The sequence below is a fragment of the Sorex fumeus genome, unplaced genomic scaffold (genome assembly GCF_029834395.1).
Source record: "Sorex fumeus unplaced genomic scaffold, SorFum_2.1 ptg000003l, whole genome shotgun sequence".
Lineage (NCBI taxonomy): Eukaryota > Metazoa > Chordata > Mammalia > Eulipotyphla > Soricidae > Sorex > Sorex fumeus.
The window spans coordinates 47,765,155-47,888,365 of NW_026606060.1; the positions used below are offsets into that span (position 1 = coordinate 47,765,155).

Here is a 123,211-nt window from a genome sequence, read left to right on the forward strand (position 1 = left end):
CTGGGTGTTAATAATGAATGGACACACTGGCAGGCATTTCCCAGGTCTTCCAAATACACCCGAGTTCTGAGATGAACACAGTCTAGGTTCTAGCAACAGGCCTTCTAAACTCAGGTCCTCTGACTTGGGGGGTTCACTCAATCCTCTCCACCCGAACTTCTTCTATCACTCACACCATAGGCCCAAAACAAAAGGGCCTATGGTGTGACTCACTGGGAGAACATTGGGTGATATTAGCTACCATGTCAGAGACTCTGGGTTTAATTACCACACATCCCACCCCTATACTTCCATACACATACAGACTTGCACAAAGAAATGAATGAACAGAAGGAAGGAAGAAAAGGAGGGAGAACCGCAAATCTCCACCAGAAACATCTTTATATTTGTCTGAGAATTTTAGTGAAAATTGTCACAAAGAAGTCCAAACTATTCAATGATGGACATGGTGCTGAAAGTTCTCTAGAAACTGACTCTAGGATAAAACAACAACAACAACAAGACCAGTATTTTGTGTCTTCAGCTAAAAAAATCATTCAAAACCTTATTCTTTTAAAAGTTCTATAAGAACACAAAAATACAAATTGACAAAAACACAGACATACCTATATTCAGTGCAGATCTACTGACAGTTGCCAAGATCTGGAAATAAGTCTCATGCCCAAAGATAAATGAATGGATGAAGAAAATGTGGTGTATATAGACAATGGACACTAATCAGGTTTTTTTTTTTGGTTACAACATGGTGGAACTGGAGGGGAGTTCTTATTATGTGAAAGAAATCAGAAGGATATAGACATACCAAATGATTTCACTCAGATGTGGAATACACAAGAAAACAAAACAAGGAAGCAACATCAAGTGAAAATCCTTAGACTGACTACAGAAATGGTGTTACCAAGGTGGGAGAGAATACAGAAGGGGTGGGGGGGTCAGGGAACTGTAGCAGAAGTTTATTGGTGCTTTGGTGGTAGCCCTGGTGTCATACTACTGTAGTATTGAAAAAACTGTGTTGAAAACCATTGTTACCTTAGTGAAACAAAGTAAAAAATCTTTTGTATCTCAAGTGGATTTAGCTAAATTATATTCATCCATGATGGTATGTGATACCAAAGAGTGTATGCAGTGCATTAGATATAGTTTGTACCCTTAAATAACTTTTCATTAATTGATTAATTCATTTCATTAACATACCCAGTATTTATTGAGCATCTACTATGTGCCCATCACAAGGGATTATGGGAGAATGAGAGCTACTGCTAGCTCTCTAGGCCAGGCAGAATGGAAAATAAAAAGTTACAGGATAGTGTGATGCCTGCTATTGAAGAGGCAAGCTTACGGTGCTGTGCTTATTCTTAGCAAATATACAGCCTCTAAAGCTCTGTGAGGTCTTTAAGATGAAAAAAATCTTCTGACCGGGAGAGCCCTCCCAGTTTTCAAAGCATCTGTGATTTCTCTCATATTGTTTACAGAACAGAGCCTGAGAAAATCTTTTCTGCTAACGAGCCAGAATTTAGTTTATAATTAGACAAGCGGACTCAACAACCAGGGGTGATGGAACACTGCCGAGAATCTGGGAGAGGACCAAAGGGAAACAGTTTTAAATTAATTTAAATTTTGAGGTTTTTAAAAAAGTTCATTTTTTTCCATGGAAACCAAGCACAATACACCTCAGAGTGGGTGAACTGTTTATTGTGTATTTACCCACTTTAATTACAAGTAGTGACTATTAAACACATTCCTAGCAATGCTCGATTGTTTGTATACATTATCTTATCTAATCTTTATAAAAATCTTGTGTGGGAGTTCTTGACCCCATTTTATAGATAGGAAAACTGAGGCTCAGAAAGCATAATTTGTCCCCATTTATTCTGCACACATGGAAAATATAAGTCTACGGAATTCCAAACTTTAACATTATGTAATTTACATTTTATATACTCTGTTATTTCTCCAAACCAAATGTCATAAAATACACTAAATAAATACATGGTGGAAAAGCAGTTGTTTTTAATGTAAGTAGAGACAACATAATCACACTAAAGTAATCATTTCCCATAAATGCTTATTGAAGTCACAAATGAATCAATTAAACTAAAATAAGAGCATTTAGTCTTAGAATTCATTAAAAAGCTTGAGAAAAAATAGAAATCTGGTAGTTATATGTCTAACAGAAGAATGCATATTAAGATTTATATAATGTTTTAGTGTGGACTTCACTTGTATTGTTTCAGAAAGATAGAAGTAATCGAAGTTATTTTTGTAATAGCTTTTGAAAGGTAAGAGATGATAGGACCTTATGAAACGTTTCTTTTGGAAGCTATTAACCACTGAGCACCTCACTTCCTATAGGGATACAGCGATGGTCCTGGTTGTCAGGTGGAAGAAAATCACTCAGAGCAGAGAAATCCCTCCATAGGAATCTGGGTTCAAATCCCATTATTTGGGCTTTCTAACCCTTGGCTTTAGGCAAGTCCTTTGACTTGGAAAGGTTTTGCACATATTGTGTCAAAAAATATCCAGGGCAATCAGAGCAATGATGATAATCATCTTGTTTTCTTAAATTCCTCATTTTTCAGCCCTAAAAGGTCTAAATATAGGGGTTAGTTGCTTTTCACTCCCATACCTTACTTTGTGTTATGTTGTTCATATGAAGTAGGGTTGGAGTTTATGTAATAACATGCTTCACAAAGACAAATGCAATGTCTTAAGCACCATGGCCATGCCCAACGAATGGCTTAGAGCAGGCTGTCATTGAATATCCATCCAGGGAATGACTGAATGAATGCTTGCATGAGTGAATTAGGGTGAAGTTTGGGAGTGCCATATACACCTAACTACAATCATCCTCATCACACTATGTGTAGAAGTTTCTGATTTTCAGAAATTAAGAAATCTCAGATAATTTCTCAGATTTTTCTGGAAGTATTAGAAGGATTTCATTGTCTCTGAGGAACCAAGGTAATAAACTTTGTAATATATTCTCTTTTTTGAACCTGAGCATGGGGTTTTCTATTTTTGAAAATCTGAGGGGTGTGGTCCCTATCTAAATTTTAAAAAATATTTTTATTAAGACACTGAGATTTGCAAAACTGTTCATAATAGAATTGTTTCAAGCATATAACGTTCCAACACCAATCCCTCCACCAATGTCCCCAGGTTCCCTCCAGCCTGCACCCTTGGTAAGCTGATAATAAATTCATTTCATATTACTTGCTCAACAAAACTCAGAGGAATGGTAAACAGAATTATCAAAAAACAAATCAATAAAAAGCCCCTTTGTGATGATTGATTGCTATGATTTTAGCCTATGAAAATAAAGAAATTCAAATCTCCTACATTTCTCCGTTCTGATTTGCATTCAAAGGCTCTCTGTTTTCTGCTATTGCTAAAGATCTCACTGGTTTCGTCTTGGTTTTGCTTTTTTTTTTTTCCCTGTCTCCTCTCCTAAATTCTTTTGAACAGCATACTCAGCCTCTTGCCTCCAAGCAGCTACAATTGGAAGGAAGAGACAAGGCTTAATGGCTGGATTCAAAAGAGATCTTACAGTTTATTGAAGAGGCTTTCCCCAAAATTGGATGGCTGCATGCAAAAAAGTGGGCTCAGATCTCTGCCTAACACCATGCACAAAAGTAAGATCAAAATGGATTTATGACCTCAACATCAGACCAGAATCCATAATGTTTATTGAAGACAAAGTCGGCAAAATCTCCATGATATTGAAGCTAATGATATCTTCAAAGATGTCACGCCACTGGCCGAGCAAGTGAAAACAGAGATAGACAAATGGGACTATCTTAAACTAAGAAGCTTCTGCACCTCAAAAGAAACAGTGACCAAAATACAAAGACAGTCTACAGAATGGGAAAGGATATTCACCAAGCACACATCCAACAAGGTGTTGATATCAAGGATATACAAGGTACTGGTTAAACTCCACAAGAAGAAATCACCCAACCCCATCAAAACATGGGGTGAGGAAATGAACAGAAACTTTCGCAAAGAAGAAATTCGAATGGCAAAAAGGCACATGAGAAAATGCTCTACATCACTAATCATCAGAGAGATGCAGATCAAAACCACAATGAGATATCATTTCACACCACAGAGACTGGCCCACATCCACAAGAACAAAAGCAACCAATGCTGGTGTGGATGTGGCGAGAAAGGGACACTCCTTCACTGCTGGTGGGAATGCCGGCTGGTCCAACCCTTTTGGAAAACAGTATGGACGACTCTCAAAAAATTAGAATTTGATTTGCCATTTGACCCAGCTATAGCACTCCTGGGAATATATCCAAGAGAGGCTAAAAGGTATAGTCGAAGTGACATCTGCAATTGTTTGTTCATTGCAGCACTCTTTACAATAGCCAGAATCTGGAAAAAACCTGAGTGCCCAAGAACAGATGACTGGTTAAAGAAACTTTGGTACATGTACACAATGGAGTACTATGTAGCTGTTAGAAAAGATGAAGTTATGAAATTTACATACAAGTGGTACTACATGGAAAGTATCATGTTAAGCGAAATGAGTCAGAAAGAGCAGGATAGACACAGAAAGATTGCATTCATCTGGGGAACATAAAGCAACAAAAAGGGAGAGTAACACCCAGGAATGCCTGAGATTAGTACCAGGAATTTTGCTCCATGAATGGAAGGCCAGCCACACGTTCTAGGTGAAAAGGAAGCTCAGATAGAGAAGAGAGCACCAAATGAAGGGTGTTGTGAGGACCCTCCCAGGATGGGAGAAGCATGTTAAAAGTAGTCTATAGACCAAACATGATTGCCACTCAATGCCTCTCTTGCAAAACACAGTACCCAAAAGAAGAGAGAGAGAACAAGGGGGAATACCCTGCCACAGAGGCAGGATGGGACGGGGGAGATGGGGGGTAGGTGGGGGATGCTGGGACCCGTGGTGATGGATGACGGGCACTGGTGGAGGGATGGGCACTTGATCATTGTATAACTGAAACCCAAGCACAAAATTTGTAAGCCTATAACTGTACCTCATGGTGTTTCACTAATAAAAAAAAAAAGAGATCTTAGAAAATAGGGGAAGAGGCAGGAAACTTCCCACATTATGGAAGGCGCCTCCTAAGCAGGCTTCTCTTTTCCTATCTTCTTTACTAAGGGAGTGTGTAAACACTAATTCTTGGGTTTAAAGTATGCAGGGCAGTAAGACAGGGTGCGAGAAAGAGCAGCATGCTGAGATGGGTGAGCCCAGGTTACAGAGAACACCTTCACAACGTTTCACCTTCACCCGTTGGTTGTATCTAGATCCACATCATTCCAGCCCCCCATCCCTATCACTTTTATATCTTAGAAAGGAGATGATACCTAGGTATTGGAGAAGGCAGGTAGACAGGATAGGCCCCTTCCTAAGGCAATGGCAAAAGCCAGCCTTGCAATAAACAGGAAAAACAGGAACTAAGGCCTGATAAGACCCTCATCTGGCCAGCAACAGACCCAGAAGAAGCTCCTGCAGGAACGAAAGTCCAGGAAAGAAATTTCAAAGAAGACCATCACCACTCCCAACCCCCCTGGTGACGGATTTTACCTAGGTAGAAGCCCACGTGGGGACAGGTTGGAGAAACCCTATAAAGGTCACCTTGAACGAAGGAAGGGCAAGCCCATGTGCTGCCTGAACTCACATGGCCAAGCACAGATGTTGCCCACATCTTCCCTCTTGAGATGTGTACTTTTGTGCTTTCATGTCTAATGCCAGGACATGCACAGGGGCTCTCTCTGCCCTTGGAGATGCTCATGTTCTCTCTTGAACAAGTTTCTCTCTCTTTCTCTCTCTCTGTCTCTGTCTCTCTGTCTCTCTGTCTCTCTCTCTCTCTCTCTCACCCCCTACACTCTCTTCCCCTCCACACCTTCAAAAAACCCTAAATAAAAACTGCTTTACTTCACTGCTTGTCTATTCCTGAAATTTCTTCCTTCGAGCGAGACAAGAACCCAATTATCTTGGGTCCTGGATGGCAGAGGTGGATGGGGAGAAAGTGACTGTCTTTTTCCTCCCTACTCCACATGAGCCACCTGTGGGGTCCACCGACATCAGTATGATTATAGTCTCAGGCTTAAGATGTAGTTCTAAGATATTCTTGCTCATTTTACCATGCCTTTTCAATGTAGTGCAGCATGCAGAGGTGAGGGGAGTCCACATTTGCAGTTGTATGGCTTACAATCACCGTCCTCAATATCTTATGATTTCAAAAATACTTATTTTTTATTGGATCACCATGAATTACAAATTTACAAGATATTTATGATTGAGTTTCAGGCGTACAATGTTCCAACACCAATTGCTAGTGTCCACCAAATGACCTCAGTTTCCCTCCTGCTGCAGTCTGCCTCTGTGACAGGTACATTTCTCCCGTGCCATTCATTATCTTAGTATTCCCTTCCCTTACTTATTCCCCCATCCACACCCCACAGGAAGCCTCTTACTGAAGACCAGTTCTCATGTGAAGAGCGCTACTTTAATAAACTATCCATGAAGGAAAAAGCCCATGGTTAGTTGTCTTTGATTATTGGCTCACATAGAAGATATTATCAAAGTGACTCATGGAGATTAACGTTTAGAACTGATACATTTTTTGTGCTTGCTTCGGGAGCACATATACTAAAATTGGAATGATAGAACTGATATATTTTTAACTCAGTTAACAGAATATGTTAATAAATGAGTCATTTAGATTCGTAGACAGGGAATCCTAAAATCAGAAAGAAATTTCCAAGAATTTTCTTCAGAGGAAAAATATGAAAGGAAATGGCACGGACAAAAATCAAACCTAGTAATTAAAATTCAATGAGTAATGATCTAGTTTTCTTTATAAAATTATGCTGGGCCTTGTTCTGATGATAATCAGATTCTCTGTGATAACTACAGTGACAGGGAGGGGCAATGCTTTGAAAATGAGCTTTGTTAAAATGACAAAGCTATCCCTCTTTTTAGCTCACTCCTTCATATCTGATCTCTGAATCAATGCAGACACACTCCCTTCCTTTGCCCAGAGATAGGAAAGAGGGGGCTGGGTTGACAATATCTTGTGTCTGATATAACTCATTGTTCTGCAGGGAAGTTTCTCTTCCCAAAGTGTCACCTTGTCTTATGTTTTCCCAATATAATGGATGATGATGAATCATCTCAGGAGGTGTATAAATTTATTTCTGAAACACAAGTCCTCAGCGATTGGTACAGATAACCAGCTCTTCTTTTGAATATTACCTCAGTCCTGCTCATAAGACACCAACTTGAGAGCTCGTAGCCAAGAAGCAGAGTCTGTCTGATGGGGCTGGATCACAGGAGAAAGTGGGCTGCTCTTGACAAAGCCATGCTGTCACTGACTATAGGCCAGAAAGAAAGATTTCAACCACAGTTGCAGAGATATGACCAAGGAGATGAGGCAGGAGGACACAGGTTTCAGTTTTAGACTAGTTCATTCTGCCAGGTTGGCAAGAAGCTAAATTTTGATCATTATTAGGACTTTTTCCCCAGTGCTGTGTCAAGATTCACATGGAGACAAAGCTACCCTTAAAAGTCACCCAGAGCAGTCAACATGGAGCTGCCTGTGGTTTTAACTTGCAGGTAGACGAGGGATCAGTGGATTGCAGCACAAGAGTTTCTGTGCTACACTCAGGGTATTTAGATCTTTGTCAAGGCTTGGCTCTCCTAGTCTAGATCTCATGTTTTCTAAAAACCTCTGGAAGATCCTACCTAGAAAGTCCTCCTTACCACTCAAAGCTGTGTGGGGTGTGAATTCTCTCTAACCTTATACTTTCTTGGGAAAATCTTCTCCTTTAAGCACTAAGTGTTTAAGCACTAGATGAATAAACTCAATAGCAGAATAAACAACTAGGGCACCAGCAATGTAAAAGATTGACACATACACACTGAAAACTGTTAAAGGAACTGATATTTAAGCTGACACTCAGAAGGAACACAGTTGAGAGTCCAGAAACAAATTTTTGTATGTATGGTCAGTTAATTTGCAACAACGGAGTCTAAAGCTTAAAATGGAAAGAGGAATGTCTCTTCAATCACTATAGCTGGGAAAGCTGTGTAGTCACATGGAAAATAATAAAATTAGAACACTATCTCAAACCATGTGCAAAAGTTAACCCAAATAGATCAAAGACTTAGATGTCATGAAACACATCAAAGAAAATAGGTAAAACACTCTATAATATTGTCCTCTGGATGTATTCAGGCAGTGCTGTCCCCATGACCCTCTTCTCTCTGTCTTGCTATGGTGAAGTGTGTGTGGAGAAAAAAGAGCCCCAGATCCAGTCCGCGTGGGCGCTAGACGTGACACCCAGAAGGTGCGATGGGGCACCCTTTTGAGAGGTGCAGTGGCTGGGATTGAGGGCCTTTGTCCCCACAGGTCCAGGATCCCAGTGTCCGGGAAGAAGGTGGCCATGAGCCAGGCTCTCGGGGACTCTGCAGCCTACAAGGGCCTACAAGGTCCTTTTGCCTTTGGACAGAAACCCTCTCTCTGCAGCAGAGTAGGTGTGGCTTGTTCCTGTCTCCAACCCTGCGCTCTGACTCTCTACAAATACTCTGTCCCCACTTCCACATTGCCTGGCTCTCGAAACCTGCGTCATTGCTTGGGCTCTTATTCTTTCTCTTCTTTCTCATTCACTCTTTCTTCTATTTCACATTTACCTGAATAAAACCACTTCACTTTTAACCTTCTCCTGAGGGTAGATGATGGCCCTGGATACCTGAGTGGAGACTTGAGCTGAATTCCCTCCCCCCCCCCCCCAAGAGCAATCTTTCACTGCAGCCTGTGGTCACAGATTCCTGAGAATTCAAGGGTACACTCCTGTGCCTTGTAGATCAGGTGGACCTCAGATGCAGCTTGATGACTGCCTAGTGGCTGATGGAACAATAGGCCCATACCATATAGGGGCCTTTATATAGGGGCCTTTACCGCCCATACTGCCCTCAGGTACTTCCCCAGGAAACCTAGGTGGGTCAGACCAGAAGGTCATTGCACTCCTTCCTGAGGCTATTAACTCCTTTGATCCTTACTTTTCCCAGGACATCATATGGAGGACCCCATGACACCTACATCTTTTGAAAGAGCAACTTAATCCTTTACATTTGGCAAGATAGTGAGTAGATGGGACCTACATCAGGAGGACCCCATGACACCTACATCTTTTGAAAGAGCAACTTAATCCTTTACATTTGGCAAGATAGTGAGTAGATGGGACCTACATCATGAGAGGAAGTTTTTCACTTTTGGTCACAATCTCCCAAATATTTGGGAATGAGGCACAGCATTCCTTCAGAGGGTGCAGCCACTACACATGTGGTGTTTAGGAACCTGGTGATGCCAGAAGTCTTTATAGAAAAGCTAAAGAGCTGAAGCTTTCAAATTAATTCCAGAAAAGTCTTTGATTTAAAAATGGAAACTACTGACAAAACAAGAAAAGAACTTTCTTGGCTTTTTGGGTCATACTGGCAATGCATAAGAGTTACTCCTGGCTTTGCACTCAGGAATTACTCCTGGCCGTGCACAGGGGACCATATGGGATGCTGGGAATCAAACCCGGATCAGCTGCATGCAAGGCAAATAAATGCCCTACACGCTGTGCTATTGCTCCCATCCTGGAAGAATTTTCTAAACCATGACATCTCAAGTGACTATCCCAAATAACCATTTAAGTCACTTAGGACCCTCTTGTTGAAGAGACACTGTGCTACCATAAAAGACAATAGCTACTATTTGTTTAGAATGCACTATACATTGGTCTTTATTCAAAATGGTTTACACCACGATCTCTTCCCATATTTATAGCAACTGCCTATTCTTCCAGCACTGAAGAGAAAGAGACTGGAATACAGAAAAGATGATTAAAAGATGGGACTCAAGTGGATTTCTGCATCCTCTGGTCTAATCTAGAGGGAGGGATGGCTATACCCTCTCTCCCTTTCCTCAGTGTTCAATAACTTAATGTTTTCCAATGGAAAATGCTTCTTGGAAACTCATGGAAATTGCTCACGTGGCAGTTAGAGCCCTTTCTGTCTTTGTCTCTTTTGTGGAGACAGGGAACAGCTGGCCACAGTCCCTCTGACAATGAGTGTAGGGGCTGGTAATTGTCCTCCTTCAGAACCAATAATCTCAGCATTTGCACCATCTTCCCTCGGGCTTGTATCTCCAACCCTTCAATTACTTTTTTGTTCCTTGCTTGCTCCTTTGGAGATGGGGCCACAGCTTAACTCCTTCTCAGTGCTGAATGTAGTTCAGGCTCTTTTCCTTTGTGTTCCTCGGAATTTCTCTAAAAAAAAAACAATCCCACAGGGCTGCCTTTTAATCTGCCTTCTTCCTCGGAGTCTCCGTTAAACCCTCCCAGATCCCTCCCCACCCAGATCTCAGCTTCGTGTGTGCCCGCTCACAAGTACAGATTGTGAGCCGACTTCAGGCAGCTTTACTTCATTCTGTGCTTTCATTTGTCACCACCTCCTTGACCCTGCCCTCCCGTTGGAATGCCCTTCCCTGTCTCTGCAGAAACTTGCCACTTCCCCATTTTTAAAGTCTTAGCTCTTCCTCGGCTGGAGTGATAGAACAGCAGTAGGGTGTTTACCTTTCCAGCCCGGTCGAGTCGGGTTTGATTTCTCCACCCCTCTTGGAGAGAGCAGCAAGCTACTGCTACCTCTGATGTATATATAAAAATATATATTCAATATATACATTGAATATATTGAATATATATTGAATATGTATTCGATATATTGAATATATATTCAATATATATTTATGTATTTATATATTTAATATTATATATTAAATATATAATATTATCACGATCACGATCATCCTGTTGTTCGTTGATTGCCTCGAGCAGGCACCAGTAACGACTCCTTCGTCCTCGCCCTGACATTTTAAAAAGTGCGATATTCAAGGCTCTTTCAGGGTTAGGAGAATGAGACCAATCATTATTACTGGTATTTGGCATATTGGGTACGCCACGGGGAGTTTGATAAAATATAAAATATATTATATTATAATATTTATATATTAATATATTATATATAAAATATATATTCAATATGCCAAACACAGTAACAACAAGTCTCAAATTGGAGATGTTACTGGGCCCACTTAAGCAAAATGGAAGCAAAATCGATGAACAAGGGGAAGACAAACAGCTCTTCCTCATGCCCAGGGGGATGAAAATTTACCAGTTGAGCCCAGCTGAATACTGTTTCTACTCATCTCTAAGCCAGAGGCTCCCAAACTTGTTTGACCTCTAGGGTCTTCTGGAAATCTACCTCTTTTAAGTGGGGATATGGATCACCATTCCCTCCCCTCTGGTTCATCTGAGACATTTTTTTACATGTCTCCTTCTCTCCCATCCATTAAGCACCCACCCTGGGGGCGTGGGGAGAGAGAGTATCTTTGGCTAATGCTGACATAAGGTCCTTTGACTTTTTGCTTCAGAATCTCTGTGTCCATGCCCCTATCATTTACTCTTTAAATTGCAGTTTATTTTTTTTTAAATTTGGAATTATGTACATATAGCATCGAAATATACAATCCACAGAGCAAATATTTTTCTAATACCTAATAAGTTGTCCCTCAGAGGTAGGCAATTAGTGTTATTATCCTCTTACATATAATTCCAGACATTTTACATATCCTAGCTTGTGGATATATATGCAGGCTTACATGTTAATGGCAGGGAAGCAGTTGATAAATGCATTGCTTAGTGAGTTTCATCACTGTGTAAACTTCACAGAGTTGATTCACAAACCTATTCTCCACCTATGTTGTGTGGTTTAGCCCAGCATTCTTCAGAGTTTTGACCCCTACGCCCTTGCACCTGTCCTGCATACCAGCCCATGGACAGCAGTTATAACTGAGGCAGTAGACCAGTGATTTTCAACTTTGCTTCCTCTGTGGGTCAGCACTAGTTGATGGACCAGTGGTTGAAGAACACTGATATTGCCTAGTGGGACCATCATTGTATGTGCTGTACATTGTAGACCAAAAGTCATTATTCGGTAAAGCATGACTGTATAAGTTTGCATAAATGTGTATGCCTACCTACAACTTAGATAACAACTGTCTACATTTTTATATTTTATTTTCAATCAGAAATAGAGCTTGGGGGCTGGAGCAATAGCACAGTGGGTAGGGCATTTGCCTTGCACGTGGCCGACCCGGGTTCGATTCCCAGCATCCCATTTGGTCCCCTGAGCACCCCCAGAAGTAATTCCTGAGTGCAGAGCCAGGAGTAACCCCTGTGCATCGCTGGGTGTGACCCAAAACACACACAAAAAAAGAAATAGAGCTTGAATAATACCACATTTATGAGTTCACAAGGTTTCTCACCCTCTTTATGACTATATACTACTTTATTCTGTAGATACCCCTAATTGATCTTAATAATTTTGAAAGAAGGACATTTGGGTTTTGGTTTTGTGATTAGGGTGATGGTGGTTTGGAGCACACCTAGTGGTGCTCAGGATACTTCTGTTTCTGTGCTATGGGCCATTCTTGATGGTGCTCAGAGGAATGTACATGGAGATGGGAATAGATAAGATATGCATAAAACAAGCATCATAATTACTGTACTATCTAAGCCAGGACATTTGTTTTTAAAAGCAGAAGCAGAGTTCCTGGTAATCATTTCTTAGATATATGACCTTGAATAACAAATGTAACTTCTCTTTATTTCCATTTTCTTATAAGGTGAGAATTAAATAGAACTTTTTTTGTAGGATTCTTATGGAGATTACATGTGTTAATCAATGTGAAGTACTTGAAATAGTGGTATAACCTCTCTATAAGGTCTATTTTTTGCTCATGTTGTCTCCTAGATTTGATTCTTGCTTTCTATGCTGCAGTGAATAATCCTGAACATAGGAATTGTATCCAAATAGTCAACAACCCTCACAGCATAAGCACCGACTAATCAGGATGAGGCTGACCATCATCCTATTGAAGAATGGTTCTAGAGGCCCTTATATCTGGTGTTAACTTTTGAGTTGCTTGGTAACTGTAAAGATAGGATTTGGGGTATAGGGCTGGATGACACGGAAGCAGTAGGGTAATAAGCAAGCTCAGGACAGCATTATTTATCAATCAATAAAAAAAATTCAATATTGTAGGATAATACTGTTTCATCCTTCCTGCATAGCCTCAGGTAGTTTAGGTTTATTGGGTTGCTCCCATCATAGTGCTTCCATTCCTCTGTGTTTATTTGTAACTTCTTTCTTTGTGCTCTGTTGACTTGTAAATATTATCTTTCTCTTCTCCTTAAGTCCTTTGCATAGTTTTTTTTTGTATGGACACAAGAAGACAGTACATGCTATGCTTTTGTAATGTGACTTTCAGTATTATTTTCCTCCTGAGCATCTGCTGCCCTTACTTCCTAGCACCCCCAAAAGCAGGGTCCCACAAGGGACTGGATGGAACCAGGGCAAGTGGCAAGCTATGTGCTACCCTGGTGTCAAGATGGGCCTGGCCAAAGTGCCATAATGCTTAACTATAAGTTAAGAGGTTGGTCATGGACAAATGCTGTCATGATCCAAAAAGTAATAACTAGATTCAGACCCTGCTTAGGAAAGATTAATCTGGCCTGAGCTCTGTAGTCTGAGTCTGTGGCAAGATGTTCCCAGGAGAGCTGCCCTACAAGTCTCAATGTATCTCTTACTGTGTCCATACAAAAAATAACTAGTATTAAGATGTTAATAGAGATATTGGACTGAGGAAAGGAGAAAAGCACCATAGGAGGTATTTAGCCCTTGGGCAGTAAGGAAGGGCTTTGGAATACCTCTTAGGTGGTGCTCTCTTTGAACTTGGTGGGCCCTCAGGAAGAGCTTTCTTATGTTGATTTGGCTACCAACCTGGGTGCAGTGTCAGCCCAGAGTGCTGGGGAGTTGGAGAGACAAGAGAGCTGGGGAGAGAGTGAGAAAGAGCAGGGATTGTGGAGAGACTAGCAAGAGGGACAAGAGAGAAAAGGAGGTAGAAGAAGAATACAGGAGCAGGGCATGGAGAGAGAGAGAGAGAGAGCCCAGACTGCAGGACAGAGGGTAGAGAGATGAGCGGAGAGACAGAAGGAGACGGGAATGAGGGGTAGTGTGAGACTAGAATGGGGGGCTCAGAGAGACTGGAGCAGGCACGTGGGGAGAATGGAATAAACGGCAGCTGATCAACCAAATGGCTTGGCCCTCATTTGACTCACCGTCTGCCCCATGACCCAGGCTGCCCTGGCTGGGGGAGCAGTCCAAGGCCCCCCTGAACCCAGTCGGTGAGGGGGACAGCCACCGGGGCCTCTCCCTGGCTGCCCCCCCATGAGATATTTTACACAATATAACTTTAACAATCACTAAAACAGTTCGAGGGCAAATTTAGGTGATTTGACTTGTGTGTTCAAGCATCATTTTACACATCTGTGCATATATATTTTAGTATAAACTATTGGAAGTAGAATAGCTAGGTAACTCCTGTCTCTGTGCTCAAGGGTTATTCCTAGAAGATCCATATATTGTGCCAGGGATGGAACCAGGGTCAGCATTTACAAAGCAAGTGTCTAACCCCTGCACTATCTCTCTGAGGGTCTCCCACTGATGTTTTAAAATTGGACTCTCCATGTTGGCATATGGACATGAATTTCTGGGAAAAACCACCTTCACTTCTGCTGTATTCTCCCAGGGCACCACAGGGGCCAGTTCTCCCCCTTGATCTTTTGTATTGGTGGGGTGGTATTTTATTTGTAATTATGTTCATGTTATTTTGGAGATGAATAATTACTTAAAAAGTTTGAAAAGAATAACGAGGTGAAAGATTATGCACACTTGAATCTACTCCTTAGAGACTGTACCAGTCCTACTAACAATAAATACTTGTTTCTTCACACTTGCTTACAATATGCTAATGAACCTCTTTTCATCTTTAGGTAAAAAAGGAAATTTCAGTGAGTTTAAATTTGCATTTTTATTTAAATTTTTAAAACTTGCTATTTTTTATTGAATCACTGTGAGATAGACCCTTACAAAGCTGTTCATGATTAGGTTTCAGTCATAGTGCTCCAACATCCATCCCTCCACCAGTGTACATTTCCCAGCACCAGTGTCCCCAATTTCCCTCCCATTACCCCCCACCCCACCCCTAGTCTGCCTCTATGGCAGGCATTTCTTTCTCTCTGTTTCTCTGTCTCTCTTTCCTTCTAAGCATTGTGGTTTGTAATACAGGTACTGAAAGGTTGTCCTATATATCCCTTTCTCTACTTTTAACACTCAATTCTTGTCCAGTGTGATTATTTTCCACTATTAATTTGCAGAGAGTTCCACTTATCTTGTTCTGTGGGTCTTCAGTCGTGCGTGAATCTCGGCCGGAGCTGCCTCGCGGGTCCAGAAAGTGTCCTGGAGTGTGGTGGCAGCTGGGTAGTGGAGGTAGTGGAGGTAGTGTCTGCCAGTGGGGTATTTATCTGGTTCAGGTAGGGGTAGGGTGGGTCTTCTGTGCGCAATCCGATCCCTGGATGGTTGGTGGAAGCAGACAGGGCAGGGTAGGGTGGGGCTCCTGATTAGAATCCCTTTGTCACCTGTGGTTGGTGGGAGCAAGCAGAGGATCTCTGTCCCTGGTTCTGCCGAGCCTGGAGTCCAAGGTCTCAGAGAGTTCCGCTTATCTTGTTCTGTGGGTTTTCAGTCATATGTGAGTCTTGGCCAGAGCTGCCACGCGGGTCCGGAAAGCGTCCTGGAGTGTGGTGGCGGCTGGGTAATGGAGGTAGGCTCAGCGGAACCAGGGACAGAGATCCTCTGCTTGCTCCCACCAACCACAGCTGACAAAGGGATTCTAATCAGGAGCCCCACCCTACCCTGCCCTGTCTGCTTCCACCAACCACACAGGGATCGGATTGCGCACAGAAGACCCACCCTACCTCTACCGGGAACAGATAAATACCCCACTGGCAGACACTACCAACACTACCTCCACTACCCAGCCACCACCACACTCCAGGACGCTTTCCGGACCCACCTGACCCTGAAGGCTTCACCGACATGGCAGCACTGAGAAGGATGAGAAAGGAGAGGCCGATAAAATCTCAAGGCCGAACTAGGCTGCCACAACGAAGGAAGACAAAAATGATCATCTGTACTTTCAATGCACTTACGCTAGCATCAGATGCATCCATTGAGGACCTGATGCTACAAGCGCAAATGATCAAGTACGACATCATTGGTCTGACCGAGACAAGAAGGCACGAATCTCACCATGCCGTTTTCAACACTGGAGAAGAATTGTTCCTAGGAACATGCGATAAAAGAGGTGTCAGAGGTGTCGGTGTCCTTGTCAACACAAACTTGGCCATGAGCATTGATTCATTCAAATGCTTAACAACCCGAATCGGATGTTTACATTTGAATAGATGTGGCTCACTGCCTGCAGTTTCTATCTTCGTTGTCTACGCACCAACATCTCATTTTGATGAAAGAGAAATTGAGAAGTTCTACATGGAGCTGGAGAAGTTCTATAAAGAAGACCACACCTTCTACAAGATCATTGTGGGTGATTTTAATGCCAAGATAGGACCGAGAAGATCAGCTGAAGAACTTCACATCGGGACCCATGGCCTAGAATGGAACGAACAGGGTGAGAGACTGTCTGAGTTCATCATGTAGACCAAGGCCATCCATGGTAACTCACAGTTCGAGAAGGCAGAATCTAAACGTTGGACATGGGAGTCTCCCGGTGGACGATTCTACAACGAAACAGACCACATCATATTCAATCAACAGTTTTGCCTGACCGATGTCGCGGTTGTCCCAAAATTCCGAACGGGATCGGAACACCGTCTCCTTTGTGCAAAATTCTACTTCACAGAGCTGGGAGAAAGGGCTGCAAAGTTTAAAAAGAGAACTCCCAGAATGACCACCAACTTGGGAGCTCTTTGGCACTATTGTGGCAACATGGGAAGATGCCATTGTCAACAACATTGACGAGGAATACGATCAACTGGTTCAGCACCTCCATGATTGTGTGAGGAACGCCAAGAGAGAGATAGCCACAAAAAAAGCGTGTCTTCGAAAACTCTTGAGCTTATTCGCCAGCGTGGTTTGGCGCATGCCTCAGGCAACTGCAAGCTAACGTCCAAGCTCACAAAGCAGTGCAGAGATGCGATCAAGGAAGACCTCAAAGAGAAAAGAGCAGAAGTGCTAGTAGAAGCTGGGAAAAGTATTCGTAATGCCTGTCTGTCTTTCGCCAACTACAAGACCAAGATGATTGCCCTCCAACGTCCTGATGGATCCATCACATCCTCCAGAATGGCAATGGAGAAGATTATCCATGACTTCTACTCAAATCTCTTCGATAGCCATGTCCACTTGCCGACATACCAAATTCCACAGGATGGATATGTCGTTCCCAACATTCTCCCTTCCGAAATCTGACACGCCATTTCATTGGTAAAGAAACGAACAGCACCCGGCCCAGACAAGGTCAGACCTGAACACCTGAAGAACCTGCCGTCAGTACTCATCAATACACTGGCTTGGCTCTTCTCATGCTACCTGTCTGAATGCAAGGTTCTGTCCCAGTGGAAAACCAGCAAGACTGTACTACTGTTCAAGAAGGGAGACATCCATGACATTGGCAACTATCGCCCGATCTGCCTATTGTCTGTCATCTACAAGTTGTTCACTCGAGTCATCCTAAATAGGATTGGCAGAACACTAGATGAAGGACAACCATGCGAGCAAGCCGGGTTCCGCAAAGGATTCAGCACCATCGACCATATCCACACGATAACCAAGCTCATTGAGGTTTCTCGGGAGTTCAAGATGCTGCTCTGTTTAACGTTCATTGATTTAAAGAAGGCCTTTGATTCTGTTGAGACGGAAGCGGTCATTGAAGCCCTAGCCAATCAGGGCATTCAAGCCCAATACATCAAGATCCTCTGTGAGCTGTATTGCGGATTCACTACCAGGATCCCACCATTCTACAATCATTGATGTCAAGAGAGGGGTTCGGCAGGGTGATACCATTTCACCGAAACTCTTCAGTGCCACCCTCGAGAACATCATGCGACGACTGGAATGGGAATGAAGATAGATGGTCGGCAACTACACCACCTCCGCTTTGCTGATGACATTGTTTTAATAACACCAAACATCAGCCAAGCGGCACAAATGCTGGCCGACTTTGACCGTGAGTGTGGAAAGGTAGGACTACAGCTGAATCTTACGAAGACAATGTTTATGAGAAACAGCCTTGTTCCTGATGCCCCATTCGCTCTCAACGGAATGATCATCTCTGAATGCAACAGCTATGTGTACATAGGTCGAGAAGTCAACATGACAAATGACCTGGCACCCGAGCTGCGCAGGAGGAAGAGAGCGGCTTGGAACGCCTTCAAGAACATCGAAGAAATAGCTAAGAGGACGAAGAACCTCCGGCTCCGGGCACATCTCTTTGATTCCACTGTTCTTCCTGCATTAACATATGCCTCAGAGACCTGGGCCCTACGTAAACAGGATGAGAATGCTATTCGGGACTCCCAAAGAGGAATTGAAAGAGCTATGCTTGGAATATCATGTTTCACTCAAATGAGAAAGAATCCGGAGTTCCGACATCCGTCGACGATCAAGAATCAGGGACGTTATCTCGTTTGCCAAGGTGTCAAAAATCAGATGGGCTGGTCATGTAATGAGATTTAAAGACGACCGCTGGACTAGAGCTGTTACTGACTGGATTCCACGGGATGTCAAAAGACCACGTGGCCGCCCACCTTCCAGATGGTCAGACTTCTTCATCAAGATCATGAACGATCGGTTTGAGGCTCTTCATGTTCCCAGAGCGAACAGATGCCATTGGGCTACACTAGCATGCGACAGGGACAAATGGAGACGTTACTGGAGCCTGCTCAAGCAAATCGACAACTAATGGGAAGTTAAGTGATTAAGTGATTAATTTGCATTTTTCTTATGGTTGAGTTTGAACACCTTCATATAGGTTTAATTGCCCTTTAAACTTTTTTATCTATCATTGATTGAGTTTGAATATATTTTTAATATTTAATATCCATTTTTGCTTGCTTTACTGTGTATCTTTTCATAAGATTTACCCACTTATCTTTTGTGTTGTTGATACTCTTTTTTTTAAATGGTTTTGGGAGTTTTCCTCTATCATATGCCTTTCATTCTTTTGAGCTATTTCTTTTTTTTATTTTTTTGTTTTGTTTTGGTTTGGTTTGGAGCGCACACTTGTCAGTGCTCAAGGATTATTCCTGACTCTGTGCTCAGGGATCACTTCTGGAGGTGCTCTGGGGTTCCACATGTGGTACCAAGCATAAAACCCAGGTCGGTCAATGAGCAAGGCAAGCTCCTTACACACTATACTATCACTCTGATCAGTTATTTATTCTTTTACCTATCTGTAGAGATTTATGGAGCACCTTCGGCAGATTCAGTGATAATACCAAGATTGGGATACAGAGACTAAAAACACCACTACCTCAGTACTTGTTTTCAGGGAGCCTACAGACTAGTGAAAGAGGCAGAAATGGAAATAAATAATGGCAGTAGGAATGTAAAATGTTTTGGCGAAGGTAAATATGAGGTTATTTGAGGGAATACAAAACAAATAATACTTTAGGGACCTTGTCTGATTGGGAAATTCCACAAATGGCGTATTAAAACCTTTGGGCATTGGATATAATAAGTTCTTATTCTAAAGGAAGTATGTTTCAGATTCACAGTCAAAGAGACTAGTATCCATGACTTGTATCATGTCTGGTTCTGTTCCATTGTCATGACATATATTAAGTCCCTGAGAAATAGCAAGAGAAATATTGTAGATACCCACAGCTACTACTATAGTGTCCCTGAAAACACATTTCTGATGATAAGTAGCCTTATCTCTGAAAACAACTTATCACTGAGTCATCAACTACATTTCCCAAACAGATAAGGGCCTTTCCAGATTTAAAAAAAAAATGGGCCATGTTACACAAAAAGCTCCTTTGTTCTACCTGTTAGCAATATTTCTGAACAACCTTTGGGTTTTGAATATAATCAGTTGAATATAATAGAGCACTCAGCCCCAATACTGACCTTCATCTTCCTATTATATATTTTACTGAGGGAACAACCATAAATGTTTTACATCCAATTAACCCATATGACAGCACATGGCATTAAGTGGGTCATCCTATTTTAAGATTCTTTTTAAGAGGAGTTGAATGCAGTTTGGACAATTCACTCCAGCTGGGGCTAGAACAATTGAACACAAGCATTGGTCAGAACAAAAGTTCTAACAGCTTCCCTTATGTGTTGCTCTAGTGTACTGCAGCCTTCTAAAATGTGTGTCATCAACCCTCTGAGAAACTCTTACTTTAAGCAATGAGTAAAAGAAACTATTGCTCAGGTCTCAGCAGTGCCAAAGAAGGGAATTCCAGTTGCCTATTAAGAAGACTTCCTATTGTCTGAATCAACAGTTTGAACTGGCTACCTAACTTGTGGGACTCAGTGGAAAATAACACTCCCAGGGCCTTTGTTGAAAAATTAGGGATTTCAAAAGAATGACAACTGAGTATTAATCTGAGAGTTCTGGGTGACTAAGATTGACAAGCTCACCCAGCAGTCCTATTGATGTATCTCAGGACACTACAGTGACCAGCACAACACAGTGGATCCCTCCACCAGACACAGGAGACTACAGACCATGAAGTGACCTGGTTAATCATCTGGTTGAACAACCTCATCTCCTGGTAGGGAAACTGAGACTTAGATTACATGAATTGACTAAAGCTTCAAAAACACAGAGAAGGAGAGGCACAGAAGAGGAGAGACTGACCCAGATCTTTAATTATAGATATATAGTGAAATTAAAATATGTATAGGTATAATGTGATTAAAATACAGAGAGAGAAGAGAGATTACATGCGGCACCCTGAAAATTATCATTTACTTTATTATACTATAACTTACGTTACATAGTTTTTTTAGTATCTGATTTTGGGTGACTTTGAAAGTTTATCACATTTCCTCCAATAACAGGGTGAATGAAAGAAGCTTGCATTCTTTTTCCTGCCCCCCCAACTTCTTTCCACTTCAAACGTACCCAGAATCTAAATTGCTTCAGCCCAGCCCTTTGAGCTATCTCCCAAACCTCAAGCTTTTGTATTTAAAGAAGTTTGCAAAATAACAGAGTCCAGGTATGATCCGAGAATATTTGCTTCGGGGTCCCTTAAGAAGAAATTTTGTTGATCTTTGATGGACGAGATGGAGAATTTGTTAAAAAGTGAATAATTCAGCTCCAACTTGAGTGTGTCATATATAACTTAAGTTGTGATGAATTGAAGAAGCCTTTTTCCAGTACTGAAAAACTTTGGTTTAACAAAAAACTGAAGAACAGGTGAATTTCCAGAGTATATGTTGTTGAAAGAGGAAAGGTGAAAAGGTTGTTGAAAGTTGGAAAGAGGGTTCAGTTTAATGACTGCAACATGTACAAAAGCTATAGTGTGACAGTAGATCATACATTTGTGACTTTATGATGATAAATATATTGGAAAAAGTATTGGTGGACTGGGATGCAATGACATCTGCCAAAATGTCATTGAATATAACTGTAAGTTGGCTTCCAATATAAGAGTTAGCCAAACTCAATGAATGTATGCTGTAAGAATTTTTTAGCTTTCTGAAATTTATAATACACAGAATGGGTACTTTATTCTTGCTATTTCATAAGAGCCCACCTATTGTGGGTGGGAACCACCAGGCTACTCATGGTAATACTCTGGGGGGTTGAGGGGAGGTGGCATGTGATGCTGAAACTCCAATTCAAGGCTTTTAACATGTTAGGCATGTGCTCTGGTTTTATCTCCCTGACCCCCACTTTATTGCTTTTATCAAGCATGAGTTACATATGTTTTTTATAAAAAAATTTATAGGTATATTCCATTCTGGGGAAGCCCATATTCTTAAATATATATATATATATATATGTACAAGGATAGCACTGTCCTGTTGTTCATCAATTTGCTCGAGTGGGCCCAGTAATGCCTCCATTGTGAGACTTGTTGTTACTCTGCTTGGCATATATATATATACATATATATATAAAACACATGAGTACATATGTGTTTTATATATAGTGTATACTGCTGCTCTTTCATAGCTACATAATGAAGAAAATTATTTAAATGTTTAATTGCTACTAATTAATTTAATTTCCGTATTTAATTTGTTAATTTAAGATCTTTGCCAGCACACCACTGCCCCCATCTTTCCCACCTCTATTTCCTAATACCATCCCAACAGGTTTGGGAACCAAACCTGAAGTCACACATCTTATAAGGGACATAACTAGAGTATGAAGCTCAGCTTAACTACAACCACCATCCTCTACTGCTGCTGGAGAGAACAAAGTCACCACGTTGGAAAACACTGACCTTCTCTTCACAGTGTCCATCAGCTGGCTCTAGGTCTCAGAGTCTCGCTACTGTCTTTTCTCATCTATTCCCTTTACTCCCAACATCCTGAGATGTTTCAGATCTGGTCCAGTTGGGCAAATACAATAGAATAAAAATACCTAGAAAATAATATTGGGTCCTCTAGAGCATTTCTGTGCATCAATTACTCTATAGTTGGCTATAATAATAAATAAATAATAAAGCCCTCCCATTGATCGTCGATTTGCTCGAGCGGGCCCAGTAACGTCTCCATTGGAGACTTTGTTGTTACTGTGTCTGGCATATCCAATACTCTCGGTAGCTTGCCGGGCTCTCCGAGAGCTTACATTATTATATATTGTGTTTTAGATGTATTGATTCAGTTCACCCTCACATAACATTATTTAGCAGATTGCAATTCTATCTTTCAAGACATCAATGCGTTAAGTTGAAGCCTGAAGTCTGGGACTAGGCAATGGTACATTGGTGTGTCCCTAACTTATTTTCAATTCCTGCATTACGTGGTCCCCTGCACATCACTGAGAGCATCCCCAGGGCTGCTAGCACCATTGGATGGCCCAGGTCTCCACAGCACCATAGGACCTATACAGCATCACATCCTCGGGCCCTTGCACTGAACCAATGGTCCAGTGAGCCAAGAATCACCAGTGAGACCCCTAGATCTTATGAGCACTGTTTGGCACCCCCCCAACAGTAACAGCAGCAGCAGGAACGACTACAATAGCAAGCAGGCAATCAACTCCACAGTCCGTCTGCAGCCACCACCTTCTGCTGCTACTGAGAGAAAAAAGTCACAGCAGGTTTCCATGGGGAAACTGGGTGGGGACTCAGGGGTCTCAGAGCTGCTGAACCCCCATGAAGAGCCTCACAAGGATTCTTCAACTGGTTGAGGGAGGATTTGCAGGGCTGGTTATGTGGCAGGAGCCTATGTCTATCGAAGCCTATTGCCAAGGGAGTGTGAGACTGTAGGACCTCAATGCTACTGCATGAGATGTAAAATAGAATGAACCTAACAAGCATGTGGAGACTCTGTCCCCTTCACCAGAGGAGCACCCACAGGTGCGTGCACACGCACACACATGCACAAACCCATACGTGTGCACAGGCAGGTTCCATGGGAAAGTTGCTCTATCCTGAGCTTGCTCATTGATTCCATTAGTTGTGCAATACTTTTTCCATATGAAGTGCTATGCTTAGCCCTGGAATGGTTGCAGGTGCAGGTCAGCTACTGTCCTCTGAAAAAGTGTTTGTGTCAGGCAGAGAAGTTCACAACTCTCCTATGGAAGTTTAGAAGGAGGACTGGACAGTGAGTGCTATAAAGGCCAGGATATTAGCTGGAAGGAGTAGAGGGGGACTAGCTCGGCAGCCATTGCGGGAATGGGGTCGTGGGGTGGGAAGTGGAGTGGTGGGGGTCTGGATAGACACGTGGGTGTGAAGAGGTGAGTCCAGGAAATGGAAGAGGTTGGGCAAATTCAGGGAGCTGGAATAGCTCACCATAGTGGGCAAGAGTTGGGATCTCTGAAAAGACGGGGTTAGAAAAAATGCTAGGAAGATAGATGGCATAGGACCCCCATCTAGTTTATCAGGAAGGAAGCCAGACTCAGCCCCACAGTGCAGGGTGAGTAGGAAAAGAGACAGTTCAAAGGTAGACCCCACCCTGATCTCTTGTTATGGCTTGGTAGGGGAGGCCCAGGAGAGAAGGTTCGATTTCTTACCCGTGGAAAGTGGTGAAATCACAAGAGATTATAGGTGTGTGTGTGTGTGTGTGTGTGTGTGTGTAGGGGTGTGGGGTGAGCAGGAATCTGGGTACCAGGAGCTGAGAAATCAGTCTTTTAAACAGTGAAGTTCAGGGTATCTCAGGGTCTCCGGGAGTTTGCCCTGGGAATCTTGAGGCGCTCTGAGGTTCCTTTCTGTGTTTATATCATTTCTCGGGGAAAGGATTGTTAATGACTAATCTGTGTTCCTGAGGCACAGAGCCAGGGAGAGATGCTGGTGCTGGCCAGAAGGACGCCTGTGCTCATGCAGGGCTCTCTCTAACACTCCCTCCTCCTCCTCACCCCACGGGCTCCTGGCCTCGCCCCAATACAGATTCTGAACTCTTAGAAGCAAAGTTGCAGGGATTTGGAGAGGAATACTGGCACCGCATCCCTCTGGGCCTTGGAAGTTCATCTCTGACCCAGGGCATTCCGGTGAGTACCTAATGCCTCCAGGAGAGTTTCTCTAGCTCAAGAGGGATTCTCTTTAACATCTGCAAGTTTTTGTTCTTAGTAGGTTTCATTATAAAATCTTTAAGAAGAAAAGACCCCCTAAAACTCAAAGAAGCCAGAGGTAATGGGTGTAATAGTTGCTGATCTGACTGGAAAATTCTTTAGAAAGCTCTTTTAAACGTTGTGGGTTTCTAGGAGAACCACTCCAGAAAGTACGTTTCAGAACCGTTTCTCTTCCGATTCTTTAGACAGGTTGACATGTAGGTACTGTATTTATGTAGCCCAATAAATGCTGACATGAGTTATAGGGCTCCTTGGAACCTAGAGCAAGGACCGTGGGTGGGCTGTGCTGACTTGAAACGAGAGTTTATATAAGGAGAATGGGTTTTAAAACGCTTATGACTTCAGTTACATATTCTTCTATTGCCTTTCACTTCTCCTATGATCCGACGGAACTGTTCTTAGAAATTGACAATATTAGGAAGAATTTTAAGTGTAACAACTGGTCAGGTTCTGATTCTATAGCTCAGCATCTCATTCACGTATCGCTGATGTGAATAAGGCAACAGGGACGCTTTTGGGTGGTTTCTTTTTCATTGGGGTTTTGTTTAGAAACAAGGAGTGGTAGCATGCCCAGGACTTGGTCTGGATTCGTTCTCTATGAAACTCACCAGAGTGTGAAAGAAACCTGCTATTGTCGCTGGCACTGCCTGGGATCGACCCTCCCACAGGACCCGGAGGGACAAGAGGAGAAGGGCTGGGAGCCTGCTCTGGGTTGCTCGCTGTGTTCTATGAAACGATGGACACCTTCACCTATGAGTCACATCCCCACCCTCCAGTGGTGGACCTGTGCCATCTGCACCGTGGACTGTTCTGTTCGGCTGAGAATGTTGCAATAGGACTGATGCAATTCTAAGCTAGCTGATAAAGCACTGGCCCAAGGGTGCTTCTCTCTTGTCCTGGAATCTCCCCTACCTTCCCCATCATCCCCCACCCCCACCGCCCTTGCCCCTGGCGGGGTACGGCCTGCCATCTCTCTCTAGTTAGAGAGGCAAAGTAAATGCTATTCTCATCTTTCCTCTTATTTTCACACCTCCACCATCTGGCCACATCATGGAATAGCCATGAAAGAGCTGTGAAGACCAAGGTACGTTGTGAGAACAATACTACAACAACAAAAACACAAATAAATATGTGTGGGCAGAAATATGGGTGGAGCTGCCTTTAACTGAAGGCTATATATCAAGGGCTTTCTCTAAAATGTTCATCTATTTTCTCACAACACCTTGCATGAAAGGATTTTTTATTCCCATTTTAGAGACAAGGAAACCGAGGCTCATACAAGTCAAATAATCTAGGCAGAGCTGGACAGTTAGGAAGCAGCGGAGACTGACTATAAGAACAGGTCTTTCTTGCTCTGCTTCTCTTGTCAAATCCTGGAAAGTCTTGAAACCTAGAGGGGAGGGCAGCCAGTAAGCACTTGGCACTTGAGCTCGGCAGGGCTAATTTGTTCAGTCTCCGCCACAGTGAAGATTCCTAAATCCTCACAGGGCTCTTCCCAATGACCGTGCCCTAGGCAGGGGAAGCAGAATGATTCCAGCATTTATTTACTTCAGCTTAGGGATCAGTCCGGAAGACCTGACCAGACACTCTCCTCACCAGCATCTTAATTAAAGACCCCAGGACAGGACGCTCCCCCTGCCCCCACTCCCCAGCCCAGGGAACTGTGATTTGGGGCATCCTGCAGAAACTGAGAACTGCTTGTTTTCACAACTGCAGAAACACACACAGAGAAAGGTGAATCCCAGGAGAAGCCAGGTGTGGTGTGACGAGTGAACAAAGCTCATCTTGTCATTAGGTCAGTGAGCAAAGGCTTGAAGGGCTTCTCTGCTCTCAGTCTCGTATTTTCCTATTGCCCCTCTGCTTTCTGCAGAGGGAAAGAGGTGGAAACAGGGTTACAGTCTGCATGAAGAGGCAAACTCATTATTGCAAAACTCTCTCTCACATGCACACACACACAGAGCTGAACTCTTCCTTCTCTGACTCTCTGACTCTCTCTCTCTCTCTCTGACTCTCTCTCTCTCTCTCTCTCTCTCTCTCTCTCTCTCTCTCTCTCTGTCACTGTTCTTAGGTCATACCTGGAAGTGCTCAGAGATTACTCCTGACTTTCCACTCAGGGATCACTCCTGGGTGGGGCTCATCCTCATATGGGATACTGAAGATCGCACCCCAGTTGGTCACTTGAAAGGCAGCATCCTATCAGCTGTCCTATCTCTCCAGTCCCCAAGTCTTTTCTTCTCATTTCTCTGTAGTTCTCTATTCCCTGTGCACACAACAATGCATGTGTTTGCCCTTAATTTGTCCCTTTCCAAATTTGTCACTCAAGGTATATTTGCAAGTTTTGCTCTCCCCTCTTTATAAACTGATGTCAGTACAATGTGAATAGACCACAACTTAATTGCACAGTGAAATGTTGCCCAGGAAATAAAATATCACAAAGGAAAAAAAATTGGATTTTTTGGTTATGACTTAATAATTACAAGAGTTCTTTGGAGTAAAATTAACGTATGACTATCGAATAACTTTTGAGTTATATTATTAATCTAACAATCTCAATGAAATTATGAAATCTTGGCTCTCCCTTTAAATAGATCTGTAAGTCCTTTTCCTGGTCCCAATGATCCTGGTCTAATTTATATCTCTTATATTTTAATGAATACAAATCACTCAAAGAATAGGAGAAGTTGCAAAGTTTTGCCGGTTCAGGTCTTGAGAAGAGGTGGTGATGATGGGTTTATCCATGGAGAAGGGAGTATTGTTGAGGGATGTTACTGATCAGAGAGGTGACAGCAATTCTGGAGCTCAGATTACCTTCTACTAGACACAGAGTGGTCCTATGCCATTTCCTAAGAAGCAACAACAGCTCTTAATGGAGTGCCAAGTCTCTACCAGCCCAGGACTTAGAGACTAGAAATCAGTTGTGCCTCTATGATTGAAAGAAACTTAGAGCAATCCATCCCACAATGGCTGTGTGGAAATCCTCGCCCTTCTGGATTCTAAACTCAGAATCTGAGTCTGTGGTTTAGCATTAAAATGTCCAGGAAAACTTTGGGATTGTATTTAAAAGTAACTGGAGGGCTGGGAGATAGTATAGTGGTTAGGGCACATGAGAAGCACCCAGTTTCAATTCTGGGTGCCACATGTTTATCCACTCCCCATTCCCATGAAAAGCACCCCTGGGTGCAGCTCTAGAACCTCCAACACCTTTGGGTGATCCAGTATCCTCAGAACTCCAGAGTCCAAGCAGCATTGCATCCTCAGTGCCTGGTTGGTGGAAAAGGACCAGTTGAGTCCCCGAGTCTTTTGAATATTGCTTGGGTGTCACTCCCTGCCCCCACCCCATAAAGAAAAATATGTGTGGGCTCAGCAGATAGTACAGGGTATAGGGCACACATCTTTCACAAGCCTGAACCTCATTCTATCCCTGGTGGAATATGGCTGCTAAGGATCACAGAGAAGCCCTGAAGACCCCTAAGCACTAGTCAGGTATAACCCTGGAAGCTCCTGAGCATCACCAGGTGCCCTTGTTGACCCCCCACTTCATCTTCAGGTCGTAGCATTGAATTGCTGGCCAACTAGATCGTGTTTGGGAATACCCCACCACCCTCTCCAGATCCAGCCTCAAAAATGTGTGGGTAATTTACAGAGAATTTACAGTGCTGAAAAACTATTCCACAATGTACAATAAGAGTGAATACATGTCACCATATATTTTTAAAACCCAAGAATGCACAACGCCAATGCACAGTGAATGCCAATATACACTGTGGGGTCTACTACTAATGATGGGTCAGAGCAGGATCATCAGGGGGAAGAAATACCTCCCCGATGATGTGGTGGATGTGGGTGGTGGAGCTCAAGAGAACAAGGGGCGCAGGGAAATGCTACACTTTCCTCTCCATTTTTATAAGAGTCTATCACCATTGTAAAAAGACAGTTTATTAACTAAGAAACTGCATATTTTACATAATTTTGTCCTAGGAAGAGGCTCATCATTTTCAGAAAAATTCAAAAAGTTTCATAGTTCCGAAGTGCTATAACAACCCTTTCTCCCAGAGAGTCTGAACATGAGGCGTTACAGCTCCTAAGTGTCTAGAAGACAAACTAGAAGAAAAGATAGTCTAGGGCAGAGCATTTCTCAGTGAAGTTACAATTTGGTAACTAAGTCTGAAATTGCTTTTAGTCTTTTCCCAAAGCTACTCTTTTCTATGTCTCTTTCGACTCATATCAACCCGTGGCCTAATAGTTGATATATAGTTTGAACCCAGTTATTTTCATTCCACCAATGGTGGTCATTGAAGTGGTTTCTACTACCTTTTAGAGGTGGAGATTCAGTGGTGCTAAGGGGATCATAGGTGGTGCCTCAGGTTTCAAACTTCGGTTCGCAGCATGCAAGGCATGATTTTTAATCCTATGCTATCTTTTGGGCCCTTAATGGGTCTCTACTTTTTCACTATCAAAAGCTAAACTGCAGCGAACATCTGTGCACATTGCAGAGATGGACCCAGGGAAGATTCCTAAGGATTAGAATAACACCTTATTCTAATAGACACAAAAAGACTAAAATTGATGTCCCAATTGGCAATAATACATGAGAATACATATTTCGATGCTGAATTCTCTTCAAATTCAATATTATACAACTTTTAAAAAGTGATAATCTGATAAGTGGAAATGGTTTATTCTTATACTTGTTATTTTTCTAATTATTAGAATTTATTTCTAATTATTAGAATTTCTAATTATTTAGATGGTTTATATGTATTTGGCTACTTGTATTTTTCCCTTTGGTGGATTTCCTATTTACATCCTTTGCCAATTTCTCCCTTGGAGTGTTTATCTTTTCTGTTTTTATTTATGAGTTATTTTTATATTGTTTGTTCTAAACTTTTTAGCTGTTATTTATCTTGTAAACATTTTCTCCCAGATTGTTTGTATATGGTATCTTGATTTCTGCCTTCTTGATATTAATATAGTCAAATTTATTCTTTTCCATGTATTATTTAATAAGCACTTCATAACCTCTACATTCATGAAGATCAAAAGTATATATTTGTATTTTTTTTCAGAAGGCGATGTTTTTTTCATTCCCTTTCTTTGTCGCTGTTGTGATAGCTGGCAAGCCACAACAGGCTGTGGTGCTCACCACAGGCCTTGCAAACTGATTGCAGCGTTCTCTGTGGGCCACATCATTGCAGTGATCACAGTTGGCTACAGTATGCCTCACAGCACAGTGTATGGTGGCTCCGTAGATAACTGTGTCTCCAGGCTCTCGCTCAGCCTATGGGAGTCCCTAGGATTGAACTTGTAGCTTCACACGCATTCTGCCACTGAGCCATATCCCTGGTCCCCCAGTAAATTCACAATGTTTGAATTTCTCAATCCACCTAGACTTATTTCTTTTATTATTTATTTATATATTTATTTGCTTTTTGGGTCACACCTGGCAATGCACAGGGGTTACTCCTGGCGCTGACTCAGGAATCATCCCTGGCAGTGCTCAGAGGACCATATGGGATGCTGGGAATCGAACCCGGGTCGGCCGCATGCAAGGCAAATGCCCTATCCGCTGTGTTATTGCTCCAGCCCCAAACTTATTTATTTAAAAAATTATTATAACACAATGATTAACCATGTCATTCCTAATACAGTTGTTTCAGACATTGAATATTCCAACACCAAAGCCACCACCAGTGTGCCCTTCCCTCCACCAATGTCTCCAGTTTCTCACCACTCTAGTCCACCCCCTTGTAAACACAAGAAAATTTACTTCATATTGTTTGCTATCACACGAGGGCAAATAGAATTTTCAAAACAGATCAGTAAGAGTCAATTTGTGAGACTTGTAATATCTCACACTGATGTTACTAAAGTCATTGATTGAGTATCTACTGTGCTGGTTGGTGCTAGATGAGCTTTCTGTGTTACTGTTTAAGCTCACTGAGCTTGGTGGGCTTCTATGCAACTTTCCCATCAGATTTACTGTGATCCTAACTGGGTGATAGTACTGTTAAATTTGGAGATGTTGCATGGTTCAGGAGCCATAGATCTGGAACAATTTAGTGGCTTGGCAGTTTGATGAGGTTCAGTTGTGAAGCTGGACCGTTTCTATGTTGGAAGGTGTTGGATGTAACTTTGGGCTGCTGTCTCTTTAGGCAGAAAGGGAATCTGCCCACCCCAATTCCAAGAAGGTTCCAGATTGTTCAGCCCAGACGAGTCTACCTGGGCTGACATTTATTTCTAAGAACCATGTAAAAAGTACAGAGGTTAAGGCTTCAAAAGCCCTGACGCTGGTTGGATCTCCCAGCACCAGGTGGTCCTGGGACATTACAGGGATGTGAGGGCAGATAGGGAGAATGATGCAAAATAGTAACGTATTTTCCCCCTAAAGTAGTCGTCAATATACCTGAAACTATTTTATATATAAGCAATCCTTCTTCCATTGATTTGTGCTGATTCTGCTAGCCATAGAATCTATAACTATTTAGGACTGCTCGGAACACAGAAAATAATCCCTCTCACTAGCCATTCCCACTGAAGACCTTTGCATAGTCTAGTGTTTAGTCCTTCAAGACTAAATTTTATGAGACAGAAAAAGAGAGACAGACATAGAATGACTGCACTCATTTGTGGAATATAACATAATATTAGACTAACGCCCAAGGACAGTAGACACAAGGGCCAGGAAGATTGCTCCAGGGTTAACAGCCTGTCTCATGAGCTGGGAAGAAGGCAGCTGGAATAGAGAAGGAATCACAAACTTAATGATGGTTTGAGGGATCGCTCAGGATGAGAGATGTGTGCTGAAAGTAGATAAAGGACCAAATATGATGGCCTCTCAGTATCTGTATTGCAAACTATAATGTCCAAAAGTAGAGAGAGGGTAAAAGGGAATTATCTGCCATAGAGGCAGAGAGAAGGGTGGAATGGGGGGAGGGATACTGGAGACATTGGCGGTGGAAAATGTGCACTGGTAGAGAGATGGGTGTTCAATCATTGTATGAGTGAAATTCAAACGTGAAAGCTTTGTAACTGTATCTCATGGTGATTCAATAAAAAAAAGAACTAAATTTTAGAAAGCAACCCTTTATCCTTAGGAAGGCATTTTTTTTTCTTCTAAACACATGCCTCCTTAAATCAAAAGTGACTTTTATTTAGAATGAAATTCATGCATGTATGCATGTGTGAGACCCTAGGTTCAAACCCTAACACTGGAAAAAAAAAACACCCAACTTCGTAGAATGAATTCCAAACTCCTGACCATATGATAAGAAAACTGTCTATTCTCAGACTCCATCTCCTAGACTTCTCTGCTCACTAGTCTCCAGCCTCACTAATACTGCTCTTCACTGTTACCACAATTCTTCAAGCTGGGGTCCTATTTCTGACTGACCACACTCCCTGGACTGACTGACTTCTTTTCATGGCTTAATCCTTCAAATCCTCCATTTCTCAGTTCAGATGCCCACTCTTCAGAATATTCTACTACTGCTTTCTCCAAAATAGTGGCAAAAAACACCATTCATCCTTACCCTTTGGTTGCCATTGGTTAGGTTTATCATTTTATTCCTTTTCACTTGTATTTTATCCATCTTTTTTACTAAAATGTAAGCCCCAAGAAGCAGATTTTTATTCTGATTCATCCATTGCTCTATTTCCAAAACCTAGATGCACAGTGGAAAATTGATAAATGTTAAAGGATTAGATGTTATCATTTGTACTCCTTCCGGACTTGGACTTACTTCTATCATAGCAACCCCTGTACTATTTTAATGGTTTTGCTTGTTTGTAGTGCCAAGATTGAAACCAGGTCTAGCTCCCGTAAAGCATACATCCATGTCCCCAGCCCTCCCATGCTTTTGCAAATGGGATTTCCTTGCCTTGGACTCCTAGCAAGCTTCTTGAATAATCAGGCTTTTTTTTTTTTTGCCTTTTGATCTTTATATATTTATTGCTTGACAGAGTCCAAAAAATGTAAATCTACTGAATAAACTAACACTGGAAAGTACTGTGGAGATGCATTTATAAAGAGAATACAAAGTATAATCAAGAAATGCTTAGACTGGAGAGATAGTACAGGGGGCAAGGTGCTTGCCTTGCATGCATCGACCCAGGTTCAATCCCTGGTACCACATATAGTCCATATCCTGAGCACTGTCAGTAATTCCCTGAGTACAGAGCCAGTACTAATATATGAGCACAACATGATGTGACCTTCAAACCAAAAAAGGTAAAAAGAAATTGCTTACTGAGGCCAAAGAGATAGTGCAGTGGGTAGAGCACTTGCTTTACATACAGTAAAACCAGTTCTATCCCAGGCACCATATATGGTCCCTTGAATCCCCCCCAGAAGTGATCCCTGAGTACTGCCAAGTATAGGCCAAAAACAGAAGAGAACAAACCAAAAGAAATTGCTTACTTTATTTAAGCACCAGTGAGACAATAGTCATGGTGCCTAATTTATCATTTTGGGGATTGTATCAGTTATCTAATACTATGTGAGAAGAAACTCCCAAACTTAATGACTTAAAGCATTAATAATTGGTATAATTCTCTGGATTGATTAGGTGGTTCTGCTTTTTCTATGTTTGGGGTCTATCATATATGATTTAACTGGAGTCAACTAGGTCTCAACCCCATGCTGGGGTTCGTAGGGCAGGTTGTTAACTGGTGCACTTGGAATGACTATATTTTTCCACCATATTTTTCTCTAATCATATTTTATCCCTGGCACTCTTCATGGTATTGTGGAATCAATACAGCATCTCAAGAGATAGAATTTTCTAATAGAAATTATAAAATCTCCTGAAACCGAATCTGAGAAATGGAACAATTCTATTGGCCAAGGCAAATAATATTCTCCGTTCATTCAAGAGTGAGGAAGGAGTGACACATACCGGACTCATGAAAGGAGTCACAAAGACACCTTTCGATTGGAGATAGCTTTACCCCAACTAAAATGATTTTGTTAATCTTGTTGTGGGGTTTTAGGAGTTTTGTAGCTAGGGATTGTTTAGGGTTTGGCAGTCCTGGCAGGACAACTGCATAAGAGCATGAATTTTGAGTTAAACTTGGCCTTATATCCAGACTGCTTCCTCGTTCTGGTGTGACCTTGGGACATTTCCTTAATTGCTTTGTGCCTCTGGTGTGCTTTTTAAAATAAACTATGTGTATTATTACCCATTTGGTTTATTGTAGATTAGCGCAGCATGGAATCTGTCTCAGAGTAAACACAAAGTAATGTATATACATATACATATACATATATATGCACATACATATATTATGTATGTGTGAGTGTGATTTGTTTTGTTTGGGGCCTACTCCTGGCTCTGTGCTCAGGGATTACTGCTGGAAGGACTCAGGGATGCCAGGGATCCATCCAGGTCTACTACTTGCAAGGTAAGTACCCGACCCACTTTTCTATCACTTCGGCCCCAGTGGTAGATATAATTTTAGTCTTTCTCCCTGCAGATGTAATAATTACAGATAACCGTAAAGGCCAGCTGGTTCTCAGGGGACCTCCCATCTCCAGAATAAGCTGTTCATATTGGCTATAAGTCACCCTGCCTTCCTCATGGTCAGTACTAACCTTACATTGTCCTGTAAGTCTCTCTGGGCTTTGGGAAGAACCTCTCTCTCTTGAATCTGTAGTCTTGTCCTGGAAAGAATTACTTCTCTTTGCTTTCCTGAAGAGAAAGAATTAGGCTTTTGCTTTTGTTTTTTCATAGAGCTCCTTTCTCTTGTTTTCCTGAAGAACTTTCTTCCAGCTTTGAGATTGAATGTAGGACCGCTTCTGGGCATGAAATAACGCCAGCTAGCAAAGGTTGACTTTTCTTCTGACCCTTGAGGAGTTCATGACTTACCCAGCACAATTTAAGCTCTGCCACCCACCACTCGATTCACTGGAGAAACATCACCAAGGATGGTGCCTGTGGCCTTTCAAGTCAAAACTATTTTAGGAGCAGGGTCCTTGCAAGGGGTTGTGCTGAGTTCAAGGAGCACCACACACCATGAACTTCCTGTGACACAGGATATGTAAACAAGCAGAAACTGATCACCAGAAAGTGAAGGCCCGTGCTCCGGGTCTCTGTGTGTCTTATCGCATTCAAAACAAACAGTGTGTCCCATTCCTGCAATGATCCCCAGGTCCTTCAGTTAAGGGTTTGGTGGCAGCATCATACAAATAAACATGAAGTAAAACAAAACTCTTGTCCCAGCTTCCTCCTCATCTCCATGTGCTGAAACTCAGTTCCATTCCTTTGGGTCTCTAGCCCCCTGCGCTGCCCCTGCTCAGCTCATTTCAGCCTCATCAAGCTTGAATGGAGATTTTCAAGAGTGCCTCAATGACCACTGTCAGGGTGCCCAAACATTCTAGAGGGAAAAATTACTGTTCCGTGCCAAGTCTCGGGGAAGGAAAAAGAGGGAGAGAGAGAGAGAGAGAGATAGAGAGAGAGAGACAGACAGACAGACAGACAGACAGACCAACAGACAGACAGATAGATAGACAGAGACAGAGAGACTGACAGAGACAGAGAGACAGATAGACAGAGAGTTCCCATCTAACATGCATTTCTTCAGCCAGAGAGCTGGCACAGTGGGTAAAGCACTTGCCTTACATGCCAGCTACCTTGGCTCCATCCCTGTACCACTGCTACCAGGCATACCCCCCCACTACAACAACTTAATATTCTTCCTCTCCTTCCTAAGAAATATAAGAAGAGGCTCTTCAACATTTGAAAGCTTTCCTATTCTTCGTTGTTTTTTTTTTTCTTTTTGGGTCACAACCAGCGATGCACAGGGGTTACTCCTGGCTTTCCACTCAGGAATTACTCCTAGTGGTGCTGAGGGGACTATATGTGATGCTGGGAATCGAACCCGGGTCGGCCTTGTGCAAGGCAAACGCCCTACCTACTGTACTATCTCTCCAGCCCCAAGTTTTAAATTTCATTCCATTTCACTGCAGAATCTTACCCTAATATGGCATTTTTTTTATGCCTGAGTATCTATTACTGGTCGTTCCCCTATTTTTTGCAGCTAAAACATGTGCATAAATTTAGATTTTTACAATTTTTCTTGTGGTTTAAGACTGGAAGTAAATAAATGTTTGGTGGAGGGAGGATAAAGAGATAGTACAAGAGTAGAGGCACTTGCTTGGCATCACCCCTCCCCCAGTTCAAATCCCTGGCAACACATATGGTCCTCTGAGTACTACCAGGATTGATCTCTGAGCACAAAGCTAGAAATATTCCCAGGACACCTCTGAGTATGGCGCCAAATCCTGCTATCTGCCCAAAAGTTCAGGATTGAGTTCATTACTAGTTGTTATCAGTGCCCTTAGGGTTTGTCTTCAAGGGCTGAGTCCTTTTCCTGCAGGTCAAATAGCACAGGGACAGAAGGAAGTCTGTTGGGGAGGGAAAGATGTTTAGTGAGAAAGCAGGAGACCACAGCTGGGGGACCACACAGCGACACTGGAACACTGACTGGAACTTGATGCAGACCTTCCTGGAAATACAGTCAAATTTTCTGATTATGCAATGAACTTGGAGCAGCTATAGAAAGCAACAAAGAGTTTCCTGGTTTTAAAAGTTTGATCCAAAAGAAAATCGCAATTCTTTTCACATAAAAATTTTTCATCTAAGTTTGTATAGACTCTCTACCTCCTGGCAATATTTTCCTGAAAAAAATTTTTTAATAGCTACCCATGACCTATTCTATATGCTAAACACAGTAACAACAATTCTCACAATGTAACTGGACCTGCTTGAGCAAATCGATGAACAATGGGAGGACAGTGACAGTGACTTCTTATTGGATTGATGTTGAATTAGGAAATAAAATATATTTCTAACACAAAGTATTCTCTTAAGTAGAAGGGGCAGAAAATTTAGATACTCAGGGGTGCATAAACAAAGATGTTACATTATACAACTTGCTTTTCTAATTCATGCTCCTATGAGCAGTGAATGATTGTCTTTCTCACCAACACATCTTCCTGGGATTCCCTCCTCCCAACAATCTTTTCTTATTTGTTAGGTGACAATGTCCATCTCATTGTATTAAACTGCTTTTCTTTGATTACCAGTGAAGTTAGAAAAAGATGCATATTTTTATTTTATACAGATGGTAGTTTTTTCCCTTTTGTTTGTCTTCTGTCATTTTTCTGTGGAAGTGTTTCCATTTTAGTGACTTACAGAATTTCTGGAAGGTGGATGTAGAAGCATTCTGGTGTGTTACACTTTTTTTTCAATTGTCTTTTAATGACCTAAAAAAGCTTTGCATTTTATATAGTTGAATATATACATTTTGCTGTTGTTGTTATTTGGGGGGCCACACCTGGCAATGCTCAGGGGTTATTCCTGGTTCTGCACTCAGGCATCATGTCTGGTAGTGCTAGTGGGACCATGTGGAATACCAGGGATTGTACCCAGGTTGGCTGCATGCAAGACAAATGCTCTGCTCACTGTATTATCTCTCCAGTCCTTAAATATATTAAAATTTTACAAGCTTTTTGTTCTATTTAGTCTGTGATAGTAATTGAATTTTTCTTAGATTGACAAGAATACATGTTAGCTTTTAGTTTTCTCAAAATGGCTCTTGAATATATTTCCTCTTCACCATTGATTTATGATTATTCATTTAATGGGACTATGTTTCCATTGATCATACAGTCTTATCTTGTGCCAATATCATTTTTCCTGACCACTGTTCATTGTTTTGTGTTTTCTTCAACATTTCCCAAGATGTCCTAACTCATTTGCTCTGAATGATAAATGATCACATCTTGTATTTAAAAAGATGTTTTGAGGTAGTTTGAGCTAGTTCTGAACCTATGTATTTGTTAGAAAATTTACAACTTTATCATGTCCAATTTTGCCTTTCAGAGTAAATATTCTTCATTTGCTCAAATGTGGTTTATTTCTTAGTTTGATAGGTTTTTCCCATGTGTATCACAGCTTTTCCATGGCTACTTGTCCTGACCTCCCCAGGGGAGTTGTTACATTTATTTATAGTTTATAATATTAATATTTTTATTTTTTATACAATTATTTGGGCTGGAGGGATAGCACAGCGCAGCCAGCCCGGCTGAGCCAGGTTCGATTCCTCCACCCCTCTCAGAGAGCCCAGCAAGCTACCGAGAGTATCTTGCCCTCACTGCAAAGCCTGGCAAGCTACCCATGATGTACTGGAAAACACAGTAACAAGTCGCACGACGGAGACATTATTGGGCCCACTCGAGCAAATCGATGAACAATGGGAGGACAGTGCTACAGTGCTATAATTATTTAGGATAAATAAATAGTTTTATTAACAAACTTTGTTTTTATGAAGGTCTACATGCTTCAAGCTTAATGTATCTGTAACGACTCAACTATGCCACTATCTAGAGAAAGAAGTAAAAAATGTTCAATAAACTTTTGTATGACAATAAAAATATGTATGAGTACTTCAATTTGAATTTCATATTATCTTCCTGGGTCACAAACTTCTTTTTATTTTTCAACTATTTCAAAATATAAAACTATCCTTGCTATGCACTCTTGGCCTGAATTGGCAAATGCTGGTTTAAGTTACAGTGTTTAAGGACCTTTTATGCTAAGAATGAGCCTAGAATCTAGTAGGATTTTGGTGAAGAAAATGGGGAAGGGAGCGGAAGTAAACATTTTCCAATGTACTTTTACTGTTTGAATTGCTTACAAAAATTGCTTTCAAAAACGGAATTGCTTTCCCTTTCTTTAAAGCCCCTTCAGAAATTATAAATTCAGCAAACTGCATTACAGTAGACTGCTTAACTGTGTCTATCCCAGAGGCTCCTTTGTTAGCTAATCATAGTACCCACACAGCGGGTCTCCAATCAGTAATCATAACCCAATAATACAAAATCGAACTTTCATTTAGATAAGAACATGGTAAATTATTTCTAAACCTTTGTGTCAATAGGCAAATAGAACCCTTATATTGGGCCATTTCTCTGGGAAGAGCATGCCAAATATCAGGAAATTTGGCAAAACTAAGTGAAAAAGGAATGCAGATCTTTTGAGTCAACCTTTCATTTTTTAGAAAATTGAGATAACATCAGTTGACACAACTCTAAGAATTTAGGTGTACAAATTTCACACCTCTCTGAAGTATGTTACCACACAACTACCATCAAAGTACCAATATCAGTATTTCCCCTTCTTTCTTCCCTCCCTCCCTTCTTTCCTTCCTCCCTCCCCTTCCTTCCTTCCTCCCTTCATTTTTCTTTCATTGCTTTCTATGTATCATGTTTCCTATATGCAAAAAATGTACTCTATCACCAAGCAAGTGAAATACAAGAATGAAAAAAGAAGGCGGTTTTACCTGGATAATATGACAGACCTGTGATGTGCTTAGAAATATAGCAGAGCTTCATGTGAATGACTGAAGTTTAAAAAGACAAGGATGGCATGTATGTGGGAAGAAAGTGGCCCCAATTCACTACTGGTAGGAATGCTAACTGGTCCAGCCCTATGGAAAGTAACATGTACATTACTCAAAAAACTGAGAACTGAACTTGTGTATAACCCAGCAATTCTGATTCTTGGTATCTACCCTAAGAGTCCAAAAATTCTATTAAGAAAATGTGCTTGAACTCCTATATTCATTGAAACATTACTCACACTATCCAAAAATCTGGAAATAACCCAAGTGTTCAAGAACAGATGACTGGATAAAGAAACTATGGTATGTATACACACTGGAATATTACTTGGCTGTAAAAAAGATGAAATCAGCAATTTGCTACTACATGCATGGATCTGGAGAGTATCATATTGAGTGAAGTTCGTCAGAAGCAGGACAGACACAGAATGATCTTTCTCATAAGTGTGTATAAAGAAACAATGCAGAGGTATAACAAACGCCCAAAGGCAACAGAAACTAATAACTGGTGTTTAATATAAAGCTTGGGGTGGGGGGGCTGGAGCAATAATACAGTGCATAGGGCATTTGCCTTGCACGCGGCCAATCTGGCTTCGATTCCCAGCATCCCATGTGGTCCCCTGAGCACTGCCAAGAGTAATTCCTGAGTGCATGAGCCAGGAGTAACCCCTGTGCATTGCCGAGTATGACCCAAAAAGAAAAAAAAACTTAGAGGCATATAAGAGATAAGACAGTGTGGATGGGAGACACTCGACAAAGTGTAGTGCTTGAAGTGTTAAGCATGAAACCCTATCATTAACAGTATTGTAAACCACAGTGCCTAAAATAAAAAGTAAATTTTAAAAAGTTTAGTAAAAGTACAAGGTTAAGTAAAGGTAGATACACAGACCTGAAATCTTTTAAAAGTCCAGAGGAAATTGATCAGAAGTTACAGAAGATAAGTTTGGGTTGAATGTTAGAAAATAATTTCCAATTCTACATTATTGATTCTTGTATATTATTGCTGTGAGAATCTTGAGGAGCTCTTCAACTTATTTATTACAACAGGTTGTAGGTGTTGACTATAAAATCAGATTGCAAGTTTGTACATTTGACAAAAAATTGTGACCCTGATAATAGCTAACTATGTGCGATTGTCATAGATAATGGGCTGGAGCGATAGCACAGCGGGTAGGGTGTTTGCCTTGCATGTAGCTAGCCAGGGCCAGGCCAATCCTGGTTCGATTCCCCCGCCCCTCTTGGAGAGTCCAGCAAGCTACCCAGGGTATCGCGCCCTCATGACAAAGCCTGGCAAGCTAACCGTGACGTATTCGATATGCAAAAAACAGTAACAAGTCTCACAATGGAGATGTTACTGGTGCCCACTAGAGCAAATCGATGAACAATGGGAGGACAGTGCTATACAGTGCTATTATAGCTAAGTAATAAATATAACTATTATCACTGAGTTTATACATACATTATTCATATGCGTACATGAAATTTGAATTTCCCGAGTCCTGAAATAGCTTGTGAGTATTAATGAGTTCCCACTAATAGAACCAACCCCACTTTTACTGGGCATTCTGTAGGATTCTTAGATACTGCTCAGCGCCCACTTTGCTCTCCCTTACCAAAGTATTTCAGGACTATCTTCTCATCTTCACAGGTTATTATAAACTCTACTATGGTCACTTCCTCTACTTTTGGGGTGCATGCGGGAATGTAGTGCCTGACTAGTGGACACAATTTATCTGCTGGGCACTTCTCCAGGAATGGTGGCAACTCTGGCTCATGCTCTTTCACAACTGACCCATATAGGCCCCTTAGAGTCCTATTGGGATCAAAGTCCCACTGCGCTGTGGCAGTTGTTTGAAGGTGAGGAGAGAGTTGAAATGAGGACTCTCTCCTGTGAGATGTATTCTTCTGGAAGGGTCTAGCTTATACTTAATGTTTCCAGACTTGGGTTTTATTTATAACACATTCCTTTTTTCACTTCAGACTGGCAGGAAGGCCTGTTGAGTCTAGCACAAATGGCGCAGACACCTTTGTGACATTAAGAATTGTACATTCCTCTAACAACTGAGTCTTTGCTTTGAAATGAGGATCACAATCCTGATCTTACTTTGGGTTGGATTTTCTTCCAGCAAGTCTCTTGTTTTAGTAGACAATTAGACTTTGATCTTGCTGTGGTTGACCAAGAGTACCACACTATCTGCATTCTCACCATGGAGTGAGTCTGTATCCTTTTCATAGGAATCTCTCTCTCTTACTCTCTTTCTCTCTCCTCTCTTGCTTGCTCATTCTCCCCCATCCTCATACCCCTTCCTTCTCCTCCTCCTCCTCCTCCTCCTCCTCCTCCTCCACCTCCTCCTCCTCCTCCTCCTCCTCCTCCTCCTCCTCCTCTTCTTCTTCTTCTTCTTCTTCTTCTTCTTCTTCTTCTTCTTCTTCTTCTTCTTCTTCTTCTTCTTCTTCTTCTTCTTCTTCTTCTTCTTCTTCTTCTCTTTTCCCTCTATCCATTTTCCTCCTCCCCCTTTTCAATGTCATCAATAAGATTTGCCCTAGTATTTTTCTATCTTAAATTTCCCCCCTGAAATCTTATTTTTCTTAGATACTTTTCTATCTCTTAACATTTTTTAGATCCAATTATCTCTATACAAAAATCCCAATCTTTGCTTATAGCAACTTTCATAATAACATAATTATCTGTATTTATTTTATTGCATTTTAAATGTATCTATTCCTTATTAAGCTTGCTGTAATGAACTATAGAGGCTTTTTCCCATTTTACCACTTTAACTTCAATGATTTAACACATAAATTAGCACAGAACAAGTCTTCAATAAATTTTCCTTGCGATGCAAATTCAATGAATTGAATGAACAAATTTCCCTGAAGCCAGATATAGTACAAACTCATTTCTCTTTAAATTGGGGCATTCTGCTGAATCAACAGGAAAGAAATGGTGATACAAATAGTAAAGAAGTTCTAATGAAATAAATATTTGTTCAACAAAAATCCTATATTCTCTTCCTGAGCAGCAAACATACTTATTTGTAAAAAGAATGATTTCTCAATGGTCACGAGATAAGAATAATTTAAAATCACGTTTTAAAAAAAAACCTTGGGAAAGAAGTCTTGAGGGCACACCTTTTCACTCTTTGATCTTTCAAATTACTTCTTCAGGAAGATAGAAGACAGACTGGAAGGATGAAGCAAAGGTCTAGAGGTATTTCTAAAAGTGAGCAATACTTCTCTTGGGTTCTTGGACTCTTTCTATCTATTCTAGGGTGAAACTTCAGGCATTTGGGTAAGATTTACAATTCTTTTTATTTTTACCACAACTTCTTTTTATTATCCCAAATGTATGACCAAATATATGCAACTGAAAATGCAAGTTCCCTAATTTTTCTTTAAAAAAGGAAAAGTAAATATCTTCGTGTGTGGTGGGGTGGGGAAGTGGTGATCATTTCCTGGAATTTTGATCTGCTGACATGATGTCTTCTTAAGAAAATTCCAGTAAGCAGTGGTCTTCAATGACTTTGATCTTTGCAACAGATGTCAACTTTAGTATCAAGTTTAAAATAGTAAATCACCAATTCCATCTTGCTTAAATTCAAGGCCTTTAAAAAATATGAAATGTTGTTGATTTAACACAGGCTTTAAATGTTATATAAGTTTCAGGTTTACAGTTCTATATAAGTATACAATGCTATATAACTTCATACCACTCTCTCTACATGTATATGTCTCACCTACCTATTTCTGAAGTTCTAATGCCATTCATACCAGTAAACTGACCCCTCCGCTGCCTCCCCCAGCATCCTTTCCTTTCATCTTATTTTTTTTCTTTTTGGGTGACACCCGGTGATGCTCAGGGGTTACTCCTGGCTTTGCATTCAGGAATCACTCCTGGCGGTGCTCAGGGGACCTTATGGATGCTGGGAATCAAACCTGGGTCAGTCGTGTGCAAGGCAAACACCCTATCCGTTGTGCTATCGCTCCAGCCCCCACCTCCTTTCATGTTTTCTGGTAACCACCTTTTAATTTCTGTAGTCTATCAGTTCTTTTTGTTGTGCTTAACTAATTCAAATTCATTTGCCTTGTTAGTTACAGTTTTCTCTTTCTGGCTAGTTTTGTTAAGCATAAAGGCTTTTGCATTTATCTCCTCCTCCCCACGTGTAAAAGAAATAAAAATGTAACAAAAATATCATCTTGCCCAAATCTTTCAAATGTTTAAAAAAAAGAAACTTTATGTGGTGCAGCACTTAAACCAAGAACCTCACAAATGCACAGCGAGGTCTCTACCACTGGGTTCCACGTGCATCCTACTAAATGCTGGCATTCAAATGAGAATAGTTGGTGTTTCCCCAGATAAATTAGAAAGTATCTCTTCTAAAAGTATTTACCTAGGACACTTGTAAGTCCAAAAGAGGTGTAAAATAAGGAAAGTTGAGAACAACTGCATACAGAAATGTTGTGGGGAAATGTTTCCAAAAGAGAACCATTGTATTTTTTTAAAATTAGCTTCCCCCCACCTTTCTCTTAGCCACCTCCTCACTCTCTCTACTTGCTTTTTTGCTTTTCAGAGTTTTCTTTTGATGACACCCATGGTAGAAGTGCATTTGCCAACAGAAAAGTCTGATTGGGATCCAAAATGAATCTCATTGAACATTCCCACTTATCTGCCACAGATGAATTTTCTCTTTCTGACAATTTATTTGGTAAGTTGACAAGTTCATTTGGATCAAAGTAAAAGCAAATTGCAACTGGGAAACATAAGAAGGAAAAAAACTGCGTAATGAATCCAACAGAGTCCAGGAAGCATTTTTCTTCCTTCTACATGTTCAATAAATGTTACCTACTTTGCAAGCTAAGTGGCAGATTGGACCTTGGATTTGTTGAACCTATTGGTCTTTTTTTTTTTTATAGATGAGGACTTCAAGACTCAGAGAGCTTTGTGACTTATCCAAGGTCATAGATAATTAACAGAACTGGGAGTAGAAATGAATCCCTGCAATAGGTTAATCCTAGTATTATAATAGCATGTACTAAAATATGAAATCATGAGTCTTTTGGTTTAATATTGTACCTATCAAAGGCTGGAGTTTCTTAGATTATAGCTGTGCTATAGGTTTCCTTTATATGATTCTTCCATTCCTGGGGGACATATGGCACTGTGTCAAGATTAGTCACTTAAGTTGGATTGAGATCAAATTGTACTAAGTTGTTTTCTGTAGAACTGTAACGAGATGATATCATAAATTGATATATTGCTCTACTTTATGCATTTAGGGAAAACATTTTATTATAAAGCATTTCAATTGGGAATGTTGCCTAAGAGTCAGCAGGGTAGGACATTTTGGGTGGGACAAGGAAGCTTTTTGTTGCTCTTATTTTCCCTTCATATAAGAATCCTGCTAGTAGGTATGGATTGCTCAATTCTCACTCTGGATTATTATCTGGACCATGGTAGATTAAGATAGTGAAAACGCAAACACTCCCAATTCAACAAAATTTAATGTGTGAAAGTCTCTGTTCCTGCTTATTTGCAGATGTCCCTGGGAGATGTTGATTAATATTCTGTTATTATCTACTAGTCATTAGCACCTTAGAGTGTGATAGTTTATCAGACAATTCCCAAGGAGAGGTTATTGTCTATGTTACTGCTCTACATGTTATACCTACGCCTGTCCACAATATCAGAGCATCTAAGGAAAGAGATAATATTTTATTAATCCTAGTGTGTACTTGATAAATAAGAATCAAATGATACATAACAGAAAGGAAAAAGAAAAAACATTTAGGGGGAAAAGAGATGCTTTTTAATAACTCTCAGAGTGAAAAGGCAGCAGTAATTATTTATAAAAGAAATGTCATTTATCCAACAGTTTTACACATCTTATTTCAAGGCTTTTCTTTATCTTGTGGATGACGTCAAGTAAACGAGGAGGGTCTACATTTCTACTGGACACTTAATTGTTTGATTGTGGCCTCCCTCTAGAGGAATTCTATGTCTACTATATTACATATACGACAATACAAATACTACTGTATGTAACATATTTTTGTTCTACTCATCAGATTTAGAAGGACAATTAGAGTCACTGGTGCATGCCATAAATAAAGGATATTTTTTCCCATGAAGGTTATTTTTGTCATATAAAAATTTACTTTCCTGGGTCAGAGAAATAGTACAGATGTTTAGGTAAGAGGGTATTGCATACAGTGAACTCATATTCGATCCCCTGCACAACTTTGAGTCCCCCAAACCCTACTGATAGAAAGTTCTGAGCATACCTGTGCTTTGCCCCCAAACCAAAGTCAAAATCGAAACCAAAATTTTCTTTCCTGCTTTGAACATTTTTTACCGTTGCACGTTAATATCTCCAATCTAAAGTTTGGTATCATCGTTATGAAACCAATCCATTCATTTAAGTCTGATTTGTACCTGGGAGGAAATAATCAAATGTTTGTCAAGAAGTTGCTCACTTCAAACAAATGCATCAGATGAAAATTAACCTCAGTTTTAACTTATGGCCTCAATAAACTAGAGAGCTGAATTATTTTCCAAGGGTTTTTGAACTAGATGACCAAAATCAGTCATCAAGTGTTATGAGGGCAAATGAAGTTCATAGTTTAAACTATGGATAGCTATCATTTCTTCAATCCTCATGTTGACACCTGATTATAAGTCACGTGTTGCAATAGAACAGGAAATAAGGTAAGACCTTAGTAGTGGACAGATAATAATTATGCAGATAGATAAAATAATATCATCCTATAAAAACAAAGCAAGATGGTATCGTACTAACTTGAAGGATGGGCTGCTCCAACAGGTGTAGAAAGCCTCTGGGGAAATGACAATTGGGCTGAGACCAACAGATAAGAAGTCAAGAATGGTCAGGGATGTTACTCAGTGGTAGAGCTAGTGGTAGAGCATATGAATGTATGAAGTCCCTGGATTCCATAGTAGTGGGAGCAGGGGGCAGGAAAGGAGTCAAAAACATTCTTGGTGGGGATAATAGCAAAAGCCCAAAGTCTGGAATGCACTTACAATGGTCTTATCTTCTTATTTTTATGTCGGTCAAGGGAAAATGTCTAGAGAATTATTTTATTCCCCACATTTCCATTAACCAGCATGGTTAAGAAGAGCTTAATATATTGGAAACTCCAGGAGCCTATCTAAGTTTGAATCCAGAAATAGTTTACCTTGTCAAAAAGTAGTGATTTGGACTCAGCAGTACTCAACCGACATGTGAAGTGACCAGTAGGAATGTTCCCCAAGCTTGTCTATAGGTTACCATAAGGGTCAAATCCTTAAGGCATTGGGAAGGTGATGTAAAAACAATTCAACAAATACTGCTGGACATTCACTAATGGACACTGGAGATATCAGTGACCTCTTGAGTGAGCCTCTTGCAAAGTGGGCTGTAGGCCCTCTTTTCCCCAAAGCTTAATTTAAGGGGGAAGTCGCATGCAGGCAGATTAGATCAGAGAGTATCTTGGGAAAAGAAGAAAGGACGAGGAGGAAGAAAGAGAAGCATGAGCAGTTGGATTAGCAAGGTCATTGCTGTAGTCAAAGGAAGCTTGACTCTACTGAGGTTGCATAAACAATTGTGTGCTAAGGGAGCTGGGACTGACAGTTACTAACTGGATTCTGGTGAAGAGTGGTCCCTGGGGACAAGAACTCCCTTGCCCTTCTGGACTGTGCTTTTGCAATTCAGTGCAGTATTGGAGAAGTTCTGTGCAGAAAGGGAGAGGGAGAAAGAGACACACACACACAAAAGCATGCCACAGAAATGAGAGACTGTCAGTATCAGGTAAGTCTGAGCTTGTAGGGAGTCTTCTGCTACAGCTACTACTGAAAGGAGCACTGGGTAGGCCAAAGGATGTGACAATCTCACCGGAGCTGGGGAGTGATTTCCTGTTAGACTAAGATTTATGGTGGGGATGGGGAAGTGAGGATTTGCTCTCCAGTTCTATTTCTTAGGCTGATCCTTCTAGCAAACAAGGTAAGAAACTTGGATAAAATGGAACGGTAGAAACAGGGCTAGGATCATTTGGTGATGTGCTTTAGTTTATTCCGCCGACACACCTCTTTGAAAAATCTAGTCCAGAATCTATCCTGTGATAACTCAATCCAACTTGGTATATGGTGTTTTCACAGGTAGTTTTCTCCTTTCCTTAGGGAGATCTTACAAGCCAGAAAACTTAGTCAAAGATTAATTTACTTGATTTAGAAAGGTTTCTCTGATGAAAGAAGGTAGAGTCTTTATGTAATTAGTGCATAATAAAAGATAATTATGACAAAGTCCGTGACTTCCCATGGTTTGACATAGTGAATAGGTAGGAGGTGATAATTTATTTAAGATGAAGGTGTGCCTCAACAAACTGTGGTTAATAATGCAAAAATCACAGTATTTCAAAGATTAAGTAAATTAGAAAGCATGCTAGTCCTAGGATAATATAAATAAGAGAAGGTAACAGTTTTATGCTCACATAACTCATGTTCCAAGTGACATTGGAAAAGTACACTGAATGTGAGTGGAATCGAGCAATAAAATTGAAAGAAAGTCTTGGAGGCAACTGAGGCTCTGGGCGTCTGCTTTCTCCCCTGTTAAATGGGAATAGTACTAACCCTTGTTTAATAGCTGGATAGAAGAACTGAATGGGCCTTTTGGGAAACTGGTCCTTAAACTTCAAGGCAGAAAAAATCATTACAATCAATCTAGAGTTTGAAATGTATTTGTCCCAACTTAAATTGTTGAAATGATTAAACACCACTCTACTTATTAAAGAAGCAAGTTCTTTTTATCCTAACATTGTTGAGTGTGAAGAATTTTCAAGTAGCCACAAAAACCAACAGTATGTAAATAAGTTTTAGGAGGCTTCAAAGAAAGAAACATATGTTTTTTCTCAACTGAGCATTACAGCATTGCTAACAACAACTAGGAAATTCACATTTTTGTATTGTTTCCACTATTTCACCTAAAAGTCCCCTTCGGAATGAGACCCTGGCCAGTGAAAGGTAGTACATCTCATATAATTTTATTATCATATTCCATTTCTATTAGCAGCTTCTCATTACTTTCACTTCTCCCAGCTCTTTATGCTCTTTGGCTCCTGGTAGTTTTCTTTTTATTAGAAGATATTAATTTTAGAATCTGTTTTCACCTATATATTTTGGTTAAAAGAATCTTCCAGACATGGAAGATGTTTCAAAATACAATTTATATTCTTGAGAAGTAACTTTAGTGAAATAGTGCTGATATTTGATTTTAGGCATTTTTCCATCTCACCAAACTCAACCTACGTTAATATAATTCTGACTTGATAGGTGAATTAAAACAAAATTTTTAAGAGATGGAGAGAGATTATTGGATTAGATGAAAAAGAGCTTTACTTTTTTTATTTTTAAATTTTTATTAGTGAAACACCATGAGGTACAGTTGTAGACTTACAAATTTTTGTGCTTGGGTTTCAATTATACAATGATCACGTACCCATCTCTCCACCAGTGCCCATTTTCCACCACCACGAATCCCAGTATCCCTCTCATGCCCCATCTCCCCCAAGCACTTTACTTTTAACAAAATTTAAATATATATCACCATAGTTTATGTGGGGTGAGGGGTCCCGGGTCCTTCTAAAGTGGTGGTCCTGGACCTACACCAAGTGGTACAGAAGTTGGATGTATGGTTCTCTGCTTGGGCTAGTGACATCAGAGGAGGGTGGTCATGTCTACAGGGTTATCACTGGGGTGCTTAGGAGCCATTGGAGCTTCATCTGATGGTGCTTGGAAGGCCATTGGATCTGGCAGCATCAAATTTGAGTCATTATGCAGGGACCTCTGACCCCTGAGCTATCTCCCCAACACCTTCCCACAGTCTTTTATCCACATCTCATCACAAATTTTTGTAGTCTCTTAGACTTCTGTTAATTCACCTGATTTGGGTTTTAGCTCTCTTATGCTATGAGTCTCAGATTAGATACTCTTGTTAACGAGGTTAAGAAATGGGAGGGGCTGGAGAGATAACACAGCAAGGAGGGCATTTGCCTTGCATGCAGCCGACCCACCCAGGTTCAATTCCCAGCATCCCATATGGTCCCCTGAGCACTGCCAGGAGTAACTCCTGAATGCAGAGCCAGGAGTAACCCTTGTGCATCGCCAGGTGTGACCTAAAAAGCAAAGAAAAAAAAAAGAGAGAGAAAGAAACGGGAGAAGGAAATGCTGGCTGAGCCTTTTCCCTCTAATTCATCGCTGCTTCTTATAGATAGGGCATGCAGGAGTTGAAAAAGGCATTCACTGAGGAAAGAAATCTAGGTAAACTGGCCTGCTGCTGGGTGAGTCTATTGCCACCCCAGCCTGGCTGTCAAACACAGAGGCTGAGAAACAGTCCTCAAGAGCACACAAAATAATCAAGCCAAGAACAGATAAGTGCAAAATTGGATGGCAGACATACACATTTACAGCAATAAAAATAAGTGTGATCGATAGTGACAGCAGCTTCATTTCTTGATTACTTTCTGCAAGTTGGCTGTCATGTTAAATAATTTAAGGTTTGCCATTAGATTTCCTTGGTTCAATCCCTAAGAAGCCACTGATTAATTCTGAGCAAATAAATTGCCAAACTTAATAGCATTCTCAGGAGAATGCCTGGCTCACCATTGGTGCTCTGTGACTATTTGTCACAGAGGTTGATTCTCACAGCACTCCTGTCACCTTGACTCCTTGCTGTTTATTCACTTTGTTCTGGTGATAACATAGATATTTAGACATACTAAATTATCTGCTTTAGTTTCATATCAAATAAGTAGGTTTTAACCCATAATATTTTGAATCAGAAGACTTGAGTTACAGTCCTAGCTTTATCTCTTACTAACTGGGTGCCTGTAGGGCATGTAAGCTCACTGAGCTGCCTTGTAAACCTATAAAATAAGGCAGAAGATAGAGGACCTTATCAATAATACCTTTCTCAATGGGACAAGTTAGAGCAACTGTGATACTGTATGTCAAGCCACTTTATAAACTTGCAAAGGCTGTAGGAATAGTCAGATATGGATGTCATATTTATATAGATCACTTTGCCTTTTAAAACAGTTTTCATCTTTACTGTGCCACTTTGCCTTCAAAAGCAGTCCTAAAGGGAAGTATTACAGGAGTTGTTATCAGAGATTCATCCATTTGTCAATATAGACAAATGGGGCCCATGGGAGCTGAGAGACTGGTTGAGGGTTAGATAGAAGTCTGGCTGCCTTATCCCAGGTGTCAAGCCCAGAATTTGTGGAGTGTGGAGTCTTCTTGTTCTAAAGCCTTCTCTTCCAGAGACAGACAGAATGATTTCACTCATCTGTGGAATATAAACAAAAGCATAATATGAGACTAATACCCATGGGCATTAAAAACAAAGGCCAAGAGGACTGGTCCATTGGAAACTTGCCACAAGTGGAAGGGCAAGGAGAGGGCAGTTAGGATGGAGAAAGGACTACTATGACAACGAGAGTTGGAAATGATTGCTCTGGATGAGAACTGAGTGCTGAAAGTAGGTAAAGGGATATACATGATAATCTCTCAGTATCTGTATTGCAAACCATAATGTCCAAAAGGAGAGAGAAGAAGGAAGAGAGAGAAAGAGAGAGAAGTGTCTGCCTTAGAGGCAGGTTGGAGATAGGGGATAGGAGGTGAGGAGGATGGCCAGAGAGAAACTGGGGACATTGTGGTGGGAAATATACACTGGTGAAGGGACGGGTAATTGAACATTGTATGACTGAAACCCAATCATGAACAACCTTGCAACTGTGTAGTGTAAGGTGATTAATTTAAAAAAATTAAAGAATAAACATTTTTTTTCCTTTTGGGTCACACCCAGCGATGCTTAGGGGTTACTCCTGGCTCATACACTCAGGAATTACTCCTGGCAGTTCTCGAGGAACAATATGGGATGCTGGGAATCGAACCCGAGTTGGCCATGTTGGCTGCGTGCAAGGCAAACGTCCTACCTGCTGTGCTATCGCTCCAGCCCCAAGAATAAACTGGCACAGCGGTAGGGCGTTTGCCTTGCACGCAGCCAACATGGCCAACCCGAGTTCGATTCCTCCGCCCCTCTCGGAGAGCCCAGCAAGCTACCGAGAGTACTCGCCCGCACAGCAGAGCCCGGCAAGCTCCCCGTGACGTATTCGATATGCCAGACACAGTAACAACAAAGTCTCCAATGGAGACGTTAAAAGAATAAACGTTTTTTAAAAAGTCCTCTTTCCCAAAAATTAAGCCACAGAAATTATTCTGACTCAAAAATATAAATGTAATTAACTATTGTGAGCAACTTTATAAAAATTAAATTAATAAATAATAAAAATTAAATTAAATTTAAAAAATAAAATATAATAAGAGATTTGGGCTGGAGCGATAGCACAGCGGGTAGGGCGTTTGCCTTGCACGTGGCTGACCCGGGTTTGATTTCTCTGTCCCTTTCAAAGAGCCCAGCAAGCTACCGAGAGTATCCTGCCCACTCTGCAGAGCCTGACAAGCTTCCCGTGGCATCTTCGATATGCCAAAAACAGTAACAACAAGTCTCACAATAGAGATGTTACTGGTGCCCGCTCTAGCAAATCAATGAACAAGGGGAGGACAGTGCTACAGTGGACACTGCTGAAAGAAATTTATGAATAAAAAAAAGTATGAGTTCAAATTTGAACAACCAGAACTTCCATATAATAGAAGTGGGTAGCCAAGCACTTGTGCTAAGCATTTTATAAATAATCTTTTATCAAACTTTCCTAATAATTCAGTGAGGTTATATGCTAATCAGTCCCACTTTCTTAAGAAAACCAAACTCAAAAAATGGTTCAGAATTTGTTCATGGTCTAAGAGATATGTTTGTCAGCCAAAGCTGCTGCATCATAGATCAGATGGCTTGAACAAAAGAAAAATCATTCCACAGTTCTGGAAGCTAACAGTCCAAAAATTAGACATCTGATGAGTCTCTTCTGACATTCCTTCTGAGGGCCGAGAGGTTTTATTTGTTTATCATTTATTTTTAACTTATAGTATATAGTTATACACACACACACGCACACACACACATATATATATATTTAGTTTCAGTGGTGTCAGTGTTTATGGTGTTGGTGTACAAAGTTGCTGAATACTCTACCACTCCCCTCACCACTGTGCCTTTGTCACTTCTAATTTCCATCTTCATTCCTCCTCACCTTTCCCCCCACTGCTTGGTAATCTGAACTTTATAATCCAAGGTCAAGGGTTTGTTATTGCTTGGTACTGTCTATTCCCTTGTTTTGTCTCTTCATTCACCACAGATGAGCAAGTTCACCTAGCATGTATCCTCCCTCAGTCCTATTTTCCTGAACATGATTTCCTTTAGTTCCATGCACATTACAACTGCAAGATTTTATCTTTTCTTAAAGTCCCTAGTGTTCCAGTGTGTGTGTATGTGTGTATACGCATATATACCGCAACTTCTTTATCCGTTCACCTGTCACTGGACATTTGGACTATTTCCATATCCTGGATATTGCACTCAGCACTGCAATGAACATAGGTATGCTTATATCTTATGAAATTAATGTTTTTTGTGTTTGGGAGGTAAATGCCAAGAAATGGAATTTCTGGGTCATACTGGAGTTCTTTTCTTACTCTTTTGAAAAATCTCCATACTGTTTCCAAAGAGACTGAACTAGATGACATTCCCACCAATGGTGAGAGAGGGTCCATTTTTCATGTCTCCCCACCAACCCTGGTTGCTTACAGTCTTTGATTAGGTTTTATTCTCACTGGTGTGAGATGATATCTCATTGTTTGGATTTGCATTTCCCTGATATCATGTAACAACGAACACTATTTAGATGCCTTATAGATATCTGTATGTCTTCTTTAGGGAAGAGTGATCATCATAGTCAAGAAAGTTTGATCCTGCCCTATTTAGTTGGTGTGTAGATGATGAACTTTTCTCTGTCTCTATACACATTGTCTTCCCTGTGTGTGTGCCTGCAAAGTTAATTTACTTATTAAAACCTTGTGTGGACTTCAAAGTTAATTTACTTGTATTAAAACCCTGTGTGTCCAAATAAGGTGACATTCTGAGCTACTGGGCATGGGGTAGAATGTCAGCATACCAGCTTTTGAGGGAGGCAATTCAGTCTGTTATGCTGGATATAAAGCAGATTAGTTTACTGTCCAAACTACCCACTCTTTAGCCTTTGCTTATTGTGATATTTTGGAGGCAGGCCTCCCAGGCATGTTCTCAGGAAACCTGGGCACTTTGTGGGCAATTCTTGGTCAATCAGACCAGTTGTTCAATGCAAGGGCCCCAAACTGTGATTTGCCCAAGCCTGGTAGTGATTCCATGGGCCACTCCAGGGGTGCTGGACTCTCCAAGGCCACACATAAAGGAACTCAGGGAGACCCAGAGCTGCACCTGGCAATGCTTGGGGTACCATTTGGTATCAGGGATCGAACCCGGGTTGGGTGCATGCTAGGCACAAACCCTAACCACTGTACTGTATTATCTTTCACCCATTAAGCTTTATGCTTTAATGATTCCTGACATTGCCCAGTGACACCATTCTGAAGCTTTCTGAGAGCAACAAATGTCAAGACCTTAGAGCATGGCACTTGACCCCCAAATCCACTTTCAGGGCCACCCAACAGAAACCTACCCTCTAAGTATTCTTCACCTGGAAGAGTGCTCCCCAAATGTTTATCTAAGAGACTGGTTTCCAGCTTACTAGGCAATTTGGCATCGAGGACTTTTCTCATAAACATTTACAAATATTCTGCTCTGTCCTGAAGTTAATCAGTAAACCACACAACCTCTGGCCTCTGTCACTCCTTACCTAGTCTCATTTTCAGTTGCTGGGAATAAGCTAAGCATGGTAATGCAGTTTCAGGAGTTAGACAACCCAATTCAAAATAGTCTTTACCATAGCCACACAGACTCTGGATTTCTCATGGAAATGATGAGCCTGAAGCCTTCAAAAGGTAGGACACTATTCCTGGGTGCCCTGCATTGGGCTTTGGCCACTTGGCTAAGGAAATGTGGAAGACTTTGGGTTTTGTTTTCTTCTTCAATTTTTGTTGTTTTTGTGCCACTCCCAGTGGTATTCAAGGCTGACTCCTGGCTTCGCACTCGGGGATCACTCCTGGTGGGGCTCAGGAAACAAGCTGGGGTGCTGCTGTGTGTAAGGCAAACACTGGTCCTGCTGTACAGATGTTTGAGAGAATAACATCTCTGTCAGCGATACTCAGTCAGAACCATAAGACCAAGGTGAGGTGATTGTGACTGGGATGAGGCACTGCAGAGGTGAAATTTTTTTACATTATAAAATGCCTTTACAATTTTACTTTAAAATTGTTTTTTTTGTTAAGATACTGTAATTTAAAAAGTTATTGATGAAAAAGTTTCAGGCATACAATGTTCCAATACCAACCCATCATCACTGTCAACCTCCCTCCACCAATGTCCCAATTTCCCTCCCCCTTCCCCCTCCGCCTGTCTCTATGGCAGGTACTTTTAATCCCCACCCCTTTTTAAGGTACTATGGTTTACAGTAACTTTATTAATTAAGGTTTCACGAGGTGAATTTTATAAGGTTCTACAAGTGTGTATTTTTGGGGGATGAAACCGAAGTATGCTTTTTCTCAATGTTCTCATAGGATGTTATATAAAATTAGCACAATCTCCACCTGCCCCCCATGCTAAATACTAGACAGATCTAACATGTGTACATTTGGAACAGAATTTTACAACAGCGTTTAAGACAGTGTTTCCAAAATGGCAAGGCTCAGATCCCAGTGGTCATGGAATCTATTCTGTGACTCGTGACCAGCATTATAAACTAGGCTAGGGGCCAGAGCAATAGTACAGCCGGCAGCGTATTTGCCTTGCATATGGACAACCCAGGTTCAATCTCTGGACCTCTATATGATTTCTGGGCCCCGTCAGGAGTGACCCCTGAGTGCAGAGCCAGGGGTAAGCCCTGAGCACCTCAAAACAAAAACTAAAAATAAGAACTAGGATAAAGGAGAGGGGAAAAAACTAGGATAAAGTAGAAGAAAGTAGATTTAAAAAACTGTCAGCCTACATTTCAAGTAGTGCAAATAAGTGTTATTTCACGGAAGATTTGTTTCCGTTATCCTTACATATGTATACAGGGGTCACGATATAAGATGCATTCTAAAGTATGGGTTGTGCTGAGTAAAACAGATTGAAAAAGGTTAGTGTGCTGACAGTTTCACAGCCAATTTCTCCTGACACTTCATGGAAAAGCAGATGAGTAAGAGTTTATCATCAGGCAGAGACTACTTATTTTTCTCAAAGTGTACCAGATTATAATTCAAGCATAGAATACATGATACCATTTTTATTAGTTTTTTGTACAACAGAATCTTATCCCTTAAGTGCCCAACTATAAGTAAAATGAATTATTTTGTAATAATTACAATTTTGAACTTATTTTTGAACATGAATTTGACAACCCACCATTTTGTCCAAATCTGATGCTTAATAGTATCTCCCACTGATTTTAGAAATGGAAATGAATTGAGAGCTGGGGAAAAATTTTCTGTTCATTTCAGCTTCACAAACATTTTTAAACATTGCTGCTGTGTCAGGCTTGTGCAACAGTCCAAGAATGGGGCAAACAGGGAATCTATTCCCCAGAGGAGTTTACAGACTAACCACAACAATAACAAAACTGCAATCACTGTTTCTGTGGTATCGGGCACTACATAGTTTAGGTTGGTTGTCTTGGTTTCTCTTTGCTGCAACCTCTTGAATAGAGATGGTCTGATTCTAGTTTATAAAGGAAATCACAGAAGCTTAAAGACACTGGGTATCTTTCCCAAGCTCATACATCTAGTTGGCTGTGGGGGAGTTGAATACAGGTTTGCAATAATAGGCCTTTCCTGTCTGTCTCGAACCTCAAGTTCCTTGTGGAAGACAGGCCCGTCTGACCAAAAGGATAATACCTGCTTCTCCTAAGTGCAGCAGTGGAGGTATAGACAGAGGTCAGGGAGAGTCTTTCTGCCTGAGGAAATTGGGACAGACCTCCCAGAGCCAGGGTGGTCAGCTGACCAGTTAGGGAACAACACAAGCATCAGAAGGGTCCGGCCCAGAGCAGAGCAAACTACTTCACAAACGCAGTCAGATCACGGAATCAAGAAATCCTGCTGCCTTAGAAAATAAAGGAAGGCAGGGAGGCTGTGTTTCCATTCATGAGACATTTTCAACAGACATTCATCAAACATTTACTTTGCTTAGCATTGTGTGAGGGGTGGGAAACTGGATGGAATCTGAATTGTCTCTTAGGCTCATCAGAAAATACCTGAGAGGTGAGGAGCAAGTGTTCCTGGTACTAATCTGATCTACTACTCGGTCACTAACCACATGTGGCTGCTTTTGAGTGTTCAATTACTTAAGATTCGGTGCCATTTAGAATTAAGTTTATCATATTTCAAGCATTCAGTATCCTCATGTGCGGAGTGGCTATTTCATTGGTAGAGAACATGTCCGTCACCCAGAATGTCCCGGTAAACAACACCCATTCAAGGACAAGCTCTCTACCCAAGAGAATTTGGTTGCCTTTTCAGGGACTAAGCCCTGAGCACCCCTGGGTATGGCCCCCAAATTTAAAAATAAATAAAAATTAAAAGTAAAGTAAAAAGAACGCTTCCCTAAAATCTCATTTAAAAACTTCCCTGTTATATTAAATGACCCAAATCATTCTGTGGCTTGATAGACTGATTTTAAAAAGTCACAAGTCTAGATTGTAATATATGAATGTACAGTCCTCCGAGATTGTACTAAAGTATAAATAAACTTACATTTTTAGAAAGCATATAAAGCTCCTATTTCTTATTCTCTGTCTGAAAATTCCTTTATTTGCTTGGCTTTGTCCCAACATGACATTCCCTGCCCTGGCCACCACCCCAATGACTTCATGCCCCTGTCCCAACACAACTGACTCTGGGTTCTTTTCTCTACATTTTATATCTATCTTGTGCACTATTGTATCTTTTGAGTCAATATAAATAGTCTGGCAAATAGCAAGCATTCAGTTTGCTTTTGTAAGTAAAGAACTATCTGTGACTTTTGTCATCAAAACAGACCAATAGGCTATAAGCTACTAATTGGCTATTCATAATCATTCAAATCAAGATTTTGCCAGCTTCTTTTTTTAAAAAAAGATGTATTCAATATGCCAAACACAATAACAACAAGTCTCACGATGGAGATGCTACTGGGCCCACTCAAGCAAATCGAAGAACAATGGGAGGACAGTGCTACAGTGCTACTATAGTTTATGTGGTTATCATGAAGTTATTAAGGTTTATGTTATCTGTCTACAAAATGACTGTACCCCCCAACTTTCAATATGCCTGCACCCCTCTACCACTGTTACTCTGTCACTTCTACTCTCTTCTTATCTTCACCCCACCTTCCCACTACTCAGTAAATGGTGTAGTCCAATGTCAAGGATTTGTCATTGTTTTTCAGGTTCTTTAGAAATTAGACATGTCTTCTTATGGAACTCAACTTATTCAATCATGTGTTAGATCTGAACTACCTCTGAGAGGGTATTAATAGCTCCATTTTACAGAAAAATGTATTGGACAATCTTTCCAAGTCTCACAGTTCATAATGGAAGTTGTTCTAGTACCTTCATTTGGAACTATGTTGGCCCTGCTGATATTTTATTGTAAGTTTTCTGTGTATTTGTCATCCCTGTTCTGTGGGGATTGGGTGGACACAATGTGAAGATCTAAAAATAGATATCATTTGGCAATGGAAGTGTTATTGAACATATATTTTGTACTCTCCTCATAGTCATACCTTTTTTTTGTTTTCATGTCATATTATTTGTGTCTTTGTGAAAATTTTCTGTTTTAATAAGCTGATCTCAGAGAAAGATATAATAGAATATTATTATCTAACTTAAATTGGGGCTCCATTGCATTTTCTGATTATGAAAAAAATTCTCTGTTGCAAGAATGCTCAGAGATATAAAAATCATCACATAAGGAGAAAAAAGTATACATTTCTTAGATTTCACAGAATCCAAATTTGGTCATTAATTGATTGACCTCTGGCAAGTTGCTTAACCTTACTTGATAAATTAATGGAAAGAAACTGGGGTAGACAAAAGGAGAGAGAACAAGAGGGAATGCCCTACCACAGAGGCAGGATGGGATGGGGGGATGGGAGGTGGGAGGGATACTGGGATCAGTGGTGGTGGAGAATGGGCACTGGTGGAGGGATGGGTACTTGATCATTGTATAACTGAAACCCAAGCGCAAAAATTTGTAAGTCTACAACTGTACCTCATGGTGTTGACTAATAAAAATTTTTTTAAAAAAAGAAAAGAAACTGGGGTAGAGGGGCAGAGAGAGGGCATTGATTAGGGATAATATCTGTTGGACAGTAAAATAAAAGTAGCACTGCACTGTAGCACTGTCCTCCCATTGTTCATTGATTTTCTTGAGCGGGCACCGGTAACATCTCCATTGTGAGACTTGTTATTACTGTGTTTGGCATATCAAATACACCACGGGGAGCTTGCCAGGCTCTGCCGTGAGGGCAGGATACTCTCGGTAGCTTGCCGGGCTCTCCAACAGGGATGGAGGATTTGAACCCAAGTTGGCCGTGTGCAAGGCAAACGCCCTACACGCTGTGCTATCTCTCCGGCCCAAAATAAAAGTATAAATGTAAATGCAGCTACTGTTTTAATTATATTTAAGTATTATTTCAATCCTCTTCACTCCAAAAAAATTTTAGTCATATTTGTTAGGAAACAAATCAAGATTTTGCTTGTCTTTTATCTTCTCTAAAATAACTCCATATTTTTTTTCTTTTTGGGTCACACCCAGCGATGCACAGGGGTTACTCCTGGCTCTGCACTCAGGAGTTACTCCTGGAGGTACTCAGGGGACCATAAAAGATGCTGGGAATCGAACCCGGGTTGGCTGCGTGCAAGGCAAACACCCTACCCGCTGTGCTATCTCTCCAGCCCCCTAACTCCATATTTTTACTTTTTTCCACTTTTTTGTCTATTGTCAAAGCGTTCTGTCTTTCATATATACTAATTCAGTGCCGCTTTTATATGGATAAGTTGAGTATAAAAAAAGGAAATTAATTTTTGCACTGAGGTTGTATAATTTTTGTTCTGTCAATCATTTCCTGGATCAATGCAAACACATTCTTTGCAGCAAACATTTAAATTAATGCACTTCACTTTACTACTGTAGAAATTCCTTGGAAGGTTTTAGAAGTGAAAAAATAAATAAATAAAACGTCTATGGCCTGAGCCATAGTACAGCCGGTAACATGCTTGCCTTGCATGTGGTTGACCCAGGTTTGATCCCCATCATCTCATATGGTTCCCTGAGCCCTTCCAGGTGTAACCCCAAGCACAGAGTCGGGAATAATACCTGAGCACTGCTGGTTGTGCTAAAAAAAAATAAGAAAACTTGAAGAACCAGGAATGTGGCTCAGTGGTAAAGCAGTTATGGTGAATGTATTGGACCCTCAGTTCTATCCCAGCATCAAAAATAAACAAAATAAGAGAGATCTGGAGACAAAGAGAGAGAGAAGGAAGGGAGGGAGGGAGGGCGGGCAAGCAGGCAAGGGAGGGAAGAAATGGAAGGAAGACCATCTGCATAGACTCTTCTCTTTCCTGATGACCAAAGGCAAGCCCAAGCAGTGTGGGTAGGTACTGGATCACTAGATTCAGAACCAGAATTCCCAGATGCCTACAGAGAACTTATAGGGAAAGTTAAACATAAGAGATTTGTTAAGCTCTCACAGGAATGGTTGTGCCATGGGAGGGTCTGGGCTCTGGGGGCAGCATGTGAAAGCCCCTGAGTCAGGAAGCAGCAAAGCACAAGAGCTAGGGAAATCAGAACACAAGAAATGGCTGGGGAAAAAAAGGGTAGAACTGTGTGGTGCTTTCCCTGCAAGTGAAGGTATTGAAGGAAGTAAGAAGCTCAAGTACAGTGAGTGAGAGAAAAAAGGCTTTTACTATGCAACTTTAAAGCATTCCACATAGGAAATTATCCCAGAGTAGAGCAATTCAGCCCAGGGCTTTGAAGTCAGACTCTCAAGTTCAAACCCAACTACTTACAAAGGCAAAAGTAAAGCTGCTGAACTCTGTCTCCAGCTACTCATTTGTAAGTGGAGAGAATAAAATGACCCACTTCTGAGAGGAGTGTGAGGGAGCAAAATGAATCTACAAGTGCCTGGGAAAGTGCCAGAAAACTACCAGACTTTTCTGATTGGAATAGTAAGAACAATAATACCAGCTTTCGTTTGAGTGCTGAGAACTCTACACAAGTAAAATGTAAAGATCCACAACCCCCTAGTGGACAATTCTAAATTCCAAAAGTTTTGAAAATGAAATGTTCTTCCTAAAGTTTGGCACGAACTTATTTTGGAACAAAATAAAATCTGGGGCCAAAGAGAGTGGTGTGGAACTGGAACAATTGTACAGTGGGTAGGACATTTGCCTGGGCTGACCCAGGTTCGAATCCCAGCATCCCATGTGGTCTCCTGAGTACCGCCAGGAGTAATTCCTGAGTGCATGAGGCAGGAGTAACCCCCTGTGCATTGCCAGGTGTGACCCAAAAAGAAAAAAAAGAGAGAGAGTGGTACTTAGTGGTTGGGCACATGCTTTGCGTGCAATGAAATGAACCCTAGTAGCACCACGTGGCCTCCTGAGCACCACTGGATATGGCCCTATTGAGCCTGGGGAGCACAACATCCTCAGACCCTAGCATTGAACTGTCTGGTTCAATTGGCAGATTACTGCTGGGAACAAGCACCAAGCTCCTTGAATACTGATTGGGAATACTCTCACCACCACCACCACCACCACCACCACACACACACACACACACACCATAAATAAATAAATAAAATCTGATTTGAGGTTATTTCCTAACCTTGATGTATTCTTTTTAGAAATATATGAATACACATATATTTCACCATGGAAAATACTGCTGTGTTTGACTCTGGGTTCCATTCCAGACTGTGCTATGGAGGAATTATACTATATTCTGCTCCACAATACACAAACATACCAAACTCATGGAACCCCAGAGACTTGAGATGAGAAACTGTGCCTATGTGTTATTTCATTTGAGTCTCTGAAATTGGATTTTCATATCAAATTTGCTGCTGCAATAACTGAAATTTGTCAAAACTTTAATTTGCTTTAAATATTGCTATTCATAAGCTATAAAGTTTAAATTTTAGTTTAGAATTGCCTAGTTTGAAAAATCAGACATATCCATGTAGCACTGTCCTCCCGTTGTTCATTGATTTGCTTGAGTGGGCCCAGTAACATCTTCATTGTGAGACTTGTTGTTACTGTGTTTGGCATATCGAATACGTCATGGGTAGCTTGCCGGACTTTGCCATGAGGGCGAGATACTCTCAGAAGCTTGCCGGGCTCTCAAGAGGGGCAAAGGAATCAAACCAGGGTCACCCAAGTCAGCTGCGTGCAAGGCAAACACCCTACCATTGTGCTATTGCTCCATCCTGACATATCCATACTCTCCTATAATTTTATTTTGTATGTAAATCATGCACAATGTAAATATTTACATTTCTAAATTGCCATAGTGTATTTTCTAGGAAAATAAAAGTATTTACCCAACCTGATAGCTTCCATTTTTTTGATCCTCTCTAGGTCAGGGGTTTACTTCATAGTAGGAATAGTAGTTATTATTCCTATTCTCATGCCAGCTATAATTTACTGAACACTTATTGTGTGTCAACATTTAGCAAAACACTTTGTTCTAAAGTTTGTAATATGCAGCTTGGTAATTATACTTCAAAATACTGGATTGTAACTGGAAAATATATGTGCACACCTATGTTCATTACAGCGCTAAGTCCAACAGCCAGGAGATAAAAACAAGACAGTACCCAGTAAGAGATGAATGGATCAAGAAGTTATGATATAAAAGAGACTGAATGGAATACTATGCAGCTGTTACAACAGATGAAATCTTGTGGCTTGCTGCAACTTGGGTAGAACTGGAGGACATTATGTTAAGCAAAATTAGTCAAATTAGAGAAAGTCAAATACTGGAGGATTTCACCCATCTGTGGTATATAGAGAAGAAACAAAACAAGGAAATAGTATCAAATAACTAACTCTTGGTCTTGGGCTACAGAACTGAGATTACCAAGCAATGAGGGAAGGGAACTGAGTATGGGGAGAAAGAGGCAAATGTGACATAAGACATTGGTGGCAATGAGGATAGGGGTTGGGTGGGGGAGAAACTTTCATGGTTGTGAAGGTGAATTCACTTTTAGTATCAAAACCATAAACATGAATGCTATTGTAACCATGTTACCTAAACTACAATCAAAGCAAAAGTTTAAAAACTACTGAATTGCACTTTTGAAGTTGCTAAGGGAGCAGATCTTTAAAGTTCCCAAGAACAGACATTAATATTAGCATATGAACCTATGGTGATCACTTTGTGTGGTGACTAGGTAAAACAGGGAGCAAGGGAAGTAGATTCAGGAGAAGTACTGGCACTTCTCTGCGGTACCCACCTCGTCCGCCAGTGCTCAGGAATTGGCTGACTTGGATCAGGAATGGCAAAGTCAGCTACACGGCATGAGTGTTCACTTCCTGCAAGGCTCACAAGCCTGATGTCCAGTTGTTTTGCAGCCTGTGGTAGATGGCCCCTGAGAAGCATGATAGCTTTTATTAAATGAAACTTCCTTAGAAAGAGGTGAGGGGAAAGAAAGAGAGGAAGTACACATTCAAGAGAGAACACAACATCTTCAGAGTGGAAAAAGCCAGCAAAGTGACACAGAGACACGTACGTGAGATATGTATTCAAGGGAGAACCCGGGCTTGAAGAGCAAGCCCCAAACAGCTTTGGGGAGGAACTTTTACACAATTCCTCCAAAACCTTTTTTTTTTTTGAGCTTTGCTACATAGAAGTTAATCTGGGCATTGTCATAAGAAAGTCTTGCAGTATTGTTGGTCTTCTCACAGTGACATCCCTTGCATTGTTGATGGTCCCTTCATAATCTCATAGGTTTTTCCATAGTTCCTCCTTATCTGAGGGGGCCACCCTTCTCTCTGTGGGGTTGTGGATTTCTGCTTCTACATGGTGCTTCAGTTTCTGCTCTCCAAAAGAAGTCAGGATTTGCATGTCAGAAGAATGTGGTTTTCATGTCTTTGGTCTACTTCAGGGCGATCTCAAGTGTTTATTATTTTCCGAAAGTACATAACAGTGCTCTGCTACCCCTCTACCATGGAAACACATGGAAACATACTGTACACCAGAAACTTAATATAATGTTGTATGTCAATTATACCTCAAACTGGAAGCCTCTTGTATTTAAAAAAAAAAGAAACTCTTGACAAACATTATCTCATCTAATCCTTACATCCACAAATGAGGAAGATATAAAAAATACTCCCATAAAATAAAAACTGGATAGCTACCTGCAAAAAAAATGAAGTCTGACCCTCTGTCTGATGCCAGGCACAAAAGTCAGATCAAAATGGATTAAAGACCTCAATATCAGACATGAATCCATTAGGTACATAGAGGAAAATGTAGGCATAACTCTCCATGACATTGAAGCTAAAAACATCTTTAAGGATGAAACAGCACTGACCATGCAAGTGGAAGCAAACATAAACAAATGGGACTACATCAAACTAAGAACCTTCTACACTTCAAAAGAAACAGTGACCAAAATACAGAAAGAGCCTACAGAATGGGAAAGAATATTTACCCAATACCCATCTGATAAGGGATTAATATCTAGGATATACAAGACACTAGTAGAATTGTACAAGAAAAAACCTCCAAAACCATCAAAAAATGGGAAGAAAAAATGAACAAAAGTTTCCTCAAAAAAGAATACAAATGTCCAAAGGGCACATGAAAAATGCTCCACATCACTAGCTATCAGAGAGATGCAAATCAAACCAACAATGAGATATCATCTCACGCCACAGAGACTGGCACACATTCAAAAGAACAAAAGCAACCAGTGCTGGTGTGGATGTGGGGGAAAAGGGACACTCTTTCACTGTTGGTGGGAATGCCCACTAGTCCAGCCTTTCTAGAAAACAATATGGACAGTCCTTCAAAAACTAGAAATTGAGCTTCCATATGACCCACAATACCACTTCTGGGAATATATCCCGAGAATGCAAAAAAACACAGTAGAAATGACATATGTACCTATATGTTCATTGCAGCACTATTCACAATAGCCAAAATCTGGAAACAACCCAAATGCCCTAGTACAGATGACTGGTTAAAGAAACTTTGGTACATCGACACAATGGAATACTATGCAGCTATCAGGAGAGATGAACTTTGCTTATAAATGGACAGACATGGAGAGTATCATGCTGAGTGAAATGAGTCAGAAAGAGAGGGACAGATATAGAAGGATTACACTCATTTGGAGTATAAAACAACATAACATGAGGCTGACTCCTAAGGACAGTAGATATACGGTACAGACAGATTGCTCCATAGCTGGAAGCCTGCCTCATGAGCAAAGGGGAGAGGGCAGCTGGAATAGAGAAGGGATCACTAAGAAAAAGATAGCTGGAGGAATAGGTCAGGATGGGAGATGTGTGCAGAAAGTAGATAAAGGACCAAACATGATAACCTCTCAGGGTCTGTATTGCAAACCATAATGCCCAAAAGTAGAAAGAGGTTATGGAGAATCATATCTGCCATGGAGGCAGAGGGAGGGTGGGAAAGGGGGGCTGTACCGGGGATATTGGTGGTGAGGAATGTGCACTGGTGGAGGGATGGGTGTTTGATCATTGTGTGATTATAACCCAAACATGAAAGCTTATAACTATCTCACGGTGATTCAATAAAAGGTAAAGACCCTCCCGTTGTTCATCGATTTGCTCGAGCGGGCCCAGTAACGTCTCCATTGGAGACTTTGTTGTTATTGTGTCTGGCATATCGAATACGTCACGGGGAGCTTGCCAGGCTCTGCCGAGCGGGCGAGATACTCTCGGTAGCTTGCCGGGCTCTCCGAGAGGGGCGGAGGAATCGAACTCGGGTCGGCCATGTTGGCCGCTTGTAAGGCAAACGCCCTGCCGCTGTGCTATCACAAAAAATACTCCCATAAAATAATACTTTCTCTGTTTTAAGAAGAGAACTAAAGATGTTAAATAAAATCCAGACATTTTATTCCTCACCCACACTTTCCCATAGTGTCTACTTTAGAATGATTAAAATAACATGTACTTGGCAAAAATCACAATCAAGGGACCGTGTACTCTCTCACCCCCAAAGCAGAGCTTCCCATCATCGAATTTTATACAACACAGGAGTTTGCCTTGCTATACACACATGTGCATGCAGGCACACAATCACACAGTGCACGTAGGGTGAGAGCACAGTCACACAGGGGAAACTACCTTAGATGAAGTTGATCCTGTTTCAATCCTTCTCGCCATATAGGGTCCCCTGAGGCCCACCAGGAGGGATCCCTGTGCACAAAATCTGGCATAAGCCCTGAGCAGAGCTGGGTACGGTCCCCAAACAAAAATAAGTCAGCAGACATTTTATTCTAGTTTATTTTTTCAAGTAAAAAATAAATATTTCCATATCAGCATATATCAGTCTAAATCACTAATTCACAACTACATGGTGATTTGATTTATGAACCATTTCTCATTCTTACGAATATTGCTGCTGAAAATAAAACTTTTACACAATTTTTTTTAACCAATGAAGGATATCTTTAAAATTAATTTTCTAGCAATGAAACTGCTGGGCTAAAATAGTACTTGAATTTTAAATGTTAAGCCATATTGTGCTCTGCCAAAATGCCTGTTTTCTCAAGAGGGTGAAATTTGAGAAGGATAACACATTTTTTATTTTATAGTTTCAGCTGAATTATTTAAGCTACTCATGACCAAGAGTGAGCACATTTTTGTATATCCACAAGCCACTTATAATTTGCATTTCTAAACACCTTTCCTTTGTGTCCTTGATCTATTGTGAAATATTGATTTCTTTCTCCACAGTGAGTCATTTAAAAAATATTTCTTTTTTTAAAAAAAATCCTGATTTTTCCATGTTTTGTGTTTTCTGATTGAACATTTAGTATGTTGTCTGTTTCAGATATTTTCTGAGCTTTTTATCAATTAATTATTCTCTTATAGCTGTGAGGATAAAGTTGTTGACTGTAAGTTGTGAAGTGTTGCCATCTTTTCTTAGAGCCCAGACTCCTCACTCCCACTCACCTGCTCTCAGCTCATGGAAGGATGCTAATGCCAGATTTGCTTTCTCTTCAGGTGTGCTAACAGAACAAGCTGCGGCAGCTCTGGGACAGCCCCTGGACTTGGTGGAACCCTACTCCCAGTACAACAATGTTCCGTTTCCCCAAGTTCAGCCGCAGATTTCGCCATCCTCCTACTATTCCAACCTGGGTTTTTACCCACAGCAGCCGGAAGAGTGGTACTCCCCAGGAATCTATGAACTCAGGCGCATGCCCCCCGAGACGCTCTACCCCGGAGAGACTGAGCTAGCAGAGATCCCCGTCACAAAGAAGGCCCGGATGGGGACCTCGGCGGGGAGAATCAAAGGGGATGAGCTGTGTGTCGTTTGTGGAGACAGAGCATCTGGATACCATTATAACGCTCTGACCTGTGAGGGGTGCAAAGGTAAGTGTCTTCTGATGGGCGGTTTTCTTCCTTTAAAGTTTAATATAGTAGTTGCTGAAATCCCTTGAACCGGATTATTCTCTTTTCCCATATATCATTTCTCATTTTCTCCTACTAGGCTATTACCATTTCCTCTTTCACGACTTTTGCCAAGATGTCATTGATCCCAAAGAGACGTCCGTTAAGAGTATTTGACTTGAATATGAATAGGAAAATTACAAATAACTTGTTCCTCTTTCTTACCACACACAGAAGGAATTCATAATTGTGGGTTTTGATGCTTTTTTAAAAAAAAATAAAGATAAACTGGGCTAGAGATGTGTCTTAGGGGTAGGTCTTGCCTGTATGGAACTTAGGTTGAATGATGTCTGTGTCAAGAAAAGAGACACAGAAGCAGACTCAGAAAAATGTTAAACTCGTCTTTTAAAAAATTAATATCAAGGAGGCTGGAGAGATAGTTCAGCAAGTAGGGTGTTTGCCTTGCATGTGACTGATCTGGGTTAGATTACCACCATCCTGCATCGTCCTCCGAGCACCACCAGAAGTGATTGCTGAGCACAGAGCCAGGAATTACCCCTGAGCATCACCAGGTGTGGCCCCCAAACAAAACAAAATAATATTAATAATAATATCAAGAGGGGATGTGACTGAAATGGTAGATCACATTTGCCTTGCATGTGTGATCCCTGGAAGCACATGAATCCAAAAGCACCATGCAAAGTAATAAATTACTCTTAAATAATAAATGAAACTAAGATCAAGGAGAGCAAGACTTCACTCAATTGAGACTAAATATTTGTTGTTTACTTGGAACTACTTTTCTTGTCCATTAGTGTACTGAGAAAGACAGAAATAAAAATAAAAAAAATAAAGCAATATTCAACAAAATTTTATTTAGTAGGATCATGGATCTTGAGGGTTTGGGGGAAAAGCAACGAAATTGCAATCCATTTAGAATAGATAAGCTGTTGCACTTGAAATATGCAAAAGATCCCATATGAAATCCTAGATGAGTGCTCTAGGGATATGGGCACGGATAACAAGTCAGTAAGGTTTCAGAGGGAGACAGATGTAGCTCAAGTAGTATGAGCTCAATGCCACTTGTATCCTTGGGGGCCTTTGAGCACCTCCTAGTCTGACCCTGACCTTTTGAGTACCACTGAGTGTGGCCCCCACAGTTAGTGGTAAAAAAATTTCCTTTTTAGGGGAAAGAAGAGAATGGACTAGGACTTTCAGGTGGTAATTTTTGTATTTACTTATTGAGCAAATATTTACAAGTTGCCTCTGGTGTGTTCAACACCATGCTTGCTTCTGAGTTACTGAAAGCTGAATCCGAACTGTCCCTGGAACAGTGATATCTGTTCGATGCTGTGCCAAATTGGGGTTCCCAGATGTTAATGATTGCTATAAAAATAAACAAAGGACCCAGTCACATAAGAATAGCTCAAGGACATTCCAAAACCTTTGAAAGTTCAAATGATCAAATTGTGTAAAACTATTACTCACTTTGAAAAGATTTGTGATTTCATTCAATTTCCTCTAAAAGAGAATTTCCCCCCAATTTAAAAACAACTGACTAATATTCTATTTACCATTGATTCCGATTCCTAAATGTCTCTTCTCAGTGCCTGTGTATGCTACTCAAAAGTGTGGGCCTTAGACTGCCAGGATCAGCATCATTTTTTAAATTGAACTTTTAATTAAAGAACTGTGATTGACAAAGTCATTGATAGTTGCATTTTAGGCATATACTATTTCAACACCAACCCTACTATCGGTGTCAGCTTCACTCCATCAATGTTCCTATATTCTCTCCCCACCCCAATCCACATTACAAAGTTTTAGTGGTTACATCTGAGATCTCACATTTTCAGTTTTGTTGAGTCTGTGTTTGGATGTAAGGCTGCACCATTCACTCATATCATCGTACAACTGAAACCCTCTCAGCATCATTTTTGAACTTATAAGAAATACAAACTCTGGAGTTACTGAATCTAAATTTCTGGGGATAAAACCCAAGAATACTTGGGCTTTAACTAACCCTCCATCTAAACTTTGGGAACAGCTGGGGTAAATCTTACATAAAATGCACCCATGGGAACTTGTCTGGCAGAGCAGTTTGACTGTGTTCTGATTGTGAAATTCTCCACCATGGGACCTGAGACCGGGGGGGGGGGGGAAGTGTCTCTGTCCTAGGTCATCAGAAGGACAACTCAACAGGTAAAAATGTAGACTTGTAACACGGTCCAGATGCAGTCATGTTTCTTGTGTAGAGAGAAAGAAAGAGGCAGGGGAGGTGGGGGGAGAGCGGGGAAAGTGCACAGTTTATTCTGAAAATCCAATCCAATTGAAGGAAAAAAACTCTATACATTTATTTTTCATTTGTTTTGTATTGTTTTTGGGGGGTCACACCCAGCAGTGCTCAGGGCTTATTAGCTCACTCCTGGTGGGATTAGGGACCACTATGGGGTACCAGGATTGAACCTGGGTCAGCCGCATGCAAGGCAAAAGCTATACCCACTGTACTATCACTCCGACCCCTCCTTTGTACCTTTGAACCTACAAATTTTAGTGCCAATGATAAGCCAGTTGTCATCACAGGCATTCCACACAACTTATTCTCTTTTTTTTTTTAGATCCTTATAGCAACTGTGAAAAGTAGGTATGTCTGAACTATCTTAAAAGTGAAGAATAAAGGATTTACAGAAGAAGTTGAGATTTTAGAGGCCAGGGCTAATACCATGTGGGATATATTTAATTACACTTTGGTAGTAAAGTTTTCAATTTTCACAACTTATCTTCATTTCATTCATGTATTGGTTTTGGTTTGGGGGTTGGGGCTTATACTCAGTGGTATTCAGAGCTTACTCCCGGGCCTATGTTTAGGAATCACTCCTGGCATTGCTTGGAAAATCTTGTGTGGTGCCAGAAATCGAACTGGAGTCAGCAAGGCAAGTTCCTTACCTGCTGTGCTATCTCCCCAGCCCTATCTCCATTTGTAGATTAATAATGTTAAGTGCATCTTATTCCAGGCATGCCAGGACTAGAGCTTCACAGATAACAGCTTTTAAATAACTAGAGGCTCTGTTATTAACCACCAGACCAGAATGTGTTTAAGTGTTTGTCCACTAAGTGATCATTCTACACTCGAGGTATTTACTCATGGCTAGTATTAACTAATTCAGTGGCCAATGGAAACAATAAAGCTTTTTGCTGATACTTTCTGATCCAAGGGAATAAACCCCTAAAGTCAGTAACCTGGCACAGTTCACCTTCTTTCAGAAGACTCTCCTGAGAGAAAGGTGGGTGTGGTGGGATATATGGTGAGATCAATTTTCTGATGACCAATCTTGGAATTTTTAACTCTAAGAGCAGGTGGGGAAGAGAAGAGCCTTAACAACAGAGATTAGAAGTCAGGGACTGGAACGGTAGCACAGCAGGTAGGGCGTTTACCTTGCATACCGCCTACCTGAGTTCGATTCCCAGCATCCCAGATGGTCCCCCGAGCACCGCCAGGAGTAATTCCTGAGTGCATGAGCCAGGAGTAATCCCTGTGCATCGCAGGGTATGATCCAAAAAAAGAAAAAACAAAAATGTTTAAATAATGGAGAGAGAGAGAGAGAGAGAGAGAGAGAGAGAGAGAGATTAGAAGTCAGAGACATACTTCCCAAAAGGGCAAGGTGTCAGGCATCAGAGAGAGAGAAAAAAGTATTTAAAGGAGAATTGATCCTTAGGAATAAGCTGCTTCAAGTTTAGGCAGAGATGTGTGTGTGTGGGGGGGGGGGGGGGTAAGGGGTGGGCAGAGATTGAACTTGGAGCCTCACCATACATGCCAGGCATGCATCCTACCATTGAGCTACATCTCCAATCCTCAGGAAGAAACATTTTCAAGAGCAGAAAAAGGCAGTTTTTGTTGTTGGTTTTGATTTGAGATACTTGCCTTTAGCATGACTACAATACAGGGACAAAAGTCCAGGGAGGGGATGAGCTGGAGCCAAGTAGTGCCCATGCCCTTCACCAGGGGTTGACAACTTCCTTTCTGTAACGAGATAGGAACTATTTTAAGCTTTGCACCATAACAGTCTCCCATTGCCATTACGCAACTTGACAAATGCAGCTGTGAGGAAGAGATGTGGCCGTGACTTTACTTACAAAAGTAGGCAAAGAAAAAAAAAACAGGCAATGGGCCCAATTTGGCCCGTAGACCTAGCTAGAGTTTGCTGACTCCTGATCTAATTTAATGATCCCTGTTCTAGGCTAATGACTCTTGAAGGTCAGATTAGGATTAGCTGGAAGTAGTGTAGTGAAAGAACACACAAAAACCTCAGGTTAAGTGTGCTAGAAATATAACCAGATGCTTTACCATCAGATTTAATTCTATTTTAAACATCGGAGGTAACTTTATTTTCCCTTCCTTTCAGGATTATTCTAGACACCTCCCTACCCTCCCATCCCATCTTTTTCTCTAAATTCCAGGATTATGTAGCATTGTGGAGGGGCTTGGGCCCTAAGGGTCAGGCACTAACTCTTGGTTCTTTAAACATAGTGCAACACCTGTTGTTCTAGTGAGCCTCATTATCCAAGGGAAAGTCTCTGATGTTCCAAACGCTTAGGAGTCCCTGGGCTCCTAAGCGCATTTCTTCCTGTCTGCCACACCTGCTTCTCTGTGGCTTAGGGAGGGAGGTTCGTGATTTTTCTCTTGTATAGCCTCAGAATCCTTGGCTGCCAGGAAAGATTCAGAACCATTTCCTCTGCCTTATGTAGTGCAGAGAAGCCTGAGAACTTCCTCTGTCTCTTCCAGGAAAGGGCACAAAAATCCCTGTCCTAGGATTCTGAAATAATACAGAATTTCTATCTTTCTTTCAACGTTCCCATCCCAGAACTCAGTCTGGGGGTGAAGGGTAGAGGAGAAAGAAGCTCAGGAGCATCTCAGGTACTTAACCTATGAGATGGAAGGAGTTTGGACTATACCTGGCGATGCTCAGGGCTTGCTCCTGGATCTGTGCTCAGGGATCACTCCTGGGGTTGCTCACAAGACCATATGCAGCTACCAGGGATTGAACTAGGGTCAGGCCATATGCAAGGTCAGTAAGCAGCTTAGTCTCTGCACTGTCTCTCCAACTTAACTTACCTTGCCTTTCACTTCCTCTTTGGTTGTATGCTTTTCCAAGCCTGGAGGCATTTTATTGGTGTATAAGGTTTTGGAAACTGATTCCTTTGTGCTTTATGTATGTTCTTTGGAGAAAATAAATGAAAAATCACCCTAGTGCTGGAAAAGAAGTGTACAGAACAATGTGGAGAACAGGTGTCCCAAATCAGGCAGTTCTAATGGCTTGGCCAAAATGGCAACCCTTCCCCACTTCCCTTGGATGGCTGTCAGTTCCAGATGCAAAGCCAATTTCACTTTCTAGCAGAGAGTGTGGTGTATGACAGGGAGGCATTGTATTCATGTTCTCTACATCTTGGCTGAGTAAGCAAGTCAATATCTCGAAGTTAAGTGAAATAAGACAGAAACAAATGTTTTAAAAAGAGGGGTCAGACCAGACAACCTTGGTTCCTTACCCAGCACTGCATATTGTTCCTCAAGACCTCCAGAAGTGATCCCTGAGCACAGAACCAGAGGTAAGCCCTGAATACCGCCAACTGTGACTCCTTCAAAGTTAAAAATTTTAGAAGAGAGTATCTAATCCAGACAAGGGCAGAAAGGTAGAAGAATAGGTTCTCTCCTGAGTCTCTAAGGGGTCATAACACTACAGAACTAGGTAGTTATTATTCATGAAAATGGGGAGTCAGGAAACCACATAAAAATTGTTTCCTCCAGGAAGATGGTACCAAAGGTGATCAGGAAGCTGATTTTTTAAAAAATTATTATTGTAACAAATCCATGACTTGCTGGCTAAATGATGACTGTCCCGTGTCTTGCTTCTCAATGCCCTTGATGCTAGAAACTGGGAACCACAACACGGTCATAGCAAAGTCCACAATCTTGCTTGCCAGCAGAACAACAGAGTCGAAGCATAGCTTTTGCCACACGTCTGCTTTCTAAATGTCTTACAGAGACATCTGACAAAGCTTAAAGCTCACCCATAATGTCAGCTGCAAGGAAGGCTGGGAATGATTGGCTGCAATTTTCCTGCTTCTACAGTTGAGAGAACGTAATAGAGTATAAGGAGCATGCAGAGGGAATCTAGCTGTCCACTCCCTAATTTACAGATCATTTAGCATCTCTGAACCTCCCATCTGTAAACTGGGGACATCATCTATGTCACCAGGTATTTGTGAGGATTGAATTATATTTTCATATGTCTAGAGTCCTAAAGAACGCTTGCTTTAAGACTTTACTAAAGGTTCATATTTGTCATACTTATCTAAAGCAATAGTTCAATGGCCTGAGTGTGTTTCCCATGCTGGTGAGGGTTTGATCCTCAACATTGCAAGGTACCCTGAACTTGAGTTATTCCTAAGCAACCCTGGCTGTGACCCAAGAAACAAAGTTTTCAAATGAAACTGTACCTACATGCAAGATGACATTTTTAACTTCGAAACAGAGCTCATCACTGAACTTCCTGATTTTATTGGTCTCTATTTCACTTAGAAACATTTCATTTTTCTTAATGTTTTAGTTGTCATAGACATTTATAACACCAGTGAGAAAAATTTCAATAATAAAAAAATTCCTAATAACTGCAGAATGCGGGCATAAAGCAGAGTGACAATGATGGCCATTTGTTGGGCACTAGATTAAATCAAGAGCTTTCTTTTCCCTTCCATCATCAGCGGTGTGTATGGAAATCAGCTAATGTTTGAATGGATTTTACAAAACCAATCTGCATTTGACTGGAAATTTCAAATGGCTGCATTTCCAAATAGGTCACTGTCATTCATATTCATGTTCATGCCAGGAGTGTGACCACCTATCCATGAAAACAGGGCAGAATGCTTAAAGGGCATTTTACCAGTGAATGCATGATACCTGTGTCCTTGTGAATATAGTCTCATATAAATTCGTGAACCACTATTAGATTTATTTCTTACACATTAGGAAAGTTTCCAGAATAATGAAAAATCTGGTGTAGAATGTTTCCAAGAGGTTTTTTTTATGTATTTGTTTATTTTTAATGTAGAAGTACTGCTATTTATTCAGACATTGATTAAGCTGATTGAATTGGGCATGAACTCCACTTTACTTTTTTTTAATTTTTGAAAAATTTTTTTCATTGAATATCTGTGAGATAGAGCATTACAAAGCTGTTTGTAATTGGGTTTCAGTCATAGAATGATCCAGCACCCATCCCTCCACCAGTGTACACTTCCCACCACCAATGTCCCCTGTTTCCCCAACACCATCCCCCAATATCCTACACCCCACCCCAGCCCCCACTCCATGGGAGGCACTTTCCTTCTTGCTCTCTCTTCTTTTCCTTTTGTGCATTATGGTTTGCAATACAGGTGCTAAGAAGTCATGGTGTTTGTTCAGGGCATTCAGTATTTTTATCGGGATGGTAAGGCTGGAGTAGCTTTTCAATTGGGTGTCCGTTTTGGGCTGTGGATGTGACTGCCAAGGCTTCCAGAAATACAGGGAAGTAGGGGAAGGTATCCCATCCTGACCCCAAGAAAGCGTGGAGATTTCAGTCACAAAATCTGCATACCCGAATTTTCAGTAGATTATATGTATCTTGGTGAGAACCATCCTGAGACAGTGGAGTCAGGCCAGGGGTATGGCAGTGATTTTGAATTGTGGAAACAAGCGGCTGCCAGGTGGTCTGCTTGGGCAGGCACAAGGCCAGCCCACCACCCTCCAATTTACCCCAGTCTGTTCAGCCATGTGTGAGTCCGAGAGATTAACTTCGGCTTTTGATCTCTTTCGAGATTTATTTATGGGTCTCAGAAATAAGGCCAATAAATGAGCTTGTATAGCTGAGCCGGAGGTGGTTTGTGGGCATGGCTCCCACATAGCTAACTTTTTGCTGTTTAATTTCTCGGTAAACTTGGTCCCAAGTTGTTGGGGTCCGGTCAAAGGAATAGCAGTCATTTTGGAGTGTCAGGAAGCCTGAAGGCACTATCAGGCTGCTGATGCACTCATCCCACAGATACAGGTTGACTTGCTGGGAGCATCATACCCCCACAAGGGGTTCTTTAGTTTAGGCTCTTAGTGAAATCGAGAATACCTGACTCCTGTATCAATTTATTAACATCAAAGAAGTTCTCAATCAATATATAAAATTTAATAAGAATTTTGGTGTACTTTACAGGTCACATGATTTTACAATGTGATGCAGGGTGGTGTTTCAAACTGTTTCATTGCATTGGAAGCCCTTTGTATTGTGTCTTTTTCAAAAAAAACTGCAAAAATGGGTTTCTAAAAGCAAACAATCTATCCCCACCTGATTCTTTTCCCAGCTATTGCAAATTACTTAACATCTCTGGGCTTCAGGCTCCTCACCTGTAAAGTGAAAATAATAAAGATGATAAGGAGGAGGGTGAGATGATGATGATGATGGTGATTATGATGTGATGATGAAGATTGAGGGGGTGGGTGGTTAGATGGACAGATAGGAAGGTAGGTAGGCAGATAGAGAGATAGATCGAGTTATTATTATGTGTAAGCTTTATCGAGGAGCTTTACATGTAGAAGCCCATTTAATCTTCAGGAAAAATCTTTGAGACAGTATCTAGGGGTTATAAGGCAATTAACATAGTACTTGTCAATAATAAACCTTCAATGAGCGTCTGCCTTATTACCATTGTGTTGTGAAAAAAATAAGATGTTGAATTGAAAACATGTCTCTGTACTTGGTACACTTGTGTGCTCAATAAGCATTAACTATTATTATTTTTATTGATGAATTCTTAACATTTTATCATTATTTTTCTTCTGTTTATACAGTTTTGCTAATTTGGATGACTATCTTCAAATTTCTCTCTTTTCATATTACTTAAGAAGTTAATTAATTTAGGTTTCACTTCCTATGAGTTTGAATTAGTTCAATTCTTTATTCAGCAAATGTTCTTAAGTACCAACGATAGGCAGGCATTATTCTAAGCAGAGAAGATATAGTAGTAGCAAAAAAGACAAAATTCCAACTTTTTTATTCACCATTTTAAAGCTAAGCTTGAAAGCTGTTTACGTAATTGAATTAAAAGAGACATAAAGAGAAAACAGTAAAACAAAACAGAGATGAAAACTATAAAATGATAGCTGAAAAATACAGAAACATTAAATGGTCAAAGCATGATTTTTTAATGAATAAGAATTGATTTTTCAAATAAATATATAGGAATGATGTGAGCAAATCTAAGGTATAATATTTGATTTTAAAAATAAAAATTTTTAAATTATAAATGTAAGCAATCTGTATGAGACTCATGACTAAAATAAGATCTATTTGTAGAATTCTTCAGTTCTTGGGTATTTACCTTCAGAGAATGTAAGCAGCTCTTAAAGATACATACAAATATTGACTGGGAAAATAGTTCTAAGCTCTCAGCACTTGTTTAGCATGTAGGAGGCCTGAGTTTGATCCCCTGCGCCACAAGGTCACCTGACCACTACTAGAAGTGACCCTTAAGCACAGAGTCAGGAGTACTCCCTGAACACCAGGTAGGGCCCTGAAAACATATATGTACAAATATTTACAAATATAAACTCGGTGAAAGCATCATACTCCTCTCCACATCCTTTCAACAAACACCAATTTTGCTTTTAACTCCTCTGGAATTTTTCACTTAATGAGTGTTTGTCAAAGCAATGAGTATTGATTCAAAAGTCAACTGTTTAAGAGACATGTACTTAGGGAAGACCTCAGCCCTCCACTTCAAGTTCTGCTCCCTAGAGGGAACAGCTCCTAAACACTTGTGCTTTTAGTTCTTGTGTTTTGGTTTTGGTCATTTGGATAGACTTTGTTTATGTCTACATGACCATCTCACCTGTCTCCAAACGCAGAATAATGGTCAGAGAAAGCATAGAGTTAGTCATAATATTTCTTTATACTTTTCTTGTCCATGGGACAATAACAATGAACTATTTTTAATTTTGATTAATAATTTATGTCTTCCTCCTCTTTTAGCCTCATTAAAGAGCTATTGATTTTGGTATACTAGTATTAAATATGGAACACAAGGTTCACAAATAAAAGGCAAACACTCTTCCACTAGCTCCATCAGAGAGTTATTGATTTTATAAATCCTTTAAAAATTCACCTTTGATTTTATTGATTTTTTTCTATTGTTAGGTGTTATCTGTTTCTGATTAATTTTGGTTTAGTTTGCTCTTTTTTTATGTCACCAATAAGGAAGATTAAATTATTAGTTTTGGATCTTTCTTCTTTTTTTGTATTCTTTTGTTATGTTGTAAAATTTCCCCTAAGGACTGTTTTTACTGCATTCCAAAAATTTTGATAACTTGTATTTTCATTTAATTCTTTTTTTTTGTCTTTTGGTAGTGGTCTTTGTGTCTTAGCTGTACTTCATATCCTGTATATCAATAACAACTTGTTACTGGAGTAGCTCAGAGTAAATGTAAATCATGTCATATTCTTATATTTCTCTAAATAAAATTTCTTTCTTTAAAAATACTTTTATTCAAAAAAGTAATATTTTCTAATTTCATACCCTATGACCAATAATAAAAATCTATCTGTATTCTTTTCCCTAAAATCATGCACAGATCTCATATTTAACATGGTTACATATTATAGGATCAATTGATACAGTCCTCGTCCAATTTTGTTTTGTTTGTTTGTTTGCTTGTTTTTGCTTTTTAGGTCACACCTGGCAATGAACAGGGGTTACTCCTGGCCCTGCACTCATTACTCCTGGCAGTGCTCGGGGGACCATATGGGATGCTGGGAATCGAACCTGGGTCAGCCGCATGCAAGGCAAACGCCCTACCCGCTCTGCTATTGCTCCAATATCCCCCTTGTCCAATTTTTAATTGTTCTCTTGAGAGCAAACAACTAATTTACAATTTGCCATGGGAATTTGAAAAGGGTTCCTAAGGTTATTTGAGGTCCTCTCCTCATTTCAGTCACCCCATTAGAGATCATACACCTCTTTGAAGGTTCTTTCTGAAAACTGGTCCAATATTCATAAAATGGTTGAACTCGTCCTATATTCTCAGGTTCTGCCAGCTCTGCTACCTCTGCTTCTTTCAAATCTAAAATCCTTGCTATGTACCTCTATTGATTTTGAGATAATACAGTATTTTCCTTTCAATGTGGACTTTAAAACAGAAGTCTTGTGTGAGAGTTTGCTTTACTTAGAGATGCCTAATGTTTGCTTTAGTCTTGTCAAGTGAACATAACTATAGGATAGTTAGATATAGGATAGCTATACTCTTGAAATGGGAGGAGAAGCAAAAAACAGTATGAGCAAGAACGTAGGATATATGGATCACTCAACAATTCATGCTTTCACTTTAGTATTCTTTAAATTAACTGAAAGATACCCATATTCATGGATTCAAATTGGATAAGGCATGATGACTTTGTTATGGATTGGGCTAGGCATGATGAATCTATTATCAGCTATTTATTTCATTTATCCTTATAATAAAATTCTGTTCTCCCGTTGTTCATCAATTTGCTCAAGTGGATCCAGTAACGTCTCCATTGTGAGACTTCTTGTTACTGTGTTTGGCATATCGAATACGTTACGGGTAGCTTGCCAGGCTTTGCCATGCGGGGGAGATACTCTCTAGCCTGCTGGACTCTCCGAGAGGGGCGGAGGAATCGAACTCGGGTCGGCCATGTTGCAAGGCAAGGCAAACTTGCAAGGCAAACGCCCTACCAGCTGTACTATTGCTCCAGCCCTTATAATAAAATAAGTTAGCATTATCATCTTTGTTTTTTCTTTTGCAAATGGAGATACCAACACTCAGTACCTTGGCCAGGTTTCATAGCTATGAAAGAAATAAACAGAATTGGTCTTAAATCTGTAAGACTTTTGAACAACAATTTTTCCTCTGTGTCATCCTGCCTTTCATCCTGCTATCAATAACTTTTCAAAGTCAGTCCTAATACATATGCAAGGAAAATGAATGTTTTAGAAATCAGTTCTGTGTTTGAGAGAAAATAGCATACCAACAAAGAGAAAACAAACCTAGATGATGGTGAATCCACACCCATTCTGACAGAATGTCTCCTGGAATTCTTCGCCACCTACTTTTCAAAAGCAGTCACTACTAAGTTGGTATATTGGTATCAAGGATTGAACCTAGGACTTCACTCATGCAAGACAAGTACTCTTATTGCTGAGCTACATGCCTGAGTTCTATAGTCACTGCTATAAATTAGTGAATAACATTCACTTCTGTACAAAACATTCTCTTTCAAATTCTATTTGAACTGTATAATAAACTCTAACTTCTTAAGTAAAAAAAAATTCTTCTAACAACTAAATAAAATTTTCAGCCCATTCCACATATAGAAATGACAGTCATCAGTCACATCATTAAGAATAATATCACCAGCAGGTAGTGCATTTGCCTTGCCCAGCCCAGGTTCAATTCACAGCATCCCATATGGTCCCCTAAGCACTGCCAGGAGTAATTCCTGAGTGCAGAATCAGGAGTAACACCTGTGCATTGCCGGGTGAGACCCAAAAAGCAAAACAAAACAAAACAAAAGAATAATATCACATACAGTATTTATTTATGCTTATTAAATACATTTAGAACCCTGTTATCAGCATGTTAGCAAAAATGAGTTAAAACTTTTAAATTTCAAGCGTAAATTTTAGATATATAGAGAAGTTTTGTTTTTCATTTTAACATTTATTCTATTAATAAATTGTTTTTAGTAAAGAAAAAAATTGTACTTTTTTAAATTTATTAGTCTGCCTGAATTTGACAAGCAAAAAAATTAGGGAAAAAATTCACATTCTGTTAATTAAAACTTCTGTTGACTATTTTGAAATAGAAAATTAGATGTTTTGTATTTTAAACCCTTCTGGGAAATTTTAGGTTGTGCCTTGTCAACTAATATAATATTTTTTTTAAATTTCACAAAGTCAGGTCAATGTGCAGGAGGATATGACTTCTGCTTTCTTACTTGCAAAATGAACAACCACTAAAATTGAATTTCTAAATAAAAGTGTTGTTTAAGCAGAAAAATAAAGCAAAGTATCTTCATTTCTAATTGTGGTATATGCACATTGAAAGATATAATTTGAGCACATCAATTGAAAGATGCAGAGAGAGATTGAGGAACTAGAAATGTTTTGATTGGAGATGTATATAGAGTTTAGAAATCTGTCCATCTCATGGGAAGAATGCGGTGCCATATTATCATACTTGCTATCAATGAACATCAATTTCTAATCTGAGAAGTCTAATGAAATGTCTAATAACAGGGTAGACTATATACTTTCATTCAAAAAATATACATTGAGTTCCCAGTAAATACAGGCACCATACTTAACTTAAGGGTAGAACAATGAATAAAATTTGACAGGAAAATATTCAATGGGCTTTCTTAATGATCTGAATATGGAAGAGAAGAGAAAAGAATGACTTTAGTCTGAACAAGAGGAAGATGGATCTGGGTTTCTACTAAGATGTGAAAATAAGAGATGAAAACTGGGGGAAAGTGGGTTTAGGAAGTAAAAGCAGAATTTCCAATCTGGGCAAGCTAAATTGAAGGTACCTATGGGATAGTTAAGGGAAGATGATTGGGTAGCTGAGTTTCTGAATCTGAAATTTATGCCAAGAGGTCTGCACCAGTGATATAAATTTGAAATGTGACAGTATTTATTGTGGCTCTTCTATTTAGAGCCAAAGTGGGTGAATGAGTTTACAAAGGATTTGGTTTATTTGAAGAAGAGGTCTGAAGACCGAGCCTGGAACAGCAGGATATTTAGAGTTTGGGAAGATTAAAAGAAGAATTTACAAGAAAGGATGAGAAGCAGGTACTGATGAGGAGGAAGAGAACCAAGAACATGAAGTTGTGGAGACCCAAAGAAGAACGTGATTGAGAGAGGGCAGCATTCAATGGCGTCAAAGCCTGATGCTACTCAGTGAAGACTGGAAATGAGAAGCGAGGGGCCCTTTTCAGATGACATGGGTAGTAGGGGAAGTCTGGTTGGCATGAGTTTAAGAGAAACTGGGAGAGCAGATAGAGACAGTGACTATGAATTAGTCTTTCAGGAAAGGTATGCCTGAAGAAGAGTGAAGAGGACAAGAGACAGAGGTGTGAGGTTCCAGGGAGACTTTATATTAAGGTGATAAGAGCAAAGATGGTGACCATATGTCTTTTGTAAGTGGGAGGAAGGAATTCTCTTGTGATAATTTCCATTTTCATATTCAAATAAACACAGACACCTTTTGAGAGTCAGAGGTAGGAAAGTGATGTTGAGCTTGAAGTGAGGGGGAAAGTAATTCAGTCTAGAACAGTGGGAAAGGTTAAAAAGGTGTTGACTTAAAAAGTGATAAATAGACTTGATGGCTTCATAGTTAATCCAAGCAAGATAATGTCAGGAATAAGTTAAGAAGGTTGTAGATTTCTCTCTAACACCGTGAGGCTACTCAGAGTAGGTGTAGAATGGACAGAGTTGTGTTCAGTCAAACTCAACACAAAATTGATTTTATTAAAGCCCTCAAGAGATAATTTTACAAGGCTGGATGAAATCATCTCGACAAAAATAAAAAGCAAGTAAGATTAATTGTTTCTGGAGCTGGAGAGATAGTGCTAGAGTTAAGATACTTGTTTTGCATGTGGCAGAAACACGTTCCTTTCCTGGCACTACTTTTAGTCCCCCCAGCAGCACCAGGACTAATCCCTGATCACCATGGGGAATATCCCAAAAAAACAAAAATAAAAATAAATAAGTAAATAAATAAATGAATAAAATGATTGGTTGTTGCTATGAAAGACAATCAGATAGCTAGAGGACACATGTTGGAAGGCGATGTATCTCCTTCCTTCACACTATATCCCTTTGTACCTATGGAATTTGGAGCCATACGAAAGAGTGACCTCTTCAGTCACGATAAGATAATTTCACATAAAGATAAATGATGTGAAGAATATTAAAAAAACAGAAATGAAATGAAGTAAAGGAATGAAGGGTGCTTCTAAAGATAAGGTAATGATAGAGCTGACTTAAGTGATGAGAGTTCTGTCTTGGTTATTGTTATTTATTACAGCTAATTAAAATTACTCTGAGCATGAGTGGGAAGGGATTCAGTTTGGGTTACCTCAAATCATCAGACTGGTTAATTAAGCTGGCTTTTTAAAAAATGTTAGGATGTATTTTGTTCATTTTCAGTGCTAAAATGGAATAGATTTATCATTTCCTTCCTTCCTTCCTTCCTTCCTTCCTTCCTTCCTTCCTTCCTTCCTTCCTTCCTTCCTTCCTTCCTTCCTTCCTTCCTTCCTTCCTTCCTTCCTTCCTTCCTTCCTTCCATGCAAGCAGTGCCTTCTGCAGGTGCAAATGGTCTTTATTGACTTGATTCTACACACCTGATGACTCACTGAAAAAGGCTTACATTAAATATGCTGGGAAAACTCCCCTTGGGGGAGACTGATTCCACAGGAGTTATGGCAGAGAAGGGAGAGTACAGTGTAGTTTTAAAATAAACTTTAGAAATAAACAAGAATTGTAGTGCACTTGAATGGGGGGCAGAGGAGGGCGCCTTAGGGGATTCCTACCAAAAGACCATTTTGAGTTATATAAGCCCTTAACTAGGACGGTTCGTGGGTAGGAACATAGTCTGAATCTGAGCTTATCAAGGTTCAGGTATGAGCTCTACCAGTCACTGCTATCTGTTGGACCTTGAGCAGATTAACTCCTGTGTAACTGGGTATCCTTATCTGCAAGACAAGATAATAATAGAAAGTACCTCACAGGATTATCTGAATGTAGAATAATCTCCACATGCAAAATGTTTAGAATAGTGCTAGGTACAAAGTAAGTTCTATATAATTGGGTGATAGAGTCCTGCTCCTGTTTTCTTCTCCCTATGCTAAAACAGACCTACAAGCTGGCTTTTTGAGATCACATTGCAAATAAAGAGTATTGGTTGCTCAGCTCTCTGTGTTCACTGTTGTTTCAAAAGCATGGAGGTCCTTAAATAATCAATATTCTATTGATTTTAAAGTAAAGGGTAACCTACTGGCCATAAGAAGAATTGTGTGTGTGTGTGTGTGTGTGTGTGTGTGTGTGTTCGTCATTCTATGTGTGTATACATGTGTGTATATTGGGTTTGGTAAGCAGGTTCTATGGATATACACTGTCCTACAGAATTGAGGAGTCAATGTCACATTTCTATAGCTTCTTACTAGGAATTCCCTTAATGCTATTCCTTCCTCAGATGGCAATGGCAAGACCTGAGTGCTCATCTTTTATTACCAAGGAGCCTCCGTTCCTCAGTAAATTTCCTTTCCATTCATTTTCAAATGACTTTTCTGATACGGGTCTTGTTGAATATGCACAAGATAGAGGCAGAGGTGTGTGTATGGATAGATTTGCATAAATATAAATACAATATACATAACCATATTTAAGTGATATGGTGATAATATTGTGCTGCTGCCTCTGAATAAAAGCTAATTAATTCAGCTATTGAAATGATAATGATTTCTTTCTCTCTTAAAACCAGAATAAGAAAAGGAAAGAAAGAGCCTTGCAGAATTGTCCTAGCTCTTTTCCTTTGACTCATCTTGGGATCAGCTTTATTTCTGTTGAGCTATTAAGCTATCACTATAGGTGACTATGCTTTTAAAGGACTGTTCATGGGAAGGATTGGAGTTATGAGAAGTTTTATTCAGGTAAACTAGTGTGATTAATGAATTCAATCATTTGGTATGAAGAGAAAAGTAATCTTTTTTTCACCTGCTGTCCCTTCTAAAATGCACACCTTGGTATTTGTGCTTTCATTATCAACATTGATCTGAAAGACCGTATTTTTTTACACTTGTGTGGTTAGATTTGACATTAAGGAAAATGTTAAGATCTATCTACTGAAAGTTACACTAGTTGACAAATTCACAGGGAAGTCTGACTTTTGACCTTGGCTCTAACTTTTTCCTTTAGCCTCTGTTTTCATGATGAGCTAGTTACCAAGTCCTGAATGTTAAAGAAGTCCTTAACTTCTTCCTTCCTGTTCTCACCAACTCACATCTAGGGCAACTGATATCTGGTAATGGTTTTCTTATGGGGTGGAGTTGGGACCTAGCGGGGAGGTGGGGGGGGGGGGGAGGAGAAGTGACTCCTCAAAGAAGTAGAACTCCTGGGGGAGCAAAATATTTGCAAAATATTTCAGGTCACCTGACTCCTAGCTGTCTCACCTGGGTTGTGTGTGAATTGGATAAGTGAGGAGTGAGGTAGGTAGTAGCCTTGAGAGGTAGAGTGTTATTAACTACCTTCCTAGTCAGCCCACCTCAGTCACCTGGCTAAGTGCTTGACAGAGTCAGGACTTATAAGTCTGCCATGAGCACACAAACATCCAAGCCCGGCATGGATACCCCAGGAAGCCATCATCAAACTCCACCTGGGATGCACTTCATCTTCATGGTATGGGAGCTTACCCCCCTGAGGAACACACTGAGTATTGCCCTCAAATTCTTGGGGAGCCATGTTCTCAAGCTGGAATGAGGTATTGTTTTTTGATAAGTGAACTCAGTCCTGGGCTGGAGCAATAGCACAGCGGGTAGGGCGTTCGCCTTACACGCGGCCAACATGACCGACCCGAGTTCGATTCCTCCGCCCCTCTCGGATAGCCCGGCAAGCTACTGAGAGTATTCGATATGCCAGACACAGTAACAACAAAGTCTCCAATGGAGACGTTACTGGGCCCGCTCAAGCAAATCGAACTCAGTCCTGACCTCTGCCCAGGTTCCCAGACCCATCATCTACCCTTATAGAAAACAATTTCTAGAAAGATACAAACAGTGAAGTAATATCTCCTGTTCAAGAAATATTAGGGGGTGAGAGGGAAGCATGTTTGAGAGCACAGGACAGAGCTAAAAGCACCCAATTTGAGATGCAGGTGGATCCCATGATGGGGAATGTACACCATTTGCCTTTGAAAAATTTGTTTCGCAAAGTTTCTCCCAAATTATCCCACCTGGGATTTTCTATAGACATAAGCATTTGTTACTAGGGTATTTTCAAGAGGAAGAGCTTTGAACCTTTCTGTTTGTTTTGTTTTGGGGGTCACACCTGGCAGGGCTCCATATACATATAAGGTGCTAGTTATCAAACCCCAATAGAGCAGGCAAATACCCTACCTGCTGTACTGTTGCTCAGGGCCCAGAGTTTCGAGCTTTAGTTGTTCTTATCATGCAGGTAGCATAGTCACTTGTTCCTACTGAAGTTTCTCCTTTCCTGAAAAGGGGTCCAACTTTGCCCTGCACCAGCTAAAATTTTATCTGGCCTTTATTTCTGCATTTCAGTTGGTCTCCAGCATTCATGCTTTGGGGCTTCTTTGGGTTGGAGATACAGTGAAATTCTTCAATCCACATTTATTCCACATTCAACTAATGGGGACCAAGGAAATAGTGCAAAGGGCTATTTAAACTATTTTGAACCTGCATGTTTTGCAAGCAAGAGGCCTTGGTACAAAGCACCAATGGCAACAGGGACTAACTCCCAGCAACTGCTTCCCTCTGGCGGCCCCTGAGGAATACACTGAGTATTGCCCTCAAAACTCATGACCACCATCATTATCATCTCTATTTGGAGGAAAGGAAGAACTTCTTTTTTCAGAGTCAAAGGTTGACACCAGAGGAAGTAACTTAACTAGGAACTTAAGATTAGACACTCCCCTGAACCAAGGAAACCTCACTTATGTACCATTGAAATCTGCTGATTATTCTTGATTTTAAAATACGTTAAGATCATCATTTAAAGTAATAAAGTACTTGTTTTAATAATCATACCATAGTTTTAGTTTTTTATTTTCTTTCTGGGCCACACCCAGCAATGCTCAGGGATTACTCCTTGCTCTGCACTCAGGGATCACTCCTGCTGGTGCTTGGGGGACCATATAAGATGGTAGGGGTCTAACTCAGTCAGCCACATGCAAGGCAAATGCCCTACCCACTGTATTATAGTTCTGGTCCCAGCATACTGTAGTTTTCTAACATCCAGGCAGAACAGGAAAGCATGACTGGGACTCAGGCTGTAACATTCTCTAGAGTTGATGCAGGCTCAGAGAAGGGAAATACAAAGGCAAAGTCCATGTGAGATTGTTTCGTTCAGATGCACCTGTGGCCCAGATCTTTAGCCTACCCCATCATCTCTTCCTTCTGCCAGTGGGGCCTGGAGCATAGATAGGCAGGAATGACAGGGCTTCATAGCTAACCTTAGAACTAAGCAAATCTTGTTTCTCTGCGCACAGTTTTGTGAGCTCTTTCTCACAGACTCGGCTCCTTTGGAGGACATTCAAGGACTTTACACCATGTTCCATCTTGCCATGGACCCTCACGGATTTCCCAGCAATTTTTCTCTTGCTAAATCATCCCAGCAAGATGAATTTTTCCCCCTTTCTTGGAATTTCCAGACTCTCTGCCTTGCTTTCTTCCCAGAATGTCCATGTTTCAAAATCTTATTTTTTCTCCCAAATTCTAGTTAAGATTCTACTTCCTTAATAAAATTTACTCCAATTTCCACTACCTGGTATTAATCATGGTGGTTCTCAATTCATATAATGTATATACCCAGCTGGATGCTGGGAAATTGAAATGATTTTTTTTTTCTGGTCATCACTAACTAGAACAAATTTTTTCTTATCTTCTGCTGGAAAAACTGACAGTTGCAAGTATATAAATGTTTGTGTTGTTGCCACCAACCCCTGAATGTAGCACAACCATCAAAAATATGCAGAGTAGCCCTAAAATGATTGCCTCTTCATCTGTATTCCAGTAACGTAATGCTTAATTATCTATCCTACCACTCTACCTTATCTTATGCTTTTTATTTCTTGCTTTACTTTGTTGAATGTGCCAAGAAATATCCTAATCATCTCCATATGTCCCAGGCCAGAAAATGCTGCTCTCAGATAGCAGTCACTTGCTATTAAGTTATTGTCTTTTTTGTGACCAAAGGGCAATTATAGTGTAATGGTTTCAATTGTGGGCTTTGGAGCATGATGGCCCGGGCCTAAATCTTCCTGGTCTACTTATTAACTATGTGATCATGGCCAAGATAACTGCCATGTGCCTTTGTTCCCCTATAATACAGTAACATTTCCTTCATTGTGATCTTTTTCCCCCTTTTACTTTTTCATCATGATCTTGATAGAAGAATAAAGGTAATTAATTAATTAATTAACTAAATGCAAGTAAAGTGGTTTGAAAAACAAGAGAGCATTAATAAATGTTAGCTATTATCACAACAGATTGTTCAAAAAAAGAAGCATTCCTGCTAACTCTATTTCAGCCAATAAAACAAGATGGTTATATCAAAGTGAGTCCATCTTGCAGTAGGTACTCAAATAGCTCACCTACTTGGAGGATCTGAAGTGACAGGAGTTAGGAGTAGGATAGACTTGGAAGGTTCTGGAGCATGTAACAAGAAGTCGGAAGAGTAAGATGTAGGATGACTGACTGTCTACTCAGGGGAACACTTCTTTACCCTACATCTAAGATAATCAGCTGGTTCAAAGCTTAAAATCCATAGCCTGAGGTTAACATGGAGAGTGTGAGAGAACATACAAGCCATAGGCTAGAAAAAGATCTGCTTGTCCTCATCATGCCATAGCTAAGAAGCTAAGGGGATGATTCCAGAGAGGGGGGTTCTCTGACTTGCTCATCCCAAACCCCTGGAGGCATAGTCAGCTTTTATTTTTATTTTATTTTGCTTTTTGGGTTGCACCCAGCGATGCTCAGGGGTTATTCCTGGCTCTGCACTCAGAACTTACTTCTGGCAGTGCTTGGGGGAGCGTATGGGATGCCGGGGATTGAACTCCAGTTGGCCTCGTGCAAGGGCCTTAACATCACTATACTATTACTCCGGTCCCCCATAGTCAGCTTTTAACAACACTGAGCAAGTTAAGTGCTTTTCTATCACTTCTTTTCCTGTTTCCATGAACCATTCCCATTTCCCCCTGCTCTTAACTCTGAAGAGTCAAAAACAATGGAGAGTCAATAGAGGAGAGAAAGGACAAGTGGCAGGTGGGGGAAAGGAGAGGCAGGAAGATTCCTCCTCAAAACTAAGCAGCTTAGATGCACCAGGCCACTTCTGAGGCTTTGCCTTCCCAGGAGAGATGTTTGCTTTTCAATCAAGGTTGGCAATTTTATTACCGTACCAGGCTGGGCACATTCAGTACTGCATTGAAACCTTGAATGAGTGAGATCTTGCCATGTCTCTCTGGTCACTGCGTATCATTTCCCAGGACTTAGCTCAACATTCTTCTTCAAGGTTGACCTCCTCATCCACAGTCAACACACTCTTTGGGCCTCTTCTGCCCCACCAGAGCCCAGGGACACATCATTATCCTCTGCCAGCCTATGAACTCTAAGAAGACAGAATTGACCTGGTACAGATAGCACAGAGGGTAGCGCACTTGCCTTACATGCTGCTGACCAGGTTGGATCCATGGAACCCCATATGGTTCCCCAAATATGCCAGGAGTGATCACTCAGTACAGCGCCAGGAGTAAGCCCTGAGCACAGGGAGGTGTGCCCCCCTAAAAGGAAGGGGGGAAAAAGATGGCAGAAGTGACCTTCACATCACTAGTAACTCCATTGGCTCACAATTTTCTTCTAATGAAAGTACAATGGAACAATGGAATACTATGCAACTGATAGAAATAATGAAGTCATGAAATTGGCTTAAAACTGGATGGACAGGGAAGTATCACGTTGAGTGAAATGAGTCAGAAGGAGAGGGACATGTATAGAGTGACTGCATTCATTTTGGGGATATACAAAATACGTATATATAATATGAGACTACTATCCAAGGTGAGGGCAAACAGGGGCCAGGAGGACAGGTCAGTGGTTGGAAACTTGCCACAAGAGTGTGTGGGTAGGTGAAGGGCACAGGTAAAGGAATGTACCTGATAACCTTTCATTATCTGTATTGTAAACCATAAGGCCCAAAGGAAGGGAGGGAGGGAGAGAGACAGAGACAGAGACAGAAGAGAGAGAGAGAGAGAGAGAGAGAAGAGAGAGAGAGAGCTTGTCTTAAAGGCAGAGTGGGGGGTGGAAGGAGGGAAAGGAGGAAAATTGGGTACATAGGATTGTGGTGGGAAATGTACAGGGATGACGCAATGGGTGTTGGAACATTGTATGATGGTTAAACCCAATAATGAACAACTTTGTAACTGTTTATCCCATGGTGGTTTAGAAAGAAAGAAAGAAAGAAAGAAAGAAAGAAAGAAAGAAAGAAAGAAAGAAAGAAAGAAAGAAAGAAAAAAGATGGCCTGTTGAGCACTGGGTGAGCTCTGTGGATTCATGGGAAAATGCTCTGGTATCTCCCCATCCTGATGTATCTTTCTGAGGAAATGTTAAGACCCTACTTGTGACTTCTTCACTATGTCTCATCCACAGGTTTCTTCAGGCGAAGCATTACCAAAAACGCTGTATACAAGTGCAAAAACGGGGGAAACTGTGTGATGGACATGTATATGCGAAGAAAATGCCAAGAGTGTCGACTAAGGAAATGCAAAGAGATGGGAATGTTGGCTGAATGTATGTATACAGGTATTCGCATCAAGCAGTTAAATTCCACCAAAAATCTCTTAAGGAGGCAGATGTCAGGTAACTCTCTGATTAGAATGGTACTTCACATCTCCAAGAAAGGATTTGCTAAACCACCTATGTACTCGAAAAGGTAACAGACCACTGAAATTATCCAAATTCTAAGCTCAAGAGCATTTTCTTCACTTTACAGAAATGCCTGTTTTTTATCCTTTGTGGTTGCAATGAATTATATGTGAAATGGCATCACCCTAGAGTAAAAATAATAGTTTTAAGAAACTATAAAAAAAAAGACAACCTGTTTTCTCCTATTTTCATTAATATCCTTCTTGTTTGATTAGAATAAGATTTCCCAATTGTGGAGAAAAGTTAAAAGTGCTTTGTAAGGCATAAATGCCTCTGAATTGTCTAAATAGAGTTTTAAACCAAGTCATTTTATTAAGAATCTATTCTTCTCATAGTGTTGCTTTGAACCAATTTGTATAGCTTTATACAGGAAATTAACTACTCTGAGTTTTAATATAATTTGCCCCTTTCATCTGATAAAGAAACACTATTAACTGCTGGCATGGTGAGAAATCATAATCTTCATAAAAATTTAGAATCCATGCTAGCCTATAACATATTCATTTTTCATCCTGCAAATGCTACTCAGATTCTAAGATATGTCCTGTTTCTCCTCAAAAACACACATCGACAAATAATGTCTCCAAGGTGATGGGAACAACCAGGAAGGGAATGCCTCATGAAATAAAAGCCTTGGAAAGTGACTCCATCTGTATTGTTCCAGACTGGACAGGCACCTGGGATGGACAGCGATATAATGTGTGCAGGAGGGGGAAAAATAGGCCAGTGTAAATAATCCAGACCTGTGGATAAAAGTTTTATAGTGGCCGATCAGAATCTCGTCCTAGCATATATGAAACCAGAGCCAGCCAGAGACAGCAGTAAGGGGTTTGCTGCTGAAACTCAACCTTGCAATGGAAATGCTTTTGATACTGGGTGGTTCACATTGCTCATTACTTAAATATGAACTTGTTCCAGCAAAGGTACTGGGACATTTCTTATGACTCTACCTATGAGTCTATTATAGTAGAAATACAAACTGGCCCAATAATATATGCTTCCATAAGCATAAAATAGATTTCCTATACAAAGAAATTTCTGGAATTTCATTTTACTAGCCATATTAGAAAGAGAAAATTCAGTAAGAATACGAATGGTGGTTATGTGTTATTTTTTGTAGTGCTGCATAAATATGTAATCGATGGTGATTTTATATAATTCAGAAGAAAATGTCCAAGCCTTCTTGAGTTTTTTTCTTTAACTATGTTCATAATAATTTCTGAATTATTAATCAGATTAATGGTCCTGAAAATTAACAGGAGTTAATTTTTTTCCCTAAAAAGTTGTTGACATGCATCTCACTCAGAACGCTTATTTTTGTTCATATTAAACTGAATATCTTAGAATAGTTCTATAAATATGGGTTAAAAAGTAATGTTGATATTGTTTTTGCAATACTTGTTTTCAAGGCTCCCTAAACCAGGAATTGAAAGAATCCCATTCATCTTTTTGTTTACTGTATATCTTGAATTTGTATACTGTTTTTAATATTAATTTTTGTAAAGCTCAATTTTGGGGCCACCCCCTGCCATGCTCAGGGATTATTACTCCTAGCTCTGTGCTCAGCGATCACTTCTGCTGGTGCTTAGGGGACCATATGAGGTGCCAAGAATTAAACCTGGGTTTGCCGTGCTCAAACCCATATAATCTCTTTGGCTCCTGTTGAGCTCATTTCAAAAGGTGGTCTGGTTGCATTTAATCTATACAAAGCATTGCAGGGCAGATATTTTGCTATTTTTCAGATGAAGAAACAAACTTGTGGGAGTAAAGTTGGGGTGGTGTGATGTTTCTCAAGTGGTGCTCAGGAGGCCCTGGAGGCCCTTCTGCCAATTCTCAGTCAACTGGGCAGCAGGTTGGTGCCAAGGTTGGACTCATTGCTCTTGGATCCTGCAGTTCTGGGGATCATCCTGACCCCCTGCTGGTGCTTGGAGCCTCCAGTGCTGCTCCCAGCAATGCTCAGGGGACGATGAGGTGTCAGAGAGACAACCAGGATGGGCCACATGTAAGACACGCATTCTAACCCTTGCACTATTCAGGCAATCAATTTCTTGTTCAAAGTCAAATCTGAAAAAGTAAGAAGCAGGCCAAGGAGATAGTTCAGCTTCAAACAGTCATGCCTGACATGCATGAAGACCTGAGCTCCATCCCCAGTACCACATCCCGCTGACCCCAGATGCCCTGGGTGTGGACCCAAGCAGTACTACCTGGCATAGTTGGCTGAGTATATTTGAGAGTGACCCCCACACACAAGGCTCCTGAACACTTCTTGAGAAGCCACACTCCTACCCTACCCCCTACCAAAAATAAATAAATAAAAGCACAAAACAAGAACTCAGAAAGGCTGGAGTTGGCTCTGCTAATTGCATTTGATCCCAGCCGCAATCCAACCTCTGTCTTGTTCCCACATGCCCCTTGGGACTTTCTGTGATTGGTAAAGTCGCTATATTTGTTTTTTCAGGCTTGTTAACTGAAATTCAGTGTAAATCTAAGCGATTGAGAAAAAATGTCAAGCAGTACGCAGATCAGAGCATTAATGAAGACAGTGAAGGACGTGACTTGCGGCAAGTGACCTCGACGACTAAGTCATGCAGGGTAATAACGCGCAAAGGTGCCTGTGAGAGCCACAGAGCTGATTTGTACACATGCAGTGATCTGCAGTGATCTGGCTTGGCTGGGAGGTTTGCAGCTTAGAGCCAGAATCAGGAACCAAACAACACTTCCACTCAGTCAGACTCACTGGAAATGAGCGGCTGATTTTGCCAATCAAGAATGGAATACATGCTTTTGGTGTAATGAGTCAAATAACGGTAATGTGTCAAGTTAAAAAGTGACTCCCTGGCTCCATTCCACTCGTGCTATCCAGTTGACCGGTGAGAATAGTTTGGTGTCTAAAATGGATTTCCCAAACTGAGTTTTGATGGCGTCTTTTTTTCTGTCATTGAGAAGGGAGACTCAAGCTGGGGGCAAATATGGACTCAATAGAGGTTTGTAAATTTGTCCTTGACAATAGATAAGACAGGTGGCCCAGCACTGGATCAGTGAAAAGGAGCTTTGCCATATTTGGGACTTTTATTTTTATTTTATTGATTTATTTATTGATTTGGGGGCAATACCTGGCTGTGCTCAGGGCTTACTCTTGGTTCTGGACTTAGAAATTACTCTTGGGGGTTTGGGGGACCATATGGGGTGCTAGGGAATCCAACCCAGGTTGGCCATGTTAAAGGCCCGGCCCACTTGTACTATCTCTCTCATGCCAATACTAGGTCTTTTAAAAATAACTTCTGCTAGTGATTTATTCCAGATTTTGCACATTGGAGCATTTTCTTATAACCACCTTTCCTAATACCTTTTATTTTTTTGCCAGTGTAGGAGAAAACTGAACTCACCCCAGATCAACAGAATCTTTTACATTATATTATGGATTCATATAGCAAACAGAGGATGCCTCAGGAAATAACTAATAAAATTGTATGTATAATACCCAAAAGTGCACAATATTAAAGTTAATATTTTCTTAAGCTCTTGCTCCATTAGGGTGGAATTTTTATATGGATGATACTTTGAAATGATTAAAGCTAAAAATTTAAGTTATATATGTCAACTTTTAGCAACATTAAAGCATTAAGATATGAATGAGACATCTATCTTGGTAATGGTAACTTTGAAAAAAAATATTTGTTAATTGGATCTTAAGTTTTATTATCAAATCTATATCTTAAGTCTAATGATTTTATGTTAATTTCTCTTATCTGCATCCTAATCAGTTGTTTTGTTCTTAAATTCTAGTTAAAAGAAGAATTCAGTGCAGAAGAAAATTTTCTCATTTTAACAGAAATGGCTACCAGTCATGTCCAGATTCTTGTAGAATTCACAAAAAAATTGCCAGGTATTTTAAAATGTAGTTCCTTCTCAGGTACATTAGTAACTAATTCCTTGTACATGCTTGAGTAGGCCCAGTAATGTCTCCATTGTGAGACTTGTTGTTACTGTTCTTGGCATATCGAATACATCACAGGTAGCTTGCCAGGCTTTTGCCCCGCGGGCGAGATACTCTCGGTAGCTTGCTGGGCTCTCTGAGGAGAGCAGAGGAATTGAACCTGGGACACCTGGGTTGGCTGCGTGCAAGGCAAACACCGTACTCGCTGTGCTATCACTATAAAATATATATACCAGGATGAGGGTGTGCATGGGTGTGTGCACATTAGAATCCCACAGTGTGGAAAAGTTTAATAAATACCTTTACAGCAGTATGACATTATAATAGGAAATTACAGAAGATAACTTCTGACATGGAATTTTAATTAGATGCTAATTTGCCCCCTTTTTCCACCACGGTGATATTCTTATTTTGTTGAAGTGTCATGGATAGACGTAAGTCTACAGAAAACTCATAAAATGTAGGAAGAAGGTTCTTGTTATCTCTGAATATTAATATTCTCCCATTCCTTTATTAACAATGAAGAAAGAACTTAATTTGGTATATGCTAATTAAGTTTAGGACAACTTTGATCAAAAACAAGATTATAGGGGAATAAAAAACTGAACAGAGGAGAAATAGGGAAAGGGAGAAATACGGTTTTGGTTGTTTATGGGAAAATTTTTTAGTTCAAATGGTCATTTGATCTTGAACCAAGAAATAACTGAAGTCAGAAATAGCTTTTTATTCTTAAGAATGCAGCTTATCTAAAAGTGATGGTAAAATTTGGTTCATTGTTGTTTGAATACAGCAGTGCTCAGGGCTTACTTCTTACTTCTTACTTCAGGGCTCTACACTCAGGGTCACTCCTGGTGGGGCTCAGGGGACCATATGTGGTGCCAGGGATCAAACCCATATTAGTCATATGCAAGGCAAGAGCCCTGCCTGCTGTACCATCTCTCTGACCATAATGGCAATATATTATATACCTCTTTACTCCCTGTCTGACTAGAGACAGAAATAGTATAGTCAATGTGTATTTAATGAATTCGTCAAAATGGATTAATTAAAAATACAACAGGAAATAAAAGACAAAACTCTTGAGAAATAAAATAGATTTTAAAAATAATTATGAAAATCACAATATTACGAAGAGTGATAAGAATGATATTATACCAATAGTGAAAGGGAGTTTTGTGAGACCAAGTAGAGTCATTCCATCATGCGGTTCATGGGATGAAGCCAGTACCAAATACTGTAGGTTCTGGAGACATGGCATGGCTCTTGCCTTCCAAAGAGCTTTTAGAGTTCCAAAAATAGTGGTGTGTGGTTCTAGCATGATTTTCTCCTCTACCTTCCTCTATCTTAACTAATGCATCAATTAGCCTCTTTTTGTGTTGTGTGTGTGTCTGCACATGTGCTTTGAGATTGTTCTTGCTTCCTATTCACTGTCATGTAGTTAATCAACAAATAATTCTTGGATACCAGTGATGTGCCAGGACCCTGGGTATACAATGGGGAACACAACAGGCTGTCTCTTGCTCCCCAAAGCTTTCAGTCTAAATAAAATAAATCCTGTTTAGACTAATAAATACTGGAGAGTACTTTTTTAAGTACTTGAAGCAAAAACCTATGAGGCGAATGAGATATGGAGAGTGTTGGGAAAGGCCATTAACCACTGAGGCAAAAGGAACTTTGTGTGTTCTCAGGGAACTGGGAGTTAGTTGGTAGAACACAAAAGAGAAGAGATGAGGAAGACATGAGTGCCCAGAAGCTGCCACATATGGAAGCACACAAATCTCAATTTTCCAGGCAGTACCATATGCCTTGGTGTCATCAAATTTTCCCCATATTTATCTAATTTTCCCTTCACAGATGGTATAGTGCTGATCTCAGAGATGCTATCGCAACAAAACTTTTATGTTTTTTTAGAAATCCTACCCATTCTGTTGATTGGCTAAGCACTCATGTATCAGCCAATATTCCTGGGAACCCCTGATATAAAGACTGTTTCTGACTTTTAATGGATGCTTCCATTCTGCAGAGTTGACCCTGAGGTATCAGGGCCATCAGTTTGCCATGTTTTTTTAATTTTTGAGGATGGTTTCATCTGAAGCACCCTGTCTCAGCCATGAATTATATATACATGGGATAGACTTGAAATCCTTTGTTTCCCAAATTTGTTCAACGACTCCTACTCAATGTGGATAAAAACTAGCTTCTACTGGGGGCAGCTCAAAAGATACTTATTGACCCAACTGGACTTTTCATCCTAAAACAGTAAGAGTATCAGTTTTCAGAAATGTTTCATCAAGCAGAGGCTGGTGATGAAGAAACATTATTATGATGCATTCACAACTCCTTGATACTAATTTAATTATCATTTGCATCTAGGCTTTCAGACTTTGGACCACGAAGATCAGATCGCTTTGTTGAAGGGGTCAGCAGTTGAAGCTATGTTCCTCCGTTCAGCTGAGATTTTCAATAAGAAACTTCCAGCAGGACATGCTGATCTGTTGGAAGAAAGAATTCGAAAGAGTGGTAAGTTGTTTGATTAACAATTTTTTAAAAATATGTTTCTGCAAGTAGGAGTGTTTATACCCCATGAATGTAAATATCTTGCCTAGCTTGTAAAATAAGTTATGTCATTGTGCTTAATAAAGAGAATAACTATAAAAAGACGTGTTTAAAAGAAGAGATATATTTAAAAATTTAATTCAAAAATCCATATCATGATAATAAAATACCCAAAGTACTCTTTTCACTTCACTAAGATGAATAATTAAAAACAATTTTTCTTAATTGGAGAATTAGTGATTTAAAAAACAAATCATATTGAGCTGGAGAGATAGTACAGCAGGCAGGGCACTTACCTTACATATACCCTAGTTTAATCCCTGGTACTCCCTATGGCCCCCCAAGCCTGCCAGGAATGATTCCTGAGCACAGAGTCAGGAGTAAGCCCTAAGCACTGCAGAATGTGACCCAAAAATGAATTGTTTAAGGGAGATGGGATTATTCAGTACATAAAATTAATTTATCACAAACCCTCACGATGAATAACTGTGCATCAAACTGTTATCCATATTTCTTCAAAGCAAAATAAGAAATAATAGCAATATCCAAACATAATATTTCTGAATTCAGATACTCTTCTTACTACTATATATATGTATATATGTGTATATATATGTGTGTGTATATATATATAATGCTATCATTATATCCTTGAGAAATTCCTATGAGGTATCACTTTTGTTCCAATTTTATGTGTGAAAAAATTGGGAAAGGGGCCAAATAACTAAAGTGACAGGAACTGCCACTTCAAAAGCCCTGTATCAAGAGCCCAGACAGCACAAAGCCAGTGTACACGCTTGGCATGTGGGAGCCATGGGCTTGCCTCACAACACTGCAGAACCCCTAAGGACCACTAGGTGGGCCCCTCAGTAAATATTACATCTACAGAGACTCAACAATCACTGCAGAAGTAACTCAATTTAACTTATTAATGCAATAGTATTGTGACAGGAAAGGCCAACAGACATCAGAATAAATTACCAGGAACTCTAAGCAGTTTCTCTTAGGAGATTCTTGAAAGAAATGTCTTTTATTTTCCTAAGATGTTACATATTTAGGAGGGCAAGGATAAATCAGATGAGATGACTTCACAAGATTTTTTTTCTTCCTAAACAGTTATCGTTCTATGATTGGTAGGAAAAATTTAAATACTTAAAAAAATCAATACTTTTAAGTCATGTTTGGAAGCAAAGTTTTCTGACAGTCTGGCATCTATGGTATAATAATTAAAAATTATTTTATTTGGAAGAAAATGTTTCTGTTTGTTGTTTTGCTTCTAAAACCTTGTTTTCAGTTATTTGTAACAAAATAGTGTAGTGTTTATGGTATTTGTACCATAGTTACTGTACCCCTCTACCACTGAAGTGTCTGATATCTTTTACCCCTGTCATTATGCTACTCTTAGTTCACTTCTCCATTAAAAAAATTTTTAATTCTTTTTCATATTCATGTTTTCCCTTATAGTTAAAAAGCCAAAAACATAATTTGTACTACTAGTAAATTTTTTAAAACACACATTTCTTGGACTGGAGCAATAGCATGGTGGGTAGGGCATTTGTCTTGCACTCGGCTGACCCGGGTTCGATTCCCAGCATCCCATATGGTCCCCCAAGCACCACAAGGAGTGATTCCTGAATACATAATCCAGGAGTAACTCCTGTGCCTCGCTGGGTGTGACCCAAAAAGCAAAAAAAAAAAAAACCCACATTTCTTGCCTGCAGCCAACTCAGGTTCAGTCCCAGCATTCCATATGATTCCCTGAGCCCACCCAGGAGTGAAGCTGAGAGCAGAGCAGAGATTACCCCAGCACCACAAAGTATGAGCCCCAACTAAAAAAAAAGACAAACAAAAGTGTTGTTCTTTTTTTTTTTAGTTACTTTTTTATTGAATCAGCTCAAGGGACCATATAGGATGCTGGGAATCGAACTCGGGTTGGCCACATGCAAGACAAACGCCCTACCCACTGTACTACCACTCCAGCCCCAAAAGTGTTGCTCTTATGTAGACAATGATTTGCTCATTTTACCAATATTTAATTTATTGTGGGAGTGAAGAGAGGAACCAGACATGCGCCCTCTCTGATGAAATTTACAGTCCTGAGGGAAAGAAGAACTGCACAGAGGAAATGAAAGTAAAGGATGCCAGAGAAGATCTCAGGGGATGGCATGGGGTGGGGGTCTTTCAAGTTGGGAAGGTTCTGGAAAGGTTTCATTGGCATTTGAGCCAGGCCTAGAATGCCATTTGCTGTGGATATACAGGATGAAGAAGTGAGAAAAAAATCAGCAGGAGCATAAGACAAGAAAGCCCAAATTATGTGCACAAAGAAAAATGAATAGTTGGTTTTGATCAGAAAAAGAGTTACGAAACAGGGAATTATGTTTACAGTCACAGTCACAAGACTGAGGATTTACTTATTCCTTAATTCCTAATGGGAGACATTAGAGATTTTTTTAAGCAGGTCAGGGAAGATATCAAAAATATGCTTTCCCAATCTTCCAGATAAGCCGGGGTGGGAAGCAAGAGGTTTCAAGAATGCGCTGCCAGGGGAAAATGAAAGAAGGGAAAGACTCTGAGAAAAACAGTACTGCAGCTCTTTACCTTCCAAAGACTGAATGTTGTCCAAAAATGTGGTTTATGATCCTGATCAAATGGTACCTCTGATGTGTTCTGGGCCTTCGAGTGTTCCATGTGTGAGTTCCCGGGAGACAGTGAGTGAGATGAGATCTAATCAATTAACAGAAGTTTTAAGTATACAATGCAGGATTGTGGGATACTGGAATAATTTTGAGCCACACATCTCTGGGGCTCATGTGGTTTACATGAAATTTTATCCCTGTTGGTCAGGAGGCAATCTCTATGCTGATGACAGATCACTGGTGCTCATACCTCCTGGAAGAAACTTCGTTGCCCTCATGCCCTCATTCGTCTGGTTCTGGTTTCCAAGAACTGTGACAATGTTCTTTTTAAGAAAAAGCATCAGTCAAATCTAATTTCTTTAACTAAATAGATAAGGGTGGTAGGAGTGAGAACTCACATGACAAAATTTGGCAGCGGGGTTCTTGGGCCACAACCAGTGGTGCTCAGGGGTTACACATGGAAGTATGCTCAGAAGTGACTCTTGATGTGCTCAGGGAACCATGTGGGGTACTGGGGATACCCATGTCAGCCATATGCAAGACAAGTGCCCTACTCACTCTACTATCACTCTGGCCTGGACAAAAGATTTTTAGTTTATAGTTCGCTCTCTTGTTACTGTGTTTGGCATATCAAATACGTCACGGGTAGCTTGCCAGGCTTTGCCATGTGGGTGAAATACTCTCGGTAACTTGCCAGGCTCTCCGAGAGGGGTGGAGGAATTGAACCCGGGTTGGTCGGGTCGGCCATGTGCAAGGCAAACGCCCTACCATTGTGCTATCACTCCAGTCCCTAGCTCTAGCTCTCTTTAACTCACAAAACATTTCTCTCTAGCTTATATGAACTTGGTTTATACACCTAGAGGTGTATCTCAGTGGTAGAACACTGACCTTGAACATGTGAGACCCTGGGTTTGATCACACACACACACACACACACACAACACAACACACATAAAATGGTTTGAACATAGTCTCCACTATTTATTAACTATATAACCCATTTTTGGGGAAAAAAGTAATAACATTGCAAAAGGATGGGAGGCCTCCCAAGCATAACTCAAGGTGTTCCGGGTCACACTCAATAATTTTCAGCCAACCAGGACACTAATACAGTGCTAGAACCCAAGCATGTGCTCAGAAGCTGCAGTACTTGGGACCACCTAGACCAGCCCAGCAGTGGATATAACCAGTAATACTTTGGGGACCTTGTGGTGCCAGAAATTGAACTAGGGTTAGGAAGTCTCTCTCCTTTCTCCCTTATGCTCAGCTTCTGTTTTGTCTGCCTACCTAAACTTCTTGCATTCCTTTGAGAAATGATGCCACTCCTTTGAGAACCATTGGTCCAGCTTAGACAAGATAGAAAAGCCTAGTTTAGGCAGTATTTTATGAAAGGGATCATCACAAGAAACAAAGCTAGAGCCAAGTTCCTGAAATTGGAGACAATAAATGGCTCCCTTGAGGTTTCTGGGTTGGGAACAGGACTAAGGCTCAATGGCTTCAAGGACAACAGTCAAGCGGTACTTATACTCCCTTGAGTTTTAATTGCACAGTATTATGGGAGCATCTCTGCAATATATTAACTATCTCCAGTGGTAATAAAACAAATACTGTATTTAGTCTTATTAAATTAAGCTTCCTAGGCATATGTATCTAATATTTTATATATAACCTAAAGATCATTCGATATGCCAGACACAGTATTATTAGTAGTAGTAAATATTATTTAATAGTAGTAAAATATTACTTATTAGTAGTAGTAGACATCTGCTAGACTCTCAGAATAGTAAATCCTTCTTAACTCAGTCATTATCTCAGAAAATTTCCCCACATGTCTCATCTAATGAGATGAGCTATAAATCCTCCTCTGCTTCATATGCCTGATTCTTTCTAGAATATTACTATTTCCATATGGTTCTGCCTATATGGTAACTGTATTGTAACAATGGAAGATCATTTCCACAATTCTAGTTTTTCATGTTTGTGCATTATTTCTCAATAAATATTTATTTTATATTGATATGAACAAGATTTACTAGGGACATAAAGATAAATAAGATCAAGTCACAACCCTCAAGGATTTTATCTTCGAGGGGAAATAGATATGAAAATAATGCTTATAGGGTACCATGTACAAATGAAAAGTTTGACTGCTGGCAACTGTCAAACAAAACAAACACTGTCCTCCCATTGTTCATCGATTTGCTCGAGCGGGCCCAGTAACATCTCCATTTTGAGACTTGTTGTTACTGTGTTTGGCATATTGAATACATCACGGGTAGCTTGCCAGGCTCTGCCATGCGGGCGAGATACTCTCAGTAGCTTGCTGGGCTCTCCGAGAGGGGCAGAGGAATCGAACCTGGCTCAGCTGGGCTGGCTGTGTGCAAGGCATACGCCCTGCCGCTGTGCTATCTCTCCAGCCCAGACTGCTGGCAACATCAGTGAAAATTAAAAGGAGTTTAAATAAGATAGAAGAGTTTTCTGTTTTCATATTCTGAAAATAAAAACATATGGATGCAGAACCTGAGAGATTATATAGGAAGAAGGCATATGCCATGCATGCAGCCAGTTTTGGTTCCATTGTGAGTTCCACAAAAAATCCTTGAATATTGCTATAGGTGCAGTCTAAAGACCCCCAAGTACTGCCTGATATTACCCCAAGCACTGGGGGCCCCTCGGCACTGCTTGGAAGACCCCCTTCCCATCCAAGAAAGTAATATTGATATGTAGGACATTATTCTCTGTCTTGTTCTTCATCCAGAATATTGACTTTGATCTAAAATGGTTCTCAATATTATTCACATTCCTGTCAGTAGATAAAGAATAGCAGATTTTTTCCTTTAGGGGAATGACTCAGCAGTGGTTTACACAACCTTTACTCACATTCCATCATCAAGAACTTAACCCTAACTTTCCCATCACACATAGATAAAAATGCTCTATCTATAATCCAAAAGGGTTATCTCTGCTTGGGAATTATCCCCCAGAGATTTGTCACTATCTGTGAACATTTTTAACAGACACAATTAAGAGAGGGGACATTACTGTCATCAAGTTTGTGGAGGTCAGGGATGCTTCTAACCATCCTACAATGAACATATCTCTGTTCCCTAACAAAGAAGTATCTGGTCCAAAATGTTAGTAGTACTAATCAGTGGTTTAGAAGTTCTAGTCTAAAAAATGGAAAGAATGCAGGATACATGTTAGGGGATAATTAAAACTGTTCTAGAAAAGTTTTCCCATCAGCATACTGAATGGGAAAATATATTTGTATGTCACAAATCTAACATCCAAGGTATTATTAATATCCAAGATTTTATACAGTTAAACAACAAAAAAGTTAACCCAATTTAAAAATGGGAAGGATTTAATATATATTCCAAAGAGGACATACAGGTGGCCAGTAGGGCATAAGAAAAAAAAATGTTCATTACTTATCACCAGGGAAATACAAATTAAGACAACACATCTATGACAATTAACTAAAACAGAGGCAGCAATAATAAGTGTTGGAGAGGATGTAAAGGAAAAGAAACTCCCAGGTTCTATAGGTGGGAATGTAAATTGGTACAACTATTCTAGAAAACATTGTGGAACTTCAAGAAGCTGCTAAAAGTGGAAGTACTCTATATGACCCAGAAATTCCACTTCTGGGTCTCTATTAGAAGACTATGAAAACATCATAGTAAAAATGTATATCTACCAGATGTTTACTGAAGCAGGATTCACAATAGCCAAGATAAGGAAACAACCAGACTGTCTACTAACAGGTGATTGGGTAAAGAAGATGTGGTACATGTATTAATAGAGTACTTACTATTCAACCAAAAAAGATGAAATTTTGTAATTTGCAACAAAATTGAGAGATCCCAAGGGAATTATTCAAAGTGAAGTATTAGACGGAAAAGGATAGGTATTAAATGATATCACCCAAGAGTGCAACATAAATATATGAAGTTGATGATGAAACAAAATCAAAAGGCAAACCAATAGTGATTGGTACTCAACCAGAGTTACCTAAGTTGAAAGGGGGTTGGAGCATAAAGAGATAAAATGCGAAGCAAAAAACTGAATAATTTTTTAAAGTGTCTCGTATGGAATAGATCCTACTGTAGATGTGAATATGTATGAAAAAGCAGACTTCATAAAATATTTTTCTTTCCAAGAACTATATGCTAAATATATACTTCATGATAAGTACTATATACTTATTGAAGTTACGAAAATAAGCATATATTGTGATTTTCATACTCCAAGAACTCACAATGTAGTGGATCAAATAAAGGAAGGAAATGATCCAAATTGGTAGCTCAGAATAAGGACTATAAGGCAGATGTGGGTGAAATGAAATTGGACCATAAAGGAGAGTCTATGCTTCACGTGAGACTATGTGGAGAGTCAAAAAGGCTTGAAAAGTCAACAGTTGAATCATGGAGGATGATTAGGAATTTGTCAAGTCACAAAAACCTAAGAAAGACATTTCAAGATTTCTATTATCGATATAATATAACACAACATAATAATACACAAAAATAGCAAATGGAAAGACACGGAGGGATAATGCCATATTCACAAGTATCCTGATATTGTTGGAAAATATTTATGAAACTGACAGTGAAGTAAGTGTTACATTATTAAGAACATTGCCACCAAAGTGGTTTAATATAGTTCTTGTATAATGCGAGAGGCTTTGAAATATTCTGAGCAGATGGCATAGGATCATAGAGGTACTGTTGAAAGATCAAACAGTAATAGAATGAAAGGTTTGGAGTTACTGAGGCAAGAAGCTGAAAATCTGTAAAAAGATTATTATTGCATAATAATTATTGCATAATAGTTTATTATGCAATAGATTATTGCAATGAGACAGAGTATTTTTATAGATTAAATGTATGTCATCAAAAGAAAAAATTTTGCTTCATAAGTTACTTTAGAGTTTTTGATTCTGTGTCATTAAAGTTCCAGACATTTTTCAAAATGTGGTCCATATAAATAAATATGCATACCTCCAATGCATAATAAGATACTTACCCAAACATCAGCCACGTATTGTGACAATGAAAAAAACTAACCTAACTCACATGCTGCTGAGTATTTTATTGCTATAAAACGCTTCCATTTATTAATATTTATGAATTTGCCTCTCCCAGTGAATTTTCAGAACATTACCTCTTCCGTATACCACATTGATTTTGCAAGCTGACCTTTCAGATTAACTTTTCATTCTTATGCAAATATAACACATTCTTTTTTCAATAGCACATTTAATTCCAGAGTAACACAATGTCTCAAGATACCCTATTTATGCCTACAGAACTTTTTGAAGAATATGATGTAAAATTTATTTTCCTGATTTTTTGTTTGCTATCAAATGCCAGTTATGTGCACAAAAATACTTTCTTCAGAGATATATTTACTTACTGGGGTTGCTGTGTTTATGTTAATCAAGGCTTCAGAACATATATCATATTTGACCTATGGTGGAGTTGTTTCTACATAATCTAGTGCCCTCCCGCTGATCATCGATTTGCTCGAGCAGGCCCAGTAACGCCTCCATTGGAGACTTCGTTGTTACTGTATTTGGCATATCGAATACGTCACGGTGAGCTTGCCAGGCTCTGCCATGCGGGCGAGATACTCTCGGTAATCTAGTGCATCATTAAAAATTTTTCCTATGGCGGCTGGAGTGATAGCACAGTGGGTAGGGCATTTGCCTTGCACGCAGCCAACCCAGGTTCAATTCCCAGCATCCCATATGGTACCCTGAGTACCACCAGGAGTGATTCCTGAGTGCAGAGCCAGGAGTAACTCCTGCGCATTGCTGGTGTGACCCGAAAAGCCAAAAAAATAAAAATTTCCTATGAGGAAAGGGACAGTATAGAACAATCTCTTTCATATATGGGACTTAAAGATGTATAACACAGTAGTAACAAAGGGCCAAAGGCAACACAACAGAACTGATTAATACAACAGAGTTGGTGAAGTGAGTTGAAAGGGAGGGGCATTAGGATTCTTATAGGAAGGGAGAGAGGTACACTGGTGATGGGTGTAGTGTGGAATTATGTGCGTAGGAAATCATCATTAAAAGTATTATAAATGTAAGACCCTCAATCAATTTTTAAAAGCCTTAAAAATAATTAAAATAAGTATAAATAAAAGTCACCAGACCGGGGGAAAAAATCCCTAACGTAGCATTATGTAGTCTGTTTCTGAAGTTGGATTTTTAATCAAAAAAATAGGAATAGTCATATGATATGATCCCATTAAATGGAATAGGACTGAAATGCCTTGGTAACGCTGAGTTTTCATTTTAATAGTAAGCCAATTGCCATTAACCTCTCATGGGCCAAAGCAACTTGCACATATGTATAAACTCTAAAATGTAGAATCATTTTGGTCTTTTTGCTCCCCTTAACACAGATAATGATGAATTTAATCATCTGTTTATTGGAATGACGATATATCCTTTGACTTTGCAATGGTTTGCTTTTAAATGTTTGTATTCCCAATGGGCCAATGGACCCTAAAGGTAGATGCTTTGGTTCTGTTTTACATATGGAAAAATGTACTTAGAGGGTTTAACTGACCTATTCAAAGTTCACTGTATCACTGTATCACTGTCATCCCATTCATTGTTCATCGATTTACTATTGTAATATTATTGTAACACACTAGTGCCAGTAACGTCTCCATTCATCCAAGCCCCGAGATTTTAGCAGCCACTCCTTACTTGTCTTTCAGGGTCAGGGGAATGAGACCCGTTATTGGTACTGCTTTTGGCATTTCAAGTACTCCAGAGCTTGCCAGGCTCTGCCGAAAGTCACACAATGTATAAGCAAATTGTCAAGATATGGAAGCAGACATTCTAACTCAATACTCAGCGCTCTTACTAGCTATACATTGCACTAGTCACTCACCGAGTTCTCTCTGCCCAACCATCATCTGAAAGGAGCTATAAAGACTTAGTAAGAGATGTTTCTTTGACTTTGTCTGAGAGATAAGTATAATCAGGAGCCAGCAAATTGAAATTGCTTTTAATTAAATGGCAAAATGAATAGAGACAATGAGGTTAGATTAGATTCTCTTATTAAAGTGAAATTGTCACTAGTTTATTAAAAAAAAAAAAGTCTGTTTTGGCGTTACAAAGTCGAAAGAGACCTAAGCTTTTCTTGGGGGAAGGAGGGTGAGGAGAGAAGCGGCAAAGTCCCCCCCCCCCCCCCACAGAAGTATATACTGTGCCTATTTCTGCTCGTGAAATACACACGACCCCTCCTCCCTTCCTTTTGGAGTTTTATTTTGTTTTGTATTTTAGGGCCATACCAGCTATGCTCAGAGCTTACTCTTGGCTCTGCATTCAGGAATTATTCAGGGCATCATATGGGATGCTGAGGATCAAACATGGGTTGCTGCCTAAGCATGTGCCCTATCTACTGTATTGGGGTGGGTTGGGATTGGTTCTTGGGACAGGGGTGAAGGGAAGCGGGTTATCTGGTGAAGGGTGTTGGAATGCTGTACACCCGAGTAGTGTGACTGAGAGTACTGTGAATCCTGGTATCTGAATAAAAACTGGTGTTGGGGTGGGTGGTGGGGGTGAAAGGAAGAAATGATGCCAAGTTCCACTTTGGCCCAATCGGAGTCAATAGAATGCAAAGGGGCAGCTTCTCCTCAGGAAGAGGTGGTCACCCTCTCAGGGAAGTTTGTTTTAGCTTTCCAAAGTCTAAAGAGACCCAAAACCTTTTCTTGTGGGGGGAGGAGGGTGGAGAGATGAGGCGCAAAGTTCCCACAAAAAAAAAAAAAACAAGAGAAACTCGTGGTGTGTGTGTGTGTGTGTGTGTGTGTGTGTGTGTGTGTGTGCGCGCGCGCATTTAATTTTCCTTCCCTAGTCTGGCACCCCGACCCTGGGTGGTTTGGACCCCTGGGAGCACACAGGGCTGTGAACTCACACCCCCAGTCTTGCCGGGCTCTTCCTGATTCAGCTTCTGCGTGATTCATCTCCTGGGGATTGCCTAACCGCCACGCTGGCAAAAGTGCCTCGGCTCACCGGGGCTTGAACTCCCAACCCCACGCCTGCGGGGCACTAAGCCATCTCCCGGTCCCTGAGCTCTGTCATTATTCCTCAATTGAAACTAGGAAGTTAATTAGGGAGAGAGAGGGGGGAAAGGCATTTATTTATCTTTTAAATAGCAACTTCAGGCAGCAGAGGGTCAATTCTCTCACTTTTTCTCTTAAAGAACATTTCTGATTATTAGACAACGGGTTCATTCATCGCTGACCTCTTTTAAAAAAATTGTTTTCCTTTAGGGGAAACGAGAAGAAATCTAACTTTTTTTTTTTCTCCACAATTGAACTTTTCCCTGGTGGTTTTTGTGGTTAAGTTAGAAAACAGCGCCCCCTTGTGACCAAAAGTCACCTCACTTGACGTCAAGTCCAAATGAAGCAAAAGGAAGCGGGGACCCAGAAACAAGCGGGCCACTTCTGGAGACACTTAATGTTGCATTTCTTAGCTTAGAAATCGTCCCTTAATTAACACTAGAACAACCCTTTGTTTAACTCCTATTATTTCGAGAAGGAAGCATCTCCTTTATTAGTTTCTTTTTTTTTGCAGTGCCCTGGATCAGATCTAGAGTTTCACCCTCTGAACCACTTCCCCTCACCCCTTCCAGAGGTTACTTCTGATTATTGTTGACTCAGTTCCATAGGAAGACGTGTATTGATCATCTATTTGATCATCTATTCTGCCGAAAAAATATTTTATTTAAAGAAAACTTATCGGACTGGAGTGATAGGACAGCCGGGAGGGTGTTTGCTTGCACGTGACCTCCGGAATTCGATGTCTGGCATCCCATATGGTCCCACGAGCACTGCCAGGAGTGATCCCTGAGTGCAGAGCCAGGAGTAACCCCTGAGCATAGCTGGGTATGACCAAAAAAACAAAAAAGAAAAGAAAAGAATAAGAAAGAAAGGAAAATATCAATTCTTCGTTTTTCATGTTTTCTCTATTAGTGTTGGCCATTAAAACACATACAAAGTGACCATTATACTAAACATTTTTACCTTTTTCCTCATGTCAACTATAATTAGACAGCCCATGAAAATAGCAGCTTTGAAGAGTAAGTGGGAATTTTAAAGGACAAAACAAAATGTGGTAGTCAAAAATGGTTTCTATCAGTAAACTATTTTTAATTTAGCTGCCTTTAATGTTGTCTCCAAATCACCATTTACCATTTAAAATGACAGGGGCACAGTACTCCTACATAAAAATAAATCGGTCACGGTCCTCCCGTTGTTCATTGATTTGCTCTAGTGGGCCCAGTAACATTGTGAGACTTGTAACTGTGTTTGGCATATTGAATACTCACGGGTAGCTTGCCAGGCTTTGCCACACGGGCGAGATACTCTCAGTAGCTTGTCAGGCTCTCTGAGAGGGGCAGAGGAATCGAACGTGGGTCGGCCATGTTGGCTGTGTGCAAGGCAAACGCCCTACCGGCTGTTCTATCGCTCCAGCCCATATAAATAAATAAATAAATAAATAAATAAAATGACAGGGGCAGAAGTGATGGTATAGGGGTAACAGTACAGGCCTAGCATGTGAATAACCTTAGTTCAATCCCTAGTACAGCATGACTCTCCCAAGCATCTCTGGACATGGCCATGAGCCCCGAAGCACAGTAGGGTGGCCTGGGTTATTCCTGGCAGGGCACCACAGGGTCAAAGTAGCATCACATTCTCAGCCCTGCAATGAGCCGCACACCTGAATGATGGAGACTCACTGGGAGGAGTCCATAGCATTGCTTGGGAAGCCCCCTGAAATTGAAAATAAAGACACAGTCATGAGGTGTGGTTGTGTGGATAAATATATCTGTGATATATTTTCAACCAATTGGTGTGGCTTCTAAACATCCAAGACTGTCATGGGGCGGGTCAGGGGAAGGGCGAGGCCACAGGAAGGTGGAAGAAAAACGTTGTCAGTAAACATTAAAGTGCACAAGCTTCATCTAAGATTAAGGTGAACTTATGATGTGTACATTCAATGTTTCTGAATAACAATAATCACAGCCCTATTGTGATTGTTTTGCTCTTTGATTGTGGGTTTACTATGAATCAGGAATGATGCTAAGTACTATACATGTATTATCTCAGATAATGCTATCATTATAACTCACATTTCACAGATGAGGGAACTCAAGATTGAGGAATTTAAGTCATGTGCCCCAGGTCATGGGGTCAGATTTCAAACTCAGAACCAGCTTGTTGGAAATCAGTACAGGTGTTCCTAGTTTCACATACCTCAAATCTTCCGCATTTTAAGTGGCATTGAGTTTGGTTGGTGCGTGTTTGATTCGTATGAAATAGCTGGATGGGAACATGATGCAATCTCCATTTGTTGAATAAAAATACTATAGTTAGGAGAGAATATGGGGGGTGTTTAAAGAATCAAAAGGCAAGGGGGAGAAAAGTGTGGTCCTTAGACTAAGCAGAGTCTGTTGGAGAAGACTCTTTAGATTCTGCTAAAGGGAAACGGTTTGGGACTCTGTAAAATGTACTATAAATGGTTACTGAATTTATTAGTATCAAGAACCCAGTGTTCTGGTTTGGTGTAGAAAATGCTCAAGATTCTAAGTTTGCAATAGAGAGTCTAGACTAGTCCCAGAAACCCATCCTCATTGCTTGTCTTCCTTCATTTATTCACTAATTTTATTATAGCCCCCATCCCACCCCCAGGATGGATTGAAGCCATTCCCAGAACAAGCACCAAACTTCTATTTGTTGAAAAACACGAAGTGTTTTACACTCTGAGGAAGTATAAACTAGATTAAGATGAATACGATTCCAAGTAGAGAGACTATGCAGCCAACCTAGGCCATGTGAACCACGTAGGGACATCCGCACGGCTCAGCATACCTGGAGGAAATTCTGGGTGATAGATTGTGTGGCTTGGTATCTGCTGAGAGGCATGACTCACAAGCCTTTACGCTTTGGTTTGAATTCTGGTTCCAAGGGCAAGTTATATGATCTTTCTGTATTTACCCCTGAAGTGTTAGAGAAAGAGAATGAGTTATAAGAAGTACTTGGGAAGGGGTATGGTGCCGCCAGCAGGTCAATCTGTACCTGTGAGGTGAGTGCATCAGCAGCTTCATGGCGCCTTCAGACTTCCAGATACCCCAAAATTGCTGCTGTGCCTTTGGTCAAACCCCAAAAACTTGGGGAAAAGTTTACCAAGAAAGTAAACTGCCGAAAGTTAGGTATGTGGGAAACACACCCACAAATCACCTCCAGCTCAGCTATATAATTGGAGGCATGGCCTCTCTGGTTCCTGATTGAACTGCTTAATGGCCATGATCCCAGAGACTCAGAAACAAATCTCAAAATCCAGCGGCTTTTGGCAGAAATGCGTCCGGTCCCTGCAGTAGGTTACCAGTGCTGGGTCAACCCAAGTGGGAATAGGTTTTATGCCTTGGCCTGTTCCCCCTGGCGGCCCGGTGGCTGCCATCTTCCAGAGGCCACTGGACAGTTGGTTTGGGCCCTCAGTGACAAGACATTTTGGGCCTCATGGGATGGAGGTGGAGCCGGTCCTGTCCTCCCCACCCCAACGAGACCCCAAGTCATAGCCCACCAATGTCCTCTCTGGCTCCTGATCAAGCTGCTTAAAGGCCATGATCCCAGAGACTCAGGAGCAAATCTCGAAACCCAGCAGGTTTTGCAGAAATCCCTCCAGATTTAAGTGTTAAAATTTTGGAATTTCAAAATTGCACTGCCTCTAGTGCAGCCATGTGACATCATATGTTATTCATAACCAGCAATAGAAAACAAATTATCTATGGTTGCCTTTTCACCAGATCTGAGTGTTGGGGTAAAATCACAAATAATAATGGTGGGTCTGGTGTCAAAATATTGAATGTGATCAAAGTAGAGAGAGAGTAATGTGGAAATCATCTGCCCCACAGGTAGGGGGAGGGTGTGGATGGGGGTATCCTGGGGTTGTTGGGGGTGGAGAATGGGCACTGGTGAAGGTATGGGTGTTTCATTGTATGACTGAGACTTAGACCCGAAAGCTTTGAAACTGCTCTCACAGTGATTCAATAAATAAAATTATAAAAAATTAAAAAAAAAAAAAGAAGTACTTGGGGTATGGAGAGACAGTACCAGGATTAAGGTTCTTACCTTGCATGAGACCCAAACCAGTTCAATCCCCAGCATTGCATATGGTCCCCCGAATGCTGCCAGGGGTGATCCAAACCTACTTCCCACATACACACCCTAGCAAAAAGGACTTAGGGAGGGTGCATAATTCAGGAGTGCTCAATAAATGTGAACTACTGTGATGTGGTGGGCGAGGACCAATGGCAGGCTAGGCAGAAGTCAAGTTTCCTCGGTCAGAGGAAGAAGCCTGATGCCGAAAGCCTGTCCAGTGGAGATTTGCAAGAAGCTGGAATGTTCAGGGTTCAGAGAGATAGCACAGAGGTTGGGCACTTGCCTAGTTAGTGGCCGTCCCATGTTGGATCCCCTGCATCCCATATGGGCCCCCTAGGACCTGGTAGGAGTAATTCCTGAGTGTAGAGCCAGGAGTAACCTATGAGCATCACCAAGGGTGGCAAAAAAAAAAAAAGAAGAAGAAGAAGAAAACTGGGAAGTTTGAAGTTTAGAGATTCCTGATGGCAGTGGGATACCCGCTGAGGAGATTAGGACTGATAGCAAGTTCCAGTCATGCTTCTGCACTGCACAGACGTGAAAGTTTCACCTGCTGTACTAAGGCAGCCAGGAGGCTGTTCCTGAGACCCATGTGGTCTAAAAATTCACTACACGGGACCCCCTCCCTGACCACTTGCCTCAGAATAACGGGAAGAGAGCTAAAGATAGGAAGAGGGGCCCCTGCAGTCATTTCTAGAACTGCCGAGTCTGTGGGGAGGAGCGGCTGCAAGTGAGAATCAGCAGGCTGGGTCCACAGGACCTAGTTTGAGGGTGGGCCGGGTAAGTGGTCAGGTGTGGGCATGTGGCAGGTGTGGATGAGAATAAATGAAAATGAAAAAGCAGAAAAGGGGAGTGGGAAGAAGCTAGACAGTTTAGTTCTTTTCTCTTGGACATAATGGCTTTGAAGAGAACAGTCAAGAGCTCATGCAAGGGGGCTGGAGCAATAGCACAGTGGGTAGGGCATTTGCCTTGCATGGGGCCGACCTGGGTTTGAGTCCCAGCACCCCATATGATCCCCTGAGCACCACCAGGAGTAACTCCCAAGTGCAAAGTCAGGAGTAACCCCTGTGCATTGTCGGATGTGACCCAAAAAGCAAAAAAAAAAAAAACTCATGCAAGTAGGCAACGGATCGGCAGATTTAGTATTTCAGAGTGAGATCAGATACTTCTGGACTGAAGTCGCTATTTTTTTTTTAGGTAAAGACATTTTATCCATGCCTTGATTATGATAGCACAGTGGGTAGGGCATTTGCCTTGCACGCGGCCGACTGGGCAGACCCGAGTTCAATTCCTCCGCCCCTCTCGAAAGCCTGGCAAGTTACCAAGTATCTCGCTTACACAGCAGACCCTGGCAAGCTCCTGTATTTGATATGCCAAACACAGTAACAAGTCTCCCATTGTTACTGGGCCCACTGGAGCAAATCAATGAACATTGGGAGGACAGTGCTACAGTGCTACAATTGTAATCACTGTATTACTGTCCTCCCATTGTTCATTGATTTGCTCCAGTGGGCACCAGTAACGTCTCCATTCATCCCTGACACGTGCTAGTGTAGCCGGATGGCATATTGGGGGCTCTTTCAGGATGAGGGGCATGAGGACCATCAATGTTACTGTTTTTGGCATATGGAATATACCACAAGTAGCTTGCCACGCTCTGCCATGCAGGCGGGATACACTCAGTAGCTTGCCAGTCTCTTCGAGAGGGATGAAGGCTTTTGGGCAGCCTCTAGTCACCTAGTTCCCAGTCAGGCATGTATGCGGAAAGGATACTTTCGGAAACCTGCCAGGTTATCTGAGAGCAAAAACTAGACAATAAAAGGTCTGAGAGCTTGGTTTTATAGTCTCTGGATCTTGGAGATTGGTGGGATTACACAGCAGTTGGTGGGCGCAAATGTCTAGCTACTGGAAGATGGGGGATCTGGGTGGAGGAGGCCCAGTCCCGATCCGAGCAGGCTTGGAGATCTCAGCCCCAGGTCCTGCACACCTGGGTTCCTCTGCCGGTTACTTCATGAATGAGGCTTGTCTGAGCATGTTACAGTAATATTACAATTGATAGTATTAGATTAGCCCAACCCATCTAGAAAATTGGGACCTCTGCAGTCTCTTTTGGTAGTTCAAAGAACATCATCATTCACTGCCAGGTTATAGTGATAGAAATCAAAGTAAAAAAAATTTAGGTAATGTTTGGCATATTTTGTTACCTGATCTTCATTATGATCTCCTGCCTCTGGGATGTGTAGCATATTGTTATTTTTTGAATATGTGCTATAGAGTAAATATTAATAACTGCATATAATGTATTTATAGTTTTATGCTTTTTAATCTTTCAGAAATTTGATAAAGCCTCTGCTGTTTTTCAATTTTCCTCCCTAGGTATCTCTGATGAATATATAACACCTATGTTTAGTTTTTATAAAAGTGTTGGAGAATTAAAAATGACTCAAGAAGAATATGCTCTGCTTACAGCAATTGTTATCCTCTCTCCAGGTAAATTCAACATTGCATTTTTACTTTCATGCCCTTTCTCCCAATATAATGGCAATAATGTTTATTAAATGAAATCTGGAAAGCACAAAAGCATAACTAAAGTGGTCTATAATCTATAATCCCACCACTCAAATGTACCCATCATAAATTTTCAGTGTAGTGTATTTTTAGGAATTTCCCCCCAAAATCTCACAGTCATTTAATAAATGGATTTTGAACATCTACCATGTACTGGACATTGGAGACACAGCAACAAACTGTAGGAAGGAGACAGCTACATAAAGCTTACATCTTAATGGGGTGGGGAAAAACAAAAAAGAAATGGGGTCTAGGCAGGGCCTGAGAGACAGTACAGCTGGTAAGGCAAAACCTGGCACCACAGATGGTCCCTGAGCCCTTTCGGGAATGATCCCTGGAGTTCAGAACTCAGAGTAAGCCCTGAGCACTGCCTAGTGTGGTCCTCACCTACGGATGAAGTGGAGAATTTGGGCACTCTGGTAGTGATGGTCGTGCAGTAAGACAAGAGCGCAAAAGCATAAATGTTAGTGCTATTGTCAACTATGTTACTCAAAAATATGTTAATTTTTTTTAAAGACAATGAAGAAATCACCAAAAGTGGCAGTAAGAGCTACAAAAATATAAAGTGCTGAAGAGTTAGTTCAGGAGTTAAGGTCTCTGCGTTGCATGTGCCCAACCCTGGTTTGATGCCTGGTATCACATGGTGTCATGCCCTGGGTCAGCCTGGAGGGCCCCAGAACTGCAGGGCCTGACCAGCACCAAATCCTCATTGAACTGCCAGCATCACTGGAGAGACCCTGGGGCTCTTTAGCACCTAAAAAAGATGAGGATGTAAAAGGAAGAAAGTGACTGTAGATTTTTTTGATGCTGTTGTTTGTTTTTTTGGGTCACACCCAGGGGTGCTCAGGGCTTAATCCTTTATATTGAGGGATTAAGGGGCCCATGTGTAGTGATGGGATCTTCACCACTTGCAAGGCAATCACCCCACTCATTGTACTATCTCTCTGGCCCCTTTAATTGGTGACAAGAGAAATCTTTCTAAGGAGCTGACATTTCAGAAGGCACCTACATGAAATTATGTACTTTTTAACATACTAGAGAATTGTCTTCTTAAAAATTGTACTTTTCTTCAGAAGTCTTTTCTCACATCATTAGAAAATCATATTGCTTAATCTGTTGTAATGCATGCCTCACTGTAATGATGTACAATTGCTTTATTTTTACCTACAGTTGGATATTGAGGATGTTTCTAATTTGTTTTAAACAAAGTTCAATTGAATACTCCCATATTAAGGTAAAGGTAAAGGCCCTCCCGTTGATCGTCGATTTGCTCGAGCGGGCCCAGTAACGTCTCCATTGGAGACTTTGTTGTTACTGTGTCTGGCATATCGAATACTCTCGGTAGCTTGCCGGGCTCTCCGAGAGGGGCGGAGGAATCGAACTCGGGTCGGCCAGGTTGGCCACGTGTAAGGCGAACGCCCTACCCTCTGTGCTATCGCTCCAGCCCATTTGTCTCTTTTTGAACTTCTTAATTATTTTGGGAATAAGTAATGCCATGCTCATGATTTTTAAAGCATTATTATCACTTAAAGACAATACTAATTTTAAATAAATTTTATGCATGTATTGCATTGTATTGAGGCAAAAGTTATTTAGAATTAATACAGAAACAATTTTCCAGGGCCAGAGAGAAAATTCAACAGGATCAGTACTCTCTTTTCATGCAGGAGGCCCAGGTTCAATCTCTGGCACCACCTGGTCCCCTGAGTGTTGCTTGGAGTGACCCCAGAGCACATAGTCAGAAATAGCCCTGAACACTAAACATATTAGCACTAAGCACTAAAGCACTTGCATGGCACCAAATTTTAAAAAAATATATCAGCAGTGCACTCTAAATTGGTACATACACATGTGTCTTACAATCCAGTGATTTTGCTTTTTGGAACCTGCCTTCCAGACAGCAGAAGTGAAACTTTTCTGCTAATCTAGAAAGGATGATTTAGGAAAGTCTGAATGAGGAGTAGAAACCCTTTGTTTGGGGGCCACATCCACAGTTGCTCAGGGTCTACTCCTAGTTCTATGCTTGGAGACCACGTGCCACTCAAAAGCAAACCCCAGCCTCCCCGTGCGCTGCACTTGGCTGAGTTAACTCTGTTCCAAGAGCACTGAGTACTTTCTATCTCAATCTACTTGTGATTCCATGTGTGGGTAAAAACATAGCACATCGAAAACTTCATTTCTACCTCTGAAGTGCACAACATTCGTTAGTTACAGTTTTTTTAAAGTTAACAATGTTGGACTTATACCAAATTATTTCTGCTTTTTCATTTTTATTATTTTGAACGTCAAAACAGACCGACAATACATAAAAGACAGAGAAGCTGTAGAGAAACTTCAGGAACCCCTGCTTGATGTACTACAGAAGCTGTGTAAAATTTATCAGCCTGAAAACCCTCAACACTTTGCCTGTCTCCTGGGTCGCCTCACTGAGCTTCGGACATTCAATCATCACCACGCAGAGATGTTGATGTCCTGGAGAGTGAATGACCACAAATTCACCCCGCTCCTCTGTGAAATCTGGGATGTACAGTGACGGACATCACGGGGAGCCAGCCAACTCAACTCTTTTCCTCCAAATTACCTGTTGGTCATATAACTTTGCTTTATTTCATTTGTACCTGGTTTCAAGTCAGAATTCCGATGAATATTTATGTAGTGGTGATATGAGTGCCACAATGTAAAGGTGGATTTGTTTCTGTAGAATTATTTTCTCTAATTTTGCGAGGCTACAGGGACCCTTTCATTCTAATTTGCACCCCCCCTGTTTCGCCTATTTAAATTGTTACTGCCATACTGTCTGTTGAAAACAGGTAAAGTTTTGCTCTTCATCTTACCTTATGCAAATATTTTATTAAAGCGCTGTGGCAATTTTGGCAATAAACTCAACACAATGGCAACAAGCTTTTCTTTGGGAGCAGAATTGACAATTACACAAAACTCTCAGTCAGTGATGAATGACATCCTAGGAGCTCAAGGGAATGGTTTTCAAAGAGATAAACTCTCACTATAGAAAAGCTACTTTTCTCTTTCCTGTGGAAGCCCTGGTGAAATTCACTCATTTGTAAAAGTCTTCTGATCATTTCCGTTTCTTTGAAGTTCAAAGAAGTGGCATTCAGAAAAGTTAGTAATGATTCTCAGTGTAAAATATTTCCTCAAGCAATTCTTCCCAGAGCTCCCGTATTGAAGTAGCATTTACACTCTGAACCCATCTAGCCATATAAATACAGTCATATCCGTATGCTTTCCCTTTTCTCTCTTAAAAGTGCTCACTGTTGGCTTCAGTGCATATAATTAATTTTTTTTTGGTTTGTTTTGCATTTGGAAAGCACTCCTGCAGCTGGGTGCACAGCTGTTGTATATTTCCCCCAAAGCAGGAATTAGTTCATTTCCTTCCTTCATTGTTACACTGAGTGTGGGGGAGAATGTAGCATTTTTCTCTCAGTATTCTTTGGTGAATACAATAAAAACACCTTTAAGAAAGCTTTTATCTCCCTTTCTCCTGAAGGCAGCCAAAGTGGAGCTTGCTTAGCTAGCAAAGTGGGGATTTTTGTTTTTGTTTTCAATAAAACTCAAGGACAACCCTGAAGTTCTAAAAATAGTCTGTGAAAAAGAGGGAGAGTTGGGGCTAGCATTAGTTTGATTCTATTTGCCTAGATAAAAATATCCGGTTTCCTTATTATGTGCAAGATTTTTTCTTTAAACTTCCTGGGGATACAGTATTATGACAAAGAGACAATTACTGCCTGGAAGAGCTTACGGAACAGTTGGAGAGAGTGTTATGGGGTATCTGAGAAGGTCCCTTGGCCAAACAGCTGGGCTTCTCCCAAGGCCCAGGGTACGATGGAAGATTCAGGTGAGAGGGGAGGCAGACGGCAGGGAATTATGTGACTATAAGAACACAAGGACTGGCTAGGTAGCTGAGTGCTAGAGCACATACTTTGCCTAAACAGGACCACCTAAACCAAACACAGATCCCAAAAGTAATCTGGGCAAGAGAAGAAGAGTGCCCTGTGCCATACAGTGACTCTGACCACTGTAAAATGAAGCCATTATTGCTTCCCTTGGAAGGGATTTTTCTGATGAGGGGATAGTTGTCGATGAAGAGAAAGTGAGAAGTTCTGGGACCCGCAGTCGTATGTACGGGTTGATGAGGGAAAAAGCCTTTAAGTCAGAAGTACATTTTGGAATGCCTAAAGGAGTAAATCTAACTTGCGGAATTGAGCATGGTTTGGTGTCTCTAGATCAGAATGCATCTGTTAAGACAATGGTTGGGAAAGAGTTGGAACTGAAATCTGGACACTGAACACAGAGCTAAGTCCATCCCCTAGGACTGGCTCTATTCACATGATTAGGACTTTGTAATAGCAAAAGAAAGTGCTTCTCAGGTGGGTAACTTGCGATACAATAGGCAGAAACATTTGTCCTTTAGTCCTGGTTCCTAACATAGAGCTTCTAAAACTCCAGGAATTACCAGAATGAGAGGAAGGTAGGGACAGCTTTGGTTGATTCTTAAGAAGGAGCTCCCTCTAACCAGATATGAGTTTATGTTAATAAGGTGACTCTTGTATGTCCCCCTCCCCCCAACCCCCACTGTAGGCAAAGGGAGGGCTAGCAGAGGAGTCAAGCTTGTGATTGCAGAGTTGTAAGGGTTCCCCCACTGCAGATGACTGAAGAATCACCAGTGGTTTAATCAACCATGCTTATGAAATGGTACTGGTAGGAAATCCCCCAAATGGCAGGGGTTAAAGGGCTGCTGAGTTGGTGAGCATATCAAGGTGCTAGGCAATTCTCTGCCCCCACCCCACCCATGTTCCTAGACAATGCTTTTTCATTAGGTGTTAAAGTTATCTGGCAATAGTACAGGGAGTGAGTGAGACATTTTCATAAATTCTATGAGTCATAATCGCAAATTATTGAACATGAATAGGGGATTGGTGGTAAGTCATGGATTATAGCTAGCTGGTCAGATATACCTGCGACAACCTTGGGTTTGTGAGGTAGAGAGAGTCTGTGGGACCAAACCCTTCATTTATGTTAGTGTGAACTATAGTTTTGAGAATTGAGTTGCAGGATATGCAACTTTGATACCAGAATTGGTTGTTGGTATGAACCAAAAGACATTTATTTGGTATCAAAACTGCGAGTAGCAACATTCCACTATGGATCATTTTTCCTCCAGATTTTTTTTTTGTGGGATTTACAGCCAAGGAACAAATGACAATAAAATTTGTAATCAGTTATCATGCTCACAAGAAAATATGGCAGAATTTGGCTTTAAGGTAAGATAAAGCTTATCACTGATAGAATAGCAGAAAAATATTTTAATCTTTATAAGCCTCTGTATTTTTATATGTAAAACGAGCACAATATGCTATTCCTACCTTCCAGGGCTGGTGTGAAAATTAGACCTCACACTGTCTCAGAAGCAATTTCCCTACTAGCCTTTGCTAGTATTTCACATCTCCAAATGGTAGCTATTATTATTATTATTATAATAAAAACATGAACTGTCATAAGTTGGTGTTGTATTTTCTTTCAAAGTCTTCAGCTTTGATATAATGGAGTGATTGATGGTAGCAAGTGAAACAGGAATAGAATTTGAACTCCATGGAATTGATATCCCAGCAGGGGAGATAGAAATGAAGTCATAGAAGTATGATACATAAAACGCATATTAAAATGAAATGAGGGGCAGAGATATAGTGTAGAGTTTAAAGCATTTGTCTTGCACATGCTGACTCTAAACCATGATCCCATAAACCCTGCCAGGAATGATCCCTGAGCACAGAGGCAGGAATAAGTGCTGTGCACTGCGGGATGTGGCCAGAAACCAAAAATAACATAGAAAAGGAAATGGGTACTGTGATAATGCTATTATCAGATGTGTACTCCCTCAGATGTGTACTTCCTTGGATCATTTCTCACAAAGTCTGCAAATCTGGCACATGCCCTCCACAGGGCTTTCTCATAGGCTTTAGCACCAACTCTCAATTCTGTGGCAGTGCACTTGGCTATTGAAACTAAACCATCTGTTCCTACCCGATCCTGTCTTCTGTTCTAGCCTAAATTCTAGTTTTCAGATGTAATGGCCATCTTTAAGAGTCATAGTCTCAAATTGAGTGAGAAAAGAAGGTGAGAGAAAAACACAAAAGGGCTGCTTTTCTTTTTTCCTTCCTGTCTCTACTTGTGTGGATTGCAACTGAGGTCATTTGTCTCTCACGGGACACTGGGCTCTATCTAGAGACAGTGTTGGTCATTGCCAAGTAGGTGGATGATTCTGGCGTCCCATGAGTCTAGGCCAGAGATGCTGCTAAGTATCCTTCAACGAATAGGGTTTTTCCAAAACTGTCAGGAAAGCAGAGGCCTGTGATATGTGATTTTACTCCCCCATCCCAGAAAGACACCACCCATGCATTGTCCTTCCTCCAGACTAAACCTCGCTTCACCATCATCTTTTCATGGCATGGCTTTCTAGTTCATGCCAATACCGTGAGCCATCATTTTCTTAGTGAATCCAGGCTCTGGGTCTTAGCACCTGTTTTTCAAACTGTTTTCTTTCTTTATGAATCTGAAAATGAACTCCTTCGTCATTCTGTGGTGACAGAATTTTACTTTCCCTTGTTTTAAGAGAACCACAACTGACTCTCTTCCCCCCTACCACCCCCATTGGGGAAGATCGTAAATTTAGTGAATAGTTACATATTACATTTGGGTGTTCATTTCTCTAGTGGATATATGTTATCTGGGGGAACCTGAATTCATAACCTGTACTCAGATTATGTTAGGGGAACTACTCCCTTTTCTTCCCTAGTCCTTAGATATTTGGAAGGGGTAGATTATGTCCTGAGCTTCAAAGCTGGAAATGTAACACGGGCATAATCAATCAGAGCATCATGCATCTTGGTCATGAGATTCAAACATAGCACAGCGGGTAGGGCGTTCGCCTTACAAGCGGCCAACATGGCCGACCCGAGTTCTATTCCTCCGCCCCTCTTGGAGAGCCCAGCAAGCTACCAAGAGTATTGGATATGCCAGACACAGTAACAACAAAGTCTCCAATGGAGACGTCACTGGGCCCGCTTGAGCAAATCGACGATCAACGGGAGGGCCTTTACCTTTACCTTTTACTGATTATAAGAGACTCTCGGTATTCTTATTCATACTGTTAGGATTCATATTTCCAAGCATGGGGCTTTTTTTTCCCAAGTGGAGCACATACTCACAATTCTGTAAGTTAGAGTAGACTATCAGCCGATGGACCACACCAGTGTGCCTTACTCTACATGTTACAACCATGCCCATTTCAAGTGAAGGAAAAACCTCTAAGATGGTTATTAACCTAACCACCAATTAGAAAAACTACACATGAAAGTAGATTTAGCTCATTAGTGGAACCTTTAATTACTAATTGCAGTGTTAAAATCAAGATAGGTAAGAAGGAGGTTCTAACTGGGAATTAGTGTAAAAGTGAAGTGGGGGAAAGCAGCAAGGAGCACTTCTTTTCATTTGCAGAAGGGGGAAAAGAAGCAGCAGCAAATAAATCTTGGTAGGAACTTCTCGCACAATCTTCACATTTAACCAGAGAATATGGATTCAGAAAGAAGTGGTTGACACAGTTTTTGTGTGTGTGCGTCCCAATATTTTTATTTATTTATTTACTTATTTTTTATTAGTGAAATACCATGAGGTACAGTTATAGACTTATAAGTTTTTTTGTTTGTGTTTCAGTTATGCAATGATCAAGTACCCATCCCTCCACCAGCGCCCATACTCCACCACCACGGGTCCCAGCATCCCTCCCACCCCCCATACCCCCATTCCACCCTCCCTCTGTGGCAGGGCATTCCCTTTTGTTCTCTCTCTCTCTCCCCTTGGGTCCTGTGGTTTGCAAGAGAGGCATTGAGTGGCAGTCATATTTGGTCTATAGTCTACTTTCAGCATGCTTCTCCCATCCAGATTTTTAATAAGAGGAATTACCAAGAGAAACCAATAGACTATGGGAATTAACAAAAGTAATCTACTAACATTTTAGTAAATGTCTTGGAGAAATATGAAGCAGTGTTTGTGTGTCTGGGGAGGATGAACACATAGTTCATATAGCATAGTTTCACTGTTATACAAATGCCATACAAATGTGTTGGCATCACAGTTTGTCTACGAAGAAATAAGTTTTAACAACTAGTAGTATCAAGCAGTATCTACAACACAATCATTAATTCTTAAGATTCTGTAGAAAGTGCAAGTATTTTGATGTTTGGGTTCAACAATTCTAATTTAAAGTCATGCTTCAACATTTAGCTAAGTGAAGTGGTTTGACATACCACCCTCAGTTTTAAAAAGAAAACACCATAAAATCCAACATGACTTGGAAAGTGGATTGCAGCTCATTAGTGGAAACTTTAATTACTTAGAGGTCCTGTGAAAAGCTCTGTATTCAGACTCAGGAAGCCGATGGAGTTCTAGGTTCAGCTTCCACTGTGGGGGGGGGGGGGGGGAGCACCTGCTCTCAAATATTAGGTTTCACGACCTGATATCTGCCTGACTTTTGATACCCTTCTCTACCCATCCAGCCAGGAAGTAAAATCTGTGAAAGCAAATCCTGTCAGTTTAAGATAGAGCCTAGTGCTATATCTTAACTCTTCCACTTACTCTTTCCTCTCTCTTCAGACGAAAACACACCTCAAACCAAAAGCATTATTCTCCCTGTATTCCTTAGCTTGCACCGCTGCTCAGGATAACCAAGGCAGCTAAGTCAGTCTTCTGAGGTGGCTTCAGACACTCCTCAACACCTCTTTGGAGCTACATTGATAATGACCAGTTTTTACAATTTTAGAATCACTGCGAGTCCTGCTCCTTTCTTTGAAAAAGAAAAAAAATCCCCCTAAAACACACATTCCTCCTACCACTGTTATAACCACATTACTATTGTTTTGGGGTGACACGCAGCAGTGCTCAGGGGAGGCCACTCCCAGAGGTACTCTGTGGACCATGCGGTGCTGGAGCTAGTCCCCCAAGTCTCCTACACACTCGCGGCCAATTTCTGGCTCAACCAATTTTAAATCATACGTCAAGAATCTAAATTCTACAGCGCCTACTGGCATAGTCACCTATGCCTTCGCCTCTGAGTGGATGTCTCTCCCAATCCTCTCACGGTAGCCATTCAAAAGTACGAGTACTCTTCACAGCACAGTGAACCAGAAAAGCCACGGTGCTGGCAGAAGCACTGAGGTAGCCTCCGAGCTTTGGGCCACCTCCCCGCACTTCCCCTCCCTGCTAGCGCGAACAGGCTTTCTGCACGGTTCCCCGAGCACGACCTATCCCGACCGACGTGCCATCCCTCAAACCTCTCAGCCAGTCAGCAGCCCCCTCCGGGTAGCCGTTAGCCCAGCCACACCCCGCGACTCCGGGGTTTCCTCAAAGCAGCGCAAACGCCCTCCTGGCGCTCTGCCGTGCCCCAGAGCTACAGGGATTCCTCTGGACCTTGCGCCCCTCCATCCTTGATGGCAAGGGGTGAGGGGGCGAGGGGAGCATCTCTAGGAAAGCGTTCTACTCAGGATCGCCAGACTCCCCCCCACCCCCTAGTGACAGAGTTTGTCTCCGGAAACTGTGGACAATCAGATCCCGAGCGGATTTAAGAGTTGGGACCGGGAAAAAAAAAAAGTGTTGGGACTGGCTCTTGACGCATTCGAATAAAACTCCTGGCAAACGCCCTGGCACTTGACCAGGCAACGGTCTGGGCGGCTTAAGAAGTGATCTACTCAGAGCCTGTCGGGGCGA

The 123,211-nt window shown here is 40.7% G+C and overlaps 1 protein-coding gene across 4 annotated transcripts; it reads left to right on the plus strand.

Moving 5' to 3' along the window:
- The first annotated feature begins 24,554 nt into the window (after nt 1–24,554).
- Nucleotides 24,555–116,267, plus strand: NR1H4 (nuclear receptor subfamily 1 group H member 4). Of its 4 annotated transcripts, none has more exons than XM_056118718.1 (10): nt 24,555–24,617; nt 43,667–43,801; nt 66,414–66,782; nt 89,276–89,428; nt 92,010–92,143; nt 92,921–93,019; nt 93,338–93,437; nt 95,862–96,008; nt 113,243–113,356; nt 115,729–116,267. In XM_056118718.1, the coding sequence occupies exons 2-10, from the start codon at nt 43,735–43,737 to the stop codon at nt 115,965–115,967; spliced, it is 1,422 nt and encodes a 473-aa protein (XP_055974693.1). In that variant the 5' UTR covers nt 24,555–24,617; nt 43,667–43,734; the 3' UTR covers nt 115,968–116,267. The 4 variants fall into 4 exon arrangements, with proteins under 4 accessions (XP_055974693.1, XP_055974694.1, XP_055974691.1 ...); XM_056118719.1 differs by having other exon boundaries at nt 89,276–89,416; XM_056118716.1 differs by lacking the exons at nt 24,555–24,617; nt 43,667–43,801 and adding an exon at nt 53,963–54,078.
- Nucleotides 116,268–123,211: the final 6,944 nt, after the last annotated feature.

Excerpts from the sequence above, each read along its gene's own strand:
- NR1H4 (XM_056118716.1), top strand. The coding sequence starts at position 53,970 with ATGGTAATGCAGTTTCAGGAGTTAGACAACCCAATTCAAAATAGTCTT. Across the intron at positions 89,429-92,009 it reads GGCTGAATGTATGTATACAG|GCTTGTTAACTGAAATTCAG; the intron begins GTATTCGCATCA and ends TTGTTTTTTCAG. Across the intron at positions 93,438-95,861 it reads ATTCACAAAAAAATTGCCAG|GCTTTCAGACTTTGGACCAC; the intron begins GTATTTTAAAAT and ends ATTTGCATCTAG.